General features: G+C 31.3%; 11 protein-coding genes and 1 pseudogene across 14 annotated transcripts; 7 read left to right on the top strand and 5 right to left on the bottom strand.

Annotated features, from left to right (window-relative positions):
* Window positions 1-7,584: 7,584 nt before the first annotated feature.
* LOC113865433 lies at window positions 7,585-12,364 on the top strand. The gene is made up of 5 exons (XM_027499964.1): window positions 7,585-8,114; window positions 9,700-9,996; window positions 10,175-10,393; window positions 10,488-10,616; window positions 11,863-12,364. Exons 1-5 carry the CDS (start codon window positions 7,848-7,850, stop codon window positions 12,082-12,084), a joined length of 1,134 nt encoding a protein of 377 aa, XP_027355765.1. The 5' UTR covers window positions 7,585-7,847; the 3' UTR covers window positions 12,085-12,364.
* A 10,472-nt stretch (window positions 12,365-22,836) lies between these two features.
* On the bottom strand, window positions 22,837-23,929 carry LOC113866042 (aquaporin TIP1-2-like). The gene is made up of 2 exons (XM_027500932.1): window positions 23,798-23,929; window positions 22,837-23,670 (listed from the first exon to the last, which is right to left on the bottom strand). The coding sequence occupies exons 1-2, from the start codon at window positions 23,927-23,929 to the stop codon at window positions 22,837-22,839; spliced, it is 966 nt and encodes a 321-aa protein (XP_027356733.1).
* Window positions 23,930-25,861: 1,932 nt separating this feature from the next.
* On the bottom strand, window positions 25,862-26,881 carry LOC113866040 (uncharacterized protein At4g19900-like). The gene has a single exon (XM_027500931.1). The coding sequence runs from the start codon at window positions 26,879-26,881 to the stop codon at window positions 26,144-26,146; it is 738 nt and encodes a 245-aa protein (XP_027356732.1). The 3' UTR covers window positions 25,862-26,143.
* Window positions 26,882-28,192: 1,311 nt separating this feature from the next.
* Window positions 28,193-29,983, top strand: LOC113865674 (type III polyketide synthase B). Its single transcript, XM_027500384.1, has 2 exons — window positions 28,193-28,427; window positions 28,748-29,983. The coding sequence occupies exons 1-2, from the start codon at window positions 28,247-28,249 to the stop codon at window positions 29,740-29,742; spliced, it is 1,176 nt and encodes a 391-aa protein (XP_027356185.1). The 5' UTR covers window positions 28,193-28,246; the 3' UTR covers window positions 29,743-29,983.
* Window positions 29,984-31,770: 1,787 nt separating this feature from the next.
* LOC113864647 (putative ER lumen protein-retaining receptor C28H8.4) lies at window positions 31,771-34,660 on the bottom strand. The gene is made up of 6 exons (XM_027498608.1): window positions 34,286-34,660; window positions 33,805-34,004; window positions 32,895-33,035; window positions 32,734-32,814; window positions 32,183-32,307; window positions 31,771-32,040 (listed from the first exon to the last, which is right to left on the bottom strand). Exons 1-6 carry the CDS (start codon window positions 34,506-34,508, stop codon window positions 31,992-31,994), a joined length of 819 nt encoding a protein of 272 aa, XP_027354409.1. The 5' UTR covers window positions 34,509-34,660; the 3' UTR covers window positions 31,771-31,991.
* A 2,030-nt stretch (window positions 34,661-36,690) lies between these two features.
* Window positions 36,691-39,521, bottom strand: LOC113866039 (annotated as a pseudogene).
* Window positions 39,522-41,489: 1,968 nt separating this feature from the next.
* On the top strand, window positions 41,490-53,213 carry LOC113866038. The gene is made up of 12 exons (XM_027500930.1): window positions 41,490-41,680; window positions 41,938-43,519; window positions 43,968-45,320; window positions 45,547-45,926; window positions 46,847-48,597; window positions 48,894-49,335; window positions 49,543-49,702; window positions 50,294-50,397; window positions 50,687-50,778; window positions 50,852-50,947; window positions 51,811-51,988; window positions 52,744-53,213. The coding sequence occupies exons 1-10, from the start codon at window positions 41,490-41,492 to the stop codon at window positions 50,926-50,928; spliced, it is 6,132 nt and encodes a 2,043-aa protein (XP_027356731.1). The 3' UTR covers window positions 50,929-50,947; window positions 51,811-51,988; window positions 52,744-53,213.
* Window positions 53,214-55,378: 2,165 nt separating this feature from the next.
* LOC113864767 lies at window positions 55,379-55,768 on the top strand. Its single transcript, XM_027498851.1, has one exon. The coding sequence runs from the start codon at window positions 55,379-55,381 to the stop codon at window positions 55,766-55,768; it is 390 nt and encodes a 129-aa protein (XP_027354652.1).
* A 2,049-nt stretch (window positions 55,769-57,817) lies between these two features.
* LOC113864765 (transcription factor bHLH121-like) lies at window positions 57,818-60,375 on the bottom strand. Its single transcript, XM_027498847.1, has 5 exons — window positions 60,244-60,375; window positions 59,535-59,651; window positions 58,863-58,990; window positions 58,285-58,770; window positions 57,818-58,184 (listed from the first exon to the last, which is right to left on the bottom strand). Exons 2-5 carry the CDS (start codon window positions 59,632-59,634, stop codon window positions 58,035-58,037), a joined length of 864 nt encoding a protein of 287 aa, XP_027354648.1. The 5' UTR covers window positions 59,635-59,651; window positions 60,244-60,375; the 3' UTR covers window positions 57,818-58,034.
* Window positions 60,376-67,049: 6,674 nt separating this feature from the next.
* On the top strand, window positions 67,050-70,981 carry LOC113864766 (translocon-associated protein subunit alpha-like). Of its 2 annotated transcripts, none has more exons than XM_027498849.1 (8): window positions 67,050-67,264; window positions 67,935-68,096; window positions 68,202-68,252; window positions 68,502-68,602; window positions 69,300-69,377; window positions 69,487-69,690; window positions 70,442-70,513; window positions 70,630-70,981. In XM_027498849.1, the coding sequence occupies exons 1-8, from the start codon at window positions 67,195-67,197 to the stop codon at window positions 70,678-70,680; spliced, it is 789 nt and encodes a 262-aa protein (XP_027354650.1). In that variant the 5' UTR covers window positions 67,050-67,194; the 3' UTR covers window positions 70,681-70,981. The 2 variants fall into 2 exon arrangements, with proteins under 2 accessions (XP_027354650.1, XP_027354651.1); XM_027498850.1 differs by having other exon boundaries at window positions 67,069-67,264; window positions 68,514-68,602; window positions 70,630-70,900.
* A 4,128-nt stretch (window positions 70,982-75,109) lies between these two features.
* On the top strand, window positions 75,110-77,239 carry LOC113865229 (36.4 kDa proline-rich protein-like). The gene is made up of 2 exons (XM_027499642.1): window positions 75,110-75,376; window positions 75,755-77,239. Exons 1-2 carry the CDS (start codon window positions 75,208-75,210, stop codon window positions 76,966-76,968), a joined length of 1,383 nt encoding a protein of 460 aa, XP_027355443.1. The 5' UTR covers window positions 75,110-75,207; the 3' UTR covers window positions 76,969-77,239.
* A 3,958-nt stretch (window positions 77,240-81,197) lies between these two features.
* On the top strand, window positions 81,198-106,390 carry LOC113864573. 3 transcript variants are annotated; one of them, XR_003504880.1, is made up of 33 exons: window positions 81,198-81,412; window positions 81,494-81,667; window positions 81,949-82,044; window positions 83,108-83,177; window positions 83,350-83,480; window positions 83,889-84,029; window positions 84,118-84,275; window positions 84,852-85,020; window positions 85,112-85,210; window positions 85,466-85,543; window positions 85,624-85,683; window positions 85,789-85,946; window positions 86,086-86,287; window positions 86,823-86,942; window positions 87,214-87,302; window positions 87,396-87,500; window positions 87,704-87,802; window positions 88,058-88,146; window positions 88,917-89,065; window positions 97,343-97,486; window positions 97,579-97,686; window positions 97,953-98,063; window positions 99,713-99,820; window positions 99,908-100,018; window positions 100,552-100,727; window positions 100,907-101,378; window positions 101,723-101,830; window positions 102,072-102,130; window positions 102,479-102,872; window positions 103,639-105,165; window positions 105,361-105,565; window positions 105,687-105,846; window positions 105,960-106,306. XR_003504880.1 is itself a non-coding variant. In XM_027498441.1 (33 exons), the coding sequence occupies exons 1-32, from the start codon at window positions 81,305-81,307 to the stop codon at window positions 105,785-105,787; spliced, it is 5,919 nt and encodes a 1,972-aa protein (XP_027354242.1). In that variant the 5' UTR covers window positions 81,198-81,304; the 3' UTR covers window positions 105,788-105,821; window positions 105,960-106,306. The 3 variants fall into 3 exon arrangements, 2 of the variants coding, with proteins under 2 accessions (XP_027354242.1, XP_027354241.1); XM_027498441.1 differs by having other exon boundaries at window positions 105,687-105,821; XM_027498440.1 differs by having other exon boundaries at window positions 105,687-106,390.
* Window positions 106,391-116,615: the final 10,225 nt, after the last annotated feature.

The following is a 116,615-nucleotide window of genomic DNA, read 5'->3' as shown; positions in this document are numbered from 1 at the left end:
AGTTTGTTATTTCACTGTTTTTTGGGTCCAACGGGTCTCAATCTGCTCGGCCTGTTTCGTTTGATTTTGATAGTTATGTGCGTCCGTGTGATTTCATGAGAGACGAACTAATAGCAGAGTTTAAAGGGTCATAGGGTGCTTTATTTTATTTTATTATTTGTGTATTTTCATAAATATATGTAATAATATTTTATTATTTTATTTATATTTAATAAAAGTCAGCATTGTTAAAAAATAGTTCATGCAAAACTTGAACTTGTCTATGAACTATTTGAGGTCTTGCAATTTGAATTTTCCTTACACTGCCAGAGAAATTTGGGTGAAATCTTCCAATCAAATCCTTTTTGCCATTTTTCTTTCTATCATTCAACCCACCAATTTCATCCAAATTACTGCTCCAATTCTTTCACTTGGACCGATGGTTTCAAACTTGCAATAGAGTATTCTGATAAGGCATGTTTGGAATCAAAATATTTGGAATTGATTAGATTTGTAAACGGAAAATGACTTTTTTTATTATTAATTACACAAGAATAAAAGTATGTTCAGGTTGAGCTTATTTAATTTACTTTTAGCTTAAGTCATTAACATTGGACTAGTGGCAAGGTATTTAGATAACTTGTATGAAGTTTCAACTTATTTCATTCTTACTATTGAATACAAAAATTAATTTAAGTTTTTATTTAAATAATTTTTTTGTTGTCATTAACTAATTTTTTCAACCTGTTTTATATTAAGTTTGATTATATCTATCATCACACTTAAGTATTTGTTGTCTCTTATATTTAAGTAATCTTTCTTATAACCATATTAATAATATGAATAATTTAAGTAAAATTACTTAAATAAGAATAGTACTAAACACTCATAAAGTTAATGAAATAAATTACTTTAATGTGTTCCAAAAATGGAAATTGGTCCCTAAGTTTATTATTTAAATTTTGTATATATAACGAATTCTAAACATGGAAACTTTTTTAAAAAGTTAAGCAAAGGAAGACAATTCTAATTCTTTATGATTCTAAATATCATTTAGGCAAATGTTACAGGGAATTATAAAAATATGAAAAAAAAATTATTAATACATCTTCTTACAATTTTTAATAAAAAATTATTTAAAATTGTATTAATCACCATCTTAAAAGGACTATGGATGGCAATGGGTAAAGTACCCGATGGGTACCCGCAAAATCTACCCTCAACGGGTAGGGTATTTACCCACTACACGGGTATGGGTATGGGTATGGGGAAATACCCGCAAATTTCCATGGGGATGGGGGCGGGTATGGGTACCTAAGTACCCACCCCGCCCCATACCCGCATATACTATTATTATTATTATTATTATTATTATTATTATGCTACTTATGTGAGGGAGGCCTTAACCCAAAAGCCCATAATGGGAAGGAATTAGGGTTAATACTTTATGTTACTCAAGGCTAGGTCTCTTTTATAATCATTGATAATTATATAATTATATGAGTTGCTCCACAATTTGCCTATCGAGAGTTGTGCTTTAGGAGTGTAACTTACAGAAAGATCTCACCATCACTTCTTATAGAATTCAGAGATCAAGTACAACAAATTTTGCAAGTCTTCAACAAGTAAGCTTAAAACTCTATTATAATTATTATTGATATTTCTAATTATTTTTTATTGTTCTAATTTCATATATTATAGTTTGAATAATTTTTTACTTATAATGAAGGAACTAATAATTTAAGAAAACAAGAATCTAACCTACTTTTATATTTTAGAAAGTTTTTGTGGATGCTTTTGTAAAATTTTGGTCAAGATAAAGATTTTACTATTTATTTTATATAATTTCATGTCTTATATTTTTTCTCAGTTCAGACTTCTTTTATAGGTCATATTTATTTTATTTTATAATACTATATTTTCAAAAACATTTCTATGCAAAATAAAAGGTTGAGAAATTTAATATAAATATTTATGTTACTCAAATAAAAGAATGCATATTTAAATATATAAAAATCTATCTAATTAAATTTATTTTATAAGATTAACATAAAAATATATTTATCAATAAAGTAAACCATAAAAATAATTTTTTTTCATATTTTTAATAGAAAAATTTATTTACTATTTTATATCGTTTAACTAGACTAATACAATTTAATTATTATATAGTTGATATGCGATTAATTTTTTTAAAAAAATTATTTCTATATGAAACATACAAAATGTTTAGAAATTTAGTGATTAAAATTATGTGATATTATATTGACTTGGGTTAAATAAGATTTTTTATTTAAGTTCTTGCTTTTATATAGGTAATAACAAATGAAAAATGTACGTGAAATAACTCCTTCAAAGGAATCTGAAAGTAGCTCTTCTCCAATTATTTTCATTACTCCCACACAACCTGAAAATGTTCCTAAAAGTACACTTAATGATTCTGGACCGAGTGACAGTTCTGATATTAGAGATCAATCTCAATCCCAGTCTGATACACTTCCTATTTCGGTGGATGGAGATGATTGTGATGCAACTCATGATGAAAAAAAAAGAAAGATGTCGATTGTATGGAATCACTTTAAGAAAAAAATTATTAATGGGGAAGAAAAAGCTATATGCAATTATTGTAACAAGCAACTGACAGGTAGAAGATCAGATGGAACAAATCATTTGCATAAACACTTTCAAACTTGTAAGAGGAGGTCATATAAGGATATAAGACAATCAATCTTATTGAGAGAACAAAAGAAAGTAGACGGATCATCCACTTATTTGAGTAATTATCACTTTGATCCAGAACAATCTAGAAGAGATCTTGCTTCTATGATAATAATTCATGAGTATCCGCTTTCTATAGTAGACCATTTGGGGTTTAGAGCATATTCTGAAGGCCTCCAACCTTTATTCAAGGTTCCTAGTTGGAACACAATAAAAGGTGACATTATCAAAATATATCTGAATGAAAAGTTGAAGACTATGGGACTCTTAGAGAAGATTGGAAGTAAAATTGCTTTAACAACAGACATGTGGACAACTAGCAATTAAAAGAAAGGGTTTATGGCTATCACAACTCATTACATTACTGATGATTGGGATATGCAAAGTCGCATATTGAGGTATAATTTTTGTGATCATTATATGATATATTCATTTAGTAATTATTTGCATTATTTTAATTTTTTATATATGTATATAATTTATTTTTACATTAATAGGTTTGTATATGTGGAATGTCCACATACAGCAGAAGCTCTGTCTAAAGTATTAGTTGAATGCATGCTAGATTGGAATATTGATAGAAAGTTATCTACCATCACTTTGGATAATTGTAGTACAAATGATTCTCTTGTTGGTTTGTTACTAAACAAACTTGATTGTTCTTCTCTTATGCTTGATGGTCAATTGTTTCATATGAGGTGTTGTGCACATATTCTCAATTTAATTGCTCAAGATGGTTTAAATATTCTTGGAGATGGTATAGAGAAAGTTAGAAGTAGTGTTGCTTTTTGGACAGCTACACCTAAAAGAGAACAAACCTTTAAGGAAGCAGCACGTCAAATCAAAGTTTCCATTACAAGGAAACTTGTACTTGATTGTAAAACAAGATGGAATTCTACTTATCACATGCTTGTTGTTGCATTGGCTTATAAAGATGTTTTTATTTGTTTGAAAACAAGAGAGCATATGTATACATGTATCCCTACAACAAATGACTGGGAAATTGCTAAAGAAATTTGTAGTAGGTTGAAAGTCTTTAATCGTGTGACTGAGATGTTTTCTGGGACACAATATCCTACAACAAATATTTTCTTCCCATTGGTTTGTGAAATAAAGTTATCTCTGCAATAATGGCAAATTTGTTCAATTGAGGCTATTAGAAATATGGCTACAAAAATGGTAACCAAATTTGAGAAATATTGGTCTGTTATACATGAAATCATGGGAATTGCCATTTTTTTGGATCTAAGATATAAATTAAAGTTGTTAGAGTACTTCTTTCCCAAGCTCTATGGAAGTTCATCTTCTTTTCAAATTAACAATGTGAAAAAATTATGCTACTTGTTGTTTGAAGATTATTAAGCTAAAGCCATGGGAATAGTAGAAAGTTCAACTGAAAAGTCTAATGAGACGGAAATGAATTTGGATATACTTAATGTTAACAATTTTTTAAGTGATTATGATTCATTTGTTAAAGATACAAATGATATGCAATCAAAGTCTGAGTTGGATATCTACTTGGAAGAGAAGGTATTGCCTAGAAGTGCTAGTTTTGATATCCTTGGGTGGTGGAAATCAAATGGGATCAAATATCCAATATTGCAAAAAATTGCCAAGGATATTTTGGCCATCCCAATTTCAACCGTTGCTTCAGAGTCTGCTTTTAGCACATGAGGTAGATTGTTGAGTCCTCATCGTTCTCGACTCCATGAAGATACTTTAGAAGCACTCGTGCGCACAAAGTTGGCTGAAACATGAAAATGAAGGTATTGAATACTCTATTAATATATTTATTTAATTAAATATTTTTGTTAATTTTAATTTGATAGCTTAATTATTGATTTTCTTATTATGTACTTGTATGTTTTAGTTTCTATTGGTATTACTGGACCAAAGCAATATGTAAACTTGAAAGATAAACATTTACAGTCATTTGGAGAGTCTGATTCTGATGAAGAGGTAAAATAGCCTAACTATACTATTTTGACTTTATAATAAATAATTAACTAATGCTATTTTTTTAGGTCTTACAGAGTGACAATACAGGAATATAAAAGTTTAAGAGTTGGTTGTTTTACAAGATCTTGAAGATTATGTGCGTAATTTTGTTTGATTTTTAAGTACTTTAGTTTAGAAAATTGATGTCTTAAGATACACTTAACATTTATGATCTTTGAATATTTATTTTGTATTTATACTTAAACTTTGTTCGGTAAAATTATATAAGCATATTTTTTTTATAACTGCTTTTTTTTCTTAGACATGCGCGGGTAATAGGGGCGGGTATGGGTATGCAGGTACCCAGAGGGTACGGGTACGGGGACTAAAAGTACTACCCATGCGGGTATGGGGCTAGGTACGTGTATTTTTTTAAAATGCGGGTATGGGGATGGGTACTATAGTACCCTACCCATACCCTACCCATTGCCATCCCTAAAAAGGACTGGTTAGTGAGATCCAACAATTTTAAAGTGTTTATTGGGGGCAATTTGGTGGGTAAAGTGATAAGACTGATCCAACTTTCAGTTTCTGTTTTACCCTTTAGTTTGTGTCATTTCATAAAATAAAAGGAATCGAGAAAACCAAATCTATTGAAAGAAACACATTTAAAACCAAACAAATACAAAAGTTGTAGTGTTAAGATTGATTTGGGTTGAAAAAAAACACAAAAGAATTACCTAGATTGAGAGGGAATCTTCTAGAGGCAACAATAAAAAGACACGTAGCACAATGTTATTATCCCAATTAGATGAAAGTGGAGCAGATACAGTCAACTATGGCAAAATGAAAATTGGACTTTAGTGGGCATTGGCACTTGAAAATTGAAAGAGAGACCAATCCATATTGTAAGATCTGCCACCGCCCCACGTGTCCCAGCCACAATTTGATTAGTGGTTGTCACTACTCATTAACCATTCTTTTATGTTTTCTTATATTCTTAACATTTTTTCTTCTATCACTTGTTTTTTTTGTTGTCATAAATAAATAATTGGTAGTTGCCCTAGTGAAGCAAGTCCAAGGACTCCTCTCCTATACCCTTATATCTTCTAATATATAAATGTAATAATGTTGTAACTAAAGTTTGATAAATACAATAATACTATTCTTTAAAGTTGTATAGATGGAATAATTAGGCCTTAACATTAGTATTATTTTGCATTGTAGTGCCCTCAAGCATATATATCATTATTTTTTCCCTTTTATTATACATGATTATTGAGTTCTCAAAATTAGGTAGTTTTAAGACTATTAAATTTACTGAAGAGAGGGAAAAAAACTAGACATCATAAAAGAGAGAGAATAGGAAAATTTACACAGTTAAACTTTTAATGCTATATTTTATAGCACTAATAATCTATAGGAAGCTGGTCATACACTATGTTGGCTTAGATGATCAGCACAAGCATTGAGTTTCCTGTATATATATGAGCAATCCTTACCTCCCAATCAGTCCCATAATTCTCCTCTCCAAAGGTTTAGTTTGGCACTCATCACCCAAAGTTGAAGTAACACAAAAAAGTAATTTTATTTTGTAACATGTTATATTCACCCTGTAACATTAAAAATGTAAGCAAAAATATATTATTATTATTATTATTATTATTATTATTATTATATGAAAAAGAATAGTGAATAAAAATGATTAAATTAAAAGTGAGAGGTTCACTTGATTTTTATAATTTAAATAAATTTTCATTAATTGAATTTTTTTATTTCTAATTAATTAAAAATACTTTAATTTGAATAATTTTAAACTAAATATTTATAAAAAATTAAAATTTTCAATAAGTCAAACTAAGTGGTGTAATTCAAATTGTTTTTAAAAGTTGAATGATTATTTTCTTCAAAATAATTAAGTAGATAAAACAATTTTGATTTATTAAAAATGATTTTTTTCTATTATAAATAATTATTATGAGCTCATGCTAGTATAAAACGTTTTAAAACAGCAGTCTCCATCAGAGTTTAGAGCTTTATATGATTGCTAAGAGACTAATAAAACTTAATGAAGACAATAATAATATTTAATGATTATTATTAATAAAATAAAAAGCGATAATCAACTGGCTGTAATGAGGTCGGAAAGAAAAAAGTTACTATTGGCCGACCAATCATGACCAACATATTTTCTTTCGGCAAATATGTCTATCCATTTTGCGAAGAAAATTGTTTTTTAAGACACTCGAAAGCTTCTACACATTTATAGATAGGTAAGGATATATATATATATATATATATATATATATATATATATATATATATATATATATATATATATAACTCTTACAATCAATCTTAGATTTTTTATTTAACTTAAATATAATAAATTATAATTTATTATTTTTTGTATAAAAAAATAAGTCAAATTTTTTTTAAATAAATAATTCACTCAATTTAAAACAAGACTTACACCAAGATTAATATTATTAAAAATATTTAAAATTAAAATAATTTTAACTGGATTCACACTACTGTTCAAAGATTTAATGATCTCTTCATCATTCCTCTTTTTCCCATTACACAAGTAAATCATGCTTGGTTCCATTGGATGATTGTAAATGATTTTATTACTGAAAAATTAAAATAAATTAATTTCAACCAGCATTTATAAGACTTTCTATTTGAATAAAATTATAGTAGGAATAAGATAATACTTGATAACTTACATAAGGTTATCTCAAAATTTAAGAAAAGTATGACTTAACAAGTATTAACTTCTTAATGTTTATCTTACTTACTATTCAATATTTTTAATACTATGACGAGATTGTTGTTCAACTAACACACTTTGAAAGTTAACACTTCAATTAGATGATGTTAATATTAAAGGTTTAAGAATTTAGTTTATTAATTCTCTTCTCCCCTTTTCTCAAAAAATTCCTTTTACGTTAAAAAACCGTGTATTAGTATCTATATACAATAAAACTTAATTATTCTGGTGAGTAATAGTTAATAAGAAATAAATAAAAGCACATGAATAATCGAGAAGGCGTATTTGAAACAGAAACAAAATGGTGGATAAGCGAGAGAGATAATAGAAAAGGAAAAGGGTGATCTCAAACTGAAGTCACTTTAGCTGGTGTGAGAATCACGAGAGGAGCAAGGAAGTCACAAGAGTCACAAGAAAAGGGAGAAGTTTAAGGGAGAGAATGGAGTGTAGGAGAGGAGGTTCAGACACCCTCAAGAAGAAAAGTGGTGGAAATGGACAGGTTCTAGACGGTTCCAATATTATGGAGTTGGTTGGAAATGAGCAAGTTTTCAGCAACTTCGTGGATCATAAGTTTCATGAGTTAGATAGAGACAAAGATGGCAAACTCTCTGTGAAGGAGCTTCAACCTGCTGTTGCTGATATTGGTGCTGCTCTTGGTTTGCCTGCTCACGGCTCTAACCCTGATTCTGATCACATCTATTCTGAGGTTTCATTCCTTTCTTTTCGCTCTTACTTATACATATATTCTATGTATCTTTGTTTGGTTATATGTTTGGTGTTTTGCCAATGCTGGCTCAGAGGGTGGTGGGTTTAACATCAAAGTTATTCATTCCTTTGGATTCTGCCACATTTGGCATGGAAAGATCAGTTTTCTCTACATGAAAAGTTGTCATTACTTTCGCAAATGCTAACACCACAGTATCTTTTGAATACATCTCTGTGGTTCAATTTTTTTTTTAAAAAAGTCAAAACAATTTGTAAAAGGTAATCAATTTATTATATAAATATTGATAGTATTTTATTTGTATTAGTTTTACTTGAATTTTCACCACCTAATTATTTGAATTACGCAACAGAGAAAAACCGAAAGACGAGATTGTTGCATTGGGTGTCTAATCGGCTTGCTAAGATATTGTGGCGTATATGCTTTAGACTTTTTCTCTGGGTTTTGTTTTGGTGGCATTACGAATTCTAATGTTTTCATGGTTCTAATAAATTATGGTCGTGTCCAAGGCAAAATAATTAACTTATTATCAGTGTGATGTCATTATATCTTCATCAGATTTGTTTCGGTTCCAATGTCTGTTGTTTTTATTTATTAAAACATTGTTCGTTTGTGGTTTAAGGCTTTAAGCTTTGTTTTTATCCAATGTCTTTGGCGCATTTCCAACATTTTTTGTTTTTAATGCTTCAAATGTGGATGGAGAAGCAGACGTAAAATGATTTGTTCTTGTAATGTTTTATATAATATGACTATATGTTTTTTGGAAAAAATTAACTTGTTGCTTGGAATATATATATCCTTTTCGGGCCATTATAGAGCAAGTTTTTTTAATAAAAAAATTGACTTATAGTTGGTCCCAGAAGCATCCTAATCTCTTTATGACAATTTGGACCTATCCATCAATATGATAAGTTGGTCGGTCCTGTGGGACTCTGCTTTTGGTTGCAAACTTACAATTGATTTCTCTGCGCTACTTAACTTTTTGTGGTCGTTTTCTCATCTCCTTATAAGGAGGAATCTGGTGAGAAATGTGGTAGAAACTAACAATAAGCTGGCATTTGGACCTTAGGCTCTAATATAAATTAAACTAATAATGATTTGTGCTGTTTTAAACTTATGCTATACTTGGATTTAAAACTAATAATTTATACTCATAATATGCTACTAGAAAGTTTTGAGTTAGACTTTTGGGTACTAAAAGTCAAACTTCTATTATTATAGTCAATGAGTAAATTACATGGCCCAGGCCACTAGCTGCATTCTGAAGGCAATGTTCTTGTGGGGACAGGCAAAGGTTTTCTTTAGCGACATACTTTGGGGGAAAAGCTTTCTCACCTAACTACTAAAGATGGGCAAGCAATAAATATGTAAAGTATAAACTACCTTAGTCACAAGAAGAAAAAAATAGCACTTGATTTTAAAATAACGTGACATAATGAGGATTAAACGGATTATTTTTCTCCTCATAAGATTATAATTATATTTGTGTGAGCAAGACTTTGATTGGCCATTATGTTTGAACCAATCACAAAGCAAGAATTGACATGTTGAGTAACTTATTCCATAGGTGTTGAATGAATTCACACATGGGAAGCAAGAAAGAGTGAGCAAGAGTGAGTTCAAAGAGGTTCTCTCAGACATTCTTTTGGGCATGGCTGCTGGATTGAAGCGAGACCCAATTGTGATTCTTCGCATTGATGGGGAAGATCTTCTGGAGTTTGTTAATAGTTCAGGTTATGAAGCAGAAATGGCATCCATTTTCTCTCAGATTGAATCCCCTGATCGGTCACTTCATGATCATATAATTGAAGCTCTAGGCAAGCTCACTGTTGATCAAGGAATTCCTCCTACATCAGATTCTTGGGTAGTCAATTCGTACCAATATCTTTGACCTTCTTTAGAGATATGAGAAATTAAAACACGATTAAAACATATTTTCACTTGTTGCTAAGAAGTTCATTATATACTTCATAACCAAAAAGATAAAAATTATCAAACTTATGTCATTTCCTTCCTCTCTTGGCTTATCTATCTTTGATTAGGTCCTTACCAATATTGTGGAACCGGCACTGCTATCTAAAGATGACTCTTGTTTGGATAAGCCTGTTTCTCAAGAGACATTTTTGGAGGAATTTAAGAAAGTAGCATTGAGTGTGGCTGATCGTCTTAAGGAGCAACCTGTGATAGTTGCTCATAGTGAGAACACCTTTGATGGAAGTGGCATTAAGAGACTATTATCCAACAAGTTTGAATTAGACAAGGTTTATTTTAGTTGTGGTTCCTTGAAATAATCTTTATTATTGTTAAAGTTTTGATGGGATTAAGATTAACCAATCTATGATGGGATGCATGCAGACTTTGAACTCAGCTTTAGAGAATTTGCCTAAAGATCGAAATGGAAAGATGTCAAAGGAGTATCTAAGGGTGGCACTGGATGTGGTGGCTCCATCTGCTGGTTTACCTCCAGTTGGTGCAATTGAAGAGGTAAGTTGTCAACACATGCTACAAATTCATCTTCAGCTTCACTATTATCATCTATTCTTTTGTTGCTTTAACTCTATCCAAGTTACTAGATAGACATTTGAGGTAAAATACTAAACCATACTGAAAATATAATGCAGAAGTTTATATGTCACATCTCTCGTGCAATGTTCTAATTTCATTCAACGGTTTGTAATTAATGCGGGAGTAATATGATTTATGATAAGTCAATGAAAAGACAAAATTCACCATTGGCACGAGGTTCTGCATATCATCCCCGGAATTATTGTGGAAAGGCAAATTTCAAAAAAGGTTTGCAGAGGACAATAGTCAAAATATCAAAATGTAAATTTTTTTATTAATAATGAATAAATATTAATCAATGCTTTTAAAATATAAAAAACTATAGTTTTTTATTCAAAATTGATACTAATATATTCTCATAAATTTTAATAAAAATTTATTATATGTTTACTCGTTGCCTAAATAGCCAAACCTTTTTAACACAACGATGAGTAAACCCTTTTAAGTAGGGGAAAGACATTATTTAATATTATAGATGTACCTCTGCGGCTAATTTAGAAAATTTTATAGACAAGTTATGGAAGTAGTTTATAATTTTTCTAAGTTTTTTTTATTTTAATCTAGATAATTTTTTATATAACTTACTAAAATAATTTTTTAAAGTTTATTTTAATAAATTTTATAGTTAAATTTATAGCATAAGATCTCATGTAAGAAAAACTTATTAAATAGACATTTAATTAAAGCTATGCATCCACTTAAGAACTTTCTGTAATTTTTTATTTTTTTATTTACTAATTATTTAGCCATTGCCTTAGTAATAGCAAAACTTTCTTAAAAGTTGTATGACGCCACAAGAAGTAAATTTAGGTTAAATTCTTTTTTATTTTTAATTTAAATTTTAAATCAAGAAAAAGATAACTATATAAAGGTAGATGTTACTGTATAAGGAAGAGTATGTATCTAAGGAGGAGGGTAGAATTCTTTTTTCAACACAACATGGTTTATTGTATAAAGTATATACAAATTTTACATCAATAAAGAGTATTGATAAAGTTAACACGAGTCTCTGTAGATAAAATAAGATGTTATAATTTGTCTAATTATTGTGGTATTCTCTTTTGTATAGGTATATTCAAAGTGTATGTGAAGTGTGTAACATTTTTTTTTGAGTGTTGGTGTTTCCTTAGCAATTTATTTAACATTCACATGTTTGATTTTACAGATGGATAAGGTCATTGGTGAAGTCTTTAAGGTGATGAATGCAGATGATGGGAAAATGGTCAAAGAAGATGAGTTGAAGAAAATTTTGACTGAAATACTGGGGAGTATCATGTTGCAGTTGGAGGGAAATCCCATATCAGTTTCTTCAAATTCGGTAGTGCACGAGCCTCTAGACTCATCTTCTACACTTTTGCAGCCATCTTCTAGTGAAGCTGCGGCATAGCATTGCCCAAGTATATGACGGGTAAAGGAACTGAGAAATATAATAAAATTTTTATTTATGTAAATTATTACTATAATTTGTGTTTTGAACAGTCAAATTTAAATGCTGTGGGATTTGTGAATTTGAAAAATATAGAATGCGATGGAGAAGGAAAATTGAATAGTCAGTTACCCCCTTAGTTGGGCTTGTTGGTCACTTCTAGTTGTACTTCAATCATCTTTCAGGCTGTTTGATCATAACCTAAAAACAATATCATTATTTTACTGATACATATACATTCTCAATCCCTTATGGATGCTTTTTGGTATTTCGTGTAAATACATCCTAATAGCAACTTTAACATTTTAGCTAAACCAAGGTAAACTTTGTTTCTTTTTACTAGACAAAAAGCCTTAAAATATAGTACATCCTTGTTCCAATAGCCTAGGAGTCTTCTAAGGTGTCATCAATATTGTGTCTCGTCTTCTCTTCAAATGTGACTTACAAGGATAAGATCTCTTGTACTAATGATGGAAATAGAATAAACTAAATAATTAGATTTTATAAATTTTAAGTTTGAATTGATTATAAGATCTCATACTCTTAAGTATGAAAATAGAATAACCTAGACTAATTATATTTTATAACATTTAAGTTTTGATTTTTTTTTTTTTAAAGTTTGGTATGCTTTTTTAAAAGTACTTGTTGATTTGTTACAAAAGTTTCTTTAAAAATTTAGCTTTAAATAGATTAACGATTAATTTCAATTTCAAGTTATGTAGTTGCATTAAATATTTTAAAAAAATATATAGTTCGCAATGATCCTATTTGATTTGAGTAGGATTTTAAAATATATATATAAATATATATATATATAATATTAAATAAAGAAGAAAATTAATAAACTTAAATTTATGTGTTGGTTAATGTGATTGAGTCTTTAAATAAACAAATAATGAAAATGCTAAATATTTAATCCTATGATAATAATAATAATAATATAGATTTACGTAATAATTTGTAACCATTATATTATTTATATTTATTTAAATGGACTAAACTTGAATTTTATAATCAAATATTTTTTGAAAAAATATTGATTTAACATATTCAATGAGTTTAATCTGACCTAAATTAAATCTGATATGCTAGACCTAAACTTCTAACAATCTGATTTATTTTGGTTCCTATTTGGACATGTTCTTGAGCTTCATAGGCTTTATTTTGAAACAGCAAGATACCTCCCTAACCAGAAAACCAATACCCTTTCCATAATTGTGGAGCTTCTAATCGCAAAGATGATACTAATTAGCACTTTGCAGGGTTCCACCCAACGCCACCATAAACAGCTTTTCCCGTGATTGGCATTGAAAGAAGTATTGGTACAACTATGGACCTTCTCAACACAGTGTAAACTCATTGTTGATCTGTTACTTTTGGAGTCAAATACAACAGTTACACTAAGAAATCACATAAAAAATGAGCAGTAGAATTATTTTATAAGGGCTTTGAGCTTGCACCCGATTAAGTACTCATATCATTTCCCATCATCATACACACTTTTTGAGTAAAAGAAATTCAATTATTATGCCAAAGAACTTTTCAAACACATAAAATACAATAGTGCTATATATGGCTACTGAGCCCCTTGTAATTTAGGAAGAGGATTTTAGAGAGAAAACAAACAAATTAGTTCTAAAAGACATTAAGATATGTAATCGTAGCTGGGAAAAAAGATAAGCCTATTGCTTATTTGAATTCAAATCATAAGATACTTGGCTGACGAACGAATGATGTAACATAAATGTAAGTTTATCCGCGAAAAAACTAAAGGCATTTTATACATTTTCACTAGAAAAATGAAAATATACAATATACCCATTCTCTAATACTAATCTTATTTCGAGAGTCAGCTCAAAGCTTATGGTTATATATTGAGTTTCAAATTAGTCTATTAAGATTTCGTGTATATTTATGTCAGATTTTTAATGATAATTTTTATTATAGAATATTGTTAAGTAAAATTTTAATTTTAATTGGAGAGCAATATTTTAAAACATAAATAATATTGCAAGTAAGCTTTATTTTTAAATTATTATTACTATCTATTATGTAGACACAAAAGAGTAATGGAGTTGGATCTAGGTTCAAGTGATGGTTTAAACAAACAAACTCAGTTAACTTGTATGGCTCTTGAATCATACATTCCAATCCCAACTTCAAAACACAAATTATTGGTACGTGAATAGACTAATAATAATTGATAAATAGAATACAATAATATTTTTTTTTAAAATATTAATTTCAATACTTAAGAGTGATTTTATATAATTAATAAGAATTTAATTTAATATACTAATAGTGTAATTTTTTTTATACTACTATCCAATCATAAATTATCACATCAGTATGAAATATTAATTTTATAATAATTAATATAAAATTATATCTATAGTGTATTTTAATTTATTAACACTATACATTTTTTTATATTAATAATACATTAAAATTAAACTTATACAATAAAATTTTTCTCAATAAAATCATACTACTCAAAGCTAATCGTCAAATTAATTTTTAAAAGAATATATATTAGTATATTTCTATTTACAAATTATAAAAATTATGTTTGTCTTATTCTTTCTCATTTATAAATTAATGTTTTTTTTATATTTATATATATATATATATATATATATATATATATATATAAAAGAGTCAATAATTAGGAATAGGTTGAAAGGATTAAAGGAATGTGTTGGTTTCCTCCTGTGTATATTATGAGAAATGCAATTTGATTTTTAAAGTGACAACCAAAAGTGATCCAAAAATAATTTTTTTAAAAAGTAGCTTCTTGTTTTAAATTTTTTTAACTAATTATTTTAATGTTTTTGAAATTTTGAAGCAATATACATGTTTAAGATTCTTTAGATTCAATTTGAATTTCAGTTCTATAATTGATTCACTAAACGCTTAATCTTTTCCCAGTCCAATTCGTTAAAGATTAAACCAATCAGTAAAGTTCTTAAATCTATGCTTAAAATGAATTTTATTTGTCAAGATTGTAATTTATTATTGAGTAATCTATAATGTTTTGTACTTGTTAAATGTTAATTAAAAAATTATTTGGTATTAGAATAAATTTAGATAGAGTTTGAAATTATTAAAAAAATAAAAATAAAAGTGAAAAGCAAAGTCGGTGTAAATAGTAAATCTGGCGTAAACAGTAATTTTAGTATGAATAGTGAGTCAGTGTAACAGTGTCAATTTTTTTTAAAAAAATTTTACTTATGAATAAGGAGCCTTGCACGAAATTTTCATTTATTTACCCTTCTCAAAGGTTCTAGAGAAATCCAAGGCCATATACCACTATTTTCTCTCATACTAAATCCTCTTAAACTTAAATTTCTCATTAGATTTGGGATTCTACTATGTTTGTTCTGAAGGATCTGAAATAAGTTTTTATAAGTTTGAAGTTAGATTTACTGTTCATTTTTCTTCTTTTTCTCTTTCTTATAGATAATTGATGATATCTTGGAGAAATTTTGTTGTAAAGCTAAATTTTTAGTAGATCTTGCCATAAAACAAGTAATATTCGGTAGATCTGATGTGAATCGTTATTCTAAGGTAAAGGGAGCTTACTTTAACTATCAAACGATGTTTGAAACAATTTAGTATATTATTATAAGAAGTTTTCAGATGATTTTGTCAGATCTTGTAACATCCTCATTTTTTATATTTATTATTATAACATTGAATGTTGGTTATATTTGTGAAATTATTTGAATTTTAGAGAGTTTAAATTATGTAGGTTGCAAGATATCTGTTCAGAGGGCAAGTGTACCCATCAAGAAGCAATAAAGAGTTCTTAAATTAAGTCCCCGAAATATCGTCCCACAATGATTATTTTTCAATTACTAAGAATTTCTTAATTCAATTGTTTAAGCTTCAAAGATACGAGATTAATTAAAAACAAGAATTTATAAAATCAATTATAAAACTAAGAGCAAGGAATACAATGCACGTCTTGGTTAAACTTATCGGAGAGGAACTTAGAGCATATAGGTTTTCTCATTCAATCCTTTATGTTATTTTTCTGTTTAACTCTAAATCTGATTTCCTTGTGATTACCAATCATTGATACGAATACTATTAATACTCAATGGTCATGCAATATTAATATTCTTTTCTCTAAATTAACATCCCCAATGGTCATGCAAGACATTAATTTAAGAAAGCTTAAAGAATTTATGAACTTGTTAATTTAATAACGATTAGAAGAAAAAGATTGGTTTGGTCCACCTAATCCTTTGTCTCGTTTTACCCTGTAGATCTATTAATTAACCGAGGTACGGTCGTCTGACGATATAATTAATTAAGACTAATAGAGAAGCGCAATAGGATAAAATCTAATCACGAAACAGAAATCAAATTTAGATTCAAACATCAAAACCCCATAAATTCATGAATAATAGTTTCCATAGCCCTAGCTATTGATCAATTGGATTTTTATAATATTATTTCCTCTCATTCCTAGCTCATTAATCCTCTTTTGTGCCTAATTGGTTGAATTGGATCATTTTATGATGTTTAAATTTTATTTGTGTTTTATTTAATTTTTCCAATATTTGGCAAATTCTGATACTGTTTTGGTTTCTGGACCATATATTGAGTTGTAGAACTCCTTTCATTATGATTCTTGATTTGTAGGAAAGCTAAGAGAAAGGTGCACAATTCCTATGAGAGGTCAGAAACCAATTTTGAAAATAAGAAGCTGAAACTGGGCCTGGAAAAAGTCAGAACACTGTAGTTGCGGATCCTGAGTAAGGTGCAGTATTTGGGCCATATTTCAGTCCACAGACATCCGATTAAACCCATTCCAGTGGCGTTTTGAAGCTAACATCCAATGCTACAATTTTCCTCTAGGCCACGAACCAAAAAGAGGCGGTTTTCATAGCCGAAAAAAAGGAACAAAGTGACGAACTGAATTTTAAATTTTTGAATTTTGATTTTAATTTTTTGGCCCCTCTCCTCTCTTCTCTTTTTTCATTTTTTTTCTTCCCTTTTACGACTTGTTTCTCTCCATCTATGGAGGCTTAGATTTTCATCTAATTCAAGGATTAAAAGAGACGTGACACTCTTGAGGATTGATCGCACATTGGCATAAATTCAATAAAAATTTTGGTTTCATCTATTCCTTATTTTCTCCCTTTTGCTAATTATATTTTTGAATTGAAGTTATTCGTTTGGATTGATGATTATGCATTTGGTTGATTACGTATTATTCGATTGATGTATGTAATTGAGTTTTAAGGAACATGAATTAGATTTTCAGGTTTGAAAACTACGATTAACGACATTGGTAAATTAAATTGGCATAATTCAATTAGGTTCTACAGTTTTCTGAATTTTAATTAATTATGTGCTAATTGAATGCATGAAGGTTTTCATGTGAATGCTGAGTTCGAATTGAGGTTTCATTCAGATTCATTCTTAATTACTGAATTGTTTGTTGATGTACTCTCTTAAAAATCCGGTGATAAAGTAGTCATTTTTTCTTCTTAATTCTTGGATTAGAATTTTAATTTCTGTTCACTCTTCATTCTAATTATAATTAAGTGCATTTTTATTTCCTTTATAAACAAACCCCCCCCCCGTTTTATATACTCTCTAAATAGATTAATTTGTCATTGTGATTCTTTGAGAAACGACCCTAGTTGCTTACCTCGTACTATAGTAATTAGGTTTATTTTGACCCGTGTGCGACCTCGTGTCACTATGGACTTAGTTACTCATGCTAAAGAAAAGAACTAAAACAATCATAAACAAAGCCATAATTAAAAGAAATAGCAAATTAGAGTGTGAGATGTGTTTCTGGTCTTCAAGTAAGATCGCTTGAAGCTCCAAGTCTCGCCAAACATGTGCCAAGGATCCCATGCAAGAGAAAGGAGATCAGATGTATTCTAGAGCCAAAGTCAAGATGTAAAAACGGTCCCTTTTACAATGCCTGAGCTCTTCCCTTTTATAAGATTTGAAAACCCTAAAAACTCTTCATAATTGGGTTTCCCGCAGATGAGCATGGTCGTGCAAGGCCTTAAGCACGACCGTGCATGAGCTCAAAGCACCCCGTGCTTATTGAATGGGTTTGGGCATGCTGACTGCTGCGAAACTCTAATCTTCCATTAATTTGGGCCCAGAATACATCCAAAATCCACTTGCAACCTCTTTATATGAAACTGGATAATTAATATATAAATTAGTGTAAAATCCAAATAAAATAAAGGTCAAATATGAATATATGGACTGTAAAAGAGAGCCTAATTACAAACTTATCAATATCTCGCTGTGGTGAGAAAGAGTGTCTAGAAATCAAGCATTCTGATGCTCTCTCGCTATAGCTAGAATTCTCTTACTGTAGCGAGGAGCTCTCGCTGTACCTAGAATGACAGACAACAAAGTGTAATTTTGTCTGGTTTTTTTGCTACAACGAGAGAATGGCTCGCTATAGTGAGAATTTATCATTGTAGCGAGAAATGGCTCGTTGTAGCGAGAATGTCGCAAGTCTAGGGGTATTTAAGAGTTTTCAAGTTAGAAAACTTGGATTACAATTCAAGTTTCGAACTCTCCCTTGTTCTCTCAACTCCTAACTCTTTCTTCTCAAAAAATCTCTCCAAAACCTCAACTTTTTTTCAAATCCAAGCTTGGGAACTTCATTAATCAACTCCAAGTAAGTTCTTGGAGCTTTGTTTTCTCTTTTTGGGTGTTTTCTAAGTTTATCCTTTCTCAAAATATTTTCTTTTGTGATATCTAAGAAGATCTTGATCCTTTCACCTAAAACCCTTCACAATATCTCTTTCAAAACTTCGTCTCAAGGTAAGGAGGGCTTTATTTTGTTATTTTAAGCATAATAATTATTTTGTAACCATGTACTTTATGTATGCGTTTTAGTATGATTCTTATGATTGATTGATGACACGTGGTCGCACACGAGTCAAAATAAACCTAATTACTATAGTACGAGGTAAGCAACTAGGGTCATTTCTCAAAGAATCACAAGGACAAATTAATCTATTTAGAGAGTATATAAGACGGGGGGGTTTGTTTATAAAGGAAACAAAAACACACTTAATTATAATTAGAATGAAGAGTGAACAAAAATTGAAATTCTAATCCAAGAATTAAGAATAAAAATGACTACTCTATCACCGAATTTTTAAGAGAGTACATCAACAAACAATTTGGTAATTAACAATGAATTTGAATGAAACCTCAATTCGAACTCAGCATTCACATGAAAATCTTCATGCATTCGATTAGCACATAATTAATTAAAATTCAGAAAACTGTAGAACCTAATTGAATTATTCCAATTTAATTTACCAATGTCGTTAATCGTAGTTTTCAAACCTGAAAATCTAATTCATGTTCCTTAAAACTCAATTACATACATCAATCGAATAATACGTAATCAACCAAATGCATAATCATTAATCCAAACGAATAACTTCAATTCGAAAATATAATTAACAAAAGGGAAAAAATAAGGAATAGATGAAACCGAAATTGTTATTGAATTTATGCCAATGTGAGATCAATCCTCAAGAGTGTCACGTCCCTTTTTAATCCTTGAATTAGATAGAAATCTAAGCCTCCATGGATGGAGAGAAAGAATTCGTAAAGGGGAGAGAAAGCGAGAGAGAGAGAGAGAGAAGAGAAGAGAGAAGAAGACGAGAGCCAAAAAATTAAAATCAAAATTCAAAAATTTAAAATTCAGTTCGTCACTTTGTTCCATTTTTTTCGGCTAAGAAAACGGCCTCTTTTTGATTCGTTGCCTGAAGGATAATTATAGCCTTGGATGTTAGCTTCAAAATGCCACTAGAATGGACTTAATCGGATGTTTGTGGACTGAGATATGGCCCAAATACTGCACCTTACTCATGATACGCGATTGCAGCGTTTTGACTTTTTCCAGGCCCAGTTTCAGCTTCTTATCATCAGAATTGGTTTTTGACCTCTTCATAGGAATTGTGCACCTTTTTCTTACAAATCAAGAATCACAATGAAAGGAGTTCTACAACTCAAGATATGGTCCAGAAACTAAAACAGTATCAGAATTTGCCAAATACTGAAAAAATTAAATAAAGCCCAAATAAAATTCAAACATCATAAAATGATCCAATTCAACCAATTAGGTACAAAAGAGGATTAATGAGCTAGGAATGAAAAATATGTTGGGTTAATTTTGGGTGTTAATAATATGTTCGAGTAGTCCGTTTGTTTGGAATTTAGTTCGGAAGTGTTTTACTAAGCACGATTTCTTACTTGAATAATGAGTTTAGTATGAAAAGGGAGCATGAGATAAGTGTAAGAAGCTGAATGGTTCTAGTGTGAATAGTTACAGAGATATACCGAGGGTATAGAGTCCAGAGACGATAGAAAATCTGGGAGAAATGTAGGGTGGTGAGCGACATTCGCGCATGTGTACACATTCTTTCTAAGAGCGAATGCGCCACATGGCCTCACACTTGTTTCCTGACTAGACTTTTGACTATATCTTTGCTAAGGAGCCGTTATTGTGTACGTTGTATCCGTATGCATGAGCTAACCGATGACTATTTACCTAATTGTGTAGGACCTCAAGAACTGCTGGAGGCATCGTATAATTGTGACACAGTGCACTGAATGTGCGTATCCGAAAGAGAGCAACATAATAATTATGAATATGTGTATGTCTAATATATTACTTTGAAATTTATGTTATTATGATTCCTTGTATTCCATGACCATGATTGTGCTGTTATGTTAGTCTTTAAAGTAATATCATGTTTTGAATTATAAGATAGGTGCTCATCCTTACTGATAATTTTAGGGAACTAAGATGACGAATCCGCAGGGAAGAGTTAGACTGGTAGATAGTTCTGTAAACTTTAGATTAAATTACGTATTTAATGAATACCAACGTGTAAATCATTTTAAATTTGTTGTATTGGTAGAGAATGACCCTAGGGTTTGTGTCATGATAGAGATAGATTTTACTTGTAGTATTCCATTCGACTTTTCTAGGAGTAGGATACACCAAACCTTATATGTGTGTGTGTGTGTGTATATATATATATAGGGGTACAGTTAGAACCCCAGCAGCCCTTACTTACTTATACACCTACCATGACCACGACTCTCTAAGAAGACCTACCCGTTGGATCTTTGAGCGCGTCATGGGAACAAAGGTCAAAGCTGACTTTGGCAAATCTGGGATCTGATGACGACTTAGACTCTGAGGACCTAGCCGAGATAGAGAGTTGGAATGCGAAAAATAAGTATAACTGAGGCTACTTTGGGATCCTTTTTGTAGTGTTTGGTGTTGTAATTATTATTTTGATCTTTAAATACTCAAACATACAGTTTGTAAATTAATATACTGTATTGTGAAGTTTATGTATAGCCTTTTTCTTTACTTTTGATTATGGTAATCTCAGAAGTTTTATGCCATTGCACTATTTTATTGATTTAAATGGAAATATTTGATTAAATTGTAGTAATTACTTCCGGAAAAATTTTATGGTATCCGAATTTCATATTGAAATTGAATCGAAATGAAAAGCTATTTATATGTACTGAATTTGAAATAAGGACGTTACAGATCTCTTAGATAAAAGCTATTTTCTATGCTGTAACTTTTGTTAATTGATTTAAAAGCTGAGATTTAGTTGAAATATTATAAATTGTTTTTTAGCTGAACTGTTGAGAATATGATTTTGTCTATGTTGCATCATGTTGAGATATATACCTTACATCATTATAGAGCTGAGTTACACATTTAGGTAGGTAGACGTATAACAATAGAGCATGTTGAGTTATGCTATGCTATTTGGATCCAGATACCAGAATGAGTTGCTTCCGGATCGGCTCGGTTCCTTCTGAAATAATTAGGCTGTGAAACTAGTTAGAAACTATTTTCATACTGTGCATTAGATGGGCTAAGAATGCATGAGGTTGTTACTGTGAGTAATATTTTACTCTATATATATGATTTTCTTTTGTAAGCTCACCCTTACATTTCTATATTTACTATTATGTACATGTGTACTGCGATGATCATATAGTGGTATGTAAGCAGATGTAGTAAATGTTGTATCTACTTCACAAGCTGAGGGTCAGTCGAGAAGTGTTAGAAGGCTGGAGTCGAATAATTTTACATTAAAGTCTTTTTCCTTATATTATGTTTTTCTTTTGTAAGTTCACCCTTACATTTTTATCTCTATTGTTATATGCGTGTGTACTGTGATGATCATACAGTAGTATATGAATAGATGTTGTATCTACTTCACATGCTGAGGGGTCAATAGAAAAGTGTTAGAGAGAGTTATGTAGTATAATTTTGTGTATTTTGAGTATTATGAACTAAATGTAATATTATGTTGTTCTATTAGATATTTATTGTAAGAAACTTTGTTTTATTTTGAATAAGAAGTGAATTTTATACTTATATTCTTTATTATTTATTTATCTTAAATAAGTAGTATAAAAATAATGTTCTCAGTTCCTTATAAAAAGGAATCGTGACATTATTTGCATTAAAAGTTCAAAAATTTTCAAAAAACACAATAGTTGGTGTTGTTTGTGTCAAACCAAACAAAGCACATCTTTGTTAACCAAGAGTCCCAATATTGACTTCCATCAAATCTAGTTGAAAATGTATTTATGTAGTTGCGACTTTTATTAGTTTGTGATAGTCGAATACAAAGGCAACAAAGTTATGAAGCTACTTTCCCTTCATATTTGGGCTTGGAACCTTGCACTACCATGTTCTGATTGATCATTTGCAACGGTACTGTTATGGATAGTCCCAGAAGGACCAATAGACAACTTTTGGACATCATATTCTTCATCCTCCCAAACCAGACCCTCTTTTGGTGACACAGCAAAATACACTATGCAAGCCAAGAAAGGCCCAAGCCAAAAAATCCAATGCCCATTCCAAAGTGAACCTCCACGAAACAATGCTGGGCCTAAGCATCTTGCTGGGTTCAGGCCCACTCCTGCATAACCAGCCTGCCCAGTTACAGTAATGGACACAAATACTGCCAATGCCATGGCTCCTGCTACCACGAAGCACACCATTGGCAAGCCCAATTCCTTGGACCTTTTCTTGTCAAATGCCAATGTGACACCTACAAATAGTACCACAAATGTGCAAGTGAATTCCAATAACAAAGCATTTTGTGGCTTTACACCAGAATTTTCTCCTTTGCCACCAATGGCACAGCCTCCCAATGAATATGTATCAGCTAATTTTGGATCCATTACATAGTTAAGTACTAAAAAACCAAGTATTGAGCCAATGCATTGTGCTAATATGTAAATGAGCGCACGATCAAGAGTGATAACACCCTTTAAAGCAGCAATGAATGTGAAAACAGGACTCATATGGCCCCCTGATAGAGGAACTGTCACAACTAGGAATAAGAAAGCTATGGTGAAGACTGCAAAGGGAACAAGAAGCTTAGGATCAACCTCATGTGAGTCCAAGCATGCAATAATGGATGTTGTCAAGGTGAACACAAGAGATGCAGTTGCTGTTAACTCTGTTAGAGCTGCTTTCCACATCTGAAAGAAGGAAAATTAACACAAAAGTGTTATTCTTTCTTACTCTTTGTTAGTGATAAGAAATTAAACAACTTTTAGTTGCATCAGTCACCTATTATAGAAGTTATAAAGACTTGTGTCTAATTACCTCTTCAGTGAAAATTTCAAGGGCACCGATTGAGGCTAAAAACTTATTAACCAAACGATTTACCTCATGACTTTGACAAGGCCTCGGAAATTGATCATCACTGTGAACTACTTGGCAATTTACAGAATCCATGTGATTGAATTCCAAGAAATAAATGGGTGGTTTGATTCGTTTAAGCAGGTAAGGCACATTGCTAGAGCATTTACATTAGACTATAATTATATATGAGAAACTCTCAAGTTGTTACTGTCTGTTATTTTAATTATATTTTAAGTGGTATACATTTTGCATAATAATGTTCATTTTTTATGTAAAACTGCACACTAAGAATAATAAATTTTAATGGTTACTAAAACAACTACATTACTTTATATCGGTATAACACTTGCTTAGAAATAATCGGCCTACGTTTCTGTCATGGTTATCCTTATGTTAGTAGGTTATACGCAGTGCAGAAAAGTGATATAAAAAATGCAGTTAATAGATTTTGGTAAAAAATCTAATTTTATATTTAAATAATTATTAACTGTCTTTTCGTACTAGCTAAATGTTTGAGACTTACGACACAAATGATGGTAATATACTTCACCTGCAGGAATATTCACTTTGCAAAAATGTAGGAATATGGTTTTAGTTATTGGATATTATCCCTGAGAACGAAGGCAATTGTTCGGACTAATGCTTTCTGAAATAAAATGATTAAAGAAAACTCAAGGGATAATCATTTATTCAACTTACAAGAATACTCACTCTCAAATACGTTTATCATAACTAATAAAAATTGGTTATTTATATTTCTTAACAGATAAATTTATTATTATAAATGAATAAAATAATATCATATTTTGTCTGATATTATATAATTGTGTAAATTGATTTTTGCACTCTTGTACTAATAATTATTTTAATATAGAGTCACGAACTATGCATTACACATTTAAAGTATATTCTCTTGTGCGGAGCACTAAATGAAGGGACATGGTAGAATTCTCTAAAAACAATGTAAAAAAAAGTCATTTTGTTTCTTTATTATTAAACATCTCTTGAGATAGATACCATTTAAAACTTCTAGTGGTCCCAATACAATATTGAAGGACTTTGGTTGGCATGAATAAAAGGTTGAAGGACTTGACATTTTTAGATTTGCGCTTAAATAATTATAAGTTGATATATATTTTAATTTTATTAATAATAACGTTTATTATGAATATAGGTTTATAGACTTTTTAAACATATTTCCAAATATATATTGGAGTGAATCTAAAAAGTACATAATGACTGAAATTTGTATCTAGTTACCTCTAGTCTGAAAATCTCACGCACCCCAATAGAAGCAAGAAACTTCTGCCGTAAAGAGTTTTTGCCCCTCAAACATGTTGCCTTGGTAGTTCGTTTCACAAATACATGCGAGTTAGCTGAATCCATGTGTCCTCGATTTTAAAAAAGGGATGGCTAGATTCTATTTCTTTACTTTTTTCGAAGCATATAAGGTTACTTATTTTGGTTTTGTGATTGAAGCATATTTGCCACCCTTAAGAGTGTAGGTAATTGAATGCTTGTAACAAAATGCCATTTACAGTGCTTGGGCTAGCATTTGAATATGGTTTTAGTATGAGCTATAAATGACAAAACAAATTATGGTGTTAGCCCTTCTTTTATGTCAGGTATATATATAGCACAACTACTGCATGATGAAGTGATGGGATAGTGAAGCTGCGTGAATGTCCAGGGCATGGATAAGTTTGTGCTAACTTAAGATTCACCATCTATGTACCAACAATATATGATTTCTAGTTCTCTCCAACTTTTTGGCAGTCAACAAAGCCAAATCTTGTACTTACGCAATCCAAACATTCCAAATAATGAAGTATTCAAAAGTAAATAGCAAGTGAATGTCTAGTACATCAATGTAGAAGACAATAATAGGCATATATACAATTACAATGTCTGGGTATATACTGAACAAATAGGTCATGAGGATCAATTGGCAGAATCCTCAGCACCTGCAATTACAAAGATTGCAATATGAACAATTTTAGCTTTTTGCGTGGAACAGATTTGTTCTTTACACGGCATGTCGAACAAAATGTTAGCCCCTAATAAATAAACATTATTTTATTTATCAAACAACATTATACTACAGTAGAATACGAGACCGTATACTCTCCTGCCTCTGCAGCAGAAATCTTAACCGCACATAATATTATCTTTCTTCTTTCAATTTTGTGCAAAATCATATCAATGGTTGGGATTTTTGCAGATATTGGCTGCACCAAAATCTTGCCGGAGAGGATCCAAAGAGAAAATTGATAAACTTCCTCTTAAACAACACCCAACACCTAATAGCTAAGTCAAATTGGGGTCTTGAACGATCTTTCTAGCAGGAAAGGGAATTCTCTTAAAGTCATTGAACAAAGAATTACGAATAATTTTATCAGCTTTGGTGATTCCAGTGAGACCAACAGAATCAGGGTCTTGCAAAATGGGATTATGCAAAGGGTTCAAACCCTCTAAATTGGACCTAAACATTTTATCCTTCCTCAAAAAATCACTTCTTTTATCAAACCAATCACCCCAACCTTCTCTCAAAGGCGAAACCCTCCGATTCGTCTTCAACAAAAGCGCATCCTCAACGCCGTTTACCTGAATCGCCTTTCTTCTCACATTCTCCTCCACCGCCACGTCATCGGATCCAAACGCGGTCTTACCGCGATCCTCCGACTCCGTGAAGATTTCGTCGTCGTCCATGAAGCTCTTGCTGAAGGCTCGAATCACGCCCTGGACGGGGTGGAAGACGTAGCCGGAGGCGTTGTTCTGATCCAAAGACTCGTCGTCGTCGTCGGCTTCGGTGGAGTCCTGCGTTTGTTCTTCAACGATGTCGAGAGCGTCGATGGTGTCCTCGTCGGCGTCGTCGTTGGGGGAATCGGAGAGGCGGGAGTCGTAGTTGACCTCGTGAGAAGGTAAACGAAGGTGAGAGTGAGAGATGAGGAGCCACACCGATACCAACACAAGCAGCCCCGAAACGACGGCGCGTAGGAACACGCCGTAGCGATGGCGTCGCCGGGATCGTAGATTTCTCAGCATTCTTCTTTGCGAAAAGGAAAAAATAAATAAATTAATGTGTGCTTTGGAAACGAATGCTTGTTACAAGTGGGCCTAGTTTGGCCCAAAATAATTGTTTGGGCCATCAAAGTTCTATTAATTGCTGGCTATTATCAAAGTGTCAGCATTCTTAGCTAAGCTACTATGTTTGACAAAAAAATAATAGCTACTATGTATTATTAGTATGGTATGTTTAGAAGAATTTATAAATAATAGCTTATAAAAATAGTTATAAATATTATCTTTAAATTTAAATAAAAGTCATCATTTTTCAAAAAAATTATTAAATAAGTGCTTAATTAAGCACTTATTGAATTGAATCCTCTATCAATTATGCATATCCACCATTATCTTTGCTTCTATAAGCACCATTGCTTAATTAAAAAAAGCAAGCTTCCAATAGACCAACTTATTTTATAGCATTAATAGACCGATCAATAGATCTTTAAACCCAAAATAGTCTAACCTACATTAGGCTGTGTTTTCCAATTGTATGATGCTGTATTAATTTTATTTGTTTCGAATGGTACAAGATACTGTGTTCTCTCTCTACTAGTTAACGAATCAGTAATGATCAATACTAATGATAGTTGAAATGTCTTAAGAAGGTTTGGTTGGGAAAGAAAATCAGTTTACTACTTGCTACCCCCTCTAATTTATGGTTTTTCATTACTTCAAAATTTTCAGTATTCATAAGGAACGCCAACAAAAACAAATTTCTGGCAACTTTTGTCTAGATTATACGATGTCATTCTTCCAGCCATTATATGTGGAGGCTAATCAACACTCTCTCTCTTCAAAGATGCCAACTTACAGAGTTTTTTGTTTGATTAAATGCTGGTTAAGTGTACCAATTATCAGTAACACAGAAAAGAAACTGCTCTTTTGTTTGTGAGGACGGATCCATCCTCAAAGTTTATATAAAAATACTGGTAGAAGAAAAAAATAAGAACATAAAACAAATATAATTACTTTTATGAATTAAAATAAATTTCTACTCTTCTATTTTTCAAAAGATTTCTCGATTAATTTTTCCAAAACATAAGGTGAGGAAAGTGAAGTTCTGGTTTCAAATTTGACTAGAAATCAAACCCCAACCTCTTCCCAACGACTAATAATGTAATACGATCTCCATGACCCACTTGCTTTCCAACTAACCCACATTTATGAAAGTAGTTGCGTACATCATGTCTCACCGATTATAAACTTGCCACGCCACAACTCACCAAGCAAATTAAAGTCATAGACATGCTTGGGAGATTATATATACCACTAGTCCTGCTTTCTCTATTCACAACATTCACTGTAGTGGAAATTGTGTGCATCTGATCTTACCAAAAAAGAAATATGGGAGACGAAGGTATTTTGAAGGGTGTCACAAAGCAGGTCAACCCAGGGAAGGCCTCCATATTAGCTCTTGGCAAGGCTTTCCCTCACCAACTTGTCATGCAAGATTATTTAGTTGATGGATATTTCAAGGACACAAACTGTGACAATCCTGAGCTCAAGCAGAAGCTCACTAGACTTTGTAAGTATATAAACCTTTTCTATGTAACAATTGTGATTCATTGTGGAAATGTTTGTGCACTCTTTATTTATACCACCTTTTACATAGTATACACAATTTAAAACTTCATAGTTTGCAAAACATAACAACGGTTTTGCCGGCAGGTTACTTGTCCTTTACCCGACATGTTATTTATACTGTGTGTTTGGATTCACATTTACAAGTTTGTTTTATCGTGAATTCAAGCATGCACTTAGTTGTATTCATATTTACTGGTTTTTAAACACACTTAGTAACGTGTAATCCACTATGATTTTGGCTTAATATGGTTATACATACAGGCAAGACAACCACAGTGAAAACGAGGTACGTGGTTATGTCAGAGGAAATACTGAAGAAGTACCCAGAACTTGCGGTTGAAGGCATTCCCACTATAAAGCAACGGCTAGAGATATGTAACAAGGCAGTGACACAAATGGCAATTGAAGCATCCCAAGCTTGCATCAAGAACTGGGGTGGATCCTTATCAGACATAACCCACTTGGTTTATGTTTCATCCAGTGAAGCAAGACTACCTGGTGGTGACCTTTACCTAGCCACAGGACTAGGATTGAGCCCTGATATTCAACGCATCATGCTCTATTTTGCTGGTTGCTCGGGAGGTGTGGCTGGTTTACGTGTTGCAAAAGACGTAGCTGAGAACAACCCAGGAAGTAGAGTGTTGCTTGCTACTTCTGAAACTACAATTATTGGGTTCAAGCCACCAAGTGCAGATAGACCCTATGATCTTGTTGGGGTGGCACTCTTTGGAGATGGTGCTGGTGCCATGATAATTGGCTCAGACCCAATATTGGAGACTGAGAAGCCTCTCTTTGAGCTTCACACAGCAGTTCAGGAATTTTTGCCACACACTGAGAAGAAAATTGATGGGAGGCTGACAGAGGAGGGAATAAGCTTCAAGTTAGCAAGGGAACTTCCTCAAATAATTGAAGACAATGTTGAAGGATTTTGTGACAAATTAATGAGTGTTGTTGGGTTCCAGAACAAGGGGTATAACGAGCTGTTTTGGGCTGTACATCCAGGGGGGCCTGCAATCTTGAATCGCATTGAGAAGAGGCTTGATTTGTTGCCAGAGAAGCTGAGTGCAAGTAGAAGAGCTCTAATGGATTATGGCAATGCTAGCAGTAATACCATTGTGTATGTGCTGGAATATATGATAGAAGAGGGTCTCAAGATTAAAAAGGGTGGAAGTGGAGATTCTGAATGGGGCTTGATACTTGCTTTTGGACCCGGGATTACATTTGAGGGAATTCTGGCTAGGAACTTGTGTGCATGAACTCACACACAAATGGGGCGTAAAGCTTAACGATATTATTATCATAGGATGTGTTGATGTGATGCATCCCCCTACCAAAAGTGAAGTCTGGACTACAATGATCAAAGGAAACACTTTTAATAAAAACTTTTAATTAGAAAATCTTTTCAAAGCAATTTTATGATGACTCCTTCCATGCTCATACGATGAATCAATTTTATCAGAACCTTTCCTTTATAAGAATTCCAGAAGATTGAAATACCTTTATCAACAGGATGTCGAACATGTAACACATTCAACTAAATGAAAATAATGGGATGCTATAAAACGAAAATGGAAAAAAAAAAAAAAAAAAAAAAAAAAAAAAAAAGCTAAAGATAATCCATTAAGTATCATTGGGGAACCTCGAGTAGAAGCAGGAGACAACAACTGAATTGAACTGAATCAAATGAAGAACTTTTCACACCGAGGCAGAATTAAAAGAATAGATTAGGGAGTTATTTCTGAAAAGGCCTGGTTTGCTTTCCATTAAAAAAAAAAAATAACTAAAAGATGTTTTTGGACTTTTGGACACAATTTCTACTTCTTATCTTTTATCAGCCTGTTTTGAGCAAACATTATTTAAAAAAAAATTCCTTTTTAAACCATTTTAACCACTGTTAACATGTCTGCGTCTGGCTTTGTGACAACTGCTTATTACATTGCATTATAGAATTGAGACCTTGACTTGTGCAGTATCAGTTCAACCTAAAAGCAATTACAAACAACCATGCTCTGCTCTTTCTTTTACTTTTACTTTCTTTTCTTTTCTGTCATCATTATAATCTAGGTAGGCCTCACCCGGAAAAGAGAATTCGAAAACTAAATGCATTATCAGTTCAATCTAAAAGCAATTACAAACAACCATGCTCTGCTCTTCGTTTTACTTTCTTTTCTGTCATCGTTAAAATCTAGGAAGGCCTCACCCGGAAAAGAGAATTCGAAAAATATATACAACCACTTTCTTAAATCAAAATGTTTAAGGTATTGCGGGTAGCACATTCACATTGTGACCTCAATCTAAAGCTTTGTTTGAAAATTAATTTTTTAGAAAAAAAGAAAACTTATGCAATGATAATTCTTATTTGAATTTTAATAAGATGATGAGATTTTATAAATTCTCCAAAACTCTTTTCTAAATCTATCTTTTTGAGTTCATCTAATTTGGAGATTTATTTATTAATCCTCCTTCTTTCCATAGTTGTTAATCTCTTATTGACTAACTCCTGAAACTCTAGTAGAATAGCGTAGAGAAATCATGTCACTATTTAAAAATTTATAATATATATATATATATATATATATAATATGTTATGTATACAAAATTTTAATATAAATATTCAAAATATTCTCAAAATGAATCACATAATCATCATTCAAAGTAGAAGTATAAAAAACTGTAGCATATGTTATATTAAAGAAAAAATGCTTTCTTATGATAAAGTTGAGGCAAGATTGATCAGCGAATAAAAAAATAGAAAAGACGCCAAAAAATCTGATTTTTCCAATAAACAGAAAAATAGAGAAGACGCCAAAACAAACTAATTTATCTGGTGAACAAGAAAACCAAGGATATGCCACAAAGGAGGCGCCGAAAAAGCTTATTCCTCTAGCAAAATGGAACAAGTGAGCCTCCAAACAAGCTGAGCAAAATGGAATGCTGTGAGCCGGTGAGAAGGGGAGAAACCGCTAGTGAGAGGCTTAGACTTTTCGCAGAATGAGGAGAGAGTGGAGAAGATGAAATCACCATATATGTTTTATAAAGGGTATATGACCTTTCTACCCTTAAAAATAATCCAAATGGTGCGTTTTATAAAAAATAAAATAGTTTCTTTCTTTTTCCCAAATCGCGTGATCGTAATGCAAACGTCTCCCTGTTCTGGCTGCAAACACCCACACCTGCCATGACGTGCCAAGCGCCCTTTGACATGGCAGCTGACAGCACCACTATTAACAAGTATACTTCTTCCTCCTTTATCCAAGGAATAATTATAACACAAACTTAATTCCAAGGGTTTAAGCAAATAGAGAGCATGTATAAAGCATTTCCAATTATCAATAACCGCACTTTAAACATAATTATATTTAGTTTTCCTTCATTCCCAACTTTACACTCCACCAAGGAACCAAACAAGTGTGTCAATATAAAATGTACTCTAACAAGGGTAACCGACCATAATGCCTGATTAAGTTAAAATTTAAATGTGAGTACACACCAAGCAGATCTTCAATCACACCACTCCAGAAGGAAGGCGAAGAACAAGCTGTCCCCCAAAAACACTGCAATTAAATAAATAAAAAAATGTCATGAGGACAACTGGACTAGAGTTGTGCTGGAAAGATCTTCGATACACTAAGCAAAAGCTGTAAAATGAATGCCCTGGAAAAGAATTATTTTATTAACTAGAGTTACTAAACCAACCTTTTGACATAATAGTAACAGAAATCTGCTAAGATGAAGGTCTGGACAATTTCTGAGATAAGAACCATTGACGGCCATAAACCGTACCCCAAGGCAACCAACAAATGTCCACGGCTATCTAATACCTGTTTAAAGAATAGTAAGTTAGTAGAAGACCAACACTTAGAAGTTTCAGAAACCTGCACCACTAAAGAAAGAAACTAACAGCAGGAACAATCTTGCAACCGGTTTACTGTAAAATTGGTCGTAACTTAAATTTAGAAACTCAGAACACACCAACATTAGAAAGGAAAATCAGATAAAGGCAAAACACATGCCCGTGTAAAATTCAGCTAGAGGAAAGCCGTAGTGATTTAAAATGAAAGCGAAACTCAAATTTATAAAATAAGGTTCACATTTCACCCCTTGATCAATGAGATAGGCATTTCAAAAACAAAAAATGTGGTCGTACGGATACTGATGACCAGCATGTGCCAGAAAACAAGCAACTTCTAAATTTGAAATTGGATCAAAGAATTGACTAATGCTATTATAAATTTTCATTAACAGACCTGAAGAACCCAATGAGCACAGCTCAAGAATCTTGCAACTCCCAGAGCAAATACGTAATGAGCTGTGAATGGCTCAACAATCTGAAAGCATAAAATGAAACAAGTTGAGGAGGAAAAGACATGAAATGTTGGATGAAGATTCTAAAGTTCAGAAATTATACTTTCGTGTTCTGCATGACACGCAATTGGGGTAGGACTGAAACAGCTTCAAGATATACACAGAAGGCCCAGAAAATCCTGTTCAATAAATGATGAGAAGTTGATGGATGAATAAGCAAGGCTAACACAGCACAGGGTATCACCTGCATTCAATTTCAAAAGTAAAGTACATCAAGCTGGCTGATGAAAGGTAAATGCACAAGTTACAAGCAATAAGTGACAAAATCACAGATTTATGAAGAGGAAAAAGTTAAATTCTTCCAAGTAAACAGAAAAGTATGGGAAAGGAATAAGGAGGAACAAAAGGAGAGCTACAAACAAGCACGATGCAGCAGTTTAAATTTGAGGCCATGACACTAGGTTCTATCACAATAAGAGCATCACAGTAAATCACATGTACAGACAGAACAACCACCTTAAACCCCACTCCAATGTGGGGGAAACGTATGAGTTTGAAGCCTTTCTACTCAAAATTGTGACAAGTGCATAAGAAATTCTTGATAGAAAGTCTGCTTCACATGATATCTTGTTATCATGTTACAGGTAACATTTCCCCCATATTACTCTACATTTTTTAATGTTTTCACGCAGAAGGACATTAGCCTCGATATCGTAAAGATAATATGACTTTCAATATAACAAAAAAAATTAGAAAAGCAACTTAGGTGAAAGTATAATATTTCAGTATCAGCAACGATTACTTTTACTACCATCTCACAACCAAAGATCTATTCAAATTGTAAGACACTTTATAGGACATGACTACCATGACCGTCTAAAGACACTATGAAACAATCAAACTCATAAGGTCAAATTTCCAACAAGAACTAATAAAATGTTGCACTCCTTTGAAACGAAAACATATATCTTCTAATTTTAAGATGCAACAATACGTGGAGCTCTGGAACTTACCACATAGTATATTGCAAAGTTATCCTTCTCCTCCATGTAACTAGCCTTCAGTTTAAAACGAATCATGTATATAACCCACAGAGTTGTTGCGAAAGTAGCAAAGTCAAGTATGGTGTGTATATCATATTCCATGACAAAACTGCAGTACAGCCTAACAGCTAAAAAGATAGCTGTTAATTCCTGGGATTTGAGTGATAACCCTGCACATCATTCAAAACCATTACCAAAATGGAAACTCATATGTGTGTGTCTCTTTTTTGTCAAATAACAAATCACAAGACACTGATTAGGCCCCAAACACACAAATCAAATCAGCCCATCAAAATTAAAAGCAAATCAAATGATCTTTTATTTATTTATTCTTTTCTGAGCATTCCATTAGGCAGATTTAGAGCTGAAATAACTGAAAAGGAGAAACCTTTAACTTTAACCTACCCAATTGAAAAAAAGTAGGAAAATTAGGAAAAATTGATGAGTTTACCGGCACAAGTCTTCTCCTTCATGAGCTTGTAGATGAGGACGGAAATTCCGAGGGAGTGGACAGCCTCGGCGGCGACGAAGAGGTTGTCGTGGTCGTGAACGATGAAGCGAAGTAGGACGAGAGCCGCCATGCCGGAAACGACGGAGAGAAAAGCTTTGACCTTTGGGGGTTGTCGCCTCACCCATGTGGTGATGGCGTGGATCGAAGTTCTCTGAGGTCTCATCTTAATTGGGACTCTCCAAAGTTTTCTTCTTATCGACACCCCAATGCTCAAACACACGCAGATTAGAAGACTGAACCCCCAGGCAATGCTGGACTCCAACCTGAGAAAGTGTGTGGAAAACTAAAGAAAGACAAGATAGAAGATCACAAAAACAAATTTGCAATTTATATTTTAATTTAGGTTTTCTGTTTTTTTTTTTAATCTCTTCAAGAGTGCAGATAGATGGAAATATTTATAATATAAAAATATAAAATATATTCAATGGTGAATTTTCCTATATGTAGGCTTTGTTTGAGATTTTTTTTAGTTGTAATATTTAATTTAAGATTATCTTAGATTTTATTGTTTTTAGTTATTTAGATTTATCTTAAATTTGTTATTTTTAGTTGTTTAAGTTTATTTGAAATTTTGAATCATCTTAAAAAAATTATTTAAATTATTTAGAATTGGCTTAGATTTTAACGTTCTTAGATTTGTTATATATTTTTTTAGGATTTTTAGTCTATACATAGGTTCTCTTTATACGAATAATAATTTATTTCTGCTTTTAGGGAATTAAAAAATGTTAAAAGATAAAGATTTCATAATTGTCATGAAAATACTATTTCTTAGGATCTCTTTTATTTTCTCTAGGATTACTTTTATAAAATAAAATAATTCTTGGAATCAGTTTTGTGAAAAATAGATTTCTCCTTCGTTAGAGTTAATAAATAAATAAATAAATCTAATACTGTATTTAAAATACTAGATGTGGCCTCAAATGAAATTAACTTTAGATTATTTTTTTTAAAACACTTTATACGCCATTTTGGATAATCAGAAATATGATAAATCAGTACTACTCAAGAGGCCTCTAATTGATCTGTTATTGTGTGAGCTGTTGAATATTGAGACAGAAACTGAAGACAACTATACGGAGAGCAGTAAATCTCATAGATAACTCTTTTAATATTTTTTATATAATGTAAAATTATTAATTAGTTTAATCATCTTATATTATTATTTTTTATATAATTTAAACATTTATAAATATAATATACGAAATTTAATATTTAATTATATTTTAAAATATAATATCTGTTAAAACATAAATGAGATAAAATATCTATTAATTTTTCTTTTTTATAAAATTTATAAAATTATTTTATTTAATAAAATATTTAAACTAATGAACAGATTGATTGATTTTACATTCTATAAATAGTTACTTGACAAGTGTTTAAATGTAACACTTAATGTCACTAGATCTTCACTCTCTATATTATGCATAATTATTTTTTTTAAACTATATTAATCTTATGTTATTAAATTTCGTATTTAACATGATTTTACAATGAACTAGTTAAAAGTTACTTATTTCTTAATTAATCATTACATATATATTATTTACACATATGTTTATAAACATCACATGAAAAAATTACCTTATATAGAACATGTTCAAAACAGTTTATGATTGTTATAAACTATTTTAGCTTGTTTTAATAATCTTTTCACTTTATTTCAAAATTCTATGGTTAAATTTAAGATATAAATTATTGTTTTAAAAAAATGCATTAAATAAATATTTAAATTAACCATTAAAATTTTTTTAAGTAACTGAAGCTATTTAACAAAGTGAATGTTTATTAACTAATATTTTTATGACACTTGTCGCAAAAACATTTTATCATCGTCCGGTTCATTAACGGAGATAATTAAGCAACATAAATGTTAAGTAAAATATATGCATGGAATTGACATAATTAAGTCTTCAATTTTTCATATCAACAATTGGTCTCCATGACCCCGCAATTATTAATTATATACCTATGAGGCATGACTAGAGTTTTAGATTTTTAGATGATTAATTGTCTGCTTTTCATATTTAGGGAAATGATCATTAACACAAAACAGGTTCGGTAAAAGATAGTCTTTGCCACTTATAATAATGCATTGAAATATTGTCGTGCTCTATGATACACTTGATTCATGAGTAGATTCGTAGATAAAATGTCATAGGGTATAGCTACTCTTATATATATATTTAGGTCCCTGGGCCAGAGAATTTATTAGTATTTACATGTACGGAATCAAAACACAACCATAATCACTATGCAGTATAGTATATCCTACTGGACATAAATGGATTTATAATACAATTCATGTCTAGTGCTTAATAATCTCAATCTAAAATTTTCATCTAGTTAGGCCTATCATCCACCAAGAAATCCAAGCAATTCCCAAGAACAATTTTGCTATTCTCTAAGAAAGCAATTAGCAATGCTTGACATAATGCATCACAAGAAAAGAGTACTAAGAAACTTGATCTTCTGGATAAAGGCCTTAGGTGTTTATCTTCGTCTAGTGCCACCATACTCAAATGTGTTGGATCATCCAGCATCATCCTAGCCACCAAGTAACCAGCAATGGACCAAGTTTGGAATTTCCTGGCCTGTTTACCAATGTAGCGACCAAGCTTTCCATCATAATATTCGGGCCAGTTGTCCTTCAGCAGTCTAGTTTCAGCAATGTCAAGGGCACGTTTTGCAATTAGGGGTTGCCCAGTCTTGATAGAGGCCGCAGTTAGAAGCCATATAAGTACTGTAAACACCACAATAAAGTCAGAAACTATTTTATAAAGCCAGAAACTAAAGTGAAATTTCATTAATAATAATAGTAATAATAATAACATGCATGCAAGTGTAGACTCTAATTCAGTAGCTAAAGTTGAGTTTAAATATTTGAAAATAAAATAATTATTGAAAAATAACACATTGTTATGTTAAAGTTATAAAAGTGTAACAAATATTTATCTTATAAATAAAATCTTACTGTAATTAGTTATTTAAACTCAGTTCCTTAAATAAATAACATGCAAGCTGCAGTAGCATTCATTGTTCTAAGCTAAATATAATAGAATCATTATATTTGTGTCCACTAGTTGCTGGAAATTAAGAATTGTAACATAGCTGCATGCAAATGGGGGGGTCTAGGGGCAGAAGAATACCAGGCCAAGATCCTCCATTGTGGTAACTCCATCTAGTGTTTTTTGGGTCACAACCGGTTATGATCCTCCATTCATGGTTTTCAAGGGCTGGATAACAAACTTTTAGAGGCATCTCACCAATTAATGCTTCCCACCGTTTACTAATGAGATCCATGATTGCAAGTGATTGCTCAGGAGTAGCCAAGGAGGACAAAATTGCAATGCAATTACCAAGGCAAAACCAACGGAAATCCATCCTACCAGGACTAACATTCCCAATAAAGTAACCACCACTAAGAGGCATGAAATAAAAAATCCAATCAGGTAGAGAATCAGGAATGACATTGAACTTGTTAACTGCAGTATGTGAGTACTCTTCTGTTTTGAAGCGATATACATCGTTAAGTTGCTTTGAATCTAACCAAAAATAGCTTCTCAGATGGTAGCACAAGGCCTGCAAGCGTTTGGCAATTCGTTCCATCAACTCTTTCCCTTCAGTATCTTGCTTAAGCAATTGCAAGGCACATCTTAAAGCCATGAAGAAAAGTGCTTGAATCTCAATTGGATAACCGTTAACACCCTGATACATAGGTCAAAAAGATGAAAGTAAGCACAAAATTTGATCTGTTCTTGATTTTTAAAATGGATTAAACTCTTGACAACATTGATCTACAAAGCTGGATGAACCTAGAACTAGAACGATCATAATTTCCAACAGCTAATACCTGGTTATTAGTCCATAGGCAATGAAAAATATGATGGTCTAGTTAGTTCTACATATTTCAATTTTTCAACAAACTCACCATTCTACGATCAACCATGCAGCATCCATCTGCACATAGTAGAGTTGGAAACGTGTCAAATTCATCTGAAAGGCACAAATTCAGAATCAGGCTCATACCCTTCTGACATTCAGGCAGTTCAGACAAGGAATGGTCTCCTGTAGACTTTGTGTATGCACGAAGTAATATAGTCCATCAAAATCCAGAATCTACTGGAGCAACCCTGCCTATAGGTCGTCATTGTTTTTGACTGGATCATGGAATCGCTAGGTGAAACATGTCAATCTTTTTCTCCCCTGATTGAAGGCTAACGGTCTTTAGGATAAAATTTTTAACAATGTCAGGCTCCCCCTTCATCAGAAAAGCCAAAGCACTTGGGACAAAGTCTCTTACAAACACCTACAGACAAATAAAATACCATAGGTTAACTCTCATAGCAACTTTAAAGGAGTAAATATGAGAAAACATATAATGATCAAAGCCACTGAACTAGCTTGCATGACAATACAAGTAAAAAAGATCAAAAGGCCTGGATAGGGAGGGGAAAAAAGGGCATCTTTTTAGTTATATTCTAGCTTGTGTGTCAGAAGTAATACAAATCCATGAAAGCCGTGGCTTTGTTATAATAGTGCTACCAACTTCGAGTGTCTATGGTTTATGTCAGAGGTTACAGTTGGCCACTGTTAGAAACAACCTGAAGAAGGAAGAGAAAAATAAATGTAACCAACCCATTTTCCGATTTTCTCTATCATTACCTAGTATATTGCACAAAAGTTTCTTTAATTTTGCAAACCACACACACCATCCAAAAAACAAGAATCAGATGGAATTCATAGATGAAAACATCCTTGGCACCTGATCGTAGTTAACTTTCTCATCAGAACTATCCAAAGCAGCAATTGTACCAACTGGCTGATCGTAAAGATATACCAAGGAACGCCTCAGAGCTTCCCAACCTTTAGATACTATTGGTTGTGGGTCCAATACCAATGATCTTGGGGTATTCACACCTGATTCTGGCAGAAGAGAATTTGCATTATCAAGATGATCTACTGGGTGAGAAGAGTTCTCAGGATTTTTGGACAAGGGATGTGGAGAACACCCCGTGAATTCAATAAATGATATTTCTTTGCATGATTTGCATTTTTCTATGTTTCTGGGCTTCTCTAATACTTTCGAGAAATCAATTTCTTCCTCATCAGTTTCTGCCTCAGTATCTTGCACCTCTTCAGATGTAAAACTTCCATTTTCACACCGATCCATGGGAAAGGAAGATATCCCCCAAAATATTAACGGCAACAAAGAGTATTGTAATTTGTATCAAAATACTACAGTTGAGTCATCATAAATCAATGAGATAAAATTAACGTAAACTTAAATCGTGCTCATGAAATGCTAAGTTGTTTGCCCAAGTAAAATTTGCCTTATGATTTCAAACATGCATCATTTTATGGATCATCAAAAGCAGATAATCAGGAACTCGTGCATCCTTTTTATCCAAGTAATTGTTACGCATTCAGGTTCCTAATTACACCTATAAGTGAGTATAATGATTAATGAACACTCGCTGATGATAATAACTAATACATGATGAGTTTCGAAAATCTCACACCTTTAATTTCATGAGTTTTTAGTCATCACATTAGGAAGGAAAAAAAGATAACAACAAATGCAATGGCCCATCCTTGCATTCATGGAGAGATTCAATCTTATTTCTCATGCTTTGTTACAAAAGTCGCTTTGCAGCTAACTAGTTGGTTAAAAATCTTGAAATTCAGATTCTATAATCTTTTAATAATAAAAGAAAACGTAATACATGCATGAGATTAATATACAGTGTAACAAAAACCATTTCAGCGTGACCTGATCATCACCAGAGTAACTCGATTTTCACAACCCGAAGTATTTCATATACAAGAAAAGAAATTAAAACAGAAAATAATATTAAGAAAGCGTTCAAGATTTACACAGTTTAGAACGATGAAGTTAAGTAGGAAGGAACAAGAAAGAAAGAGAGTGGGAGCAGTTCATGCTAGCAAGAAAGTTTGTGAATGAAAAGAACATTCATTACTAAGAAAAACTAACCACAGAAGCTAAGAGAGAAAGAAAGATTATATGAGAGCAACAGCAAACTGCAAAAACAAGAGTAAGAATTAAGAGTAACATTGTTTTTCCTTCAATAATGCAATTATAAGTAAGAATTATTAAATTAAAACGAAAGAGTAAAGCATTTATCTTTTAAATTTGACATATGTTATGCACAAAAGTGAAGCATACGTTGTAAATTGATTTTGGCGGTTTAAAGGTGCATTTGAAAGTAAAACATTTTATAATTTTATTCTACTTATGATTTTTTGGAAGTACAAATATTATTTTCAACGTTTCTTATCTCAATTATAACGTAGTTATTTTTTTATTCTTTTGTTTTTATTCGTAAATGAAGCTATTTATTTTTATTTTTTCTTCTTATTTCAATCATAATGTAATAATTATTTTTATATTTTATCCATCTTGTGTTTGATAAGCGACTTCATCACATTTTCTGCTTGACACATCTTTGGTTAATGCACTACAACTTACACATCATGTATTAGATATATGTTATGCCACATATTTCAATTTAGTAATAAGATAAATATATATCGTCACTTTTTATATATGAAATGTATCACATGTGTTGTTCCTCTTAAATAACAAAGTGTGAAATTATTTGTTATATTTATGTGTAACACTTAAAACACCAAACATTACAACCATATTTTATATCTTTTTCAATAAAATTATAATAAAAAATGAAAAAAAATCCATTTATTCTTTCTATTTTTATTAAATATAATAAACAACTAAAAACAACTTATTTTTAGGTACTGTGTAATTTTTTTTCACAAAAATGATATAAAAAACTAAGAAAAACTCTCCCGTCTTATTTTAGAGAAATTTTTAAATAATCCGAAATTATATATATTTTAACATTTTTTTTAAAATATACGTAGTGTTATTGGTTAGAATCATGCAATAATTTTTTTTTATTTTAATATCACATGTTGAAAATAATGTCAAAATGTCTTAGTAATATTTTTTTTAATAAACTAATTTAAAATTAATATTAATTCCCTAAGAAAAACAATTGGCAAACAAACGTAGCTTGTCGATAGAAAAGAGCTTAAACCCTTCAGAGTAGGGTTTATTACCGTATCGAAGACGCCTTCGGAATCAGAAGAAAAATCGACAATGGCCGATTCGGAGGCAAATGCAAATATGCAAAATCGAAATCGAAAGCGAAAGCGAAAGCAGGGATTCGACTGCCAACCTCAAAACCCGTCCAAACTGCACCGTTTGGATTCTGCTCTCAAACCTTCCAGTCCCTGGAACAACCTTCAACTCATACTCTGCATCCAAGACAAACACAATGATCTTCACAGGTTAGTTTCTGTTTTCTACTCATATTTTCATCTCGTATCATGCACGAGTTATCTAAGGATTCAATTCAATGCTTTAGACAATGTGTGTATGTTTGAGGGGTTATAAGCTGAAAACACAGTATAAAGGCATCTTTATAGTATAAAAAGGATTCAATTCAATGCTTTTGCTCTCCTTATTAGCTATCGAAATGGATACTGACACATTTTTTTTCCCATTTCTACTTTCCCATTTCTACTATGAGTGTGTGTTAGTGCAGTAAGGTCAATCAAGCATTCAATTTTGTTCAGTCAAGAGTGGATGATGGTGTTGGCTCTGATCAGGATTGTGAAACTGTAAAACTGCCAAGACTACTATGTTACCTTAATGATTGGATCCTCACTTTGTTGTTCCCTCCCAATGGGAAGGAAAATTGGGGTGATGGGAAGACGCCTCAGGTTGAGGGAATTGAGGCATACATGGATCTTCGGTGTTGGGAACTATTCAAGTTTTGCTTGCAGGAGTCTTTGAAGTTTCATATCTCTTTGAATATGTCCCGGAACCTTCTACAAACAGTTCAGTTTATTGCCAGAAATGCTCTGTCATTGCTTGAGGAATCTTCTATCTGTTCAGAACATTTTATATGTGAGGAAAGGTATAAACTGTATGATACTGCTCTTGATTGTTTTTCATTGCTATTCTCATCTCATGGTGGGTTGTCAAGTGAAAACTTGGACTCGTGGGTTGAAACAGCTAAGGTAGTGCTTGACCTTGTGCTGAGAATGTACAGCAAGAACCTTGATGAGAGCCGTGTGGGTGCTTTTGTTTTTCGCTTATTGTGGTTGATGCTTCAGTCATTCTCTAAGTTTTTGAGGGTACATCCAGCTAGGAAAGGATTTCATAATTTTGTTGATAAACTCCTTGAGCTGTTGTTGCATTTGTTGGGTGAGTTTCATCTTCGGCTTAATGGAAGTAATCCCATTTGGATGGGGAGATTAATAAAGGCAGTGGAAGAAGTTCTTTCTCATGGACTTTTTCATCCGGTGCATATTGATGAATTTTTAAGCTTACACGGTTTAGAAAAGTATGTTGCTTCATGTGATGATAAGTCAAAAGACTCAAAAGCAACTATTAAGAGTTATCCTAGACATTTATTTGATGCACTGAACAAAATTATAGCTAAAAGGAATGTCATGGCAATGGGTAGCTTAGGTTTGTTATTTCACTTGTATGTTAATTCAGCAAGAAAATTCAAGGAAACTTCGGTGCTGTGTGAAGGAAGCAAGACAATGGAGAAAATGAATGATTTAAGGCAGCCAGTGCCAGGAGAACATTGTAGCCTAAATAATATTTCTGCTGACACTCAAAAATCACTTTTTAATTTTTTTGTACTGATTATGGAACCTCTTTTGCTCGAAATTACTGCCTATACTCAAGCTGAAATAGATGCCAAACCCCTGTTGTTGGATCTTTGTGGCATACTCAAGTCTCTTGGTAACTTGCTTACTTGTTTTATGACAGATAAGGTTTACGTGAGAACAGAGGACAGATCTGGTAGATCTTGTCTTAATTTCTTGAAGAAAATATTTAATATACTGATTACATGTTCCACTGACGTACTCTGCTTGTCCAACTATGATATGACTAACAAGTGTGGTAATGAGATACTGGTTGCTTTGGGATATCTTTTGGAAATTGAATATGAGGTTATTGGTGAAGATTTGGTAAATTTATGGCTTCTTATATTGTCATGTTGTGCCATCAATTGCAATTTGGCGAGTGATTTTGATAAATGCTCATTATCTTCCACTATACCTACTCTGGGGTGCCAAATAATTAATCTCTACAGTCAACTTCGCCAGGTTTGTGTCAAAACCCTGATGTAGCTCACTTATATTGTACATTTTTATCCTCAGATCCCAGTAGAGCAACTTATGCTTTAAAGGTTGGTTGGTGGTTATAGTACTTTGTGTCTTAGTCACATGATGTAATTCTAGGTATGATTGTTTGGCAGAGGGGAGGGGAATGAAGGGTTTGGGTTAGGGAAATCTTTCAAAAATTATTATACGTTCACAGTTTTATTTAGCTTAGTCACATGATGGTTATAGTACTTTGTGTCTTAGTCACATGATGTAATTCTAGGTATGATTGTTTGGCAGAGGGGAGGGGAATGAAGGGTTTGGGTTAGGGAAATCTTTCAAAAATTATTATACGTTCATGGTTTTATTTAGCTTATGGTTTTTTGTCTGCTTCAACCCCAAAATTTAGATGGATATCAGGCATATCTTTACATATTTGAAAATGATGCAGGTGGAAATTGCTATTTTAGCATTGTGCAAAGCAATAAGACTTATTATATCTCATGAGGGTAATACTGAAGAAAGTTCTTCTAGGTTATTTACATTTTTGTCTAATGAAGTTCACTCTGAATCAGTTGAAAGGCTGTTATCTTCACAGAAGTTCATCCATGCCATTTATAAAGGCATTGAATCTATTCCAGAAGGGCAAGTGCGTGGATGTATTAGACATATAACAGATGATATATCCGAATCTCTAAGGTGGATGAAAGATTTCTCTCCATTGGTTGATGGCAAGAAATTGCAAATTTTTAATCTGCAAGTGGAACTCTTGGGTAGAGGGCTGTGTAGACTTTATTGTTTAGTTCTTGATTCAGTCACTATCACTGAGGGCAACAGCAATCTTCTTGGAGTTGCTGTCAAAGAACTAATGGCAATAATTCGTCCCTACTTGAGTATTCTAGTTGGACAACAAGAAGATAGTATCTGCAAGTTATTTTCTTCTGTCATAGGTAAAAGTGTTGATCAGGTGGTCAGAAAGGGAAAGGTTTTAAAGAAATTTGGTAGATCCAGTCAATGGGTCCTTGTGTTCTTTTTTCAGTTGTTTGTGTCCTGCCGAAGCTTACATAGACAAGCAATCAGTCTTATGCCTCCTGGTTTATCAAAGAAGATGTCTGCTGAGGCGGGGGATTGCACAGCATATTCTGCTTTTGAGTTGATGGAGAGGATTGATGACATAGATAATGGTTTTTTTTCTTGGATTCTTCAACCTTCTGCTTCCCTCCTTGACGTTATGCAATTTATTTCAGACATATTTCTTAAATATGACTCAGATGATTTGTCCCCTTTGATCTATATATTTCAATCTATGGCTCTTCAAAGGCTTGTTGACTTGAATAGGCAGATTGTATTGTTCAAGTATTTGCAAAAGAAGCGTCATAGGTCACAAATCAAGGAACTGAAGGAAGAGGCAGCTGGACTTACTAATTTTATTATGGAAAACCTATCATGTGTGTATCAATCCATAATCTCAGTTTCTGATTCTGTAACCTGTGAACATGTAGTTTCTGTGGCTCCTCAGAGCAATGGATGGAATCTAGGAGTTTATGTTGCAAACAAAAACTCGTTGCCAACAGTCATTTGGTCTAGTCTCTGCAAAAATGTTGATATTTGGGGCAACCATGCTTCAAAGAAGCAATTAAAAAAGTTCTTCTCACATTTACTTCATACTTCCCTTCACTGTGTAACAAGCAGTTTTCAAGAGCAAGGTATGCAAGAAATTGATGAGAATAAGCTGCTTAAGAGGGTCACTTTGTCACAGATATCGTCAGAGCTTCTAAATGATTCACTTTTGTATGAACAAAAGGTAAGATGCTTTAGTTATACAAAATTCCTTTTTAACCCTCACACACAAACATTCTCATAAGTAAAGTAATAATTAATTGCACATCAATCTTAAGCAGCGTTTGTTTCAGCTTATTTCAGCTTTCTCTGAACATCTTTAATTTGTTTTTTGTTCTATGCACTAGTGTGATACTTTTGAGTAAGAAACAGTTATATCTATAGATATTCATTTCGTCGTGTTGTTTTAGTTTGCCCACAGGAATCTGGCCTCAATATTTTGCCGTGCTTTAGAGAAATCTGTGCTTCCATTATTTAGTAATATCATGTGTACTGATGTCAATCTTCGGTCATCGCCTCATTGGCTCAAATTTTTAAGTGCCCTTGTCTACTCAGCAGTGGTTGTTGATGAAAATAAAGAGGTTCCAGTTGATTGTTCTGCAGAGGAGAAGTCAATCACTCATTTGCATCACAAACCTCTTGCAGATCTCAGCAGAAAAGAAAAGATTTTTCCTATTACAGACAAAACTTTTAGAGATTGCCACCATTTGCTTGATCTCTTATGTCGGATGCCAGATATAAATGCAAGATCAGTTTCACATCGTGTGACTTGTATTTTCAACCTTGAACGGTACACTCATCTCTCTGTTGGATACTACCTTATGGTCTTTTGTGTATGTGCAGATTAAAAAAGAATTTGTATTATAGAGCTGAGCAAAATTTTACCTAATGCTGAGGTATGATACCTTTTGAAAGGTGGAAGCCAAAGGAAATCAGAGTACAAAAGAGGTCAAATAAGTAAAAATGCCAAAAAAAAATTGTCCAATTTCTTATAATATTATAAATGAAAACTCCCAGGCCATTAACACAATCAGTTACCAACGTGTTAGGAACCCATGATAGAAAATAGAAAAAGGAAAAGGAAAACTTTATTTCTTGATTGAAATTGAAGGAACCAGTAAAAAAAATCTCTCCCCCAAGGTTTTCCCCTTTCACAATTGAGCACTTGCTCAGTTCCCAAATGCTAACAATTCAGAATGCATCCCCCCTCTCATCCCCCCCCCCCTCCCCCCTCCCCCCTCCTCCAACCTCCTATTTATTTATCTAAATAATCCCACTCTAACAAGCTAGCGAACTAACTACTCTAACTATCCCTAACTAATTTTACCTTCATTTCTGTCCTAACTCAATCCTATACCATAGTGTACTTATGTAGCACTGAAGAGAAACTCTCTTCACTTTGATCAGTTTCTTCTAGCACTTCAAAACTGGACTTGTTACTGTTTCAAATGATTTTACTTTGGCAACAAGAGCCTAGATGACATAAAATTAGCAGCTTTACGGGTTAAATCATCAAAAAAAGGAAATAATTGGATGAAAATGCAAAAACATCTCTCTTTGGACAGAAATTTTCAAAATTCTTTTTGATACACTTGTTGGCCCTTGCTGAAGAGAAATAATTCTTTAGTTGTTTGCTCCTAGGATTTGCTAGAAGCATAAATTGGGAAACAAAAGATTAATTATCAGTTTCTGTCTGCATATATTTTTCAGGCTTCTTGTCAGTGCCTTGCTATATTTTCAGAGTACAGTGTACCAGGATTATTACTGTGAGTATTTAAGATTATTTGTTTCTTGTCGGAAGGCCTTAAGGTATATATTACCAGGGTTTTGTGAGAAGGCTGATGCTGTCCAATCCTCACCAAACTCAATTATTTCAGAAAGTTCATACCCTGTTATATGGCTTTTAAAGTCATTATCTGCAATTGTTGGGATTAAAGAGGCATTCCCAGAAGAATTTAAATCTCTGATGTTTTCATTAATTGATCACACAACAAATGTCTTGTTTGGCATGGGAAAATATCATTTTATCCCTGTTTTTTTCATTAATAAAGAAGCTGAGATGCCTTGTGAAGAGATCTCTAGTCATAAAATTTGCCATGAAGAAAATCATTTGATTCCATCTTCTCAGTCAATAGATTCCCCCAAGCTTGAGGCACTGAAATGTTTAACTTTTATTGCAGAGAATTTGAAAGAGCAGATGCAAAGCTTGCTTGTTTCTGTTAACGATACCCCTTGCTATGACAATGCGGGATTTGGTCTGTCTTATGAAAACATTAACAGATTGTCTTCTGCAGTTTCTTGCTTTAGTGGAGTTTTTGGGGGCCTCACATCTTTCATGGGCCAAATAGATGCAAAAGATAGTAATCAGAAAGAAAAAGTGTCAATGCGCAAAAGTGAACATGCCTCTGAACTAAATAGTAGTATATGTTCTCTTGTGGAACTTTTTGATTTTGTTGTAAATGAATTGCTTATTGAGAGTACTCAACTCTCCAGAAGTTTGCATGATACACAGAATTTTGAAAAGCCACCCCTCAACTTATCTTTCTCTGGTAAAAAATATTTGTCAATTGATTGCCCAGTTTCTAAGGATAATGCCTCAGCTGGTACTCAAAAAGAATCTAAAGAAGCAGGTAGTTTCTCCCCTTCATCAGTAATTGATAATATCTCCAAAAGTGCCAGTGATCCTGAAAGAATTTTGAATCTAGAAAGCGAAAATTCTGTTGCCTGTGTTTTGGCAAGGGTGGATTCCACTGAGTTGCAGGGTTTGAATAAGTCTTTGTTGCAAAGCTTGGTAAAAGGTGATCATCCTGCAGTAGCTTTTTTAATAAGACAACTACTAATTGCTTCCTCGTCTCTTTTGAAGCTAAATTTGCAGAAGGATGATTGTTTCTTGCCTTCACGTTTTGTAGCTACTTTCATTGAAATTTCACAAGTCTTGTTAATTGAATTCACAGAGATGGTTGTGGTCCCAAAACAATCTACTTTTCTTCTGTTAGATGGTGCTCTCAGTTATCTGAGAGAAATAGCAAGTTGTTTTCATTTTGCTGACCCTACCTCATCTAGGAGAGTATATACAAAATTGATACAGATTCACATGAGGGCAATAGGCAAGACCATTTTGTTGCAAGGAAAAAGGGCGACACTCTCCTTTCATGAAAGGCAGTCAAATACCAAGACACTTCGTAAAGGCTCTGTTGAAGCTTATTCTTCTACTGAACCGCACAACTTTTGCGTGGATGAATTTAAATCTAGACTGCGGATATCATTCAAAGCATATATAGAGAGGACATCAGAGTTGCATCTTTTGTCTACTATACAGGCCATTGAGAGAGCTCTTGTTGGAGTTCAAGAAAGATGTACTGTGATCTATGATGTTAAAACAAGTAAAGATGGCGGGGAAATTTCATCACTTGTCGCAGCTGGCATTGATTGCTTTGACATGATTCTTGAATTTGTTTCAGGTAATAAGAACATCTACTGTGAGCACATAATATGGCTATTTTGGAAATAAACTTTTAATTTCATTTTTAATTAAAACATGCAAAATACATCCTTTCTTTGGCATCCTTTTAGTCATACTTAAAGTTAGTGCGTCAATAATATAATTTTGATTCATTTCAGAAATTTTATAATAAATGTTCAGAAAATAACTTTGCACAATTTTGCTTATGAAAGTCATTTGTGAAAAATCTTGGGATAGGAAAATGCATACATATTATTGTTATTCTATGACAACTTTTTTTTTTCCCTTTTTAAGGTCGGAAAGGCATGAAACTGATTAAAAGACACTGTCAGAGTTTAGTAGCTGCTGTTTGCAACATTATTGTGCATTTACAGAGCCCGCTTATTTTTTATGTTAATTTGACATCTAGGACAGTTACCAGTAGTCCTGATCCTGGGTCAGCCATTCTCATGTGTATTGAAGTACTGGTTACAGTTTCAAGGAAACATGCTCTATTCCCAATGGATGTGTGGCATGTGGGTCACTTGTTACATATCCCTGCAGTACTCTTTCAGAATTTCCATCAGCTTAGAATTACTAAAGCTTTTGGTCCATCAGATTCATTGATGATTTCAGAAGAGCATATTTGTGATCCAGTAGATGGAGTCAATTTCTTTCATGTAGATCACCAGTTCTCAGTTAATCTATTTGTTGCTTGTTGTCAACTATTGTGTACCACTATTAGGCATCGACCAAGGTATGTTACATTTTTTTATCTTTTAACATACTATTAATCGACCTCATTTAGTGAGGTAAGGCTTGGTTGTTGTATTAATTTACTGTGACCTAAATACAGTTGTATCTATGTGCAATCTGCTACCTTTTATTGTAATCCCAAGGTTTAGATGTTACTCTTTCTAATCTTTAATCAATCTGTGTTCTGCTTGTTTTATAATCTTTCCAGTGAGTGCAAGCAGTGTGTTGCCCATCTTGAAGCTTCTGTCGCCATTCTTCTTAATTGTTTGGAGACAGTTTTAGATAATGAATCAATGGTGAATATAGGTTGCTTTTCTTCAGAAGAGGGAGTGAAATGTGCTTGCTTTCTGCGAAGAATTTATGAAGAGGTTTGTGACATTTATATTAGTGTATCTATACCTTCTAATTCTAAACATAAAGACATACTTAATGTCTCCTGCACAGCATTATAGTAATTTTCCTCCTCATAATTATTCCCTCTGCCCTGCCTTTTCAAAGCCAAGATTTATTTTACGTGTTGATTTCTTTTACTCTTGCTTTCTGTAAATATTGACAAAGAAGAGGTAGCATGATTTCTAGGGGGACAAATTTCAAACCATTTTGTCCATGTAATATTTTATATACTTCAATAAACCTCTTGTCTATTTTAATACATTTGAATTAGATCCTGTTATTGGTAAGGTCAATTTGCTGCCTTTTGTAGAAGACTTCGCTAGTCGACTGGTTGGTTGTAGTGCTAAAATTGGGTTTTGACATGGATGCCAGTGCTCCCTCACATTTTTGTGAAGATCTCATTATCAATTCATTGAAATTAAACACTTTTGGGTTGAAGAAGAAAAACATTAAAAAGAAATAAATCTTGGCCTTAATTTAACAAATAATTTTTTTTTTATATTTGATAGCTTATCCTTTTCATTTTCCTTTTATTTATATAGTTTGTTTTTATAATTGTGATGCAGATAAAACAGCAGAAGGATATCTTTGGCCGCCAAATTTCTCTATTTTTGTCCAACTACATAAGGGTTTATTCTGGATACGGTCCCAAAAGAAGTGGCATCAGAAGGTTATATATCCGTTTCATTGTTTCTTTTTCTGCCAAAGTTTACCAGTTGCAAGATTACATTTCCATCACACAACAGATTTTCCTTTTCTATTTCCGACTTTCATTAAGCTTTGCCAATCCTAGACTGATGCATATACATGAATTCTATTTTGCTCATATTTTGAACTGAATAACAATCAAGTAGAAAGTATCAATAGCGATGAAATTTAGTAGGCCGAGTGAAATTCAAAAAAGTGTTACCAGTGCTCATAACCATTAGCAAATATTGATATTGCATCATTATTTTCAGAGAAGTAGATGAAGCTCTAAGACCAGGTATCTATGCTTTAATAGATGCTTGCTCAGCTGATGATCTTCAGTATCTTCATACTGTTTTTGGAGGTAAGCAAACTTGACTCAATCAGATTCGGAAAGTAATTAAAGGAAGAATCTAATTTTAATTTCTTTTTTGTAGAGGGACCTTGCAGAAATACCCTTTCAAGTCTTCAGCATGATTACAAACTCAATTTTAAATATGAAGGAAAAGTTTGATCTTAAAACTCTGTACGTGGTAATTTTTTGTGCACTCTCATTTTATTTCCCCATAGAACTCTTTCCACTGAGATCAATGATGATGTGTCCGCTAGTATTATGGAAAGCCAATGCTGCTCCTTGATTACATGGTAGGCTTATAGTATTCAGCTTCATTACTATTTTTTGAATTTTCTATTTGAGTATGGTATGCCTAATAAACACTTTCGGATTGGCTCAAACAGATCAAGCATTTTGCATCTTGAGGTGGGATAAATTCGTTGGGCAGGTTGCTTGTGAGGTTCTGCCGAAGCTGAGTTTGGATTTGTAATTTTTTTAAGAAAAGAAACGGTTTTTAGTTTGGAATGAAAGACAATAAAGTATAAAAACAGTTATGGTGTGATAATCAGGAGATGAAATATAGTTTGTTATATAGTTCTGTTATATAGCTTTTGAGTTTGGGTTTCAAATTCTCTATTTAGAGTGCTAGATGAGATTATCATTTAATTAGACAGTCGAACACTGTCTTGTACTATTTTTTTTAGTTACTCGTTACTTCTGTAAAATTTCCAAATATTTCTAAACCAACAGTTATATGTATATGAACATTTTAGTTACAAAGAAGTAGGTTAACCGTATATTGCAATGGGAGACAACTTTGAGAAATGCTTGTGCAGAAATGAGTCAGTTCTGTCTCAATAACTTATGACACATTACACTGGCGATTATTATGCCTATCATTCACTCTGTGAAATGTTATTATTATAGGTATATTAGCTTAGAGTTCTCCTGAGTTGTTAGAAATTCACACTTCTTTAATCCCTTTTTCTTATATAAACTGTTAGAGTTAAGCACAGACAAAAGCAACCCATAAACTAGAAATAATCATTGATTTAATGGCAGGCACAGCTTGATTAAGGCGTGCACTCCTAGCTGCTGCTGTTGCTGGGAATCTGGAAGTTCGGGTGCCTGTAGAGACCCTCTATACTGCAATTAGGGGTGTAATGAAAGTGTCAAAATGGGATGGAGAACGAAAATTTATTAGGCCAATCCGGCTCTTTGCAGGTTACGGATCAAACGGGTCAGTAGACTCACATTTTAAAAATACTTCATATTTAATCTTAAAAGGTTTATGAATTAAAAAAATCTTGTCACAAGAAGAACCAAATGTCCAAATTCAAAATCAGATATCCAAATTATTTGCCCCCTTCAAAAAAGGTTTCGATTTGATTTGGTTAAATAGCAGGCAATGATGTATATTGACAATTGATTTTTTTTATAGGCAATATATTATTAAATATGATGGAAGCTTAATACCCTAGCATGTAGAAGGTGTTGGGAACGGTTTAACTTTCATAAATAATCTCTTTAAAAAAAAGTTATCATAAAACTGATAAAGTAAGTAATTTTTTTAAGGTTAAACTAAATACGTGCAGTCTAGACTTTTTTCGTAGACAGGAATTTGGGAAACACCAACCTAAGATTAGAATTATTTTCTTGTTTTTTCTTATATAAAGCGATATAAGATCATTATTCTTCTACACTTACAAGAAGTCAATTTCATGAATCATAATGTATATAGTTTTTTGTTTGAACATTAAATAAGTGATATAATATTTAATATTATATATAATTATTTCAATATCTAAAGACTCTAAAATAACCGAAGAAAAAAAAGTTATCCTATAGGAGTTGTATAAAAAAGTTGCAAGATAAATAATGAATTCTGAATGTGAATTAGAGATTTATGACCCTGAGTAACAAGCCGTAAGGCTTTGTTTATATTACCTGTGCATGATCAAGCGAGTTTGTCTTTACTATAGTTTTATGCGACAGAATGAGTGTTGGGACAGGGTTTGTTGAGGGGGAGAACAATAATCACCAGCTTCGTTCCAAATGCCTGCTCGAAAAAGATTTTTGACAACGACGGAGAATAAGATCTGTTCACAATTTTGTCGCAAATTGAAATTTCATAATATTAAGCTCTAAACACCCCGTTAAGTTGCATCATCTATACTTGCTAGTCGACCCCACATTTTGGTATGTGTGATGATACTATCGTCACTCTTACGGAATATGGTGATAAGCCTAATAGATAATATTAAAAGGGTAACAACCCCATGTTGTGTGGAGGACAATATAATGTGTATAATATGTATGTTCTCTCGTTCTTGTTTGGATTCCCTTCTTTTTTTAAAATAAAATTCCATGTGGGTAACCTAATGGACAATTAAATGCCTTTCCTTGCTATTGCATGCTTTGACCTTATCGTTCTGAATCTCTTCTACAAACCTTTCTTCTCGTCTCCTCAGGCCTTCAATGGGCTACTATTATTGTAAACCTAGGCCTTGTGATGCTCGTACTCCAAATGTTGTTCTGATCTTGGCCGTGGCCTTGGTTCTTCTGTGTGCACCAAAGCTCTTCTCAGGTGAACCAGAGGAAGAAGAAGAAGAAAGCAATATTTCGCCCTTTGTCGCACCAATACTCGTAGTACTGATTCTTCTTTTGCTGTCGTTGTTGGGAAGTTCAAGGAGAAGGGTTTGTGTCAAGCCACCATATTGTCGGTGTATGCATGCCTGCTATTGTCACTGAATGCGGATGAATGGTTGTGTTCTATGTTATCTTAAAGTCCTAGGCCACTAAATAAGAAGATGCATTGGAAATTTGGAATAAGATGATGAGTGTGTAATTTATAATAAAAGCTTCTGTCTTTTTTATTATTTTGTCGGGTGCACTACAAATTCCATATTACTTGTGTATTACTAGATAGTGATTATAATGTCCCTGTTTATTATTTTCATCTGGGTCAAGTCGCATTATAATTTCTGCATGGTATATTTTATATGATTGAATTTTACTGTATGCTTGCTTTGCGTTTTTGAAGCGACGATTTTCCCCAGTTAAATGAAAAACAGCCATGTAAATAGTTGTGCTTCTAGGTAGATAGATTAGAATCGGAAGGAATGAATTTTTTTTAATCGTAGTTTGCAGATAGTTTTACGTACGGTCAACCGTAACCAAAAAGAATCACAAGTGCACGATCAACACGAGAGTTTTTACGCGAGCCATGTGAGGAGAAATGCTATACCATCCTGATTTAGATATTAGAAGGTTGTTTTACTTTATCTTTTTGGAGTAGGTTGTGTTTAATTTGTTAAGGTTACATTTTTTGTTCCTTAAAAAATAGCTTTTTTCAATTTTTAGAGTTATTAAAAAAAGCATTCATTTCTTGTGAAAAAATAATTTTTTTCAACTAAACGTGTTTTTATGCTTCGTGTAAAGACAGATTATTCTTGGAGACTGCTATCCATGAACATATAAGAATCTGGGAGAGACAAGAAGAGAGGTCAAGAGGAGTAGGAAGAAGTGGGGAAAAGTGAGTTTATTTTATAGTAGATGATGGCCCCCTCATCACCCATCACCTTATACTGGCTCATATTATACGTCACCATACTAGCTCCATTTTTTATTTTTTTTACCTATATCTGATTCTGATTCAGTCTAATGCTGTATCAGCATTTAAGTGGCTTTACAAAATTGGCACAAGTAAAATGCTAGCATGGTGGAGAACTTAGAAAGAGACATCCAAAAATGGGTTTAAAAAGCAATTAGTGTTGTTTTGGAGGTAATCATTTTTTGTTTGACAAAGTAGATCAAATCATTTGAGAGAGAAATGGGTGAAAGTGACACAAGAAAATTCATACTTTTGATATCAACATTACGCTCAAACCGTAATGATTTAAATCGTTATCAGCTTGTTTATTTTTTTTAAGTCGGTATCAATTTAATTATAACCTCTTACAATTAATAATCACTGCCACAAATAAAGCTTCTCTGAAATATGTTTCATTTAGCTATAACCTCTTACAGTAAGTCATGTACGCTTCAAACATGTTTACTCAACTTTTATTTTAATCAGCTCTATTATTAAATAACTGAAAAAAGATATGGCATATAACATTATATATAATTAGTATATTTCATTTACTTTTTAATCTTTATTATATACCTGCATCTTAAAATATATCTGATGTTCAAAAAAACATTTGTCATGCATAAAAAAATTAAGAATATAAATGGGAAGTGTTCTCCATTTGCTGCTGGGGCAACGTTCATAATGGACATTTACATTCCAACCCACCATGTCAAAATCAATTAATTAAAACTTGAAAAACAGCACTGGCATGTTATGTGGTACGTTGGACCATACCATTAACCTTTTCAGGAAGGAAATTCTATCACCCATTTTAGCAAGTTGTACCTGCTTACAATAGCTCCCATGTCTTGACTTTATCATTTATCAATCAGTTTCACGGATCAAACACTGTAGAATCATAGAGTACAACGTAGTTCCAGAAGTAGGCCACCCACCAAATCAGGCACTCACTCATCTGTTTGGTTCTGTTATAAAAGAAATAAGCCTTCAAGCTTCTTAGTTGAGTTCTGATACTCAAAAAGATCATCAAATTCAATGGCTTATGGTAGAAGCAGAGCCTCCTCTGTTTTGGAAGGGTTCACTCTGAATCCCTTACCATATCCTGTTTTGCTACTCTTAGCAGTGATCTTCATCTTCCTTGGCATTTCATGGTACTTTTCTTATGAAGAAGTAGTTGAAAATACTGAACAAAAATTGGGTTGGGTACTATTTGCCACCCCAGTGGTGCTAATAATCCTAGTTCGTTGGTTATCATCAATGGAAAATAAAGATTGGTTCTCTGGTTCCACGCCATGGGAGGGGAACAGGAGAACACACCAAAATTCAACAGAAGGGAGCTCACCATGGGGTGTGGCTGCTTTGATCGTGGTGTTGTTGATACTGGTGCAATATCAATCCATCTTTCTTCATAGTTGGTTTGTTTGATTTGGAATTCTAGATACTTATTTTAGCCAGTTTGTTTTTTCATAAAGGTTGTTTTTTTTTTTTCTGTGCTTTTTTATTTATAGTTTTAACTAAATGAATATGTGGTAAAAATCCATTGATTATTGTAAATATATAGATTCAGAGATGATGGCGCTTGTATGAATATCAATAGTGTTCAAGGTGCTTTTGATATGTATATATGTCTCCTATAAATGACGGTCAAGATGAATATGGGAAAGACATATTTTATCTTTAAGCAAATTTAAGTTTAACATTAGCCAGTTTCATTACATATTAAGTTCAACCAAAGATTTGAAGAGACTTATAAATGAAACGCATAATGAATTAATGTAATAAGTAAAAAAATTTAATTCATTTGAAGACGTGGTTTTCATTCATGAGGAAGAATTGCTGATAAGCTTTCCTATTACATTTAATCGACCTGCTTTCAACGATCTCATTAACACAAGAAATCGATAGCAAGAAAAAAGCATTGAATTTCTACGTTGTTAAACCACTGAGCGAGCAATGCACGTAGAAATCAATTTCCAAGTTCTCCCCAAGTGAAAGGACTAAAAAATTAACTTACATACAGAATATCAGCAAATAATTCAGTAATATTTCTATCTATCTATCTATATCTATATATATATGAGCTGCTCATGAACGTGTGAAATAAAGGAATTATATCTCCTCTCTCCTGAGAGGTCCAACATACAACTTAGAATAAAATGAAGATTAACAAGAAAGTGATAGCAGTGGCAGCAGCAGCAAGATGGGTACGTTCAAGCTTCCAGGGAGACACCACAGCTCGTTGGAGGGAGTCAAGTTCTGAGTGCATGAAGCGAAAGTTAAGCCTTCGGCATGTGGAATATGACAGCAATAATAGTATCAACAAGATGGGGGACAACAAGAGGAATAACTGAAAGTAGATGGCAGTGTGATTTGGCTTAGCCTTGTAGTTGGTGTAATGGGAGAGCCACAACAAGCTAATGACAATGCCAAATACCACAAGCAAGTGAAGAGTTGGAGAAAGAGAAGCAGTGTCCATGGTCTGCTTTGTGCATTCCTGTTTCCATTCTGCACTCCTCTTCTTAGGGTAGAACCACCCCATTTTTCTCTCTTTCTTTCTCACTCAGTGTGACACATGCAATGTACTAGATTGTCCTCTAAGGTTATAACACACCAGGTTGTCTTCTAAGGTTTATATAAGAGGTTATGAGCTTCTTTTGCTTCTGATGTTTGGCTCTGCCTTTGGCATATATTCTTTGAGTGTAACTTCTGTCCAACCAACGTTTTTTGCTCTGTACTAGTGCTTGCAAGTGTTGGGTATCAGACTATTTTCTTGATGGAGAAGGGAAAGAAAAAAGGGTTTCAATGCAAGCATGTGAATTTTTCTACCTATTTCCTCCTATCACCCTGCAGTTTAAGAACGGAAAATCATCGAGAAGGTGAAACTTACTTCTTTACAGTTTTTTAGGTAGCGGCTATTGGTAAAGCAAATTTTTTTCAGCGTATATTATAATGGGCCTAGTATACAAGTTTAATGTGCCCACTAATTAATTTATTTTTAACCATGGGTATTATTAATTATCGACCATAAAAAAGTGTATTAATTTGGTTTTATCTTCTTCTTACTTAAATAATGTAAAGTGTTTATAAACTTTGAAAAAATAACCAACGGCGTCCCGAAAATACTTACATTAGCTGCACAAAAATCATACCGAGGAATAGATTGATGGAACAGCGTATAGCAAGTTCAAACCCGTTTATTTATCAAAGAATTTGAATTTGAATATTGGTCACGATAATGTATTGACTTGTAAAATACTTTTTAAATTTGTTTGACAAACTTGTCTTTTTTATTTTAGAAAGACTAGAAGATTACAATTTGAATTTCGTCATATCATAAGCAACAATATATATTACCCACCATATTGATTTTTTGTATTGTACAACACCCTCACAAAAGACTTCAATTTTACTCAATTAGTCTCTGAGGTGCTGGCATAGTTCTATTGTACACACATATCAAGATTCAACCGTAATTGGAAAGATAGTAAACTCCCTTTGTGAGATTTTTCTTCTTTCCTTTTGCATCTGCTAGCAATACTACCGTTTACTGGTTCACTGTAATCACTCAGATAGTTGCAGAAACACAAGTGACTGATACCCTCATATAGTTGCATCAGTAAAAACAAGGGAAAAACCTTCAAAGTGGCTTCAAAAGGCATAATCACTTGACTAAAAATGTGCCTTTTATCATTCATGAGCCTTTGCGCTCGTGAACTACACTACTTGATGAGCTATCCTGAACGCTACAAGAGGAAGAACACCTGCCTAACAAACTAACTTCAGTGCAACCACTTTCCTTCCTTGACAACTGGCTGGATTTCCTTTGTCCAAAAGATAAATCCTGAAAAACATACCCAAAGCACACGCAAACTTAAATCCAATACCTCTTCCATCACAGCTATTGGTTACAAGATTTCCTTGAAAAGCAACACAGCACTAACCTGATCAGAAGAAGATTCAGGAGTCTTCAACTCAAGGTCCTTAGTGACATCATTAGAATCCTCATGTTTTTCATCCTTGCTCTCCTTGGATGATTTGTTTCTGAATTCTTGTTTTCCTGACACATAGGACTGATTACCTGGATGAAGTGGGGGGAATGTGTAATGGGTGGATTGCTGTTCAACAAGGTTATTGGGAACTAAATAAGGAACATATGTTGAATATGGGTTAGGGATGACAGCAGAACGTTGATTAGCAAAGAAGGGGTATGATTGCATGGGAATTGGACCAGGAGGTATTGGCATTGGCATTGGCATTGGCATTGGCACTGGATATGGATATGATGGGGGAGCTAGCGTTACTGAATTATCCATTGCAGTCCATGGACACATAGTTCTAAGCTGTGGTTGATGCTGATTATTCAAGCTCTCAATATCTGATTTAAGAGAAGCCCTCTCTTCTTTGAGATCATTTTTCTCTTGAGCCAACTGAAAATTGAATGAAATAAAAGTATTTAATTTATTATTTTATGTCCCAAAAGCATCAAGGTGATTCATCAAAGCGAGAGAAAAAATATTACCTCACGGGATTCTTCATTTAGGGTAGCATATTCATCCTTAAGTTTACTAATTTGAGAAGTAAGGTCCTTTAGCAATTGAATTGTCTCATCAAGAATGGTTGCTTTGTCATTTTTGGGCCTATCAGGGTCTGTATTTCAGAGTCACCACAGGCAGAGTCATTTAAGATAAGTGTTGTCTTATGAGTTCTTTACATCAAATGACTAAAGAAGCAACATGCAACTATTTGTTTGATACAAATTATCAGCATATGTAACTTAAAGTAACCTCTGCTACATGTAGTAGAAAATAATCAAACTCCAACCAGGTAAATTCAAAAGCACAAGTCATTGACATATACAAATATAGGGATCCAAAGAAAATTCCTCTTATTTAAAAAAAAAAAAAGACAACTGCAGCATTAAAGTACTTTATGGAAGAACCAATGCTTTGGGCAAACCAATGAAATAACAAAATACAAACCAATGCTTCGCTTATATAACATGAAGACAATACAATGTGGATACTGTCAGTTACAATGCTTCACTAATTAACACATCATTCAATGAAGGAGAACCTTATAGTTGGATATCATCAGTAAGTCGGGAAAAACAATAGTATATAAAAATAACAATGACATTTTTTTACCAGACTACTCAATTTTGTTATGTTAATGAAAGTGAAATTTGATTTACCTAAAATGTTCCCCAGTTCCACAAATTGCTCATTGAGTCGATCCCTCCTTATTTTTTCTCGGTCAGCCTTTTGTGTTTTTCTTGCAGCTGTACAATCCATTTGGATCAACTTCAATCCTTTGGCAGTAGATACATAAGTAACAAAAAGCAGAACAATTTAATCAAAGTTTAGATCATTGGTGTCAGCTTTGGAGAATAAGAAAAACCAAAATTATCAAAATAATGTAAGTGATTTAATCAAGCAGAATAATTTAATCAGACTTTAGATTATTGGTGTCAGCTTTGGGGAATAAGGAAAACCAAAATCATCAAAATAATGTAAGTGATTTACTTCATGCAGTAATCCTCGCCACAATAAAAAAACCATGACTTAAAAAATCACTCCAACACATTTTTTATAAAAGTGTTTAATTTCACAGAACTATATCCTAAATTCTCAGTAACTTAGTCTGGCGGCACTTATAAGATAAAATCCCAGAGAATCTTCCTTTTTAAAAACTAACCAGAGCTTTTATTTTTCACCATTTATTTTTAATTTGTGTTTTTCTGTTACCGCTTAAGGAGTTACAAGGTCATAGTCTATTACTGCTAATAGCCTTTAAATTTTTCTGATGAAAAGATAAATCATTGAAGTTATTATCAAGCATTACAACGACAAGCTCGTTTTAAGTTTTTCTTATAACTAAGGAACTAATATCAGATATTTTACCTCGTTATCTATGGTCGATGATCTTCAATTTTGCCCAATTCCCAGTGAGATCATTGTACTGCTTCCCCACTTTCCCCTAACATCTCTATTCGTAAAATGTTTGGAATCGAGATTCGATTCCTAAGAACAAAGTTCCGATTTTTGAATATGTGAAAATTGATAATTTACGTGTATCTATTTTCCTTTTCTCCTTGCATATCTATTTTTCTTTTAATCTTTAACTTAATTACACTTTTAATTCCTTTAATCTATATGTGATTTTAATTTTAATTATTTATATGTAATTCTTTTAAATTTGTAAAATTTTAAATTAATTTTTTTCCCAAAATTTTATTTAATAGTAACTAATAAAATATGATATTTTATTAATTAATATAAATAAATAAATATAAAATATACAATATATATATATATATATACATATTTGTGTATATAAATATATTAAATATAATAAAATTCTTCACTTCAAAATAAAAAAAAGTAATTAAATATTTAAAAATTATAAAATTAAATATGATCAATTAATCCTAAAGGACTAAAATAATACATATAATAAGGAAAAAAATACAATTAAACATTTATTTTTATATAATAATAATAATAATAATAATAATAATAATAATAAATGCCGTACTAAACATATAAAAAAAATATTTTCAAATGACAAAAGAAGGTAACTAACATACTATTAATTTTGGAAAATAAAAACTGATATTATATTGAATGATTTTTATTAAAGTGTGTTTAGCATGAGATTTTTTAAAAAAAATTTCTAAGGTTTTAGATTAAAATGTTAAAAGAGGTTTGATTTCAAAATATATTTTTTTATTTTAAAAAAAATATTAAATAAAAAATATTTAAAAGAATTATATTATATAAAATTATATGTAAAGCAAATATTAATTATCTATATATTATTATGTGATTAAAATTAAATGAGCTCATGTTATCTCTAATTAAACAAAAATTTTCTTTGATACCTTGTAAAATTAAACTGTTAGCATAATTGTTTTATATATAATTTAATAAAGTAATAATTTAGTGTTTTTGATAATGTCACATCATGTAATTAAATATTTATTTCATAATAGTTTTTTTAGTCTTTTTAAAAGCGATATTAGATATCTCAAATTCATTTTTTTAAATATTTATTATAATCTTTGATTTTACTTTTCATCTTTTATTGTAGTCTAATAAAAATTAATTTGTTTTTTATTGATAAAATTAGAAAAAAATTATTTTTGTGGAAAATAAACTCTATCATTAGTTAAAAAGGTTACTTTTACTTGTTTAATTCTGTTTTATGAACATCCTTCTTTATGTTATGCAATCTGTCCGTATTTTTATTTCAGTTTACAATGAAATTAGTAATATTTGTAAATATTTTATGTGAAATTCCTTGAATAACAAGCAATGTCACTTAATTAGTTAGAAAAAAATATATAAACCTAAGCTAGAAGGTGGTCTTAGCTTTAGGGATCTTAAAATGTTTAACAAAGCTTATATATGAAGCTTTAGTGGAGTCTAATTACTACCTCCAAATACTACGTAGGCTCAAATTCTTAGCAAAAAATATAATTTTGGTCATGGTCATTACTCTATTCTTAATAACAGTCAAAAAATATCTCATCTTTGAAAATGTTTAACTTCTGTTTGGCCTTCTTTTAATAAATGTTTAAGCGAAACTATTGGGAATGAAACTTCCATCAAGTTTTGGATTGATAACTGGAATTCTAAGTTTCTTACCCTTGCTACCCACTCTTTGTCCATACTGATAATTTGGATTTGCAATTGACTCTATTTACATCTAATAGTTCTTGGGATAGGACCAAAATTGTTGGTTTCCTTCTTGATCAAGTTTGTACAAAGATTGATTTCTATACTCCCCCTGTTAGTCATAGGAGCCCTAATTTAGGGTTCTAGAATTTGACTAAGAATGATATTTTTTTGGTTAAATCAACTTATCAGCTTTTATATAGGTTTATCAATAGCCTAATAGAAGACTTGATATATTTAAATTTGTATGGCTCTAGAATGGTCCTCCTAAAATTTTCCTTTTTCTTTGGAAAGTAGATCATGGTAAACTATTTACAAATGAGGACAGGTGTAATAGAAACATGGTTATATCTCCTACTTGCCTTAGATGTGAAAATGCTTCCAAAACATGTTTTTAGAGATTCCTATTATGCTAAAAAAATCTAGGAGAACTTTATTTTTCCTCAACAATGGGTATTTTTTTTAGCAAAGGTATTATGAATTGGTTGGTCTTCAATTTGTCTAATCACAATGTTAGTAAGTTGTCTAATTGGAACAACATTTTTGGAATCATTGTGTGGCACTTATGGAAAAAAATAAAATAAATTCATTTTTCATAATTCTTCTACTCAACCCACTTTCCTTATTCATAAGATTCTGTGTGATTTTAAGCATATGTTTTCTGATTGCAAGAACAACCCCGATTATCTTTCTAGGCTTGTGGATGATCAATCTAGAATCAAGTAGACTCCCCCTCTTCCTAGGCATGTAAAGCTAAATGTGGATGGGCTATTTCCAAGTCTCAAGGTGCTACTACTTGTAGAGGTCCTTTTCATAATAGTAATGGCTATTTTTTGGTTAGATTCTACAGTAGAATCTCTCATTACCTCCTTTTTGAAGCTGGGTTTTAGAGTATTTTCCATGGGGTGCAGCTTGCGATCAAGGGAGGGTTTCATACTATTTGGATTGAAAGTAATTACAAAGATGCTAGCTTTTACTTTTAAAGGTTCATTCTCCTTTTCACTCCTTATTTTGGGTGCTCAAGGCTATTAGGGATGTGTTAAAATGTGTCAAATTTACCAGAATTAGTCATGTTTGTAAATAGGCTAATCAATATGCTAATTGTTTAGTAAAATTAAGCTTATATGATTTTTTACCTCTATTATTTTGATGAAGCTCCTTCCTCTTTACTTCCTTTTTGTGCCTTGTGGTGTTAGCATTGAGATTCCTAGAGTTTTTTTGTAATCTTGTTGATTTGACTGTTAAACCCTTTTGAACAGTTAAAAAAAGTGATCAAAAGCATTTATAAACTCTTTTTTTTATATATAAAATCTCTTAAATAATGAATTACATCATATAAGTCTTTTCATTCCTTTCATTTTTCCTCTAAAAATCAACTTTTAAACAAAACTTTAAAAATTTAAGATTTTTTTTTTAAATTTTTTTGTGAGACTATGAGATATGATATGCTTATTAGCACATCCATCTTGGTCATTAGTTGAAAAATTATTTTGTTAGGGTGTTAATTAGTTTTTTTAAGAAAAATTTAAGACAAGTAATTGAGTTCTTTTGTACTCTCGTTTCACTTCTATCTATCTCAACCTTAACTTTACTCTGTTTCTTTTTATTAGTGATGAACTCGAATGTGAAAGTTAACCATATATATATATATATATATATACATCAAAATTTAAAAATATTTGACTACATTCAATATCTTTTCTAAAAAAAGTTTCAATTTGACTTAGTTTATAGAGAGTTAAATACAAATCATGTCACCAACAGAGATCTGAGTAACAAGCAACTTGGTATACCTTAAGTAATGTCTCGAATTTGAGTTCTTGTGTATGCAAAAAATTTCTAGTGGTAGACTTATCAACCACATCCAAATGTGCGACTTGGATCGGGTTCGAATTAAACCAAATGGAAAACAAAAAAAATATATATATATAAATCATGTCATATTTAGTTTTTAATTAAGGATTTTTAGATAACAATTTGACTAAAGGGACCATTACTTGAACCAAATATTTTGTTAGAAAAAAGGCATTAATTTTTAAAATTAAAAAATTAATCTTAACATTTAATTTGTTATCTAAAGTATTTTAATTCTTATTTTGTATTCAAATTGCTAAATACTAATAATAGATTTAAGGTATGAAATAATTTAAAAATAACAAAATTAATAAAATGAATAAATTTTTGAAAGACTTAGTATGATGTAAAATTAAGTTGAAATTGGTTTTTTTTTAATTTGATTAGGAAATTTAAAGTAAAAAAATTAAAATAATTTAAGGCTAAAATTAACTCTTCACATTGTGATATATGTAGAGATGTGTAAAAAATATAGATTTAATGATCCAATCCACAACTAAGACAAAGTATATTTAAAAATTTAAATTTTTTTAAAAAAATTTAGGCATCCAATCCAAAATTTCAGGTAGTAGACTCATCCACCATGTCTAGGTGCACGATCCGGGTCAAATCTGGATTAAATCATATGAAAAACAAAAAAAAAATACAAATAATGTCATGTTTAGTTTTTAATTAAGGATTTTTGGATAACAATTTAACTTAAGAGACCATTACTTGAACCAAAAATTTTGTTAGAAAAAGTCATTAATTTTTAAAATTAAAAAAACTAATCTTAACATTTAATTTGTTATCTAAAGTATTTAATTCTTATTTTGTATTAAAATTGCTAAATACTAATGATAGATTTAAGGTATGAAATAATTTAAAATTAACAAAATTAATAAAATGAATAAATTTTTGAAAGATTTAGTATGATGTAAAATTAAGTTGAAATTGTTTTTTTTAATTTGATTAAAATTTAATAATTTGATTAGAAATTTTTAAGTAAAAAAATTAAAACAATTTAAGGCTAAAATTAACTCTTCACATTGTGATGTACGTGGAGATGTGCAAAAAATATAGATTTAATGATCCAATCCATAACTAAGACAAAGTATATTTAAAAACTTGATTTTTAAAAATAATTTCAGGTATCCAATCCAAAATCTACGGTGGTAAACTCACACACCATATCTAAGTGCACAATTCGGGTCGAATTTGAATTAGACCGAATGAAAAAAAAAATACAAATCATGTCATGTTTAGTTTTTAATTAAGGATTTTTGGATAACAATTTAATTCACGAGACCATTACTTAAACCAAACATTTTGTTAGGAAAAAGTTATTAATTTTAAAAAATTTTAAAAAATTAATCTTAACATTTAATTTGTTATCTAAAGTATTCTAATTCTTATTTTCTATTTAAATTGCTAAATACTTATAATAGATTTAAGATATGAAATAATTTAAAAATAACAAAATTAATAAAAATGAATAAATTTTTTAAAGATTAGTAGGATGTAAAATTAAGTTGAAATTATTTTTTTAATTTAATTAAAATTTAATAATTTGATTAAAAAAATTTAAGTAAAAAAATTAAAACAATTTAGGGCTAAAATTAACTCTTCGCATTGTGATATATGTAGGAGTTTACAAAAAATTCAAATTTAATAATTCAATCCATAACTAAAACAAACTAAATTTAAAAATTTGAATTTTTTAAAAAAATTTCAGCATCCAATCTATTTTTATCTGGATGAAATAGGTTTTGAATCCCATCTAGTAAAATCAAATTTAATTTATTAAAAATCAATTTTTGAGAGTGAAGTGTGGTTTCACACTTGTGTTTCTGCAGATTGTGGAATGGATAATAGGCTGAACTCAGATTATGTTATTCAGTGCCGTGAGTATGATCATTGAATCCTTTACAAGAAGTGCACTGTCGCATTAAACTTCACATTTTAACCTATTATTTCATAATTTCTCTGATTTTTTAGTGTTTGCTGAAATATTCTTTATAACAATAAAATTTTGCTTTATATTATTTAAATTAAAATAATTATATATTATTCATGTTACAGACGTAATTGATTTACTTTTAAAGGTGTATTCCATAACCGAAGCTTATAACATATTTATTTTGTCAATTATATTTAAATTAAATTTTTAATAAAATTATTTTTTTCTTAAAAATTAAATTTAAATGTAAAACTAATTTGACTTAACACTAGATTTAAAACTAATTTAATATAAAATATTAGATTTAAAACTAGTTTCAACTAAAACTAGATTTTAAACCGTCTTTAAATTAAATTTAAAATTTAAAATAAATTTTAAATTGCTTTTAAAAAAATAAATTAGTTTAAAATTTAATCTATATAATTAATTTTTATAATAGATAAATAGTATAAAGTAAAAAAATATAAATATAATTTTAATATAATATGAATGTAGAAGAATTATATTATTAATTTATTAAAATATATACAAATATAATTTTATATTAATTATTATAAAATTTATTTTTTAATATAATAATTTAATAATAATATAAAAATATTTATAATATATTTTACTGAATTTAAAATTAGTTTTAAATTAAATTCAAATTTTAAAACTAATTTTAAATTAATTTTTAAAAAATAAAATAAAATAATTTAAAATCCAATCTATATTATTAGATTTAAAATGAATTTAATTTTGTGTTATATAAATTCAATCCATGCCTTGATGATTTTAAATTAATTTTATAAAAATAAATGGCCAATAATTAATTTAAATACGCAATTGATTTTCTTGTATATTTGATTAATATTTTTAAATACAAAATTAAAGATATATTTTCTGAATATTTTTAAGTTTAAATTTTTTATAAATTTTAAAAGAATCAGTATTTTTAGTTTTAATTGAAAATATTTTTATTATATTAAATAAGATAAAATTATAAAAAAAACTTTTAAAAATTCTCTTCTTTGAGAATAAGAATTCAAATTTAACGTACAAAAAATTAATAGAAAAACAAACTTAGTTAAAAGATAAAACAAGAAAAAAAGCGTAATAGTTTAGTTATGATAGAGATAAGCGAAATTAAGATACTAATTTGTTAGTTAAGATGAATACGATAAGTGAGTCACTAACTGCCACGTAAAAGGACCAATGAAAAGCTATAAACCCGACATCTAAGCCAAGTGACTACGAGACAAATTGAAACGACGTCGTTGCTCGAAGTCGTTCCTGGAACCCCCAAACGTTACAAATCTCTGGTTTTCACGTTTCAGGGTTGAAAATTCACACGTTTCTTTTGGAATTCGTGACACCACCTACCTTTCACCTTCATCACCATGGCTTCAATCAACCCCTTTTGGATTTTTTCTTTCGCTTTTCTCCTCCTCGCTTCCCCTCTTCTCCAAGGTCTGCTCCCCTAACTCTAGATCTAGATCCGTTTTACCTGCGATCCTTGCTTCCTTTCATGTTACGATTTCCTGTTTTGTTGTTTGATTTCTGCAAGAAAAAGATCTTATTTTTACTTTTGTACCGACTCAGTTGCTTTCTTTGAGTTCTGATCTGCTTTTTAATAATTAAATTTTGAATTTTTGGGGATTCTGATCGTTGTTGGGACCATGTGTTTTGTTCTGCTTTGATTGCTTACACTGCATTCCCACTTTGAAGTTTGAGAGATTGAAAAGATCGCTTTTTTAATGTTGGGCATCGTATATAATCAGGCATTTGGCATTTTTTTATATATATATAAAAAGGATTTTTAGAACCAACTTTCGAAAGCATTAGTTTGCATGTAAATTCAATATGTATTTTTTATCATAGATTTCAAATTTATTTTTCTGATGAATGATATGCTTATCTGGATTCAATATGGTTTTGTTGATTTCACTCTAAGTTTTGTCAAACATACATGTATGTTAAAATCGTCATCTTCTTGGCTAGAACCTGGATTTAATTTGTCTCTTACTCTCTGCTATTTCTTATTCTATTTACCCCATTGGATCTCAAGAATAGCTTGATAGGCATGTGTCCATCATTTTATGCATGGCCATGATTAAATGTGGTTCTTTCTACATGCTAGTTGCTAGGTGCCAATCAGACTCGGACGATGCTGTTGAGACCACTGAAGAATCAAGTGATATTGGCATTGTTGATGACGATGTGCAGGACTTCGGTGATGGGGCCTTCCCTTCTGCTCCGGGAATTGATACAATATGTGTGTTTCCCAGAAATAGCGCAAGATGTAAGAATTATTCTTTATAGTGCACAAAAATATGGTTCATAATGCATTCTTTTGTTCTTATTCAATGGTGGATTAATTTGGTTTGTTCATGTGAATATGATGCAGTGATAACTGCTGGAGAAGAGACGGAGCTGCTAGTTGGTGTAAAAAATGATGGTAATTCAATCAAATTTGATTTGATATTCATTGTTGTATTTTAGCTTGCAGTTTGATGTTTTTGAGTTTCTTAAATGTTTTGCTTATCACAGTTCATTAGTTATGCCATTTGTTTGTGTCTTATGACAACATAGCTTCATTTTGCATGTTTTATTCACATAATCTTCTTTCCATATTTGGGGAGCATGGAAAAAAAAATGACAACAGAGATATTCATTCATTATCTGATTGGCTGATTGTCATTTTAAGGACTGAAAACAGAGGATTCAAGCTTGAATGTTATAGCGATCAAGGCTAGTATTCACCTTCCTTTTGATCATCGTCTGCTGGTTCAAAATCTTACTGCTCAGGTAATAATTGGTAGTCAAATATCCAAATTAAATGCTGTTTATTTTTTATTAAGAATTATTCTCCCAAAAGTATTTTCAATGATTAGTTGTGCTTGATAAAAATTGGCGAGGATTTCATAGAATTTAGAACCAATACTGGAATTTGTTAATTATTTATTGTAACAGCAAGAGTTTCAAATTTTCCGGTAAAAGCCTTGGGTAGTAAATGTGAAGTATGTATCGATTGGGTGCCCCTAGATTTTGGAGATAACACTTACTGTTTTTTTGTTCCCTTGAAAGACTAGGACATACAATTCTAGAACTGTTAATCTTCATATGACAAGGAATGTTCTACTTGCCTTCTATATTGGCAATGGCTTTTCAGCATATTTTTGTATGAATATCATAGATCTGATGCGGCCGCTGCTGTGTGCTAGAAAAGGAGATGAGGATATATTTTTTATATTTTCCGGTTACATTTTGTTTCATCCAGAATTTCTGTTTCCCATAAAATACGATAATAGCCTATGATTCTGTCATCTTAGATAGTGGCCAAAGAACTAAAATAGTTCTGCAAGTCCATCCGGGAAGGTGACAACTTATGGTTAATAGGTTGCACATGCTTTTCTCTCGTGAATGTTTGCTATTTACCCGGTTTTGATTCAGATATTGGTCTTGCATAAATATTTTACATTCAAGTTTTTTTTTTTAATTGCAGGGTTTCAACAATGGTTCTGTACCAGCGTCAGCACAGGCTACTTTCCCATATTTATTTGCAGTTAGTAAGTTCTTGCAGGTATCCCATTGCTTTGAAGGCCTATTCTTTTAGCTTTAGTTTCTCAATGAGTAAAATATTTCAATGGACTATTATACATGTTATGCCTAATGATCTTTTTGTTATGCAGCCTGGAACTTTTGATCTTGTGGGAACGATTATATATGAGATTGATGACCAACCATTCCAAAATACCTTCTTTAATGGCACTGTTGAAGTTCTTGAATCTGGTGGTTTTCTTAGCATGGAATCTGTTTTCCTTGTTACTCTTGGGGCTGCTCTACTCGTCCTCCTGGGGCTATGGATTCATGGTCAAATACAACACCTATCTAAGGTACTAAAATATATATTTTTTTAAAATAATGGGCTATCAAGGATTGCCTTCACTGCTATAGTTTGCTAATGATACTCTCCATAAACTTATCACCTTAATTGGTCTATTTTTCTCCTCAAACTGTGAACTTGTTTGATTGAACTATGATATGTCATGAGATCACAGATCGTTTGTCAAGAATTATCTGGTTCTCTTGTTATTTAATTATTTTTGCAAAGTATGGTTTGTTACGAGCATTACTTCAAAAGAGTTATATGACACTTCCTATCTCTATGGTTCATTAAAGAGTCTGGCTACATGCTAATTGGGATTTGGCAGTGTATTATATTCTCTACCATATATCCATTACCATAATGAATACTACTATGAAATTTTCCTTTGTGTGATATTGTTTAGAGTCCAGGGACCAAGAGAACTGTAAAATAAGTGGCAGTCTAGTGGAACAAATCATATTTGCATTGCATGTTTTTCAGCTATAACTGATGTGGTTAGTGTCATCTTGGTTTGAGTTTTAAGTTATCTAGAGCCAAAAAAATCCATTTACTCCTGGAGTATACAAGAGTTTCTCTCTTAATTTGATATATAATTTTGGGACTGGTCTTAGTTATCAGATCTTTACACATAATATTAAGAAAGGCAGCTTATAAGAATTTTAATTTATAAAAGAATCTCAAGCTTTTTAATAAAAGCCACTTATTTGCTTTCTCTTTCTGATAATCTCATTTGGTGCTGCATATAAAATTTTGTTCAGAAAACAAAAAGGGCTCCAAAAGTTGAAGTGGGGACTAGGGCTACTGACGCGTCAACAGATGAATGGCTACAGGTCTGTTCTTATGCTTTATGATATACATACTAATTGGCTGATATGTTTCATGGTTCAGCCTGTAACATTACTAGGCTTCTGAAATCTCTTTCTGTGCACTGTATTTTGACACTCAGGGAACTGCATATACTCAGTCTCTGTCAAGCAAGTCAAAGAAGAAGAAGTAGGCAACCAATTTCTCAAGTTCAGCCACACATGGAGTACAGAATCCTGTAACAGACTAGGTTTGAGTTTGAGCGAGCATGAGGAAGTAGTTCTGAAATTTTGGCTGAAAGAGACCTACCTTTCCTGTTGTAGCTTAAAAGAATTATAACCTTTTTTTTTTTTTTAATTTTCCTTCCAATGAAGTTGAGCTTTTTCTAAATTAAATTAACAGGAATCTGAGTTAGGAAGGATACAACTTTTGAGATGTGGCAGAATTTTTGTTAGATAATGTTTATTTTATCTATATTTTGTGTTCATTGTGGGCGAATTTGGAATTTTGGTTTCTAGTTCTCTGTCTTACCTTGTTTTATATTTATTGCTAGGGACCCTAATTAATGGAAGATAATGAAAGTGTATTTGTGGGGGGTAAGACATTTATGTTGAGATGGGATTTTGACGCTGTATTATATGGTCTTTGTGGTAGTTAAATCTTAAATACTATTTTTGGAATTTGGAACCATAGAAAATGGGAGGATGTTGGTGGGGCAGGGTAAGGCTCAAGACAGCTTCAATTGTGGGTCAGAAAAAATACTTAGGAGGCACATTGAGAATGTAGCTAACAGAAAAACATCTTTCATGAGGAACAATAATAATGTGGTACAGCTGTCGAGGGTGGATATTAAAATTAGATTGGACTTAATTTACTATCAAGTTAACTTTAAGAGAGGATTGGACATTTCTTGGTGGTTAATCAGATAGATTGGGTGATTGTTATTTGGATTTATTTATGCTCATTTTTTCAATTTGATTTTTGAATTGTGTTTAACATATTGAGAAATTTAATTTCTAAGGTTAATCATAAATTACTTTTGGAGTTTAAATTTTGAAAAACATAGAATTACTTTTAAAAAAAATTATAGATGGGACTTATAAATGGCTTTTAAAATAGATTTTTAGAAGGTATAAAATTAGAACTAAATAATATAATTTTTTATAATCCATCATAGGAAAATAATAAATAATAGAAGTATAAATGTTTACACAAACCATTTTATTATCTGATCTTACTGCAAAATCTGAGAAGTTATATATGTTAATATCATGTGAATAATCTATAAGGAGTGCTTCAACATCCGTTAACTAACTTTTCCTTTCTTCACCTCACGTCAATCTTTAAAAAAGGATCTATTCTGTAATGAGAAAAAAAAAGACTTTGTAATACCTGAATATGTTTATTGGGTGTCTATATTTTAAATAAGACTGGAGTAAAAAGATAAGTCAATAATAAATCAATTTCTATATTATATATCATTCGTGAATCTCTATGTTTACATTTTTAAAATTTTCTTATTATTTATGTAAACTTCTGATTTTTTTTAATATCTTTATTTACATATTATTCTGACATAAAGCATATTTTATATTTATTATAATTTATTAAATATTTATCATTTTGATACATATTATTTGTAATCATAGAATTAAATAAAAATATTAATATTTTAAATAATTTATTACATATTTTATATATTTAAAAATAAAATATGTGTATTATATGGGCTGCTAGCTATTATAATAAATTAACTAATTAATTAATTAATGAAAAGAGAAATAAAGAGATACGAAAGATAGTAGACTGGCCACTGCCACTGCAAAACTTTTTTTGCTTACAATTGATGTATCTGTCACAACAAATGCATATATGGCGACTGATTGTCTCTGGAATTTATGATCAAGTTTCTGCTGATTAGTTAATGTTTCCTAAATTTATACATACTTTTATATCAATACTTTTAAATATCTTATATTATTCTCTTAATAATTCTTCTAATTATTGAAAACAAATATTAATTACTTCTTATATTTATAAATATTAAATATATTTATTTTTTATATAATATTGAGAAAATTAATAAAAATGTATTACAATAAGAACATAACATTATTCTATAAAATTTGTCGAGAAAAAAGTTGCAAGATGGTATAAAAAAAATCGCAAATTAAATGTTTCATTCATTCAGTAGCAAGTCACGTTGAACACACGACACTTGAGGCGACTATGCACTCATTGTAGTGATTGTATTTATTAAATGCTTTTAGCTTTGGTTATATAGTATTTAACACCATTTTCGCCATAGTTGGAGGATATGATCATTAGTCATTAACAAAGGATAGCGATGCTAGAACGGGGTTGGCAACTATGTACTATGTATAGTAGCAATTAGCAAAACGTCACATTTGTTTCTATAATTGATAGAACTCTCCTTGCTTTCCAAACGAAATAAATTCAATAAACAATTATCAGTTATACATATATTCAATCAATGATATGATAGGGATAATAGATATTTTATCCCCATAGTGTGAAATTCCGGAATTGAAATTCAACCCAGAAACTACAAAAGCGGCAATTAAATATAAACATACTTATCCCACGAAACAGCACTAAAACAATGAAGTTTCACTCTATTTTTCTACTTTTACGACAGCCAATTTTTCTTTCAAGTCTAAACTAGTAATACTGTTCTTTATATATCATTTAGTTATGTTGTTCTTCACTTCCTCTTTTTCGTCTTTTTTACAAGACTTTTCAAATGCTTTTTGAATAATATTTAATATATATAATATTATTTACAGAGTTTTATAAATATTGACAATTTTCAACATCTTAATAACAGGATAATATAAATTTACTTTAAAGAAAATAAATTTAGAATATTATAATTACCTTTTAAAAATTTAAAATGTTAACTAATTATAATAATTTTGTTAATATATATGATTTGATTAAAATAATTTTGCAAATAAGGTTGAAGGGAGTAATTTTTCTTTTTGGGAGAAGGAATATTGGTCCGGTTTAAGTAAGTTTTTAGATAAGTATTTGTGGGAGAAGAAAATATAAAATTTGAATAAAATTTTTCTATAAATTAAAAATAACTTATACTCTTAATCATTTCAGAAAAATTAGATGAGGAATTTTTTAAAAAAAAATAGATAATCATGTCTTAATTTTAACTTGTAGAAAAAATCATTTCATTTTATTACTTTTTTTTAATTTTTATAAAAAATTATTGAAAAATTTATCGAGTATTCTATCTATCTGTGCATGTGTTAAGAAGAACACTAATTTTATAAAGGACAGTATTTATAAAAAAATTATAATATTTAATATATATATATATATAATATTAGTTACAGAGTTTTATAATTACTTGTTATTTTCTCTCGTATTTTTCTTTTATAAATATTGTAATTACCTTTCAAAAATTAAAACGTTAATTAATTATAATAAAATTTTTAGTATATGTGATTTAATTAAAATAACTTTAGTAATAAGGTTGAAGGAATATTATCAAGCCTTTTATCACTGTGTGCATATAACGAGAAGAAAACTAATTTTATCAAGGGCAGTATTTGTTTTGGAACAATGTACTTTTCTACCTGCTTTTGTTATCCTCATTCCTTTTCTGGTAACATCATATATATATATATATATATATATATATGTGTGTGTGTGTGTGTGTGGCTTCTTTATTCTTATTCGTTTGCTATATATCTTTCTATCAATAATCCATTTGGTGAATCACAATATTTAACACATTTGAGAGAGAACTTTCAAAGACTGACTAGTGATTATGGTGTATGCGTGACTACGTCGTGTTCATTGAGTTGTCTTTCTTATTAATGATTGTGTGGTACAGTTGATAAAGAATCAATTGACTTAAGCGATTCACGTTAATCTCGGCGTAACACTGAACAGCTCAACTTCGGAATTTCTGTTGGCTGTTAGGGAAAAGTCATCCTTTATGGTGAACAAAAGAAACACAAGAATCTATACATATTACTACAATAGTTCTTTTATTAAATTTAGTTTTTTTAGTGATTAAATTGAGATCAAATTATTTTTTAATACTAAATAAATAATTTAATATTTCTTTCTTGAAATAAATTTTAACGACACCTAACACATGAATTAACTGATATAGAGTTACTTTTGGCACTGTAAAGTAATCCTATTCAATTCGAATAAGTTTGAGAAATATATAATTTTTCTTATTAAATATATACTTAAATATACATAAACCTATACATATATATCGGACATCGTACTATAATACTATTACAATGTTTTTGGTCAAATCAAAACAACGGAGCAGTAATGTAATGTAAAATGCATTTATTAGTGCCATTTAAGTAGGTTGTGACAGATATTCCACATAAAGATTTACGTTTAGCTGTGCGGTTGAGAAATCATGCATTGAATGAATTAGATAAAGCCATATGTTTATGGAAACAGGTGTGTGCACGTTAATGTCTTTTTCTTTGAGAATCCTACTCACACATTGGACCCTTGCACCATGTGATCTACTTAATTTCTGTGTCGGCGAGTTTTGGGAGCTAATATCCAATATTGTTACTATATATTAGGCTTACCACTCTCATCACCTTTTCATCAAACTACAGAAGCTTTACAGCTTCTCAATTCTAAGTCTCCTTCATTCTTTTCTTGCTTATTGTCATATTGGAATTGTACGTAATTGCAGTTCCTTATGCAGATTTTCACCCAGCGCCAAGGAGCACTTGTGTGCTTCTGGTTGTCTGTGCTTTTTGTGGTAGCAAACTTTTGCTATGGTGACCATAGTACAGTCGAGGTAGTTGGTCTGGGAGAGTGTGCAGATTGTAAGCAGAACAACATTAAAACTGCCAAGGCTTTCTCAGGTACCTTGTCTCAAAGACATAGTACATTGCATATCATAGATTTATTTTCAACCACAGTTGTATATATTAGTGTACTTGTGAACACACTAACGTTACATGTTCATTTTGTGGGGTATAGATTTTTACAGTGAAAGACGTGGCAAATGTGAAAAACCTTACGGATTTTACTCTCATGCTTCTCCTACCTAAATGGATGTAGGAATTTGAGATTTATGGTTCCTTCGAACTATTTTGAGTTTGAACTTTAAAAACAATAAAAGGGCTGTTTTCTATTAAACATGAATGTGGACCATAATGCATGGTTACTGCCATGTGAATTGGCTAGGCACTTTGTAATTGTGGATTGCATGTAACAATATTGTGCATTACTTTGTGTAGGGCTACGTGTAACAGTATACTGCAAGGCAGCAAGTGGAGACTTTGAAACGAGAGGGGTTGGTGAGCTTGATGAAAATGGAAACTTCAGAGTGTCTCTTCCACATGACATTGTAAAAGCTGGTGAACTCAAAGAAGAATGCTATGCTCAGCTACATAGTGCATCGGCTACACCATGTCCTGCAAATGATGGCTTGTATAACACCAAAATTGTGATTAAGTCAAACACTGATGACAAATACACCCTTGGTCCTTCTGGGAAGCTCAAATTTTCATCAGCGACCTGCCCTTCAGCTTTCTTTTGGCCTTTCCACAAACATCCACTCATCTTCCATAAACACCCTCACTTTCCTCCTTTTCCTATCAATAAGGAGCCTCCACCACCTACATATGTTCCTATTTCACCACCAGTTCCCAATAAGCCATGCCCACCAGAGGTGCAGCCTCCTGTTATTCCACCACCACTTCCACCAAAGGTTAAGCCTCCTATTATTCCACCACCGCTCCCACCAAAGGTTAAGCCTCCTATTATTCCACCACCGCTCCCACCAAAGGTTAAGCCTCCAATTATTCCACCACCGCTCCCACCAAAGGTTAAGCCTCCAATTATTCCACCACCGCTCCCACCAAAGGTTAAGCCTCCTATTATTCCATGCCCACCTAAGGTGAAGCCTCCAGTTATTCCACCACTACCACCAAAGGTTAAGCCGCCACCACTCCCACCAAAGATTAAGCCCCCAGTTATTCCACCACTACCACCAAAGGTTAAGCCGCCACCACTCCCACCAAAGATTAAGCCCCCAGTTATTCCACCACTACCACCAAAGGTTAAGCCGCCACCACTCCCACCAAAGATTAAGCCCCCAGTTATTCCACCACTACCACCAACGGTTAAGCCACCACCACTCCCACCAAAGGTTAAGCCTCCTATTATTCCATGTCCACCAAAGGTTACTCCTCCTCCAACCCCACCGGTTCCAATCATTAAGCCATGCCCACCAATTGTTCTACCACCCATTCCATTCAAGCCACTTCCACCTCTTCCTCCAATCCCAAAGCTTCCACCATTCAAGCCACTTCCACCACTTCCTCCATTCCCAAAGCTTCCACCATTCAAGCCACTTCCACCTCTTCACAAGTTCCCTCCAAAGCACTTTTTCCATCACCCCAAGTATGGGAAATGGCCTCCAGCACCACCTTTTTCTCCTCATCCTTAGGCTACATTGCAGAGCTAGATGACACTTGGGTCTACAAAATATGCATGCATGTTTTCTGTCTTTTTTTGTGCTTTCGGTATCATCAAGAATTTAGAAATTCTATTGTTGCAAATAAAGCCTTGGAGGGGGTAGGGCGTCTGAACAGAAAAGCATCAGGTGAGGAATAGAGAAAACAAAAATAGAGCGATATGCTTCAGAAGTTTGTAGTGATATGAAATTGAGTGTGATCAATTGTTGTTCTCCAATGAAGATTACGGTATTATTTGTTTCAAAATAATTTAACGTGTATATAAAATTAATGCGTTATGATTGTTTATCTCCCGCTATCTGAGTGTCATGTGTTAAGCTAGCACAATTCTTACCCAAGACCAAGGGATTTATATCATATATGCCCTACCCATTTTTTTTTTCGTCATATTACTTATCTCACATTTTGATCTATTTCTTTTTTCCCTATCTCTCGTTATAATCAGATTTCTGAGATTGTAAAGCAAGAGTTAATATCATTTTCTCTTATTGTTTTCTTTCCTTTTTATTTCATTAAAATTTAGGCCAAATTTTTCACATTTAGTGAAGGTGATGCTTCCGTTGGCTCATGCCGCTCTTTCTTAAGAATTCATTGTGATAAAAAAAAAATGAAAATTAATAAAACTAATTTTGGTAAATTACTTAATTTTTAAAAAGTAGATCCATGTGTTAGGTATGTTATTTTATAAGGAAATGTTTTTATTTAGTTGGTAATATAAAAATATTTTTAAAATATGAAAGATATAATTTTTGGATCTTGTATTAATCAATTTTACCCTATAAAAATGTTAAAACTTTTCTCTTTAAAAGTAATTAACTCTATTGGATGAACAGATCTATTTTATATATCTCCCACAATTTTATGAGTCTTACCATGAAAAGTCAATTTGAGACGGTGAAATGTGATTGAAAACTAATTCTAAATCCTTTTCTAACAACACTAAAACTTAATTCTAATCAGGCTGACCTCTCTTTCCTTGTTGTTTTAATCTAAAATGCATAGCAAATCTCCTAATGTTATCTCTTAAGTCAACTTTAGGGTTTTAGATTCTATGAACTTCTAGATTCGTCAATGAAATAAGGTCAAAAGAGAGAGAATAAATGACACACACAAAATTTAAGTCGAATTTTATAACAATAGAAAAGTTAATTTCTCATCATTTAAAAAATATTAAAAAAATTAAACTAATTTTTTAAATGTAATTGAAGAATTTAAGTGTGAAATTGATAATTTTCTTTTTGTCTTAATAATAGCTTGATGTTATAAATTTATTAATAATATTTCAAAATTTTTTAAAAAATAATTTGTGGGAATTTTAAATAATATATCGGACATCTTTTATATAGTTTGTCCTAAATAGTAAACTGAGAAGGACCAAAATATGAACACTGTTAAAACAAGGGTTGAAGATTGTGTAGCGAACAAAAAGTGTACCTCATATGGGATGTTCCCCCTCCTTTCAAGTCAAACCAACAACTCCATAGGTCAGCCACATAAAATCTGTCTATCGCTCGTGCCCTTCATCAATTGGTCCCCACTCTACGTCCATCTAGCCTCAAAGGACTCCAAAATAGTGATGCATAAAAGACTCTACAAGAAAGGGGGAAATAAAGGTCGCATTCTTCGTCTTAGATTTAAACCTAATAACAAGATCCGAGTGCTTCAAATTATGTAGGTGTAAGTCTAAGATAAATATAAATTTAGGATATTTTAATCAATGTAATTGAGTGAATATTTATAAATTTTGACTTTGAAAAAACTTAATGACATATAATTTATTTTATTTAAAAATGAGTTTAATGAAAGAATTCTAATTTTATGTTTACTGGAGACAAAATTAATTATGATCATATTTTTGTAAACTTATGGATAATTACTTATAAGAAAAAAAATGAATAAAATTTCTTCTGTAAGTAAAAAATATCTTATCTCTTTAACTTTTAAATAAGTTAAGTAAGAGTAATTTTTAAAAAAATAGATAATTGTAAATTAAGTTTAACTTACAAAAAATGTTTTATTGATTTTTTATATTATTTTTCTTTTTTTTTTACAATAATTTATCTATGAGTTTATCCGGATTAAACCTATATCTGTCAAATACAATATTCAAATGAAGTCCACATATTCATATTTAAGTTTGGGAAATTTTAACACACATCCAAACAAGCACTAGTAATATAAAATTAGATTCAAACATCTATTCATTTGTATGTTGTACATCCGGTGTTTTATTTATTTTTATTAATTGTAGTTATATTCTTGCTAAAGGCTTCATAAATAAATAGTGTGATAAACTCTCATATAACATATAGAATAGATGTAACAAAAGAAAATACAGGTAAGGTTCGTGAAGTTAATCTAAACGTGAAACTAAAAAATATAATTCTATTTGAATACTCAAATATTTAAACTAATGTTGTAAACCAAAATTATGAACCTCTAATTTTGTAAAATTGTTTAACATTAGAAATCGTCATCCTTTTAATTTAAATACTTTATAACTTCACAGGTAAAGTTGACAAAATAGGTCTTTTCAATTGAGTCAATTTGATTATACTTAATAAAGTATAAGGCTTGTGCTTCAAATTTTAAGTTTGGATTAAATTCAAACGTATGCAATTTGATATAATCAAACTTCATGCATGCAAAACTCATAAAAACCAAAATTTACCTGTTTTGAATACTTTTGCAAGTTCAATTATTATTATTTTTGCTTGATCCCCTAAAACGTGTCACTGATAATGGGTTGATCCAAACGAGTTAAATATTTATTCGCCAACCCTATTCACAAGTAACCTCTTTTTACTTATTTTTATAAATAAAAATTATTTAGGTGAAATATATTCACTATAAATTAAATAAAATTAGAATTAGACTACAATGATAATAACAATACAGTCATGAGTTTTGATTACACTAATGCTATGTTTATATGTGATAGAAAATGAGTAGAAAAAAAAAACAAGTGAAATGAATATAATGATAAAAAAATATATAAGAGAATTGGGATGAAAAATATGTGTTGTCTGGATGGATAAAAATAAATTATAAAACGGGAAAAAAATCTTTACTTGTTTGGATCAATAAAATAAAAGAATAAATATGTAAGTTGTTTATATGAAAAATATTTGTATAATAATGATGATGATGATAAATTAATTATAAAAAATTATAAAATTAAATATAATATAATATATTTTAAAATTTGACTTTTAGTATTTTGAAATTTTTTATGTTATTAAAAAAATATCATGAAATATAATTTTTTAAAAAAATATCACCACCTTTTTCACACAAAATTTAATTATTTTGAGTAAAAAAAATTAATCGTATATAATAAAATATCCAAACACATAAAAAATTAGTTTCTTACACTTTCACTGAAACAAACAAACCACAATTGTTTCATGAAATGTTTCTTTTCTGCTATAAATGGCTATCATAGCTTCCCAGGACCCTTTCTTTAAAAAGCTGCACTTACCTTTTGGATTTTCAATGTTAGCATTTTGGCTATCATCAAGTAAGAAGGCCACATAACCATTTTAAATGTATATTTAGTTTAGTCTGTTTTAGGAAAAGAATCCCTTGTTTTTCTTTCATGAGATAATTTTTGAAAAAGAAAACAATTACGGTCATTAAAAATGAATTAAATCAGCTTATTTTAAAAAATAATTGCTTTTTTTTTAATTCAGTTTCTATGATTTTTCATCTCAAGTATGAAAAATTAATTATTTTATCAGTAGAAATGCTTATTCGTATTTTGTTTTTAGTTTTATTTCAGTATCAATTATTCTCAACAGTTATTTCAAAACATATATTCTAAAAAAATATTTAAAATCTATTACATATATATATATTCCAAAATTTTAAAATTAATATACCTACTTAAAAATATTTATAACTTAATGTATCTTTCAGCTGTAAAATCATTATAACTTGATAACTTAAATTACAGTATATAGCTGAAAAATGGTTGATAAATATGTATAATATTGAGGTTGAGTTTAATAAATTTGGATAAAGTTATTTTTGAGTCATTAAATATAATTTAAATACATATATAAATCAATTTAAATTAATATTATTTTATTAAAATATAATATTTTTCATCAAAAAGTGTCCGAATTGATTCTCTCACTTAAAAGCACAGGAAGCGAGGTGACACAACAATCCCCAACGAAGCACAGAAAGCGCGAAAAAGAGAAAAATCAAACGACAAGATTAAACTAAACCCTTCCATTGCTATGTTATTGCTGTGTTAGGGTTTAACATTATCTTCTTCTTCATTCTCGTTCTCTCCTTGGAACAATGGCCGATACGAGCTCCGTCGACGCCTCTCTGTGGTGGGACTCATTCACTCTCTTCCTCACTGAGCTTGAAAATTCCTCTTTGTCATCAGATCTCCCACCAAATTTGGTACACTTTCAATCAGCTCTCTGCGTCTCTGCGTGCTGCTCAATTTGTGCACTTACAAGAATCCTTTTGATGTTTATTTAGGCGAAAAAGTTGAAGGACAACCATGCTTGGTTCGTGGACACACTTTCGCGCTTCAAACCGCCCAATCAGAAATCCAAGGAAGCTTTGAATTCGAAGATGTTGAAAATTGGATCTTACCAGTTGACTATTCAACCTCATCTGAAAGATAAAGCGTTGCGGATTAGTTCCTGCCTGGTGAGTTAGTTCATTCTTTGTGCGTCAGCCTACACTGTAGCTCTTACTGATCGTTGTTATCTTTTTGATTGGGTTCATGAGTTTATGACAGTGAAACATTTCAATTGTTGAGGTAAAAGTTTTGACGTTGAAATTTGAAAGTTTATTCTATGCTTTGGAAGTGATGTTGTTCTTGGTTTGTGTTGCTACTCAGTGGATGAATTTTGTTTTTCATTATGGGGATTTACCTATTGATGGAAATGATCAATTTGGCTTTCTACGCCCATTCTTGTTTATTTCAGCTACTAGATGAGGTTCAATCATACATTCTTGTTGAAAGGTCCTTCAAATATAACAATGCTGCTACTGATTCCATGGCTCCGGAGTTTCTTCACATGGTTAGTAGTTCAATCCCCTTGCTGCTTTCCTTTATAACATTGATGGAGCCTAGTCTTGATTTCTGCAATGGTCATATGTTGTGCCTATTAAGAAGAATTTGGCTGATCCAATATGTGTTACTGACAACTGTCAAATAAAATAGCTAAAGTGGATTTTATGAAGTCATAGTTTAATGGATTCCCAGAAATTACTGTTAGTTTTTCTGTGACATTCACTGTTTGAGACTTGAGAGTAGCAGTTGGAGTTTAGAGGTTTATTACAATAATTTAAATGGCTTACTTTATACTCATACACACAATGCATTTCAAGTTACATATTGGATTTTGGCAGAAGGTTTAATGGCCTCTTATGGGTGTTGGATAGCATGACACATTATCTAAAAAGATGCTTGAATTTCACTGCATGAAATATGTGTGTGCATGCTTGTGTCTTTCTGTTCTTTCAACTTGAAACCTTTCTGGTTCTTACTGTTTCTCTCATTTATCATTAAAGCGATCATGACAGAGCCCAAAAGAAAGTTAGATAGATGATTGGTTGTCTGTTTAGTTAGTAATAGTTAGAATCTGCCAAGGAGATTGGTAGTTAGGCATGGGGGTTTAATTATCTGAACCAAGGTAGAAGGAGGCAACCCTTTGGGGATTTAGATTTGAGAACTGAGCAAAGGTTATGTTGTGAAAAGGGCAAACCTTTGTGAAGGGGAAACCTTCAGAAGGAAAAAAACTCTCCTTTAGTCTCTTGTTTGTAAACTGAAGTATTCTCTTTTACTTTGTTTTCTTTGTTTTTCTCACCTCCCTCTTAAAAAACAGAACCTATTTCTAGATTCCTAACAGTTCATGTTACTAATCATATTCTGCTTCTTTAGATTGCCTTCATTGCATATATGAGAGTTCAGAGTACACTGGTATTTTTTTAACTTCCAAACTTAATAAGCTCTAGTTTGAAATAGATACTTCAAGTGGAAAATTTTAGCTCCAAAAGTGAGGAGGGATTGCTGCCAGTATTCTCTCTGTGACACTTACCTTTAATTTCCGGTTTCTAATTTCTTTCCTTTCTTTTATGAAGATGTTAATTCAATATTACAAGGAGCGGCAGTGCTTGCTGAAGTGCATCAGGTGGATTCTCATGCATGCTAGTAAGTGCATTGTGTTTTTATGGCACTTAGTTCTTGTCTGCTAATTCTCTGTATTGAAAGACATGCCTTCACTGAGCGCACGTATTCTGTTTGTATAGGATTGGTAAACATTTCCAGTTTTGTTATTTGGCTTTCTCACTGACATTACTTTGCATTTTGACTCTACATGCAGTACATATTGGTCCTATGTCTGAAGACAATATTGTGAAGGAAGAGGCAAGGAAGCTGTTTCATGATGGACTGGAAAGTAAATTAATATCATTGTTTGACAATCTTTTGTCTTGTAGTTATCCAGAGCAAATGGTATGTTCAGTCTCCATGTATCATCCTTGTTTAGTTTGCATGATTATATTAGATGGGTAGCTAAATTGATTAGCAGGGGATCCTCACATAACTTTGATGTAATTCTTTTAATCTATGTGCAATTGGGCATGCTGTAAAATTAATAGCTGACTTTTGTTGTATAGCATTACGTTCTCCTATTCCCTTTCATGCTCTTGATCCATGTGTTATGTGTCTCCAAGCCCTGGGATGTTGTAACAGTATATTATCATAAGGAGCATGTGAAACACTAGGCACCAGAATAATATTCTTTTTTCGTCCTTTAATGGGATTTTTCTGTCTTTGGTTGGTATCGTCATGATGTGAATGTTTGATTTAAAAAATCTTTGCTTGATGACTTCACCTATATGAATTGTGGAATGCTTGAAGGATGTTGATCTTTTTACTCTGTGGGCTGAGGAGACTCTAATTGAAGACAACTTGGTTTTAGACATCCTTTTCCTGGCATATTATGACCCGTTTTGTACCTGTAGTGGTGAAATATGGAAGAAGTTTGGCACTCTTTACAAGGTAGAAGGATATACTTCTGCTGGGACTTAATTTGTGTTGTGATAATTATTGAGTCAAATCCTTGGCTAAAATCATCTTTTGGATCCAGGGGATCTTAGCTTGTGATTATAACTTGGGAAAGCTGGCAATTACTACAGAAGCACAACAGTTGTCTTATCATGCCAAAGTTCAGCTGCTGCTTATTTTGATAGAAACCCTGAACTTGGAGAATGTTTTTCAAATGGTTCATGATGAAATACCTTACAGGTTAGCCTAGTAATTATTTTTAAATCATGATCAGTACTTCTAATTTATGAAGAAAACACATCATTCAACAGTTTGGTTAAACCAATGAAGTACTGTGAATTGCTAAGCAAGGCTGTAATCCCAAACCTCCTTTGTTATGTATTGATGTAATGACTGGGTTAATGCTAAAATGAGTGTGGTCTGCCAGGCTCTATCTTGAATCTAAAATAATTAAATAAATTCCACTTGATTATAGAAATATCTTGTGGGACAAGGCACTCATGAGGCAGATATTCTGTTCTTTGATAAGTCATTGTTAGGACTCTTTGATCTTGCCTATAATTCAACACACCAATTTGATTATTATTGTTTATTCTTTTATTTGTCAGTGTTGTATATGGAACATTTCCTAGTTGGTTTGATGTAGTGATATTTCTTGTCTGGAACTGTGGGTTCTGAGTCAAATTCTTCATTCCTAGTGTAGTGCATGTGGTCTTATTATATTAGGTATATGGCAAGGAATAAATTGACTTATGATTGATTTTTTTAAACTTATATATTTTGTTGAATGTTGTAAAATCTATTTGGATTTCACAGGAAAGGCGTGTCTACTTTTTCTGTGACTGATGTCCTAGAGATGGATGCACTAATTTCTACTTTCAATGCTTTTGAAATGAATGAAGCTGGTCCTCTAGTTCTAGCATGGGCAGTATTTCTTTATCTACTCTTGACACTTCCGGAGAAAGATGAAAGCAATGAGTTAATGGTATGTGGTTAAGTTTTATTTGAAATTTGTATCTACTACTTATCATGTATGTGTGTCAGAAAGATGACCCTTTTCTTTTCTCTGCATCCAGGAGATTGATCACATTGGTTATGTTCGTCAAGCCTTTGAGGCTGGATCCTTGCATTATTGTCTTGAAATTCTTCAATGTGACATTTTGAAGGATTACGATGTGCGTCATTTGGAGCATAACTTGTTATTATAGTGGAGGAATTTTTGTTAAACCTTGACTGATTCCTCTCTTTTCTGTTATGAAGCATTCAGTCATTCAGCTTTCTACTATACTGAATTTTGTTTACAGTTAGCAAACTAAGCATTATATATTTTAATTATATGATATTGGTTGTACAGTGTATATATTCTTGATTTTGTATGTTCTTCTGTATAAAGTTGTTATACCATAAATGATTTTCCCCCTTTTGTTCAGGGTCCAGTGTCTGGATATCGCAGTGTTTTGAGGACATTCATATCTGCATTTATTGCATCTTATGAAATCAATCTTCAGGTATGGTTGTAAAATCTGTGGTTAGATTTTACGAGATTATCTATATCTTTCTCATTTGGTCTGCTTCTACAAAGATACAGCCAGATGACAGCACCTCCACTTTGATACTGGATATTCTTTGCAAGATTTACCGTGGAGAGGTTTGTATGTATAATCATTTCCCTTCATTTCACTCATTGGTTCAATATCATGATATCTGCTAGTGATCATTTATCAATTCAAGGTATGTGCTCCTTAACTTTCAGGAATCACTTTGTATTCAGTTTTGGGACAAGGAAAGCTTTATTGATGGTCCAATTCGGTGTCTCTTATGCAACCTAGAGAGTGAATTCCCTTTCAGGACAGTTGAACTTGTACGACTCCTGTCATCCCTTTGCGATGGAACTTGGCCTGCAGAGTGTGTGTAAGTAAATAAATAAATAATATTTTTTCTGTTATCTCATATATTGGAATAAGAGTACCTTTGGTCTCTCAAAATGAAAGGCTTTACTTTGTTTCTTCAATTGTTGGTAGCCTTTCTTATGGATGCTTCTTTTCAACAGGTATAACTTTCTAGATAGGTCTGTTGGTATGTCATCCTTGTTCGACATTAATAGTGATTCACAGGTAGCTGATGTCTCTCATGTAGTTGAGGCACCACAGGCAGTGCAAGTTCCTGGGGTTGAAGGTTTCTTTATCCCAGCTGGAACTTGTGGGCGTGTCTTGAAAGTTGTTGGAGAGAATACTGCCCTTGTACGATGGGAGGTGAACTATCCAAAAATATTGTTACTAATTACACTTTAGTTTGCATTTCTAAGTGCTTCCTGTACCATATGACGGCCGATAATTATTTTCTTCACAACTGCTTTTTGGTGGTCCGAAAATAGTTTTTTTTAAGAATAAAGTTATTTATTATTCTTGTATTTCTTTTCTATCACCTATATACACTGGGATAGGATGGGAATGACCAAATCAATAACATGAAAATTCTGCCAATTATTTCCAGTGAGGCTGGTTTCAGAAGTTCCTAATAGAAGTTCTCTGTAAATTCTTGGGTGACTGGTTTGCAATCTGAATTATTATTCTTTAATCTGTAGTGATAATCAAATAAATGCTAGTCTTTCAGTTTTGAGCCTTCAAATGTTGTTTATTTGGCAATTATACATGTTGCTGATGTTTTGCACTCCTTATAAATGTTGCTGTAATTTGAAGAGTATATTATTACCTGAAGTGAGATTCATGTCTCATTGACATAATCCTAATTTCTTAGTTCTTTCTGATAAAATCTTCATTTTTCTAGGATTCACCCTCTGGAATGTTTGTGTTGCTCCTACGTTTGGCTCAAGGGATGTATTTGAATAGCAAGGAGGAAGTTGCTTTCACTCTTGACCTGCTTAGTAGATTGGTGTCCTTTAACACCGTAAGTTGGTTAAGTTTAATTGACCATTTATTTTCACTTTGGTTCTTTGTAAGGATACAGCCATTGCTTGATAGTTTTTGCAAATGCCTTTATGACTGATTTATGGATGTGTAATAGACAATTCAGCATTATATTTCTCATGGATGGCATCATGTGATGTGACTTAAAGTTTTTGAGTAGTATTTTTAACTAAGATCTATGCATCAATAGTTCTGGCAGTAATCTCTGTCTACCTAATAAATTTGGTCCTTGATTATCTTGCTATGTGTAGGGTGTTTGCTTTGCTGTTATGGACATTAGCAACTCTGTGCAACTTCATGCTGTTGGCTTGATGAATGAGCAGGTTGAAAAGAATGTCTGGTAAATTATTAAATTTGAATTATTGTCCTTTTGCATATGTCTTTTTCCTTTATTTATTTTATAATGTATTATGTATATTCCTTGTCCTTACAGGGTGGTTGAGATAATTTGCAATCTAGTAAAAAATCTGTCTCTGAATTCCTGTGGTGCTGCACTTATGTCAATGGGTGTCAAAATCTTGGGGATTATGTTGATTTGGTAATTGAACTTATTCTTCTGTAGAAGTTGATTGCTTTTATAATCAATTAGTTGATCTATATTTATTAACATATTTTGATGGATTGGTTAAGGGTTTCTCCTTGTTGGCTCTTGATGATTTAATTTATTATTGGACAGTCGTTTTTGTTTTTGAATTAATAGTGTTATTGATGTCTAATTAATTATTTTCTTTTCCAATCCAGTTCTCCATCTAATGTTGCAGCAGTCACTCTAAATGCAAATCTATTTGATATCTCTTTGCAGACAACTGTGTTCACTATAGGCAGTAATGGGTTGTCAAGGTAAAGCCATATTTTTTAAATAGCATGCATACGGCATATACAAATAGACAACTTATGCTCTTCACAAGATTGGTTTGGAATTGTGTGCTTATATAAAAAGAAATGGGATTTGTTAGTCCTTTTGTCTAATATTGCGTGACTTCACATTTTGATACACATCTTTCTGGTGGCTATATAGTGTTGTAGCGGTTAATTTTTATGAATTTATTTTATAGAATGTGAAGTTACATCCCCAGTCATTCTGTCTCTTTACAGTGGGTCATGGTTGCTTTCTTGCAAACTGGCTAGGATGCTTTTAATTGACTGTGAGCAAAACAGTAATGACTGCCCCTTGGCAATATCAGGTATGGCTAACATTAATTTCTTATCCACTTTATTTATTGTTATAAACAACAATAACCAAATTTTAACCCACTAGGTGAGATCAACTACATAAATCACATGACGTTAACTCTGTTAAAAACAAATTTCAGTGAAATATGATTTACTATTAAATCCTTTTTAATAATTTCTTCCAAAGTTATTCTAAGTTTCCCTTTACCCCTTTTCAATGAACTTCCAAAGTTCTTCTAGGTCTTCTTCTACCCCTAGACCCTAAATCCACTTTATTGTTATAATGATATTTATTTGTTTTTGATTTTTTTGTCTCTTCCATTCTTACGCTTATTTAGCTTGATTTGAAACCTGGTCTCCATGAAAATAGCTGTGGTGTATCCTAAATATACACGTTAGTTGTCTGCACAGACAGGCTCTTCAAGAACTTGGGGCAGTCTATATTTGATACTTGTTTTGAAATATTTTGCAAGTGTTGGTGCTACAGTAGAAATAATTATATTAAGATGCTATACTTGGGCTTTTTACTGCAACATAGCAAATTCACTGCAACAATAACCTGAAAGCGAAAAGAATAAGACTATGATCCACTCTTGCACTTCATCAAAATATACTGATAAAATCACACACACACACATAATGTGTATGTATGTATGCTAATTTAAACTTGCAATAATGGATTACTTCAATTAAATTGTTAGTTTGACATGCTTTTGTTATGTTTTATGCTATATTACATCTACTTTCTCTCTAGTCTTATGTTGTGGTCTGAATTTTGCAGTACTGGACTTCACCATACAGCTTGTAGAAACAGGAGTAGAGCATGATGCTCTCCTGGCATTGATCATTTTCTCTTTGCAATACGTTCTAGTTAATCATGAGTATTGGAAGTACAAGACGAAGCATATTAGATGGAAAATAACATTGAAGGTCTGTCCTACATTTATTTGAAGTCACACAATTTGTGCTCAGTTTTGATTAATCTTTGCTTGTTAGGGTCAAAGCTTTTAAAATCAGAAAAAAGATGAACAAAAGACTGAATAATTTTGGCAATCTTTATTAATGCCTTGAAAAGAATAAGGATTCAAGAATCTTTTAGAGCTAACAGCCCCCTGAACACTGAACAATATTTCCTCCCAGTATTTCTCTACAAACAAAAACATAATCCCCTCCTATTCCTCCTAACTCTATTTAAAAGGTATTAACAAATAACAACTACCTAACTAACAGTTGACTCCTTCCTTCCTTTCCTCCTAATATACACTTTCCATACTTTAGATATCTTGTTAGTGTCAATCATTTGTTCTTCCTCCCTGGTCCTAACACTACCTCCTCCCAAAGTACCAGCCTTGTCCTCAAGGCTCAAATGAGGAAACTGATGTTGTAGTGCAAATTCATCCTCCCAAGTGGCTTTATCAACAGGGAGACCCTTCCAATGAACTAAAAACTGTTTAACTGTCTTTCCCTCTGCTGAAATTATGCGACTAGATAATATTGCTGCAGGTTCTGCCAATTCGTCAGATGTTAAGTCATTAGGAAGCTCAGTAGAAGAATCATATTGTCCAATAGCCCTTTTAAGCTGAGAGACATGAAAAGTAGGATGGATCTTAGAAGTTATGGGCAACTGTAATTTATAAGCAACACTTCCAATCTTTTGTGGAACCTGATAAGGACCAAAAAATCGAGGGGCTAACTTTTGATGAATACGATCTGCGAGAGACTGTTGTTTGTGGGGTCGTAACTTGAGAAACACCCAATCTCCCACAGCGAATTCTAGTGGCCGCTGATGTCGATCTGCATATTTTTTCATCTGCTCCTGAGCCCTTTGTAAGTGACCCTTAAGCTGTTTAAGGGTCTCGTCCCTATCTTTCAGTTCTCTTCCAACTGCTTCAACTCGGATTTCTCCTTCAACGACTTTAGGAATTGAGGGAGGACTGCAACCATAAACTGCCTCGAAGGGGGTTGTTCCAAGAGATGAATGATAAGTTGTATTGTACCATAATTCCGCCCATGGAACCCATAAGGACCAATTCTTAGGTTGATCTGAAGCGAAACATCGCAGATAAGTTTTCACACAGCGGTTAACAACTTCTGTTTGTCCATTGGACTGAGGGTGATAAGCCGTGCTTAGCTGTAGCTTAGTACCTTGGAGAGCAAATAATTCTTGCCAAAAGTGACTTACAAATATTGGATCTCTGTCACTAAGGATAGAAGAAGGGAGGCCATGTAAACGAACAATCTCTCGAGCAAAAATTTCTACTACCCTCTTAGCTGTATAGGGATGTTTCAAAGGAATAAAATGTGCGTATTTGGTTAGTCTATCCACCACCACCATTAGAGCATTGAACCCCCTGGACTTTGGCAGTGCCACAATAAAATCCATGGATATTTCATCCCAAATTAAAGAAGGTATGGGCAGGGGTTGCAGAATTCCAGCAGGAGACATTGCTTCATACTTGTGTCTTTGGCAAATATCACAAGCCTGAACAAGCTCCTTGACCCTCTTTTTCATTCCAATCCAATACACGTTCCCTGCTAAACGTTTATAAGTTCTGAGCAAACCTGAATGCCCACCTGCAGGGGAAGAATGAAACTCATGTAATAACTGAGGGATTAGGGATGGCAATGGGTAGGGTACTACAGTACCCATTCCCATACCCGCGTTTTAAAAAAATACCCATACCCGGCCCCATACCCGCGTGGGTATGAACATTAATCCCCGTACCCGTACCCTCTAGGTACCCGCATACCCATCTTCTATTCATTACCCGCGCTTGTTTGAGAAAAAAATATTTATAAAGAAAAATATGTTTATATAACTTCACATAAGTAGCATAATAATACAAAAATTCAATATGTAGTTGCCGAATAAGGTACAAACATAGATAACAAACAAATATTCAAAGATCATAAACGTTAAATGTATCTTAATATAATAATTTTTTAAACTAAAATTTTTAGAAATAATAAGCAAAACTAAACACACAAGTTATTTGTCAGTGATAATCCTATTTTGTGTGAGATTTGATTGATTGGTAATGTTAGAGCGACAACGAAATAGATCTGTACAATGGATGTCCCTTCGTGTGGCATCACTTAGTAACTTGTGACGGCATTGACAACTAATTCTAATGAATAACGTTTCATAGTTGTTAAGTTTTAGTGAGACAGACATTGAGAATGAGAATAGAGTTAGAGTAGAGAAATTCAATACTAACAACAGAAAGTTGATACATAATTTTTTTTTAACTTTTGAATTTGAAATTGTAAGAAAAATAATAGATTTAATTAAAATAATATAACATAATTAATATATATATATATATATATATTAATACTAGTATTTTTTAACTCATATACTATACGAAAGTATTTTATCAAAAATATAAATTTTTGAAAAATTATTTTAGTGAATTAAATATTTATAATGTATATAAATTTTAAAAGAAAGAATTTGAATAAAAGATAAATAGTTACAATAAAATTTTATAATAAAGAAATATACGTGTATATTAAAAAAATTATACTTTTTTATCTGAAAAAAATTAATAAATAAAAATTAACAATAATTTTTTATATTTATATCTTTTCAAAAATTTCTTTGAATGTGAATAAATAGTAAGAATAATATTATTTAGATTCAATAGATTATAGTTGTGCTTGTAATACATATGTTGCATAGAAAAATATTATTTTTAATTAAAATATAAAAAATAAAATTTAAATATTATTAATAAATAATAAGTTTACGGTAATAGTAGGTGATTGTAAAATTTATAATATATTTATTATTTATCATTCACTTTATGATTTAAACATCAATATGATTTTATTAACAAAAATATTTGTGTAAAAAATATTTTGTCATATATAAATAATATTTTAAAAAAAATCAATCTCATATTAACTATGTAATAATTAAATTGTCTTAGCCTAATTAAATGATATAAAATAGTAAATAATTTTTTTTATTAAAAATATAAATTAAAATAAATTTTTTAGTTTACTTTATTATTAAATATATTTTTATATTAATCTTATATAACTTCACATAAGTAAAATAATAATACAAAAATTCAATGCATAATTGTAGAATAAAGTTCAAACATATATATATATATATATATATATATATATATGCGGGTATGGGGCGGGGTGGGTACTTAGATATCCATACCCGCACTCATCCCCATTAAAATTTGCGGGTTTTTACCCATACCCATACCCGTATAGCGGGTAAATACTCTACCCATTGTGGGTAAATTTTGCGGGTGTCCATCGGGTACTTTACCCATTGCCATCCCTATGAGGGATCATAGAAGAGGTAGCGGAAAGCACCAATCTGCCATGGTAAAACAGGATGCCACCCCTGAGGACATAACCAGGTTTGGTGTTTGGGTCTTGAATCAAATGTTGGATGATTTCTTGTAAAATGGAATCCTGTATAACTTCTTTTTGTATTACAGAAGACTGTTGCCACTGAGGGAAATAGATTGCGGTTGATAAAGTTGCTAAATTTTTTGCATCCCCTTTTCGAGATAAGGCATCAGCTGCCTTATTAGTTGGACCAGGTTTGTAAATTACCTCAAATTGAAATCCTAATAATTTGGACACCCAACACTGTTGATCCGCTGAAATTACTCTCTGCTGCAACAAGTGTTTTAAGCTACGTTGATCTGTATAAACAAAGAACTTTTTCCCCAATAGGTAATGCCTCCAATGTAGGATGGCAAGAACTATAGCCATCAACTCCTTTTCATAAATTGATTTAGCCAAATGTCCTTCAGACAAGGCCTTGCTGAAATAAGCAATTGGCTTACCCTGTTGCATAAGAACTGCACCGATTCCGCTGCCAGGGGCATCACTTTCAATTTCGAAACTTTCCTCAAAATTAGGAAGAGATAAAACTGGGCCTGTCACCAAAGCTTCCTTTAACAAATTAAATGCCTTTTCTGCATCAGGCCCCCACTTAAACCCATCTGTCTTAGTCAACTCAGTTAGAGGTTTAGCAATCTTCCCATACCCAACTATGAATCTTCAGTAATACCCCGTCAAGCCTAAAAATCCTCGTACTCCTTTTACATTTTTAGGAATGGGCCACTCTAGAACACTCTCCACCTTGCTTCGATCCACATGTACCCCATCAGAAGAAATAATATGTCCTAAGTATTCAATCTGCCTTCTTCCGAAACTACACAGTTCCATACCTAACACTTGCAGGACACGGTCCAGATGCCATATATGTGAAGCCCAATCCTTACTATATACTAGGATGTCGTCAAAGAATACAAGCACAAATTTTTGCAAATATGGGCGAAAAATCATGTTCATTGTAGACTGAAAAGTAGAAGGAGCGTTCATTAATCCAAAAGACATAACCCGGTATTCATAGTGCCCCTCATGAGTTCTGAACGCAGTCTTCAATATGTCCTCTTCTCTCATACGAATTTGGTGATAACCGGATTGTAAATCTAATTTAGAGAAGAAATTAGACCTGAATAATTCATCTAATAGTTCTTCAACTATGGGAATAGGGAACTTGTCAGGAATTGTGATGGAATTTAAAGCTCTGTAATCCACACACATTCTCCACGTGTTATCTTTCTTTTTAACCAGAATGACTAGGCTAGAAAAAGGGCTGGAACTGTAACGAATCACCCCTTGCTTCAACAATTCCTGGACTTGCCTTTTGATCTCGTTTTTGTGATGGTGAGGATATTTGTAAGGCCTAACATTAACTGGTTCTGCTCCCTCCTTCAAGGTGATTATATGCTCTGTTGATCTCCTTGGGGGAAGACCATTCAACTTCTTGAAAACGTTCTTATGATCCTCTAAAATCTGCTGTAGATCATGTTGTTGTTCAACTAACAGGTCTGCAGCAACTCCCCTTTCTTCTTGATCTAATTTGGACCACGACATCCCACCCATCAACGGCGTCGTACTACCAACCAAACTATAGAGAGGAGCCTGACCATCCTTCATCTTTCTTTGTTCTCCACTTTCCTCGGAGCCCACTCCTTTAAATTCAACCATTTTTTCCTTCCACAAAAACAGCATTGACATATCTCTCGAATCCATTGTCACAGTTCCCAAGGTTTTAAGCCATGTCATCCCTAAGATAACATCTAATCCCCCAAGATCTAATACGTGTGCATCTAGAGTCATTTCATTGCCATCCAGCTGTAAAGGAATCTGTGAACAGAATCCTTTAGAATGTATTAAGTGTCCATCTCCCAGCCTCACCTTGAATTTGGGCTCCTCATTCACTTTTAAGCCCAAAGAAAGGACCACTTGAGGAGCCACAAAACTTTCACTTGCTCCGCTGTCCACCAAGAGCACTACAGGGACTCCCATTAACAGCCCATTTAATTTCATTGTTTTGCCCCATTTGGACTTCCACCCGCAAGGCCCAGTAAGCCTATTCCTCGACACTCTATCTCCCTTCCTTCTTCCTCCGATCCATCTCCCCCTACCTGGTGCGCCGCTGGGCCAACTGATCCAGACCCGTCGTCTTCCTCATCTTTTGCCAAAATTGTCAAGCGCAGAGACCGATCTTTACACTGATGCCTTAGTTCGTATCTTTCTCCACACATAAACCCAGCCTTCGTCGCTCCATCAACTCATGGGGAAGATGTTTCACACCCCTGCTATGATTGCCTCCGTCACCTCTTACCACCCCATAGTGCGACGTCGCTGAAGGACCCAAATAGGGTCCTATGGTAGGATTCTTAAATCCCTAGATACCTGAGTAACCCCCTGAACGCCCAAGATCTTGCTGAACAGAGACAGAAAAGCTTCTTCTTGGATATTTGGAAGTCAGCGTTCCCCCTGTGTAATTCTTGTCCGTATAAAAGATGACTCACCGTCTTTGGCCATCTCAGCTTCAATACCCCTTGCCAAACGCATAGCATGTCGCCTAGTTGGTGGATCCAGAGTACGTACCCGCAATCTGATTTCGTCTTTCAACCCTCCAACAAATTACCCGAGATATTGAGTCTCAGGCAGCCTTGGAACCTGAGAGGCTAGAGCTTCAAACGCTTCAATAAACTCTTCCACAGAACCTTCTTGCTTTAGTAATTTCAATTCCTCAAAAGGATTATCCAAACGATCACTCCCAAACCTAACGATCAAGGCCTGTTTTAGATTGTACCAAGTTGGTTCCTCCTCCTCACGCCACAAATTGAACCAATGAATCGTGCTCCCCTCCATACAAATCTTGGCCAACTTTACTTTCACGACCTCACTGGTACCATGCACTTCAAATTAAGTCTCTGCTCTACATATCCATCCAACAGGGTCAACCCCATTAAAGGCAGGTAGTTCCACCTTCTTAGCAGAAGATCGAAACTCTGCGTCAATGTTTCCTTCCTTGGCATTATTGTCATTCAAACTTACATCCCTTTTGCCCCGCGACTCCATATACAATTGATCTTTCGTTCCCTTAGCAGTACTTATCTTGTGAATCTCTTTCAACAATTCTTGCTGCGTGACGTTCATCTCCTTTATTAATTCAGACAACGTTTTCTGCGATACCTCGATGTTTTGAATCCTAGATTCAAGAACATCCACCCTCTCGTTCATTCTTGTTGGCATGGGAGTAATCGTATCCGGCAGGTCGGACCAATTGTTAGGGTCAAAGCTTTTAAAATCAGAAAAAAGATGAACAAAAGACTGACTAATTCTAGCAATCTTTATTAATGCCTTGAAAAGAATAAAGATTCAAGTATCCTCCAGAGCTAACAGCCCCCTGAACACTGAACAATATTTCCTCCCAGTATTTCTCTACAAACAAAAACATAATCCCCTCCTATTCCTCCTAACTCTATTTAAAAGGTATTAATAAATAACAACTACCTAACTAACAGTTGACTCCTTCCTTCCTTTCCTCCTAACATACACTTTCCATACTTTAGATATCTTGTTAGTGTCAATCATTTGTTCTTCCTCCCTGGTCCTAACATTGCTGAACACTTCTAAAATTCCTAGTGACTGGTAGCCAGAGCGAATTTGAGCATAAGCACGAAAATAAAGGAAAGTGTGGCAAACAAGGGTATTAGAATTGCTTGAATTGTATGATTTGTATCCCTATTTGGAACCATTTCTGAAGAAATGGATATCAATTGCATGTGAGACTCGTTTTTGACTTTGAACTGCAGCTTGAATCATGATAACTTGTGAATCTGAACTGCTTTGTGGGATTCTTGCATTCCAAAAGGGGTATGGTTGTGCGACCCATTCTGAAAAATAGCTGTTTTGGTTGTTTTTGGCAATTTTATAAATTTAAGGGGTAAGTGATGAAATATTCCCTTCCATGGCCTGAAGTCAGATTATTGACAAATAAAGATATGTCAAATTTCATTCAGTTCAAGTTGCAGAACAGGGTCATTAGATCAAGTTTCATCCCTCAACTGGGAAGGATGGGCTCTATAATATGCCTGGATTTTTTCTTTTGACTGGGTCAGCTATTCAGCCTGATTAATAACTTGATCCAAGTGAGGCTAAAACTTAAAACTGATGGTGAACATGGCAGATCTAGAGCAGAGAGCAGGTTGAGGATCTTGGTGTCTTTGTTCATGAACATTGCTGTATTTCTGTTCAGTTTTGGCCAATGTGTGAGTTTTCCGTTTTGTGGTTTGGTGGCTAGTGTGTAATCATGTAACAGACAAAAGAAATTTATGATTACAATTTTTAAAAATTGATAGATATTTAGGTATTATAATTTTTTTAAAATAATAACTATTATATATTTTTCTTTTTTTAACATTTCTAGGGGCTATATAGTTATCTTGAACGATTGATTTATTTTCTTCGTAAAAACGAGATCACAATCTCTGAGAAACACTGAAAATAGAAGTACAAAATAAATATTCTTATCTAGTGGTCCTCTGTTGGCATATTTGTTGATTAGAAAATATCTGTTTTTGTTTGATCTTGCTGTTTATTGCTCCTATGGTCAATTGAAATTTAAGATTTTGTTGGATTGTGGCTATTTGACAGAGCTTTTACTGCTGCTGTCTGAAAGATATCTCCAAGACAATAAATTATGTGAATTAGCTTTTGGTGCTCTGATGTCAATTGCCTCCAATCTATTGCTAGCACAGTGGGGCTTGATTCTGGAAAATAGTAAATTTATAATGTAGGTTGTGTACAATAAGGATTAAGATTATGCTATTGTGACTAATTTCAAACTTTGGGATACTATTGCAGGTTCTTGAGTTGATGAAAAAATGCATTGTATCAATGCCTTATTATGGAAAGTTGGGTGAGATCATACGCAATGTGTTGTTCTCTGATTCTTCCATTCATAACACGCTTTTCCAAATTGTTTGCACTACTGCAAATGCTCTAGAGGTGACATACATTGAACGTTTGTTAATCATGCTTTATTAGTCTTTTGTTTCTTATATCTACATCTTTTTAACAAAAGCATTTCTTTTTAATAGAAATTCCATGTAAGCCGCTTCTTTGATCCAATGGAAATTGAAGGGTTACAGCTTGCTGTAGGTTCTGTTTTAGATATTCTTTCAGTCATGTTGACCAAACTTTCGAAGGTACAGAGGAAGACCAAAAAGATTTATATTGAATGATAATCAACTTGCATGGTTTTATTAGTTACATATGATTATAGAAATTCATATGATGATATTGAATTGATGGAATATCATAATTGTTATAGTAGTTTATAAACTTTTTTGTACTATAAATCAATACTTTTCTTCTATATAGTCCTTTATTATCCATGACTTTCCTAGTTACTGTCTATATTCATGATATCTTTACATTATGGAAATGCTGAAAATCATTCTGTGTTGTCCAGGATACTTCATCCAGCTTCCCTGTTTTTCTCCAAGCTGTGTTCTCATGCACGACCAAACCAGTTCCTGTTGTCACTTCTGTTATGTCCTTAATTTCATACTTCCGAGATCCTGTATGAACACTATCCTTGCTCGAATTGGAGTTTCATTATATTTTTCTCATTCTTTTTATACACCTCCTTACTATGTACTGCACACTTGCAATGGTGGTAATGGGTTTTTATTGAGCAATAACAAACATTTGCCTCTGTACTTTTTTCTTCCATCAACTAGAGATCAGTGAACTGGTCAGTGCATTCTGCTTCATTAGTCACACATTATATTATAATATATTAATGGTATTAGTTGCCTAAGGGACTAGTATTGATCATATTCATTAGATTCTCTTGGTTTTCATACTTACATTTGAATTGTCAATTTGTCACTTCTCTTTTCTGTGCTTCATTGAGAAAAACATATAATCAGGTATCAAGAGAAGTGTTATGAAAAATTTTAGAAAAGAAAAAGGTTTGTGTAGCATATATTTAGGCTTATACAAGACATGTATTAAAGGATAACTACATATGTAAGAACTTCCGAAGGCATATCTTAAAACTTTTCAATTGGAATAAGTTTACATCAATGCTCTGCTTAGAGTGTTTAGGGTTTAGGGTATCAATGCTCTGCTTAGAGTGTTTACTTGTTTCATCTAGTTTTAAATGTGTTTATAAATGACATACAAAAAATTATCTGTCAGTGCATACTCGTTGCAAATGATATAATGTTGGGTGAGAATTCGAAAGATGTTAATGCTAAACTTGAGTTATGGAGACTTTAGAATCTAAAGATCTTTCACTTGAGTAGAAGACAAAGTATATGCATTGTAGTTTTAGCACAAAACAATATGAGGATCATTTGCTAAAAGTTAAAATTGAAGATAATATTATACCTCAAGTTTTCAGTTGTAGTTACTTGAGATCAATTATACAAAATGATGGAAAAATTTAATTAAAATATTACTTAAAAAATACAAGCTGAGTGGTTAAAGTAGAGATAGACATTGGGAGTTATGTGTGATTGTAAAATACCTATCAAATTGAAATAAAAGTTTTACCGTACTGCAATACAACTGACTATCTTATATGGTAGTAAATGTTGGACTTCAAAGGAACAACATGAGAAAAAAGTGAGTGTCAGAAATAAGAATGCTAAGGTGGATGAGTGAATATACAAAAAAGGAAATGATACAAAATGATAGTACAAGAGAGTATATTTGAATAATACCTATAATGAAAAAGATAACTGAAAATCATTTAAAGTAATTCGTTTATGTGCAGAGAAAACCTTGGAGGCACTAATAAGAAGAGTGAATTGCATAACTCTTAGTTCGGTGAAAATATGTTGAGGGAGTCTCAAAAGAACCTTAGATAAATTTATTAAAAGAACATTTTAATTAACTAAATTTCTGAAATTTTGATTTTAACTGAATTCAATGGTGATGTGTGAACCATGTAGCCGACCTCACCTAATGGGATAAGATTTGGTTGTTGTTTGTCTTTTTTGTGCTTCATTGTCTTATTTTATTTGGCATGCTTACTGTTTACACATAGTATACATCTCAGCATGCATTTGATGCCATAATGTAGTGGGCCCCACATATATCTGTTGATAGATTATTTATTACTTGTTTTACTACCCTTTCACTGAATATGTACTTGATGGTACGGTGGTACCTGATTTTCTATTGCATTTCTTGACAACTGATATCTTATTGCCTATGTAGGCCATCCAATTTGGTGCTGTCAGGTTTATTTCAATGTTATTTGCCATAGCAGATTGTATTCAACCAGTTGCATCTGGAATCACATGCTATGCTCCAGATAATGAGGAGGTATGGGTTGTTAGTTTCATTTTCTTCAAACTATTGTTCTTGTAGCCTTTAAGCTTCATTTGAGTCAATTTTTCATATTTATTTTAGATAATGGATTTGAGGTACTCTCTGAGCTACATATTACTGGAGCAACCAATATCAAATGAAGATCTCTTTGTTGCAATAGTTAATCTGTTTATCTCTGCTGCACAATACCAAGTATGTATTATGCATAGTAACTTAAAGAATTGGACTTCACATTTTGTGGAGAAGTTACAAGGTTACTTGCATTGATACCAATTATTATTATTATTATTATTATTTTTATTATTTGGTTCTGGTTATAAAGTTATGTAAATTTCAAAATGGATTCTACAAGTTTTTGCTTCTATCTTCACAGAGAAAATGTCCACTGTTCTTTTTCTGACTGTATATTAGTTTATCACTAATATTAGAATTTCATTGTATGCTTGTTTGTTTATCAGTCACATACACTTTAGTAGCACAAATCTGTGTTATGTCGACCACTATTCAAAATGTTTTCACCAAAAGAAAAAATGTGGACACTGGACATGGTTTTTATGACTAATGGCAGGCTTAGAATGCTGTAAATGCTGATTTAAATTGTTGTGTCCACACTATGTTTCAATTATTTTATTTAATTTTATTGGGGGAATGGAGCTCAAAGTGGAATTTTCACCATATTCAGTTTTGTTCAATCACCTTTTCTTATTTGATTTTCCTTTTTGCAGCCTTCTTTTATTGTTGCTATCTTTGCTCCAGAGGAGAACAATGAAGACCACTTGAGCAATGGTGATGCAAAGCTGAAAAAAAATGAAACTCCTCTCGTACCATTAACTTCTAAAAGATCAAATCTTGTAGATGCCCTTATGCACTATATTGAAAGGGCAGATGTTCTTATCAAGAGGTTCAAACTGTGGACTATATTTTGTGTGTGGGGGGGTGGGGGGGGGGGTGGGATTCCTTATTTGCTTTTTTGCATAGTTTCCATCCTCATTGCTTATGCTTTTTGTTGGATAGCTGGTCAGTTGTCATGCTTACTTAAATCTGTAAGTTACTCATTTTATTTTTCTCTTTTATCTCCAGCAATCCTCGCATACTTCTTTGTGTACTTAACTTCATGATAGCCTTATGGCAAGGGGCTCCCCAGTATGCCAATCTTTTGGAGTCTCTAAGAAGCCATGGAGAGTTCTGGAAACACTTAGCCAATGCAATCTCAAATATTGCGAGCAGTGAAATTCCCCTGCTCGAGAATTTGAAAGAAGAAGATGCTTTAAATCTGGCATACAGTTTTCATTGTCAATCTGCCATACTAGGAATCATGGCATATGAATTATTCTTGCAGAAAAAGTTGTTGCATGCAGAGTCTCTTGTTAAGGATGCAGCTGAATCTAAGGATAAGGAGCAAAAGGCCACAAAAGCTGAAAAATCTAAAGTCACAGATCTTCATGATCTGAAGGAAATCTTGTTCTCATGGTTCAAAGACTCTGTTTTAGAAAAACTAATCAAATCATATGCTTCTTGTGGATATAATAATGATATATATTATGGTGCAAAGGTTAGCCCGATGTTGTTTTCCTTGTTGATTTAATAGGCATGAGTCTTTTCTGTGATTGGTTTAATCTTGTAGCTATTCTATTTTTCTTGCAATTCCTTGCATGTGCCTAGTTATTGCATTTGTTATGCTTTCAACATTAAAGAAATGTCCCATTCTTCTTTTCTGATCTTGCTTGAGTCTCTACAAGGCCTTTGGCATAATGCACATCAAAAGATGAAATTTTGTTTAATTATGTTTATATGTGATGCAATTACAGCTACACTTTATATATTTATCTTCCCTTTTTATTTACTTCCGGCATGTATTTTATATTTTTTTATGTGTATGAGCATGTAAATTTTCAGGTTGCCACGGGATTATTCTCTGTTCATGCGATGATGAAATTAGCAGTTTGCGATTCTGGAAGTTTATCTGTATTATTGCTTCAGAAGATTCATGAAATTCTGATGAAGGTCCAACATTTAATCTATTATCTTCTATGAAAATCATTTATTCTGATTTACTATGTAATGCAATAAAGGATATTGATTCATATATATAATTATATATATCTATATATCATACAAATTTTTATGAACTTGGTAGGCATCGAAAAAGTATCAAAACTTCTGGTTTACTTGCCAAATCATCTATTTTCATCAGTTGAGTATTTTGAAACATTTGCTAATATATAGAAACATTTCTTGTTTGCAGTTGAGCATTCATCCTGCTTTCACTGAGTTGCTATCTCAGTATTCACAACGTGGTTACAGGTTACTAGACTTCATCCATATGTGTTATTTTTAGCTTCTGAAGACAAAATTTTTCTATTTCAATTGCATGTTATGTGTGCCAATGATGAAACATCAATGAACAATTCATCTTGCTCTGCATATAGTCATGCATTTACTTTTCATGCAAAATCAATTAACAAAGACCAATTACGGAAACACCATTTTTGAGGAAATCCTCAGTACTTTTAATCTGAGTTAAAGGTCGTGCTTTTCTTTCCACCATACAATTCATGTCTTGAACTTACCTTATCTAACTAAAACAAATTTATACTTTCTTTTGTTATGTACATTGATCATAATTTGGATTTTTTTCCTTGTTATGTACAGTGAGGGGAAGGAGCTAAAGAAATTGATACTTAGTGATCTCTATTATCATTTGCAAGGAGAGCTTGAAGGGAGAAAAATTGGGATTGGACCATTCAAAGAGTTATCTGCGTATCTTGTTGAGTCAAATTTTTTGGGAAACTATCAACATCAGTTCAATGAAGATTCTTTTACAAAGAATGTCTTTACAAAGAATTTGTACTTGTTTGACCTTGAACACTTGCAAGCAGATTTGAGATTAGATGTGTGGGATTGTTCTAACTGGAGAGCATCCAAGGAGATTGCAGAGACCATGTTGCGTTTCCTGCAAGATGCAAACTCAGTGATGTTGCTTTCAAGTTCAAAGCTTTCTGCATTAAAAGGACTGATAGCTGTGTTGGCTGTCTACCATGATGATGTGAGAATTTAAAATTCCGATTTCCTTTCATTGCATTTCCCTATTTATAATATAATTAGAGAGTTTTTGTGAGTTACAAATGTTGAAATGTCCATTTGGTAGCTCAACTGCTCAGCTGCTGCTTTCATTGTCATAAGTTTTATCCCTGCAGTTAGTTTATGCACGATTCTTATAGGTGGAAATTATGCTCCTTTTGTAATGAGAAGCAATATTTAAAGATTGTGAACATTTTCCTTGTCTTGTTACGATTGAAACGTCAAGGGATGATTAAAAAATTGCTCTGATCAGAGTTCTTTTCTGTTGTAGTTAAATTTGTTTTGCCATGGTGAATACAAGTCATCAGTAGGATTCTTTGCTTTATAGTTTTCATTGCTTGACTGCAAACATCAAATAGGAAGGACAATGAAAAGGTCTGTTTGTGATGTTGTTTTAGTTGACTATTTTGTGAAGGGTACCATATCAAGTTTGTCAATAGTTTGCTGTTGGTTTCTATTAGCAATGGGACAAAACATTGCATAAATTTTTGCCTGAGAATTTATCCCAATTTTAAATGCACAGGGAAAAGAAAAATATGACTATGAACCATTAGAAACATTTTAGTGTGAAAAGGTATTTAAACATTGATGTTCCAGTTTTCATGTGCTTTTCTTTGTTTTTAGATTGATTTTTTTTTGTTTGGTCTTGTCATTTGTGAATAACTTTCTCCTTCCTGCCCTTTGTTGGTGGCTTATCTTTTACAATATTCATTTTTCATTTGCTCTTGCAGTCAATAGGGAGGCCTACTACTGGACAGAAGATCCCAGATGAACTCATATTGACTTACATAGATAATTTATGCCAATCTTTCCTTGCTACCATTGAGACATTGTCACCTGTTCTAGATGCCTCTGAGGATATTCTCAATTTTCTTGCATGTCATGTAGAATTACTCCTCCAGTTGACAAAAACTGTCTGCAAAAGCCTCTCCTTACGTGTATCTCTACTAGTTTTAAAATGTGCAAGCTCAGGTCTTAAACTATTGAGTGAACTTAAGCCGGTACCTTCTGAGGCTAATGTGATCATGAAACTTCTACTCACATTGCTGCTTTTGGTACTACAGTTCAACTCCCTCAATGCACATTCAGGTGGGGCAATAGATGAGAGTTCTGGTGAGGACTACTCAAAGGTTTCAAATGCAACCCTAGGACTACTACCAATTCTTTGCAACTGCATTGCGACTTCTGAGCATTGCATGCTGTCCCTGTCAGTTATGGATTTGATATTGAGAAGTTTCTTGACGCCCAGGACTTGGTTGCCTTTGCTGCAGAATCATATCCAACTTCCACTTGTTATGCTTAAACTCCATGATAAAAATTCCCCCTCCATTCCAATAATAATGAAGTTCTTTTTGACCCTTGCACGGGTTAGAGGAGGTGCGGAGATGCTTTATTCTTCTGGCTTCTTGTCATCTATGAGAGTGCTATTTGCTGAATCTGGTGAGGATTTCTCAAGAATTGGAAGTGAGAATCTGGGCAGCTCAGGTGAAATGTTCAAAACACCTCAAGACATTTGGGGGCTTGGATTAGCTGTGATTACTGCTATGGTTAAATCCTTGGGAGACAATTCTTATGGCACTGCTGTTGTGGACAGCATGATACCATACTTCTTTTCAGAGAAGGCTCATCTTATTTTTTATTCTCTAAATGCCCCCGACTTACCTTCTGACGATCATGACAATAAAAGACCTCGGGCACAGAGGGCATGGATTTCTTTTTCTACCCTTAAAGAAACAGAACATACTTTGATGCTCATGTGTGAGCTTGCAAAACATTGGCATTCATGGATTACGGCAATAAGAAATGTGGATAAACAACTAAGAGAGAAGTGTATCCATCTTTTAGCCTTCATTAGCAGGGGAACTCAACGCCTTGGTGAATTGTCAAGCAGGAATGCCCCTCTTTTGTGTCCACCTACTATGAAAGAGGATTTTGAAATTTGCTTAAAACCTGCATATGTCAATAGCAGAAATGGATGGTTTGCTCTTTCACCACTTGGATGTGTGCCAAAACCAAAGATATCCTCTTTCTCAACTGCATTATCTATCTATGGTCAAGCAACTGAGAGTACTGATCCTGTTCCAAAAACATGCTTCTCTGACACTGTTGCTGTGCAGGTATATAGAATAGCATTTCTTCTTTTAAAGTTTCTCTGTTTACAAACTGAGGGTGCTGCTAAAAGGGCTGAGGAGGTTGGGTTTGTTGATCTTGCACATTTTCCTGAGCTTCCGATGCCAGAAATCTTGCATGGACTGCAGGTAGTGTACACTTCAGAATCACATGCATATAGTGTTCATATTTTGATAATATATCCAAATATCAAAAGTCAATGGTTTGGTTATGCGAGTGTGCTTAAGCATTGCTCTACACTGAAAATTAATTGCTATGGGGTGACTGAATCCAAGAAGCAAATACTTGGATGTCTGTATGAGCTTTTATTCTTTTGGGTGCAGGATCAAGCGATTGCCATTATTACGGAGCTCTGTCAAGCCAACAAATTGAGGGTCTCCCCAGAAACACAGAATGTTTGCCACTTATTATTGCAAATACTTGAAATGGCCTTGCACTTGGAACTTTGTGTTCTACAAATTTGTGGCATAAGACCTGTATTAGGGCGGGTGGAGGATTTTTCTAAGGAAGCCAAATCTTTATTTAGTGGTAATAATATTCTTCATCCTTCTGTAGCACCGTGTTTGATTCTATTGCCGTTGTTTTCTTTTTTCCCCCAATATTTCTGTCTTCTGAAAAAGTGTTAAATATTTTTTGATGCCTTGTGCAGCATTGGAGGGTCATGCTTTGCTAAAAGCATCCAGCAAGTCTCTAAAACAAATGATATCATGTGTCTATCCTGGATTGCTGGAAGCAGAGAATTTCATATAAGATCTGGCGTAGACAAAAAAGCACAATATTAATTGTACAGAATTTTATAGTGACAATTAGTCAGCTTTCTTCCTCCACTCTATGTTGCTAGATATTTCTTCTGTTGATATAATTGTGGATTTTTTCCTGACCGTTCTTGATGCTTCTTCGTATTTATATCTATCTTTTTTAGGAGAAAAGGTTGTCACCACTCATCAGCGAGCGGATAATTCATGGGTAGTATGTTGCATAGTTGTCGGTGGAAAATGAATTCTTTCAGGAGGGCCCTGCTCCGTGCCACGGTGAGTCGGTGACAGTGATTATGACCTACGTGTCTTGGTTCCCCTTGAGCATGACCTAATTCAAAAGGTAGATAAGTTTGACCCAATTTGTAAAGGAGGTCAAATACTTGATTTTAACCATAGTTCAAAATTAGTGGTCAAAGGACTTTCATGCAAGTGGAATCGTACTTAACTAGCCATTTGGCAAAACCTATAGGTCTATTGTTGTTATTTAAGAGTTGTGTAAAATAGAGTATATCAGATTAATTTCTGTAAGTTTGGCTACTGAACCGACATGGTAGGTGCAGTCGTTACTTAAAAAGTTAAAACGGTGATTACCCCTTCATTCATTCGTTCGGTATTGCCAGGCCCGAGGGATTCCTCTTCTACTGCAGGATTTCATTATCAACCAATGTAAATAAAATGAATAATATATAGGTTTAATTATTTAAATATGGGATTTGAAAAAATAAAATAAAATAATATATATATATATATATATATATATATATATACACACACTAATATGGTATTTTTTGAAAAAATTATGAAAATGAGGTTAAAAAATCGCCATTTTGTGTCGGTAAGATAGATTAATTTTAAAATTGTCATCGGTGATTTTAAAAAATTTATTAAAAGTTTAGAAAAGTTAAAAATCTGACAATTTTTCAAAAATTAATAAAATAATTTTAAAAATGAAAAATTAGTGGCATTTTTTAAAAATAATAAATTTTTTTAAAGTATCCAAAAAATGTCGGATAATTTTGTCAGTGATTTTTAAAAAGTTTATATTTTGGTAAATTTTTTCTTTCTTTTTCATATTAAAAAAAGACCCTATTATATAGAGCTGTCGCAAATTTTAAAATTAAATAATAGTTTAGTCTCAAAAAATGTTTAAAATGTTATTTAAGTCCAAATTTTATTTTATTTTTAGCAAATTAGGTGCTTTTAACTTTAATTTTGTATCAATAACTTTTTTTAATGTTTTTGCTGTTACATTTAATCCCTAAAAGACTTACTGTTTAACCAACGTTGTCTTAATATTAAATCATAATCACATATTAATACCTGTCTAGTCATTTTAATTTTAAATAACAAAGAACCAAAAAGATCTTGGGAATAAACATTTAGATTTTTTTTCCTGTCAGATTAATTCCTAAGAGTTAATTATTTATATAAATATTTACAAATTATTAAATTTTAAATGTATGTTAATAACTATAATTAAAGTATTAAATATTTTAATTATTTTTTATGATAATTATATTTTATTTGTGTAAAGATATCTTATATTTAATAAATAAAATCATGATAAATACATAAAATTGATAACAAAAAATAATACTCAAAATTTATTGAATCAACTAAAAAAAATTACTATATTTAAAAAATAAATATATAGTTATTATAAAAATTATAGATAAAAATTGTTATATTATAAAATTCAAGTATGCAGAAAAATAACATATGAATATAGTAAGAATTAATAAAAATTTATATTTAAATTAAATAACTTATATTTCTAAACTTTTATCTTAATAAAAAAATATGTAATAAAACTTAATATATATATATATATATATATATATATATATATAATGACAATTATAATAACTATTAAATTAAAAAAATAATTAAAAAATATTTAATTTTATTTATTTTATTAATTTTTATTTTAAATTAACAAATATACGTAAAATTAACTATATTATAACATCAATACAATATAGAAAATATTATTGATATAATACATTAAAACATATATATATATATATATATATATATATATATATTATAAATTGATAAATTAATTAATAATTTAATTTTTTTATTTATACTTTTTTTGTAAATATTTATTAAATATTAAATTTTGAATGTATATTAACAACTATATTTTTAAAGAAAAATTTATTTACATTTATGTCAAATTCGTAAAAAATAATTATTTAAAATTTAACATATTTATATTATTTACTATATGATCCTATTATATATATATATATATATATATATATATGAAATTTTTATTTTATTTTTTTATCATTTTTTTTATAAAATTTTAGTTTCGAAGAAAATATAATTCATATTTAAAGAATTTTTATTTATTATAAAGAAAATAATTAAATATAATATATTAATATAATAATTAAATAGTAATAATAATAAAATTAAGAATATAAAAAATATATTAATATAATATTATTATTATTTTTTTAATTTTATTTTATTCAGTTTTGATAGCGTCTTGTTCCTGTTCAAAGATTTAACCACTCTTTAACTTATTTAAATGTAATAAATATGATAATTTATTGTTAAATAAATTTATTATTTAAAAAGTGTAATTGTGTATAAATATTTTTAATTTTTAATAGAATATAACTTCTATTTATAATAATTATAACTAAAAAGAATTATAACATAGTATATTAATTTAATATAACAAAATTAAAAATATATTATTAAATAACTTTATTATTCAAACATATTTTGACAGCTGCATTTTTAAATTTTATACATATATATATATATATATATATATATATATATATATATATATATACAGGTCTGCCTATCAAGCTTAATAGATTTTAAAAACAGTTCAGGTCTGATTTATTCATTTAAACAAGCATTAAAAAGTCTAAGTATTGTTTGTTTATTAAAAAGATCAAGCTAAGTCAGGCCTAAATCAGGCCAGGTTGCAAGCCCCTGTCAAACGACCTGACCTGTTTTCATCTCTACTTCCTCGTAGTTGTTCTTCTGCCCATAAATGTGTTTCTAGTTCATGAATGAGTTCCCATTCTTTATTGGAGTTTCTGCTATTGGGTAAGAGAGGTATTTGTTCAATAATTGTTTGAACTTAACGTTGTGGTCATTGTTTGTTGTTTGTGTTACAAATTGAATTCTGTTCATTATTATTTTTATTCAATAAATTAACAATTTTATTAACCTATACATATAAAAATATTATTATAAAATATTTAATATTGTTGATACATTAAATTTTGTGATTTTTAAAAAATTTATATAATAAATTTATTGTGTTTAAATATTTTTAAAATTAATACATTAATATAATAACTTGTCTCATTAATTCTTATATTTTATTTTAAATATATAAAATAGTATTTTATTTTATTTTGAAAATATTTTTTATATTAAAAATATAACAACCGTGTTTTACTTTTAATGTTTTATGTTAATTGATAATATAGCTGTTTGAATAAAAAAAATATTACACAGGAATTGAAATTTAATAAGATCAATGATCAAGTTTATTAATCATTAAAGAGATAGAAGCAAGTTTGAAATTTAATAATTAATTGGCGTGAATTTATTTTTTTAAATGATTTTTAAGAAACAAAAAATGTGCAACTCATTAATATTTATATCTATATAAAATTGACTATAATTATTTATTGCTACATATATTTATAACAAAATTTATTATTATTAAACTTTAAAATACTTAAAGTTACTTATAACATTAGTAACTAGAACTACTTATTCCTTTATATATTTATAAATATTAGAATAATTTGAATTAGTTATATTATTAGTGATATGAATGTTATATTATTAAAAAAAAATATTAATTCTTACTTATTTATTATTGTATATATTTATAACAAAAATTATAATTATTAAGATTTAAAATATTTAAATTCATTTACATAGTTAATAATACAGATAGTCAAAATAAATGTTGGTAGATGTTGTAAATAAAAATAACATATTAACTGTGAGTTATATTTAATATTATTTATTAAAATTAATTATAATATTTTATATAACTTAAAAATTAAAATTATTATTGATTCATAATTATTATCCTTAAATTGTGTTTAAAGAAAGTTTATTAAAATTGACTATATATAAAAATTTTATATAGATATATATACAATTTAAAAAAAGATAATAATAAATTTTCTATGAGTGATATTTAATAAAAATTATTTAAATTTATTAAATATTAAAAAATAAATAAAATTCATTATAAAATATTAAAAATAGAAAATAAATATTAATTAAATAACATAAAAAAATTTACAAAAATCAAGTGAAGTTCTCAAATAATATGTTAAAAAAAATAAAATTATATCTTTATTTCAAATCATATTCAAATATGTATTGATTTAAATTATTGTATTATATCTATGATAAAAAGATAAATAAATTATAATATAAATAAAAAATATTTTTATTATACATAATTTTCAAAAACTTTCTAAAATTTCTTTCTATCATTTTACTTTATTTTGGTATTTTATATTTATGTTAATTGTCAAGAGTTACCTATCTAAAGTGAGAGAGAATATATATTGTTTATATTGATATTTTTTATTTTATTTTTACTAAATTATATTCATTATTTTATTTTAATTTATTGAGCTTTACAACCTTTTTTTTAAAGGACACATGATATGCTAATATAATTTTTTTTTCATGTGTAAAAATTTCGTGCTTTGTGAGGATTCAAAACTTATTTCACAATCATCGGCCAAACAAATAAAAAAGAAAACTCATTACTTCAATAAAAAAATAGGACTTCAAGGCATCATCACAACATCCAAGTATATACATACATAATAATTCTATAATATTATTTACATAAAGGTTGCTCAATATAGAATTCAAAATACATATTTCTTGTCTCAAAATTTTTGGCTAAGTAGTATAAACTACAACTGTTCAAAAAGGCATGTTAAACTCTAAATATCCTTAGCTAGACTGTCCAATATGGGGAGTAGATGCATCACTTGTCACTTCTGCTTACGTACCACCGTAAGGTCATTGCTATACACATACCAACACAACAAAAATGTAAGGGTGAACTTATATAAATAACAATCGTAATTATAAGGTATGAAAATATTAAAATTATTTTTACAACTCATATAATTCATAGCAATCAGCACAACAATCTCAATCAATTGATGCGGCATGTTCAGTCTTTTCCCCATCCCATGCAGCGATTCAATTCTAGCTGATTTCATAGTCTAAGTAATTTAGAAGAAATGCTTCCGATCTGGGAGTGACTCATCCTAGTATCTGAATCCAGACACAATATAGCTCAGCATTTCTATCGTTACATGTCTAACCAGCTAAACATGTAATTCGACTCTAAAATAATAATAATAATCATGATGCAACACAGCCATATGCATTCTCAGCCTCAGCAATACAACCATATACACTTATATTCCCAGTTTCACCAATGCAGCCATATTCTTACATTACAGCCAAGCAGCTCACAACAAAAAAAATCAAGTATTTCAACATACATCAAAGATTCTCAGCACACATGTCACGACCTCTCATCATGTTATGTTATTGATCAATTGGATTTTTATAACCTTATTTTCCCTCATTCCTAACTCATTAATCCTCTTTTGTACCTAATTGATTTGAATTGGATCATATTATGATGTTTAAATTTTATTTGGACTTTATTTAATTTTTTCAGTATTTGTCAAATTCTGATACTGTTTTAGTTTCTGGGCCATATCTTGAGTTACAGAGCTCATTTCATTGTGATTCTTGATTTGTAAGAAAGCTAAGAAAAAGGCGCACAATTCTTATGAGAAGTCAGAACCCAATTCTGATGTTAAGAAGCTGAAACTGGACCTAGAAGTGAACTGAAGCGGTGCAGTCGTGGATCCTAAGCAAGGTGCAGTATTTGGGCCATATCTCAGTCCACAGACATCCAATTAAGCCCATTCTAGTGGTGTTTTGAAGCTGACATCCAAGGCTACAATTATCCTTCAAGCCACGAACCAAAAAGAGGCCGTTTTCATAGCCGAAAAAATGGAACAAAGTGATGACTGAAATTTTAAATTTTGAATTTAATTTTTTGGCTCTTCTCTTCTCTTCTCTCTCTCTCTCTCAGCCCCTCTTACCTTTACGACTTGTTGTTTTCCTCCATTAATGGAGGCTTAGATTTCCATCTAATTCAAGGATTAAAAAGGACGTGACACTCTTGAGGATTGGTCTCACATTGGCATAAATTCAATAACAAATTCGGTTTCATCTCTTCCTTATTTTCTCCTTTTGCTAATTATATTTTCGAATTGAAGTTATTCGTTTGGATTGATGATTATGCATTTGGTTGATTACGTATTATTCGATTGATATATGTAATTCAGTTTTAAGGAACGTGAATTAGATTTTCAGGTTTGAGATCTAAAATTAATGGCATTGGTGAATTAAATTAACACAAATCGATTAGGTTCTAAAGGTTTCTGAACTTTGAGCGAATTGTATGTTAATCGAATGCATGAGGGTTCTCGTGTGAATACTTAATTTGAATTGAGGTTTCATTCGAATTTAATGTTAATCACTAATTTGTTGTTTGATGCATTTTCTTGGAATCTGGTGATAGAGTGGTTGTAGTTCTTCTAAATTCTTGGATTAAAGTAAGTTAATTATTTTTAACTTTTGATTCTAATTAGTTATTTCATAAATCAAACCTCCTCTAAAAATTTTATAATCGTATAATGTTATCATCATTGGGAGACGACCCGGATTGCACCTCTTACTACATAATTTTTATGCAATTCGATTTTTATTAATTTGTCCAAGAGCGACACTCGCGATCAGTTATACCACAACATTCCAAGTATTTATCTCAAGCATGGAGAATTTCATACCATTCACAAAACAACAGAAAATCTCCTCACACACATTAAGTATTATTACATTCATCAACAATGGTCAACCCACTTAGCCGTACTTAATCTGGGTTCTATTCTAAGGTTTGTTTATACATCAACTCACTCTTAGTTGAAATAAGATCCATACATGGTATTTCCGTAGTTAAAGAACAACAAAGGCCATCTAAGATAAGCTTCCCTTATCTCAGATCTAGGTCCACGAGAGTTCCAGAAAAATAAATAAGACTCAAAGGCTCATATCTCTGCAATATTAGAAAATAGGAGCCTTTAATTAGAGAAATCAAAAGAAAAGAAGGGATGAAATAGGAAAACCAAGCCCTAAACTTACCTAGATCCGCACTAGGTAGATGTTCTCACTTAGATTTGAAGGAAGTTCTGCCTTGAGAAGGTTTTCTTAGAGTGAAGAGGGTGAGAGAATGGAAGGGAAGTGAGAAGGGTTGGTAATTTGATGAGAGATGAAAGTTTTTAGTTTAAAATCCTTTAAATACCCTTTAACTCGTGATTTTCTCGTTACAGCGAGCACCTCTTGCTATAGCAAGCACCTTTCGCTACAGCGAGATATACTAGACATTAAAACCCTTATGCTATCTATCATTTTTGCTGCAGCGAGAAAAATTTTTCACTCCAAAGAGAAGAAATTTTCGCTCCAACGAGAGTGTTAGTTAAGTTAACCTTATCAACTTCTCACTGCAGCGAGATGGCTCCAAAGAGCCTTACTCTGGACGACTTGTTCTCGATACAGTGAGATATTCTGCAACTCATCATCAATCAAAACCCTCTAACTCACACAACATGCATCAAATTTTTACACATCAACCACACAACTTATACATACATAATTTCAAGCCATTTCACACCACAACTAACTTACCGCATCACATTTCAAAACACATGGATGCTGCAGTTAATTGAATACATAATTAGTTCTATATACACCCAACACAAGCCTGATATTGAATAAATATAAAATTGTATTATTTTTAAGTAATATCATGTATTAAATTTTATTCTTAACTGATTAAATTATATTAAATCTATCAATATTTTTTTCACTAATTTAATCTATTATAAATTTATATTATCTAAAATTATATCATGGAGTTGATATATCATATATGTCATATTTTAAAATTTGTAAATAAAAATTATAAATATATTTAAAAATAATTACAAAAAATAATAAAATCTCATGTTATAAATATACTTTTTAAAGAGATTTTAAACATACTGATAATAAATAAAATGTAATTAATAAAATAAAATATTATAAAATTTTGATTATCTTTATAGCACTCAAAATATTTTTTATAATTAAATTTATTAAAATATATAAATTAATCTATATAAAATTGACTACAGCTACATATTACAATATACATTTACAACAAAATTATGTTTATTAAACTTTAGAATACTTAAAGTTATATATAATAATTAGTATGAATGATGGTACATGTTAAAAATAGAACAACAAATTAATCATAAATTATATTTAATATAAATTTATTGAAACTTTATATTACTTAGAATCACATATAATATTAGTCATATCGATTATCAAAATAAATGTCGATGTATGTTAAAAACAAAAACAACATATTAACTATAAATTACATTTAATAAAAATTTATTAAGATTGATTACAATGTTTTATATATATTAAGAATTTAAATTATAATTAATTCATAATTATTACATTTGAATTGTATTTAAAAAAAATTTATAATTAATTATACATAAAAACTTTAATAGTCATACAATGTTAAAAATGAAAACAAGAAACTGACAATAAATTGTATTTAATAAAAAATTATTAAAATTAGTTATATAAAAAGAGTGAAAAAACTCACCATAATATTAAGAATTTAGTTCATATTATTTAAAATGTTGATATTACAAAACTTGTAATTTTTCTAAATATGAGAAATTTAAAAAACATATACTAAATTTTAATTAAAACAAAATTAAATAATAATATAGTAATTTAATTTTTTTATTATTTTTTTCTTATTCATCCTTTAACTAAAATTATTTTTTAATTAAATTTTAAGAATGATATTATTTCTTTTTAAATATTATATTAATGGCTATAAAATTAAAATTTTCAAATGAAAAATAAAAAATTATAACAATTAAAATAATATTAAATATCATTATAATGAAAAAGTAATATATAAATTTATTATTAAAATCTTATTATAATTGTTGGATTTATATATTTAATATTTTTATACTATAATAAATGAATAAATAAAATATAATATTTTAACTATAAATTAAATTTAAATGTTATATTTACTTTCTAATTTGTTTTAATAAAGAATCAAAGTTTTTCAACTTTTTAATATTTGTTTTCATATTTTAAACATTTTATTTATAATTATGAAAAAAATTACAGTTAAATAAAGATACAAATTAATTTTTAAAATATTATAATTTTTTTTCAATACTTTTAATATTAATATTTTTATATTTATAATAAAATTGAATTTTAAATGCTTTAAAATTTTTTTCTAGAGTATTCAATTATGTTATGAATTTGCAATTCTTTTTCAAATTATAAACAAAATTATACGTAAAATATAAAGTAAGCTAAATATATATTTTTGTATTAATATAATATTTATAATATCATATTTTTGAAATTAATACTTATTTAAACTTTAGAAAATACTTTAAATTAAAATTACTAATTATTAGTATATATTTATTTATTATAAATTAAGTTTAAATATATCATTTTAAAATCATAAAATAAGAATTTTATACATAATTTATTAAATAAATTTATGTTAATATTTATTTTAATTATTAAAAAATAATAATTAGACTTCATTTAAATAGGTCTTATTTCAGTATAATATTAAACCTCATTATTTATTAAAAATATATTTTTATTATATTTTTACTCATTGACATATATTTTTTTTTTATGAATTTTATTTTTATTTTGAAATATTTAATGATAATAATAATATAATAAATTTACATTACTTATATTTAAAAATAACTAAATTTTTTTACTGTTTAGTTTCTCTTTCACGATCTCTTAACATGTTTTTAAAAAAATTATTTTTATGTTTATATCAATTAAAAAATAAAAATTGTTATCATTAAAGAGAATAAAAATATATAAAATATACAAAAAATTTTATAAATAAAAAATAGTTATCATATTTTTAATATAATTATATTTAATATTATTTAATATAATAAAATTTTATTATTATATATTTGTATATTTAAATTATAATTTATTAATTTATTTATATAAAATAATTTAATAAAAATATAAATAAATTCATATAATGTACAAATATATTTATTAATTTATAATAAAATTTATTATTATTAAAATTTATAAATATTTAAAATCACATATAAATTAATTTTAAGTGTTATATTTATTTATCTTATATATAATTTATTAAAAAATAAAAAAAATTATTTTATATTTTATATTTTTATGTTAAAAATAATTATTTTTATATTTATATTATAAATTTTTAAAATAACTAATAAAAAATATAAATATATTCATACAAATATGTATTTTTATTAGTTATAATTGCAAAAATTAAAGTTTTCCCACTATCCAGTTATTGAATGTAAGTCGTGGGACAATAGCATCACTGATTTGGAATGATTAATGGTGTTTAGCCCCTTTTTTTAGAAGATATAATAGTTATTGAGGGGCCAGTGAGAGGTAAAATGAAATTATCCACATCTCTATCTACTTTGCCCCTCTCTACCCCACACAGCAAAAAATATCACTTCCTTCTTAATCCTTGCTTTCCTTTTCCATTTATTTTCAGGTTTTCAGAACTAAAGGAGTCAGTTGGAAATAATAGTAATAACTTTATTTTTTAACGTGTCTTCTAGAATATACATATTTTT

This window comes from Abrus precatorius, unplaced genomic scaffold (assembly GCF_003935025.1).
Source record: "Abrus precatorius isolate BTA unplaced genomic scaffold, Abrus_2018 Scaffold4, whole genome shotgun sequence".
NCBI lineage: Eukaryota > Viridiplantae > Streptophyta > Magnoliopsida > Fabales > Fabaceae > Abrus > Abrus precatorius.
The sequence above is the reverse complement of the archived record's forward strand: the minus strand, read 5'-3'. Positions and strand labels throughout refer to the sequence as shown.

Excerpts from the sequence above, each read along its gene's own strand:
- LOC113864765 (XM_027498847.1), bottom strand. The coding sequence starts at position 59,634 with ATGGATTGTACAGCTGCAAGAAAAACACAAAAGGCTGACCGAGAAAAA. Across the intron at positions 58,991-59,534 it reads GGAACTGGGGAACATTTTAG|ACCCTGATAGGCCCAAAAAT; the intron begins GTAAATCAAATT and ends TCTGAAATACAG. Across the intron at positions 58,771-58,862 it reads TAAATGAAGAATCCCGTGAG|TTGGCTCAAGAGAAAAATGA; the intron begins GTAATATTTTTT and ends TTCAATTTTCAG.
- LOC113866042 (XM_027500932.1), bottom strand. The coding sequence starts at position 23,929 with ATGGATTCTGTAAATTGCCAAGTAGTTCACAGTGATGATCAATTTCCG. Across the intron at positions 23,671-23,797 it reads TTGAAATTTTCACTGAAGAG|ATGTGGAAAGCAGCTCTAAC; the intron begins GTAATTAGACAC and ends TCCTTCTTTCAG.
- LOC113866040 (XM_027500931.1), bottom strand. The coding sequence starts at position 26,881 with ATGCTGAGAAATCTACGATCCCGGCGACGCCATCGCTACGGCGTGTTC.
- LOC113864767 (XM_027498851.1), top strand. The coding sequence starts at position 55,379 with ATGGCTTATGGTAGAAGCAGAGCCTCCTCTGTTTTGGAAGGGTTCACT.
- LOC113864573 (XM_027498440.1), top strand. The coding sequence starts at position 81,305 with ATGGCCGATACGAGCTCCGTCGACGCCTCTCTGTGGTGGGACTCATTC. Across the intron at positions 85,684-85,788 it reads GCAAGATTTACCGTGGAGAG|GAATCACTTTGTATTCAGTT; the intron begins GTTTGTATGTAT and ends CTTAACTTTCAG. Across the intron at positions 101,831-102,071 it reads TTCATGAAATTCTGATGAAG|TTGAGCATTCATCCTGCTTT; the intron begins GTCCAACATTTA and ends TCTTGTTTGCAG.
- LOC113864647 (XM_027498608.1), bottom strand. The coding sequence starts at position 34,508 with ATGAGACCTCAGAGAACTTCGATCCACGCCATCACCACATGGGTGAGG. Across the intron at positions 32,308-32,733 it reads GTGCTCATTGGGTTCTTCAG|GTATTAGATAGCCGTGGACA; the intron begins GTCTGTTAATGA and ends TTCTTTAAACAG. Across the intron at positions 32,041-32,182 it reads TGTTACTATTATGTCAAAAG|TGTTTTTGGGGGACAGCTTG; the intron begins GTTGGTTTAGTA and ends ATTTAATTGCAG.
- LOC113865433 (XM_027499964.1), top strand. The coding sequence starts at position 7,848 with ATGGAGTGTAGGAGAGGAGGTTCAGACACCCTCAAGAAGAAAAGTGGT. Across the intron at positions 9,997-10,174 it reads CTCCTACATCAGATTCTTGG|GTCCTTACCAATATTGTGGA; the intron begins GTAGTCAATTCG and ends ATCTTTGATTAG. Across the intron at positions 10,617-11,862 it reads CAGTTGGTGCAATTGAAGAG|ATGGATAAGGTCATTGGTGA; the intron begins GTAAGTTGTCAA and ends TTGATTTTACAG.
- LOC113865674 (XM_027500384.1), top strand. The coding sequence starts at position 28,247 with ATGGGAGACGAAGGTATTTTGAAGGGTGTCACAAAGCAGGTCAACCCA. Across the intron at positions 28,428-28,747 it reads GCAGAAGCTCACTAGACTTT|GCAAGACAACCACAGTGAAA; the intron begins GTAAGTATATAA and ends TTATACATACAG.
- LOC113866038 (XM_027500930.1), top strand. The coding sequence starts at position 41,490 with ATGGCCGATTCGGAGGCAAATGCAAATATGCAAAATCGAAATCGAAAG. Across the intron at positions 45,321-45,546 it reads CACTTTTGTATGAACAAAAG|TTTGCCCACAGGAATCTGGC; the intron begins GTAAGATGCTTT and ends GTGTTGTTTTAG. Across the intron at positions 48,598-48,893 it reads GATTCTTGAATTTGTTTCAG|GTCGGAAAGGCATGAAACTG; the intron begins GTAATAAGAACA and ends TCCCTTTTTAAG.
- LOC113865229 (XM_027499642.1), top strand. The coding sequence starts at position 75,208 with ATGCAGATTTTCACCCAGCGCCAAGGAGCACTTGTGTGCTTCTGGTTG. Across the intron at positions 75,377-75,754 it reads AACTGCCAAGGCTTTCTCAG|GGCTACGTGTAACAGTATAC; the intron begins GTACCTTGTCTC and ends TACTTTGTGTAG.
- LOC113864766 (XM_027498849.1), top strand. The coding sequence starts at position 67,195 with ATGGCTTCAATCAACCCCTTTTGGATTTTTTCTTTCGCTTTTCTCCTC. Across the intron at positions 69,378-69,486 it reads CAGTTAGTAAGTTCTTGCAG|CCTGGAACTTTTGATCTTGT; the intron begins GTATCCCATTGC and ends TTTGTTATGCAG. Across the intron at positions 70,514-70,629 it reads CAACAGATGAATGGCTACAG|GGAACTGCATATACTCAGTC; the intron begins GTCTGTTCTTAT and ends TTTGACACTCAG.